This window comes from Rhineura floridana, chromosome 6 (assembly GCF_030035675.1).
Source record: "Rhineura floridana isolate rRhiFlo1 chromosome 6, rRhiFlo1.hap2, whole genome shotgun sequence".
In the NCBI taxonomy this organism is placed as follows: domain Eukaryota; kingdom Metazoa; phylum Chordata; class Lepidosauria; order Squamata; family Rhineuridae; genus Rhineura; species Rhineura floridana.
In genome coordinates this window covers 3868624-3984697 of record NC_084485.1, presented here as the reverse complement: position 1 = coordinate 3984697, position 116074 = coordinate 3868624, and the positions used below count along the sequence as shown (strand labels likewise).

General features: G+C 47.4%; 3 protein-coding genes across 7 annotated transcripts; 2 read left to right on the top strand and 1 right to left on the bottom strand.

Moving 5' to 3' along the window:
• Window positions 1–2696: 2696 nt before the first annotated feature.
• Window positions 2697–21872, bottom strand: LOC133386955 (COMM domain-containing protein 7-like). 2 transcript variants are annotated; one of them, XM_061630779.1, is made up of 9 exons: window positions 21619–21870; window positions 18614–18667; window positions 16917–17019; window positions 15643–15699; window positions 15517–15554; window positions 11952–12042; window positions 11785–11834; window positions 5677–5725; window positions 2697–3076 (listed from the first exon to the last, which is right to left on the bottom strand). In XM_061630779.1, the coding sequence occupies exons 1-9, from the start codon at window positions 21700–21702 to the stop codon at window positions 3000–3002; spliced, it is 603 nt and encodes a 200-aa protein (XP_061486763.1). In that variant the 5' UTR covers window positions 21703–21870; the 3' UTR covers window positions 2697–2999. The 2 variants fall into 2 exon arrangements, with proteins under 2 accessions (XP_061486763.1, XP_061486765.1); XM_061630781.1 differs by lacking the exon at window positions 5677–5725 and having other exon boundaries at window positions 2983–3076; window positions 21619–21872.
• Window positions 21873–34113: 12241 nt separating this feature from the next.
• On the top strand, window positions 34114–86784 carry DNMT3B (DNA methyltransferase 3 beta). The gene is made up of 21 exons (XM_061630778.1): window positions 34114–34413; window positions 52287–52425; window positions 53558–53637; window positions 57226–57378; window positions 58557–58697; window positions 59732–59890; window positions 63923–64030; window positions 64687–64828; window positions 66395–66526; window positions 68400–68444; window positions 70706–70785; window positions 71070–71182; window positions 71331–71514; window positions 73390–73474; window positions 76221–76366; window positions 77633–77723; window positions 77833–77981; window positions 78623–78708; window positions 79465–79534; window positions 80502–80620; window positions 83216–86784. Exons 2-21 carry the CDS (start codon window positions 52293–52295, stop codon window positions 83355–83357), a joined length of 2358 nt encoding a protein of 785 aa, XP_061486762.1. The 5' UTR covers window positions 34114–34413; window positions 52287–52292; the 3' UTR covers window positions 83358–86784.
• A 3497-nt stretch (window positions 86785–90281) lies between these two features.
• MAPRE1 (microtubule associated protein RP/EB family member 1) lies at window positions 90282–108671 on the top strand. 4 transcript variants are annotated; one of them, XM_061630773.1, is made up of 8 exons: window positions 90282–90567; window positions 94817–94942; window positions 100291–100436; window positions 103959–104166; window positions 104779–104859; window positions 105037–105155; window positions 106202–106354; window positions 107026–108671. In XM_061630773.1, the coding sequence occupies exons 2-8, from the start codon at window positions 94822–94824 to the stop codon at window positions 107080–107082; spliced, it is 885 nt and encodes a 294-aa protein (XP_061486757.1). In that variant the 5' UTR covers window positions 90282–90567; window positions 94817–94821; the 3' UTR covers window positions 107083–108671. The 4 variants fall into 4 exon arrangements, with proteins under 4 accessions (XP_061486757.1, XP_061486761.1, XP_061486758.1 ...); XM_061630774.1 differs by lacking the exon at window positions 90282–90567 and adding an exon at window positions 90574–90664; XM_061630776.1 differs by lacking the exon at window positions 90282–90567 and adding an exon at window positions 91008–91147.
• The last annotated feature ends 7403 nt before the right edge of the window (window positions 108672–116074 follow it).

Below are 116074 nucleotides of genomic sequence, written 5' to 3'. Positions count from 1 at the left end.
CCAGACTGGGATGGGTCAAGATAATGTTTCATCCAAGAGTACTCGCAATTGCTGCGCCACAACCCTCTCAATCACCTTCCTTAAAAAGGGGATATTTGCAACCGGTTGGTAGTTGTCATAAACCAATGGGTCCAGGGTGGGCTTTTTCAGGAGTGGTCGGATCACCTCTTCCTTCAAGGCACCCAGAACCACTCCCTCCTGCAATGATGCGTTGACCACACTCTGGATCCACTCTGTCAACCCCCCTCAGCAAGCTTTAATAAGCCAAGAAGGGAAAGGGTCGAGAGGACACGTTGCTGGCCGCATCATCGCAAGCACCTTGTCCATGTCATCAGGCTGCATCAACTGAAACCGTTCCCAAGAAGTTGCAGCAGACGTTGCACTGGACACCTCATTGGGGACTACAGTAGATGTGGATGGGGCATCGAGACTGCTACGGAGGCGAGCAACTTTACCCTCAGAGTGCCTAGCAAGCAATTCACAGTGGGCCTCTGAAGAGTCTAAGACTCCATTTCCTGGAGTTGATGTCAACAGACTCCTGACAATACAGAAAAGCTCCACCAGACGGCTACTTGAGGATGCGATGGAGGCAGAGAAGTGGGCCTTCTTCGCCACCCTCACGGCCACACAGTAGGCACGGTTATGTTGTTTTACTCGTGCCTGATCAGACTCACAGCAGGTCTTTCACCACTTGCTCTTTAGCCGTCGTCCAGCCTGTTTAATTGCCCTTAGCTTACTGGTGTACCAAGGTGCAGACCGGGCTCCACAATGCCGGAGAGGGCGCTCGGGGGCAACCGTGACAAGAGCCCGTGTCAAGTTTTATGGCTATCTCACTGTGGTTTTAGAACTGATTCTGCAAAAGTTTTTTTTTAAGGGTGTTGAATCGTTTTGAGCATGCTTATTATTAAAATGGTTGCTTATACTTTGAGCAACTTGCCGGCCTGCTACAGACCAAAGGGTAAGACAGAAATGAATTAGAACAAGATTAATTTATTCAGAGTTGACACTACATGGGTCAAGGGTCTGGCTTGGGGATGTTGCAGCGATCTGCTAAGCCAGCCTGGTGCCATCCTGCCATTTGGAGGACAACTCCTACCATCAGGCAGCATAGGCAAATCGGCTGAGGCTCAAGGGAGTTGCAGTCCAAATCAACTGGGGGGCACCAGCTTGGGGAATGATATGCTGGGCTCAGTTTTTCAACAGAGATCGAGTTGCTCCATTGGTTGGGAGAGTTTTCCCAAACCTTCCTTGCGTTTCAAATGTTTAAAACCAGCAAAATCATTTCAGATCAATGTTTTAAAGCAAGCCCGAATGTTCCCATCTGCAATAACATTCAGTTCTATTCAGTTGTACATTCCATTGGGGGTTGAGGAGAATAAGCAACAGCTGGTTATACAGACTCTGGCTCATGCAAGGAAGATTCTGTGTGTGTGTGTGTGTGCATGGGAGAACAGAGACTGAAGAAGTAGGGAAAATGTAAAGGATTGTCAAAAAGTGGGTTGCTCCAGGACATGACGGGTGACGGAAAAGCCTGAATCCTGCATGCATTGAAGTTATTTTGAACATGGGCAGCTAAAACACAAAATCCCAGGAACAAAAATGCAATTCAATATAAACAAGTGTAAAATTATGCATATTGGAGCAAAAAATCTGAATTTCACATATACGCTCATGGGGTCTGAACTGGCGGTGACCAACCCGGAGAGAGACCTCGGGGTTGTAGTGGACAGCACGATGAAAATGTCAACCCAGTGTGCGGCAGCTGTGAAAAAGGCAAATTCCATGCTAGGGATAATTAGGAAAGGTATTGAAAATAAAACAGCCGATATCATAATGCCGTTGTATAAATGTATGGTGCGGCTGCATTTGGAATACTGTGTACAGTTCTGGTCGCCTCATCTCAAAAAGGATATTATGGAGTTGGAAAAGGTTCAGAAGAGGGCAACCAGAATGATCAAGGGGATGGAGCGACTCCCTTACGAGGAAAGGTTGCAGCATTTAGGGCTTTTAATTTAGAGAAAAGGCAGGTCAAAGGAGACATGATAGAAGTGTATAAAATTATGCATGGCATTGAGAAAGTGGATAGAGAAAAGTTCTTCTCCCTCTCTCATAATACTAGAACTCGTGGACATTCAAAGAAGCTGAATGTTGGAAGATTCAGGACAGACAAAAGGAAGTACTTCTTTACTCAGCGCATAGTTAAACTATGGAATTTGCTCCCACAAGACGCAGTAATGGCCACCAGCTTGGATGGCTTTAAAAGAAGATTAGACAAATTCATGGAGGACAGGGCTATCAATGGCTACTAGCCGTGATGGCTGTGCTCTGCCACCCTAGTCAGAGGCGGCATGCTCTGAAAACCAGTTGCCGGAAGCCTCAGGAGGGGAGAGTGTTCTTGCACTCGGGTCCTGCTTGCGGGCTTCCCCCGGGCACCTGGTTGGCCACTGTGAGAACAGGATGCTGGACTAGATGGGCCACTGGCCTGATCCAGCAGGCTCTTCTTATGTTCTTAAAAAGGATCAGATTTCATATATCCCTGGTCAAATTTAGTATATTCGCATGTGAAGGAGGTGTTGTTAGGAAGTGCAAACAGCTGGGTAACATATAATGAATTGTCGAGTAACCCCCTCATTACTTCACTTCTGGTTTCTGCTTTTGGCTGTTTCAGGTTGCCGCCTATGCCTTTCAAAGGAGACTGACTTTTTAAATTTTATTTTTGTTTCCTTAATTCTTGCTCACAGATCATTATTTGTCAGCACTGCCCCAGAAAACCTTGTTATACACCCAGCAAGAGAAACATTGGACTTTTACAAGTTTTACAAAACATTCCCCCTCCCCGGCCCTTAACGGCTTGGAGAACCTGAGCCAGACCGTCAGAACTTTAACGGGTGCTCCCATCTTTGAATTCAAGCTTCTCAAATGAGACACGGAGGTTGGGGAGGATCTCGTCCACAGTCTCTGCTGGTCCTCACACACTTGCAGGCCCCTCAACAGGCAAGTCAGCTGAGGCACTCCAGGCTAGTTTTCATCCTTTCCATCTCGTGCAGAAAGCGATAAAACTGGGGCAGCGTCAGTTCTGATTGGGGTGGGAAATAAATAAACACAACACTTTAGGACTAACAAAACAACACAAGTTTGTTTTTACACAACAAGCTTGTTAGTGCATGGAATTCAGTGCCCGGAGACGGGCTGTATAGCTGTGGACTAGCAGATCCTGGGAAAGGCTCCACATCTTCCTTGTGACCTTCCAGAGCCACCTGGCCGCCTACCCTTGGAAGCAGGGATCTTGGGCTACAGCTTATGCTGTGAAGGCTGAATGGCACAGTAGGGCTTTTTCCTTCCACCCTATGGAGGAGTCCAGGTGGGGAGGTGAAGCCCCTTCCTTAAAGGTTTAAAGGAAGGTGGGGGCCCACACATGGTGCAGGCTGTGTCAAGTGAACAGCTCCCAATTAGGGGCAGAGAGTTGGACTAGATGGCCTCTGGAGTACCTTCCAGTTCAGTGGCTGTCCAGGGAAAGGGTAAACTAAGGGCTCGTTCACATGAGGACTTACTCCGAGATCAGTGCTACTCGCATGCAGGTTAAATTCGCTGAGTTTGCATGACGTTTCAGCCCAAACTCCATTCGCCCTTAAACAGAGTTCAGCCCCAGTATGAACCAGCCCTAAGCCAGCCCAAATGGCATAACAGCCCCGGCCATGTCCTTCTAACGGACACCAGAGTGGCACTGAGGTCAGAGCTCAGTGGTGGAGCACCCGCTCTGCATGTAGAAGGCCCCAGATTCAATCCCCAGCAACATCTCCACTTACAAGAATCAGGTAATGGGAAAGGCATTTCACAGAATCTTAGAATAGCAGAGTTGGAAGGGGCCCATAAGGCCATCAAGTCCACCCCCTGCTCAATGCAGGAATCCAAATCAAAGCATCCCCAACAGGTGACTGTCCAGCTGCCTCTTGAAGGCCTCCAGTGTCAGAGAGCCCACTACCTCTCTAGGTCATTGGTTCCATTGTCGTATGGCTCTAACAGTAAGGACATTTTTCCTGAGATTTCCCTGCCTCATAACCTGGGGAGCTGCTACCAGTCAGAGTAGACAATCCTGGGCTAACTGGGCAACCCGTCTGGCTTAGTATAAGGCAGGTTCCAAAGCTCACTGTGTTCACAAGAGCCACAGACTTCTCCAGATTTCGCACCTTGGTCAGAAATACCACTCTCCACCCTAGAGGTGAGGAGCCCTTTCCAGCCCAAGGGCCACACCCCCTTCCGGACAACCTTCCAAGGTGTGGTTTGTATAGTAGAGAATCATAGAATAGTAGAGTTGGAAGGGGCCTACAAGGCCATCAAGTCCAACCCCCTGCTCAATGCAGGAATCCAAATCAAAGCATTCCCGACAGATGGCTGTCCAGCTGCCTCTTGAATGCCTCCAGTGTCAGAGAGCCCACTACCTCTCTAGGTCATTGGTTCTATTGTTGTATGACTCTTAACAGTTAGGAAGTTTTTCCTGATGTCCAGTCCAAATCTGGCTTTCTGCAACTTAAGCCCATTATTCTGTGTCCTGCACTCTGGGACGATCGAGAAGAGATCCCAGCCCTCTGTGTGACAACCTTTCATGTACTTGGAGAGTGCTATCTCTCTTATATCTATCTTATATCTCCCCTCAGTCTTCTCTTCTCCAGGCTAAACATGCCCAGTTCTTTCAGTCTCTCCTCATAGGGCTTTGTTTCCAGTCCCCTGATCATCCTTGTTGCCCTCCTCTGAACCTGTTCCAGTTTGTCTGCATCCTTCTTGAAGTGCAGAGACCAGAACTGGACGCCGTACTCGATGAGGCTTAACCAGTGCTGAATAGAGGGGAAGTAATACTTCACGTGATTTAGAAACTATACTTCTGTTAATGCAGCCTAATACAGCATTTGCCTTTTTTGCAGCCACATTGCACTGTTGGCTCATATTCAGCTTCTGATCAATGACAATTCCAAGATCCTTCTCGCATGTCGTATTGCTGAGCCAAGTATCCCCCATCTTATAACTGTGCATTTGGTTTCTTTTTCCCAAGTGTAGTGGCTCTAACAGTTAGGAAGTTTTTCCTAGTAGTAAGCTAGTTTCCACACACCCCTCTGTCTTCCACCCAGGCAGGCGTTGTCAGAGTTCCAGCACACACTCCAGCCAGGCAAAAACACTTGGGGTGGAGGGAGTAAGGGGGTAGCCTTGGGAGAGCTGGATACAGAGACCGGGAGGGCTGCATTTAGCCCATAGGCCCAAGTTTCTCCACCCTGGTCCACACCCAATGAAGTGAAATCACCTCCCCGACACACACAAGGGCAAACCCTGAAACCAATTTTTTACCCAGAGATCCCCGCTAAGAAAATCCTGAGGCTTGAGTAGCTGGGCTGTCTTCTTCGACAGCTGCAGCTTGCAGAATTTAAATTGGGCAACACCGAATTCCCTCAAGTTGCGGGGATGAAATGTGGACCTCCGAGCTAGCTGAAGGAAGCAGAAAGGAGAACAACCAAAAACTGTTGATGCCTCTTTCAGGGGATGCAATTTCAGCCTTCCTGGGGTGTCAATTATTCATTATTTGTGTATTAGATTTATATCCCGCCCTTCCTCCCGGTAGAATTCCAAGGCGGCAACAGCCTCCCTCTCTTTGCAGAACTCCCCGAGACACAACTGCGGCTCACTCACCAAGGTACACGGGCTCCACTTTGTTTCCTTGTCTAACCACCAATTTGAGCTGGAAATAAAATCAGTTAAAAAAAGAAGTTACATCGAAGAATGGGGGAAGCTGACAAGTTAAAAAGGTTGCACTTTTCTGCAAAAAGAAAATCCAGACTCTTCCACCATGAGGTTTCCTCGAGGGTGGATATAATCGCTGATGCTGGTTTCAGGCTGCACTCTAATTGCAAAAAAGGGGTCAACTCTGGGAGAACAGTAAAGGGAACCCGGGGGGGGCTGGGGGATGGATGCTGAGGGACTGGAGTCAGAGGCGAGTCAGGCCGTGACCCACAGAAAAAGATGAAAGATTGTCACACGGAGGAGGGCCGGGATCTCTTCTTGATCGTCCCAGAGTGCAGGACACGGAATAATGAGCTCAAGTTGCAAGCCAAATTTTGAACGTAAGGAAGAATTTGCTAACTGTTAGAGCCATATGACAATGGAACCAATGACCTAGAGAGGTAGTGGGCTCTCTGACACTGGAGGCCTTCAAGAGGCAGCTGGACAGCCATCTGTCGGGAATGCTTTGATTTGGATTCCTGCATTGAGCAGGGGGTTGGACTTGATGGCCTTAGAGGCCCCTTCCAGCTCTTCTGTCCTATGATTCTATGGGAACTTGTGAAGAGGAAGACATTCTCCACCCTACCCAAAATTGGTACCAAATCATAAAGGAGCCTTCCCCAAACATGCTGGCTGGGGCTGATGGGAGTTGTAGTCCAAAACACCTGGAGGGCTCCGGATTGCAGGGAGGCTGCCCTAGAGGGAGGGCTCCTGGGATCCAAGGAGGATGAAACACTGGGGCATGGGCTTGGGCCTTCCAAATGTTCTGGCCCATGGCCTCAAGAGGCAAGGAGATCCTGCGCCCTGGAACACCCGCTTAAGACTATGGGAATAAGGTGTCACTTGGGGCTCTGAGCAGGCACATGGCCCTGATTCCCAAGGTACAGCCCCACAGATGCGGGTAGGGAGGTGGTTCTGTCTCATTGTTACCCGGGGTCTACCCCATCCTCACTCCCCCACCTGGGCCCAAGCCTGGCTCCCATCTGAAAAGGACACGGTGTAAAAGGAGTGTGTCAGGGTGTGCCATCATTGCAGACATGACTCCTCACTGTCCTGTGAGCAAGGCATCCCCCAACCCTCCGACAGAGACAAGGACTCAAACTCCAGCCCACGCACACTCGGCATGCACCAAGCCTGCCCCCATCAAAACCCTACACCAAGTAAAATGAAATTTGTTAGGTCCAAACCCAACACGCAAGTCGCCCTGTCAACCCCAACTCGCTTATTACACCCGGGAAGAGTGCGGAGTTGAGTGCAAATGAACCCACTATCAGAGATCAAGTAACACGAGACAAAAACCTTTGCAAAGGGGACCCAATACTTACAAGCCGAAGCAGGCCAGCATGGGAACCTCGTTTATTGGTGTTCAAGGGTTTATATAGGCTTACCCCGAAGTTTACAATATCGGGTCCACGTCATAAAATACAAAAGAAGCAATTGCCAACTGCTATAGCTTTGGGGCATATGTAAGGAGGTAAATGGGTACAGGGGGAAGGACAAAGTGGAAACATCAAGACTATCTCTTAGACTCTATGTCTGCATATTTCGCATGTCCTTGAGATAAGCACTATGCAGGAGCAGACAAAGGCAACTACTGAGGGGAGGCCCAGCTGCAACCGGGCGCCCCCTAAACTGGAGACAGACATGATATTACTTTGCTTACATATCAAAGGAGTTTTACAAGTCAAGGTTTGTGGGACGTTGGAACAGCGTTTGACATTCCTATGCAAGGCACATTAGTAACAATAAGCAAGGTTATAAGCATAAATGTGATACAGAAATGCATAGTAGGGACGTGTCCAGCTTAAACCGGCTTTTATTATGCGCGCCACTGGAATGTAGGTAAGGGTCAGGTCACCAGGAAATAAACCGACGTTTTATATCAAAAGTCAAATAAAGGCCACTTTGGTTCTATTTCCCATAAAGCCCAAGCTGGTTTAGATAGGACAAGTGAACTATAGTTTTACAAGCACTGGGGATTTCAATTTAACCCCAACAAATTCAACACCAGAAAAGGCAAATGCTGTAACCTGCACTGCAGGGATGGGGTGCCTGAGGCTCTTCAGATGTTGTAGGACTTCAGTGCCACCCAAGGAAGTTGAATGTTGGAAGATGCAGGACAGACAAAATGGAAGGACTTCTCTGCACAGCGCAGAGTTGAATTATGGCATTCGCTCTCAAGAGGCAGTGAGGGCCACCAACTTTAAGGGAGGATGAGACAAATTAATGGAGGAAAAGGCTATCAGTGACTACTAGCCATGAAGGCCACGGTTTTCCTCCCCTCCCAGAGGCAGCAAGCCTTTGAATGCCAGTTGCTGGAAGCCGCAGGAGAGGAGAGCACTCTTGTGCTCAGGTCCTGCTTACGGGCCTCCCATGGGCATCTGGTTGGCCACTGTGAGAACAGGGTGCTGGACTAGATGGGCCCCCATTGGCCTGATCCAGCAGGCTCTTCTTATACTCTTGTCCCTGACAACTGGCCATGCTGGCCAGGGCTGATGGGAGTTGTAGTCCAACATAATCTAGAAGACCACAGGCTCACCAGCCTGCTGTGTAAGTTACACAACCAAGACAAATTTGCCCATTGTAAATGCTTGCACAATATATTTGCCCATTATAAAGGCTCATAAGAACATAAGAAGAGCCTGCTGGATCAGGCCAGTGGCCCATCTAGTCCAGTGGCCCATCTAGTCCAGCATCCTGTTCTCACAGTGGCCAACCAGGTGCCTGGGGGAAGCCCACAAGCAGGACCCGAGTGCAAGAACACTCTCCCCTCCTGAGGCTTCTGGCAACTGGTTTTCAGAAGCATGCTGCCTCTGACTAGGGTGGCAGAGCACAGCCATCATGGCTAGTAGCCATTGATAGCCCTGTCCTCCATGAATTTGTCTAATCTTCTTTTAAAGCCATCCAAGCTGGTGGCCATTACTGCATCTTGTGGGAGCAAATTCCATAGTTTAACTATGCGCTGAGTAAAGAAGTGCTTCCTTTTGTCTGTCCTGAATCTTCCAACATTCAGCTTCTTTGAATGTCCACGAGTTCTAGTATTATGAGGGAGAAGAACTTTTCTCTATCCACTTTCTCAATGCCATGCATAATTTTATACACTTCTATCATGTCTCCTCTGACCCGCCTTTTCTCTAAACTAAAAAGCCCCAAATGCTGCAACCTTTCCTCGTAAGGGAGTCGCTCCATCCCCTTGATCATTCTGGTTGCCCTCTTCTGAACCTTTTCCAACTCTATAATATCCTTTTTGAGATGAGGCGACCAGAACTGTACACAGTATTCCAAATGCGGCCGCACCATAGATTTATACAACGGCATTATGATATCGGCTGTTTTATTTTCAATACCTTTCCTAATTATCGCTAGCATGGAATTTGCCTTTTTCACAGCTGCCGCACATTGGGTCGACATTTTCATCGTGCTGTCCACTACAACCCCGAGGTCTCTCTCCTGGTCGGTCACCGCCAGTTCAGACCCCATGAGCGTATATGTGAAATTAAGATTTTTTGCTCCAATATGCATAATTTTACACTTGTTTATATTGAATTGCTTTGCCATTTTTCTGCCCATTCACTCAGTTTGGAGAGATCTTTTTGGAGCTCTTCACAATCCCTTTTTGTTTTAACAACCCTGAACAATTTAGTGTCATCAGCAAACTTGGCCACTTCACTGCTCACTCCTAATTCTAGGTCATTAATGAACAAGTTGAAAAGTACAGGTCCCAATACCGATCCTTGAGGGACTCCACTTTCTACAGCCCTCCATTGGGAGAACTGTCCGTTTATTCCTACTCTCTGCTTTCTGCTTCTTAACCAATTCCTTATCCACAAGAGGACCTCTCCTCTTATTCCATGACTGCTAAGCTTCCTCAGAAGCCTTTGCTGAGGTACCTTGTCAAACGCTTTTTGAAAGTCTAAGTACACTATGTCCACTGGATCACCTCTATCTATATGCTTGTTGACACTCTCAAAGAATTCTAATAGGTTACTGAGACAGGACTTTCCCTTGCAGAAGCCATGCTGGCTCTGCTTCAGCAAGGCTTGTTCTTCTATGTGCTTAGTTAATCTAGCTTTAATAATACTTTCTACCAGTTTTCCAGGGACAGAAGTTAAGCTAACTGGCCTGTAATTTCCGGGATCCCCTCTGGATCCCTTTTTGAAGATTGGCGTTACATTTGCCACTTTCCAGTCCTCAGGCACGGAGGAGGACCCAAGGGACAAGTTACATATTTTAGTTAGCAGATCAGCAATTTCACCTTTGAGTTCTTTGAGAACTCTCGGGTGGATGCCATCCGGGCCCGGTGATTTGTCAGTTTTTATATTGTCCATTAAGCTTAGAACTTCCTCTCTCGTTACCACTATTTGTCTCAGTTCCTCAGAATCCCTTCCTGCAAATGTTAGTTCAGGTTCAGGGATCTGCCCTATATCTTCCACTGTGAAGACAGATGCAAAGAATTCATTTAGCTTCTCTGCAATCTCCTTATTGTTCTTTAGTACACCTTTGACTCCCTTATCATCCAAGGGTCCAATCGTCTCCCTAGATGGTCTCCTGCTTTGAATGTATTTATAGAATTTTTTGTTATTTTATGTTCTTAGCAATGTGCTCCTCAAATTCTTTTTTAGCATCCCTTATTGTCTTCTTGCATTTCTTTTGCCAGAGTTTGTGTTCTTTTTTATTTTCTTCATTCGGACAAGACTTCCATTTTCTGAAGGAAGACTTTTTGCCTCTAAGAGCTTCCTTGACTTTGCTCGTTAACCATGCTGGCATCTTCTTGGCCCTGGCGGTACCTTTTCTGATCTGCGGTATGCACTCCAGTTGAGCTTCTAATATAGTGTTTTTAAACAACTTCCAAGCATTTTCGAGTGATGTGACCCTCTGGACTTTGTTTTTCAGCTTTCTTTTTACCAATCCCCTCATTTTTGTGAAGTTTCCTCTTTTGAAGTCAAATGTGACCGTGTTGGATTTTCTTGGCAATTGGCCAGTTACATGTATGTTTAATTTAATAGCACTGTGGTCACTGCTCCCAATCGGTTCAACAACACTTACATCTCGCACCAGGTCCCGGTCCCCACTGAGGATTAAGTCCAGGGTTGCCGTCCCTCTGGTCGGTTCCATGACCAACTGGTCTAGGGAATAGTCATTTAGAATATCTAGAAACGTTGCTTCTTTGTCATGACTGGAACACATATGCAGCCAGTCTATGTCCGGGTAGTTGAAGTCACCCATTACTACCACATTGCCTAGTTTGGATGCTTCCTCAATTTCATATCTCATCTCAAGGTCTCCCTGAGCATTTTGATCAGGGGGACGATAGATCGTTCCCAGTATTAAGTCCCTCCTGGGGCATGGTATCACCACCCACAACAATTCTGTGGAGGAGTCTGCCTCTTTTGGGGTTTCGAGCTTGCTGGATTCAATGCCTTCTTTCACGTATAGAGCGACTCCGCCACCAATACGTCCTTCCCTGTCCTTCCGATATAGTTTATATCCAGGGATAACCGTATCCCACTGGTTTTCTCCATTCCACCAGGTCTCCGTTATGCTCACTATATCAATGCTCTCCTCTAAGACCAAGCACTCCAGTTCTCCCATCTTGGCTCACACAGTAGTGTCTTTCCTTTGCTGGTATACCAGAGTGACTGACTCTATATAGTTTATTGTACCTTGCGTATTCTATTGTAAACCACTTTGCGAACTTTTAGATAGTAAGCGGCCTATAAATAGAAATAATATCATTTTTCTGCTGCTGCTCGTCTCTTGACACTGGAATGTCCTCTCTGCCTGCCTCCCAAAATTGCACTGCCCTAAAACTTTCAAGCCTCTCTTTACCGCTGTTAGGAGCCAGAAACTTGCTTTTAGAAACCAAAATATAAGCTGAGTTCTGCAAGCACAGAAGTGAGCGAGTGCAGAATAGACAATGGCCCTTCTCACATCCTGATTCTTGCCACTGGCTGTAACTGCTGGGGCTTCAAAAAACCAAACAAATACCCCACACCTCTGGCATTAAAAGAGACCCACCTGCATGAAGATGCTTCCTGCCTTCCCCAGTTCGCTGCTTCCAGCAGTAACTGCCCGAGAGAACAAGAAAAGCAATGAGAGGTGCCCAGGGAATGTGGAAAGGCAAAGCTGCTCAGGGGGACACCTTGCCTTCACCTCACAGGTACCCACCCCAGAAAGCTACTCACCTCCAAACTTCCACTCCATGTCTATGAGCTGGTTAACCATCAGGGTTTGCCCCACAGCCAGGCGAGAAAGCGTGGGAGACTTCTCCTTCCACTGGACAGATTACAAAACACAAAACATACCCACGTTTTAGCTACGTGACCATTCTACCAAAATCCACCTACACAGAGGCAGACTTTGGGACAAGGTAGTCCGACTTCTGTAGTTTTATATAGATTATGATATCTTGCTCTTTCAACAAGCCCTTTCAGACCTTGTCCCAGTCTGCTTCTGTGTTGGAATTGCTTTTTAATGTTTTTTAATCTTTTTTTTTTAAAAAAGTCTCCAAAGCTTTTAAAAAAAATGTTTTTAAAGTCGTTTTGTTGTAATGTATTTTAAAGTCTGTTTTTATGATGTTTTAAAGTGTTTTTAGTGCTTTTGTTTGCTGCCCTGGGCTCCTGCTGGAAGGAAGGGTGGGATATAAATCAAATAATTAATAAATAAATAAATTATGGAATCCAAAGAACACCAGTTTATTCTAGGGAATAAACAATAGATAACCATCTCAGCATTGAGGACTAGAACTTTGCGCTGTTCATCTCCAACCCTGCCAATGGGAACTCATTCCCATCCCTCTCACATAAAGGGAACTCTCTGGGAGAGGATTGCATCCCTTCTGTGTTCTGTACAACACCTAGCACATCACTGTTGCTCAAGAAAGTTATCTCCAATTCAGTTCAACGGGGCTCACAAAGGAGAGATCATCTCCTATAAACAACAAGAATAATGCATTTTCTAAATCCCCCGTATCATCTTAAAAAACCTTCCTACATAACACCTGTTGGCTTACAGCTGACCAATGAGGTGGCGTGGCAGGCCTCTCTGGAGAGGGTGATCCATAAGTGTGGGGCTACAGTCAATAAGGCCCTACCCCAAGTGCTACATGGCCTTTATCTCCTGAAAAAGTCGAGACCCAGAGCAGAACCTCTCCATAGGCCACAGCGGCTGCCAGAGTTTGTAAAGTTAAATGACAAAATGACAGGAGCATTTATGGCCCCCACAGGTGTGCCTGATGGAGCGAGAGGACCCCCAGCTTGTGTGATTCTGATAAGAGTTCTGGCACAGAGGCCTAAAGCAGCCATGAAAGCTAAACATCTAATTGGGGTTTTTGCTATCACAGGTCACAACAGGCCCCTATATGGCAGGATAATTTCCATGCCCCGTGCAAGGACGCCTTCAGCTGCAGTTGCTGTTTCACTGGAAATGCACAGGGACACTCGCAGCCTCGCATGAGCAGAGAGCTGCATGGTGCACAAGCCGCTTCTGATCAGTGTGCAAAGCATTTCAGAATTCTCATCTCACCAAGACTAACAATTCCAAAAGGCAGGAAGAAACTGAGATGGGACTGAGGTTTTTAAAAGTGTGTGTGGCGTGGAGAAACAGGATATTAGATGAATTCGTAAGGGATGTTGGCTACTACTCGTAGTAGCCATGTGATGCCTCCAGGTTCAGAGGCATGCCACTGAATGCCAATTGCCGGGGAGCCGTAGCAGGAGAGGGTGACCGTCCTCACGACCTGCTTGTGCACTTCCCAGAGGCATCTGGCTGACACTACAGGAACCAGGGTGCTGAACTGCAGAGGCCTTTGGTCTGCTCCAGCAGCCAGGCTCTTCTGATATTCTTCGGGTTGCAAACATGCAGGACGAGTGTGCAGACACATCCAGTTTTGAAACAATGGCATTTCTGACTCTAGTGTAGTAGCCATCTGTGCTATCCTTGTGGCCCTCAGTCATGACCCCTCCCCATATATCCACTACCGCTCCCACATTAGTCATACCAGTCCACACCAAAGATCACGATTACTAGCAAAGCAAAACACAAAACCCTTCTTGGAAGGCAAAACCTACCAGAACCTTTTCTTGTCCAAATCATGCGGAGCAAACTAGTCTGGGCCAAGAATGTCAATGTAACTAATTGCAAAAAGGTGCATGCAGTGATTTGCATAGTTCAAGCTAAGTCATGACCCCTCCCCATATATCCTCTACTGCTCCCACATTTAGTCATACCAGTCCACACCAAAGATCATGATTACTAGCAAACACACACACACACACACACACACAAATACAGTGATGCTTTCCTAAATGCAATACCATACCTAATACAAAAAGATTCCTATGAGTAAGGCAGAAAACTTAGCATCCCACAACCAGGCAGGATTCATAACCAAAAACCAAAACCAAAAAAATCCTGGCATCTAGTCAGTTAATGCAGAATGCTGCGGCATGATTGCTGACTTGAGTGAGATCCTATCAGCACATTACACCTCTGCTCTGAAATCTGCATTGGTTGCTGATTTGCTACCAGGCCAAGTTCAAGCTGTGCTTTCCATGTTATGGGTGCCACATAGTACTTGTTCTGCTCTTGTAAGAATCAGTCCTGTAAAGTGGCAGCATTTTGGATACTCTCTTCCATCAGGTCTTCTCAGTAAGTGTCCAAAGTATGATATGTGTCCAAAGTCAGAGGAAGGCAATGGTAAACCACCTCTGAATACCTCTTACCACGAAAACCCTATGAAGAGAGGCCAGCTTAGCCTAGCGGTTCCTTCAGTGGAAGAGTGAGGGAATGAACTGTGTGGAAAGGCAAATTATGCACTCAGCATGAACTATGCAAATCACTGCATGCACCTTTTTGCAATTAGTTATGTTGACATTCTTGGGCCAGACTAGTTTGCTGCACACGATTCACTGAAGGAAACTATCCTTAAACATGCAATGCAAGAGGTGCAAGGATTTCGCAGCAAGGGAAAGTACCAGCAAATATATAAACAGAGCAGCAAAGTTGAAAAAGTTGCATATGAATATTGAAGGCCTTCCTCCTTCAACAAGCCTTTTAAGTTGAGACCTTATCCCAGTCTGCTTCTGTGTTGGAATTTAATATGCTTTTAAACCTTAAAAACAAACAAACAATTTGGTTTTAAAAAAATGTTTTTAAAGTTGTTTTGTTTTAATGTATTTTAATGTCTCTTCTTATGATGTTTTAAAGTGTTTTTAGTGCTTTTGCTTGCCACTCTGGGCTCCTGCTAGAAGGAAGGGCGGGATATCAATCAATCAATCTGAACACAGGAAGCTGCCTTATACCAAGTCAGGCCACTGCAGTTGCTGCAAACTGCAGGAGGGGAGAGTGCTGTTGCGCTGAAGCCCTGCTTGTGGGCTTTCCATAGGCATCCACTGTGAGAACAGGAGGCTAGACTTGATGTGCGACTGGCCTGATCCAGCAGGCTCTTCTTATGCTCTTATCAAATTAGATCAATATTGTCTACACTGACTGGCAGCAGAGAGTCTCCAATATTTCAGGCAGGGAATCTCTCCCAGTCCTACCTGGAGATGCCCAGGATCAAACCTGGAACCTTCTTCATGCAAAGCATATGCCTTATCATGGAGCTACAGCCTTTGCCCTATTATGATTCCATTTGCAATTTGCATTTAGTTACAAGGCAAAAGCCTAGTTCAGAGAATGGACACCCCAGAAAGAGACACCCCTGCCCAGAAATTAAGAATGCAGTAGAGGAAGGAATGCTCCTAGTACCTGTTCTTCAAAATAGCCAGCTTTTTCTTCACTCAGCCCTGCAGGAGAAATTTGACACGGTTAACAGGAGGACCGTAGCCACCGGCCACCTTCAGGAATTACTGGAGGCATATTAAAGAGACTTACCTAGAGTGATAAGATCTGCTCTGACCTGCTCTGCCGACAGAGTCCTCTTTAGGGCACCTAGAATAAATATTGCATAAATCAGAAGACGAGGCCTGGAAACAAACAGCAAAACAGCCTAGTTAAGACAGCATTGCTACTGTGTGGAATGAAACAGGACAAACACAAAAGGTAAGAAACAGAGGCACAGAAGCCAGATAGGAAATGACTAGTGGACAGAAAACTATCACCAGGCAAAGGGAAACAGCCAAAAGAAAAAAAAAGATAAAGCAATAATATGCAAGGAGTAAGGACCAAATCAGGTCTTTGCTGTTCACATCTTTGCCCTGCTAATGTACAAAAAAGGTGCATGTACACACACAAATGTGCACACACACTACAGGTGACAGGATAGACTTGTATACAATTCTGCATGGCATGGGGAAAGTGGATAGAGGAAAGTTTTTCTCCCTCTCTGATAACACCGGAACTTGTCGACATTCAATGAAGCTGAATGCTGGAAGATTCAGGACAGACAAAAGGATTTCTTCATGCAACGTGTAGCTAAACGGTGGGATTTGCTCCCACAGGAGGCAGTGGTGGCCACCAACTTGGGTGGATTTAAAAGAGGATGAGATTCGATACATGGAGGAGGTGGCTATTAGTCATGCAGGCTACGCTCAGGCTCTGCAGTGAGAGGCCACATGCTTCTGAAAACCAGTTGTGGGCTTCCCATCTGCTTGGCCACTGTGAGAACAGGCTGCTGGACGAGGTGGGCCACTGACCGGATCCAGGAAGCAAGCAGGCTCATCTCACGTTCTTAACTTCACTGAGTAACCCCTGCCCTTCTACTATCATGGTTAGGGTTGCCAGGTTCAGGGCCTGAGACTGATCCTGTATCTATAGGAGAAGAGAAAGTCAGCCAAGTGCAAGTGTTCTTGCAACCCTGTAATGGGGAAAACCACAAGGTGGAATTCTCCCTTCTCACTGCACAACAATGAAAGATACAGAAGACCTCTGGGAGGCCGGGCCTGGCAACCAAGTGGTCTTCTGTATCTTTAAGTTATGCAGGGGGAAGGGAGAATTCCACCTTGTGGTTTTCCCCATTACAGAGTTGCAAGAACACCTGCACTTGGCTGACTTCCTCTTCTCCTAAAGATACAGGGTCAGCCTCAGGCCCTGAACCTGGCAACCCTAATAATGAGGGAAGGAGAAGAGTCTTTTTGACCGCCAACGTTTCTCTCTCTGGTCTACAACAGACACCAACACCCCTGGAGACCCCACTGGCTCATGCTCACCGTTTGGCACCAAGAGGAGGCTTTTGACAATGTTCTTCAAACGGCCCGGGCTGAGTTTATTGACGGCAGCAAATTCAGAGAGCTGAGCTAGAAACCTTTCAACCTGCAAGAGGAGCAGAGTAGACAGCACGGCCTTTTTGTGCAAGAGTAGCAACTTGTACTCAAAGCTGCACAAGGATCCTGAAGAAATTTAGTATCTAGTGCAGAGTTTGGCATCCTGACAGTGCAATCCTATACACGTCCACTCAGACAGAAGTCACTCTCATGGAATTCAATGGGCCTTACTCTCAGGGATGTTTACATAGGATTGCATCTAAAGGCTGAAATCCTAACCCCACTTCCCTGGGACTAAGCCCCACTGAATTCAGTAGGACTTACTTTTCAGAAGACATGCTTAAGATTGCACTGTAAAGCTCACATTATTTTTTATTTTCAGAAAGAGTGAAACAAGTGGTTCCAGGTCTCAGTGTGCCACAGATGGGCTTGAGGGTGGACTGGGAAAATATCATTACTAGTGGCTGAGGAAGGAGGCAAGTCCTCCACAGCTGCCGTAACTGACCAACAAAAGCAAATCATGAAAGATCAAGAAAATCTGCATATATTTGTTTATCTTTGCAGAATTTCTTTAGGGTGCAGAACCTGGATTTTTCTTGAGACACACAACCATATTTAAATGAATTGTATGTCATTACATTTCCTAGTATTCATATAAAAATGATTTACAGCACAATCCTCTACATGTGTACTCAGAAGTATTTCCCATGGGGTTGAATAGGGGTGACTCCCTAGTAAGTGTACACAGAATTGCTCCCTTAGGAACAATCTAAATCCCTGATCCACCAAGGTGGGAGGGGGAGAAGAGGGAGGTTAAATGAGGCACAGAGGTCTCAGCCCACCCCGGAATTGCTCCACCAGCACATAGCTCCCCTGTTCTGCCCGCTGGACGTGTGGGCAAGCAGGAATGCCACCAGCAGCAGCCTGTGGAAAGCCCCAAAACAGGATGTTCCGGGGAAGAGAGGGGTTAATCCCTATGCCAACTCCAAGCTGGTGTAGACTGCAGCAGGTTTTTGCCCCCAGCCTTCAACGCCAGCTGGCATGAGCAATAAAGGTAGGGAGGTGGCAATGGGTCCACTGCTCTGCCATGCCCTGCCACTCCTTGGATAGCGCCCTGCAAGTCACATCACATCCTATCCTTGAGGCTCAAACGTAGTAATCACTTTTATGACATTACTATTTTTTTTAAAAAAAAGAGCCAGTGTGGTGGAGTGGTTAAAGTGTTGGACTACAACCTGGGAGACGAAGTTTCAAATCCCCACACAGCCATGAAGCTCACTGGGTGACCTTGGGCCAGTCACTGCCTCTCAGCCTCAGAGGGAGGCGATGGTAAACCCCCCTCTGAATACCGCTTACCATGAAAACCCTATTCATAGGGTCGCCATAAGTCGGAATCGACTTGAAGGCAGTCCATTTCCATTCCATTTTTTAAAAAATGATAAAACAATCTACACATTACAAAGAATGTACAAACATAACAGGGTGCCTCATCATTCATTTTTATCTAATGCAAAAATGCTAGAATTATTATTAAAAGTAGTTGTTGCCATTAAAACACACGCCTATTGTAAAAAAAGGAGCGAAACTAGCCTCACTCAACCCCCTTGAATGTTACCTTACCTACACCCCTGTGGATGGCTTACCTCTTTAGGTTCTTGCAGAAATTGGAAAACTACTTCAGTTAGAGTAGAGAATTGCTAAGAAGAGATAAAAGGATGTCAGCAAAACAAGCCTTGCCAGGGATTTGCCCACCTCTCCTGCTCCACACCCAGGGTATTTTTTTTCTTTGGGCAGGGAAGAGTAACTATCCTCAAAAGAAACACTGACAGTTCAGCTGGGTGTGTAAAGGCAATGGCTCGGGGCCATTAAGTTAAATGAAACTGGAGAAGGAAGCATGCCTGCCCCACAACCCACAAGGTTTCCGAATTCCTTTGCAAAGATCTCCCTTGAAGACTTGGAACCCAATTACACAGTAATCCAATTAAAGGTAGACTGCTCCAAAACCACCCTCCTTGTGAAAGCTAATGGAACACGGTTGTCACTTAATAAAAGAGATCACATTACTCCAGTCCTCAGGGAGCTGCACTGGCTGCCGGTGGTTGCTCGGGCCAAATTTAAGGTTCTGACTTTAACCTTCAAGACCTTATTTGAAGCCAGCCCTCTCTATTTAAAGGAACGCCTCCATTCTCACCAGGGGCACCGGTCGAACAAGATCGTCCATGAATGGTTCACTCTTTATTCCCCCTACAAAAGCAGCTAGACTGGAGAGGACTAGGTCAAGAGCCTTCTCTGTAGTGGCTCCTTCACTATGGAATGCCTTGCCAACTGACCTCCGCCAGGCCCCCTCCTTGCTGTGCTTTCAACGGGCCTTGAAGACTTGGCTCTTCAACCAGGCTGGGGAGGGGGTTTAGGTTGTTAGATTGCAGTTCTAGGGGTGGTTTTAATATTTCTGCTTATGTTTTTTATGGAATGTATTTGTATTTTATTGTACATCGCCCAGAGTGGCAGGATAACCCCTGCCAGATAGGCATCTAACAAATTTAATAAATAAATAAAAAATTACCCACCCTGAAAAACAGTGATGAGTTTTAATTGCTTGATGAAGTCTGCATATATTTGTAGGTCAATAAAATAGTTCTGAAAGGGGGTTAAAGGAACCTCTGATGTTTAGGACAGCTTTTCCCAACTTGAAACCTTCCAGTTGCTTTGAACTACAACTCCCATCAGTCCCGGGTAACTACACAGATGTGCTGGCTGGGGCTGATGGGAATTGTAATTCAAAACATCTGGAGAGCCCCAAGCTGGAAAAGGCCATTTTGGGCAACACATGCATACGCTCCAGCAGAAGAGGTGCTCCCTTCTGAATGGTAGGGCTTGTATTAAAAGTAATTAACCATTAAAAAAAACTGCTGCCCAGTTAGATTTTTAAGCTGCAAAGGGTTTAATCAATGCATTTAATTAATTGACTAAATGTTACAGCCTTACTTGAAAACCAACAGCATGTGGAAAATGTAACATCAAGAAGTCCCAATTTATTTTTAGTTTCCAACTTTGCAAAGAAGAGTTGGCCCAATCAAAGTCGTCCACCTTCACACAGGAGCTCGGGGATTCTCCACTTGCACACACTTGGGCACCCCCCAAATTCTCACAAGAAAAAAGAGGCAGCCCCATTGTCACAATGATGAATCTGCAGAACTCTGGAAGAGGTCTCTCACTGACGCCTGTTTTTAAACAGTGGCGGAATGCTTAGCAAATGGAAGAATTAAGCAATAATAAAAATTAAAGAGTATTTTGAAATTTCTCAAAATGGTGTGGCCATCAGAGGTAAGAGGGCAGGGCAGGGTGTTGGTGTTGAGGAAGGCAAGGCACTTGCATTCCTGGATAAGGTGATAACCCCCCAACAGAAGCATGACCTTGAGGGAGACTCCTGGAATGCTACAGAGGCATGACTAACAACTTTGTGTCTCATTGCTCGAGTGGGGAGGCCCGCTGCAGCCCTTGTGATTTGTTAAGGCTTTCCAGGTGCCTAGTTCAGCATTTTAGCACTCAGTGGTTTCTTCTGTAAATCACTTAGAGGTATTTTACGATCAAGCAGTATATAAATAGCCACCCTGGGCTCCTACTGGGAGGAAGGGCGGGATATAAACCAATAAATAAATAAATTCTAATAAAAAAATAACCTTAGATTACACTGGCCACCCCTCCTCCCTACCCTGGGCTCTCTGCATGGTAGCCAGATATGCCAAAACAACTAGCCCTGGCAATGCGGACCAAAAAGCACCAAATACAAGCTGGAAGAGTTAAAGAGCATCAGATACTGAGGCAACACCTATGAAATTTACTGGGTGCCCTTAGAAAAACTCCAGCCAGCTTTCCCTGCTGTGTGGTGTGGGAGTGATAGCACGAGCCTACCTTACAGGGCTGTTGTAGAGACTACCAACATATGTATGCAGATGAAACACTAAGCAAGATATGGAACTTAACATAATTATATTCTTCTGGAAGATCAGAAGGCAGCGAATAACTCAACAGGGCTCCAATTTTTTAAAAAGTTCTATTATAATTATGGTATTTTATGCTTGCCCCAGCCTAACGAGGCAGCTTTACTCCCGTTCCCTCCAGAAGGCATCACCGCAAAGGGCAGTTTATCGTGTTTTATTCTGCGTAACGAACAAGTTTCGGGGGGGCTACCCGTAGACGCCAACATCGCCGGGGTGCCTTGGGCAGAAGCCCCGTGGCTTACGCTTTGTGGGGAGGCGCACCGCAGCGGCGGCTGGGCGTTCTCCCCGGGGACAGAATCACGATCCTCTGGACGCGCAAAGGTCCAAACGGGCGGGGTGGCCGCTGGGGCTTTTGCGCCGCTCTTTAGCAACGGCGAAGGGGTGCGAGAGGGTCAGCCAGAAAGAGCCCCCCCTTCGCCCGGCTGCAAAACGCCCCCGCGAACTGTGTGGCCGCCGGCTCCGCTCCCAAAACGCCCCCCGCCGCCGGCCACATGGGGGTCGCAAGCAGCAGCCCCCCCCACTAACGCCCGAGGTAGAGGAGGAAGCAGAGCCTGGAGCCGGAAGAAGCGGCCGCCGGGCGGGGGAGCCCCGGGAGGAACGCAAAGCAGGCCCGCCCGCAGTCTCCGCTGCTGCGCTCGGGGTGGCACCTGGGCGCTCAGCTGGTTGAGCTGCTGCATGTCGGCACTGAGCGTCTCCGGCACCGGCTCCCGCGTAAAGCTGAGCAGCCCCATCGCCAGGCCGAGCCGATCTGCCCCGCCGGCCGCCGCTCAGCTCCTCCCCTTCCCGCGGTTGGCTCAGCCTGCGCATCCGTGCCGGCACTTTCGTTTTCGCTTTGCCGGGAGCAGCGGCGACGGCGCCGCGCAGCTGATCGACTTGGCTGGCGGTCCCAGAGAGAGCCAAATGGTGCTGCTCCACCCACCCCACCCCACCCCCGGTAGCCTGTGTGTGCTACTCGCGCGTAAGCCCAGGGCAAGTTACTTCCAAGAAAGCACCCATTCGCGCTCCTTCACCGCCGAATCAGGTCTACGCCCCATTGGTTTCCAAGCTACTTGCTTCTGTTGTGGGAAATACCAGTCCGACTCTCGCTCTGGTCATGAGTAAAAACACCATACAGCAGTTCAGGAGTAAAACTACAAAAGCATGTTTATTGTAGGAAAAGATAGAGCACTCACTCACACCTGTTGCCAGATGCAAGATGGGTGGGTCGACAACAATGGACAATCTACTTGAGTATCTTACACCCTCAGGCGCTGAGGTTTCAGGAAACACACCATATATAGCACACCTCATTATTCACACTGGCTGACTAGTCTCCAGTTGTTTATTTAATGGCAAATTACCAGTTGCAAAACGCCCTCTGTATTCCCCATAATAGTGCTTTAGCCTTGCATTTTGCTGAACAAGTGTCATCAGACTTTGCCTGGCAGTAGTGTTCTCTCTGCAAGAAGGCTGGAAGTCATAACAGAGGATAGCAAGTGGAAGTGGCTTCACTGGAATGTCAGTGTGTGCTAGCTGTAGAATTTTAGAGGAAATGTAACACAGAACAAGCTTCCCTGAGTGAGATTCATAAAGACAGGAGAAATGGTTTTAGGGGAATAGGTTTGTGAGCCCTAAAATCCCAACACTTCCGAACAAGCCTGCTCAGGGATGGGATGGCAGCTGCCGAAAGGCTACTTTTGCGCTCCAGATCCCTTTAAAGGATGGGGAAAAGAGCCCTCCTGGATCGGACCCAAAAAGTCCCCTCTAGTGCAAGGAAACGTGCTTAGCAGGAGGGAACCTAGCCGTGCCCCCAAATTTAAGGCGGTGCTATCATTTGAGTTGGAAATGCCCATGCCCGGAGCCAGTGTGGTGTGCTGGTTCTGGTGCTGGCCCAGGCCCTGGAACACCAGGGTCTCAATCCCTACTCAGCCATGAAGCCCACCGGGTGCCCTTGGGCCAGCCACTGTTTCTCAGCCTAACCTCACAGGGTTGTTGTCAGGATAAAATGGAACAGGGAGAACCATGTAGGGCACCTTCAGCTAAACTATGGAAGGCGCTCCCACAGAACGCAGTGATGGCCACCAACTTGGATGGCTTTAAAATAGGATTAAACAAATCCATGGAGGATAAAGGCTACCAATGGCTACTAGCCACAATGGCCATCCTTTCCCTTCCTTGGAGGAAGGCTGCCTCTGAATGCCAGTTGCTGGAAACTGCAGGAGGGGAGAGTGCTCTTGCGCTCAGGTCCTCCTTGCCGGCTTCCCAGAAGAGGCGTCTGGTTGGCCCCTGTGAGAACAGGATGCTGGCCTACATGGGCTCCCTTGGCTCTTATGTTCTTACAAGCTCCTTGGGGAAAAGGCAGGATATAAATGGAATATAAATAATAAAGTAATACACCTGGATCTACAAAGGGGTCCCTCTGTAAGCCCCTTAAATGCAGGGTCCAAAATGACCCAGCTGCGCTACCATTCGGCATCCTGGATTCCACACTGGCCAGACGGAAGGATTAATCCTGGTCCTGAACAAAGTGATCATCTCTGTTGTTCTGTGCCTGGTGAGAGTAGTCTGGGGTGGTGAATCACAGTGCGATTCAGTGCATGTTTGCTTGGAGACAAGCCCCCTTGTGTTCTGCAGGGATTACTTTCTTGTAAATACGTTTTGGATTGCAGCCTTAACAACAACAGCAACAATAATAATAAGGCGGCTTTTAAAATATTTGAACTTTTAAGGTTTGCCGTTTTCCATGATTTATTCATTTGTCATATTTACATGCTGCCCAATCACATGAGTTCTCTGGGCAGCTTAAAATATAAATTATAACAAGCACATTGAAAAGAAGAACTTAAACCCATAAAAACGGATACAGCATAAAATGTAATGCAGCAGAAAACCAGCAGCAGAAAATACAGTAAGCACGACAAAGGTCACTGAAGCATCAAAATGTTATCAAACTTAAAACTCCAAGGGGTATCCAAAGGATCTTGTTGTTGTTGTTGTGCGCCTTCAAGTGGATTATGACTTATGGTGACCCCATGAATCAGTGACCTCCAAGAGCATCTGTCATGAACCACCCTGTTCAGATCTTGTAAGTTCAGCTCTGTGGCTTCCTTGATGGAATCAATCCATCTCTTGTTTGGCCTTCCTCTTTTTCTACTCTCTTCTGTTTTTCCCAGCATTATGGTCTTTTCTAGTGAATCATGTCTTCTCATGATGTGTCCAAAGTACGATAACCTCAGTTTCATCATTTTCATCTAACACCCAGTTATTTGTCTTTTTCGCAGTCCATGGTATGCACAAAACTCTCCTCCAACACCACATTTCAAATGAGTTGATTTTTCTCCTATCCACTTTTTTCACTGTCCAACTTTCACATCTATACATAGAGAATGGGAATACCATGGTTTGAATGATTTTAGTGATACATCTTTGCATTTGAGGACCTTTTCTAGTTCAGGGAGAGTATTTTTATTATTGCTTTTAATGATTGTTTTTCTTGTCTTGTAAATTTTATTGTGTCTAATGTTCTAAAATGTAAATATACTGCCTTCAAGTCGATTCAGACTTATGGCGACCCTATGAATAGGGTTTTCATGAGACTGAGAGGCAGTGACTGGCCCAAGGTCACCCAGTTCGCTTCACAGCTGTGTGAGGATTCAAACCCTGGTATCCCAGATCGTAGTCCAACACCTTAACCACTACACCATACCGACTCTCTTCTAATGTTCTAAGCCGCCTTTATTTATTTATTTAATTTATTTATTGCATTTGTATACCGCCCCATAGCCGAAGCTCTCTGGGCGGTTTACAACAATTAAAAACATTAAAAACAAATATACAAATTTAAAAACACATTTTTAAAAAGCAATTAAAAAAGTTGTACTTCGGTGAAAAGTGTGACTTATACATACTTTAATGAATAAATAATAATAAATACTAACTTAAGAGCAACCAGAGTACCGCCTCTTGCCATGTCTCATTTGAAAGGGAGAACCAGAGAAAGGGCCTCAGAACGTGATCCCAAGGTCTGGGTAGGTAGTTATAGGTAGGAGGAGGCAATCTGGATGCTAGCCATTTAGGGCTTTAAAGGTTAGTACCAGCCCTTTGACCTGGGCCTGGAAATGGACTGGTAACCATTGTAGATGGTCAAGTGGAACGCTGGCGCAATACAAACATTCTATCCTAAGTCCCTGTTAATAACCTTACTGCCCTACTTTGGACCAGCTGAATTTATTGGACTGTTTCCTAGGGCAGCCCAATCTTTAACGCAAATGCAGGTATCCAAATGAGAGGTTACCAGAATATGGATCCCTGAAGAAAGGCTATCAGGATCCACGGAGGGCCACAGTCAGTGTTTCAATAAAAGGCACTGTGACGCCACTTGTGCCTTCCTGCGTGATGCTGCTGCATCCATGAGCACTCCCTAAACATATCCTTTAGGTTACAAGGTGGGGAACCCCTTTCAGCCCAAGGGCTCCATTCCCTTATAGGAAACATTCCAGAAGCTGAATTCCAGTGGTGGAAGTTGGGGGACAGAGTTAAACACGGGCAGAGCTAAAAATGAGTTGGGGCATGGCCCAAGCAGCCTCACACACTATCTTGCAGCCCCTCCCCCCATTCATTCACACACACAGATGTCTTCTACTCGCCTACCTCCACCTCTTCCACCAGCTTCATATTGATGTGCCTGAGCTTGCTTTTTCCCTCTTCCCTCCCCTTCTGCTTTTCCTCCTGTGTCATGTCATTTAGATTGTAAGCCTGAGGGCCTGCGACTCTCTTATGGCTGTAAGCCACTCTGGGAGCCTTTTTGGCTAAAGAGCAGAGTACAAATAAATAAGCAACAATCTTACCATGTGGGGGTGTTGGGGGTGGAGTGGGGTGGATTGCTCAGCAGTAAACCAGTGGCAAAGTGATCCTTCCAAATACGTCTTCTGCTTGAACACTGATGCTTCTTCCTGTAGCTGAGGAATCTGTGGTTGGACTCGAGTTCCCATCAGCCCCAGTAACCAGCATGGCCAGTGGTCACAGATGATGGGAGTCATAGTGCAGCAACATCTGGAGGGGCACAGATGTCCCCCATCCAAGTATGTGGTTCTCAAACCATGTTGCTCCCTTAAAATAATGCAAACAGTTCTGATACAGTTTTCAACAAGCCTTTTAAGTTGAGACCTATCCCAGTCTGCATCTGTGTTGGAGCTGCTTTTTAATATGTTCTTAAACTTTCTTTTTTAAAATGTTTTTAATCTTAGAAGATGTTTTGATAGCTTTTTTTAAGTAATGTTTTTGAAGATATTTTAATGTGTTTTAAAGTTTGTTTTTATGATGTTTTTAGTGCTTTTGTTTGCCGCCCTGGGCTCCTGATGGGAGGAGGGGCGGGATATAAATAAAATAATAATAATAACAACAACAACAACAACAACAACAACAACAACAATAATAATAATAATGTAAATGTACTGCCTTCAAGTCGATTCCAACTTATGAGTAGGGTTTTCATGAGGCTGAGAGGCAGTGACTGGCCCAAGGTCACCCAGTGAGCTTCATGGCTATGTGGGGATTCGAACCCTGGTCTCCCAGGTCCTAGCCCAACACCGTAACCTCTACACCACACTGGCTCTTCAATAACAACAACAACGATAATAATACCATAAAGCATTGGAGCACTTTATGTAAAAATAAAGCAGTCAAACCCCACTGAAAACCAGCTGTGAAAATTGGAAAGGGTGGGGAAAGCATGCTGAAGAATGAAAAGCACATATTCAAAAAGCTTCACGTGCTTACCACGGCGTGGAGAAAGTGCACAGAGATACGTTTTTCTCCCTCCGTCATGACATTAGAACCTGGAGCAAAGCTGAAATGTTGGAAGATTCAGGACAGACAACAGGAAGAACTCCTTCACATGGCACGCCGTTAAATTATGGATTTTGCTCCCGTAAGTTGGCCACCACCTTGGATGGCTTTAAAAGACTCAGTTCTGCCCCTACTCTTGGAGACAACATGCCTCTGAGTGCCCGCTGCTGGGAATCACAAGTGGAGAGAGTGCTGTCGCCCTTAGGTCCTGCTTGCAGGCTTCCCGTAGGAATCTGGTTGGCCAACGTGAGTACAGAGAGTTGGACTCGGTGGGCTCCATTGGCCTGGTCCAGCAGAGTTCTTCTTGCTAAAGGTGAGGAGGGCGCAATAACAATGTCGGTAAAAATGCCACCCTGGGCTCCTGCTGCGAGGAAGGGCGGGATATAAATCAAATAATTATTATCATAAAAATGAACTCCACATTGTATGACTCCTGTCTGAAAGCCCCTAATAACCCACTGATTTAAGGTGTGCGAGAGAGGCTCATTAGCAACCAGGAACAATTTATGTATAGGGTCCACATATACGCAGCATAACCTGGTGGGGCTTCAGTTTTTTAACAGCATAAATTCTACCGGGAAGCCTCCCCGTAGATCTATGCTGGGATGGGAGACGCTGCACCTGTTGGATTTCTGCCTGCCAGACATAGGAGCCTTTAGAAAGAAGCAACCCTAAGGTTGCGTTATGTGAGTGAGGCCTTGGAAAGGCTATTCTTTGAAAAAATGTATTTTATTAATTTTCAAATAACACTCCAACAATGACAAGTGTGGCGAGAAAGCCAGTGTGGCGTAGTGATTACAGTGTCGGATTGGGACCCAGGAGAACAGTTTAAATCCCCCCTCAAACATGAAGCTCACTGGGTGCCCTTGGGCCAGTCATGGTCTGTCAGCCTAACCTACCTCACAGGGCTGTTGTGAGGATAAAATCTGGAGGGCGAGAATGTTTGGATGCCACCCTGAGTTCCTTGCATGAAAGGAGGGAAATAAAGGCAGTAACAGATAAGTAATACAACAAACAAGCTTATTCTTCTGGAATGCTAACTCCCCACAGAGTCCATAAAAAAAGGCAAAAATAAAGTCAAGGGGAATGGTCAGAACACAGACACAACGTCCATGCACAGCTCTCATTTATTGCAAGGGGGATTGTGCAGGAGAACCTCTTGGTGGTTTCCAGTCTGCTACAGGTTCAAGGTTCTTGCTTTAATTCCTTACGCTCCACCTCAATTGCTGAGATCTTCTGAAAGGGCACTGTTGGTGGCCTGACAGGTCTCTGGGGTTCTGCTGGCCTTTACCAGAGGCCAAGACTTTCATGGAGATGCCCTGCCCTGTGGAACTCCTTGCCAATAGATGTTCAGCAGGAGTCTCATCCCTGCTTGTTTTTAGACGTCTTCTAAAAACGGTGTTATTCAGACAGCCCTTTCAAATCCGAGAATCTTTGCCAACTGTCTTTAATTGGTGCATTTGGTGTTTTTATTTCAACACTGATTTTAGTCTGTATACCATCTTGTGATATTTTATACATAAATATGATTGTGGCCTGGGAATAAGTTACAGAAGCTGTTACTTGATGCTCTGGCATTCAGAGCAGAGGGTTCATTTTGAGTCAAAAGCAGGGTGGGGGTGAGGAAGATGCAGTATAGATGGAAAGAATAGGTGAGAGCCAGGGCGGGGTCAACCAGAAGCTCTGGTACAGCAAGGCTTGGGGTGGGGGTGGATGGGACTTGACCAATGGCCTGGTTATTGCACATTGAAATGCAGAAGGACTAGTCAGGTAGTCTTTACATATTCTGATTTCCCTTTGCCATGGGTGATCTTGCAGGCAATCACTCTTTTAAAAGACTTTTGTCATGAAGACCAGCCATTAGGAAATCAGATGAGAGAGTGAGCTGCCCATTAAGTCCTTTGGAGAAGCGACCATATATGAGACAAAATGCTTTTTGTCCAAGCAAAGAAAAGAACAAAAGCAGGTATTTCCCTGCCATCCCCTCACTTCTCTGGAAACCAAATCTGGCTCTGAGTGCAAAGGTGAAGCAGGAGGTGGCTAGTTTCTGTGTGTGGACATAATCTGTGCTAAGTGACCTTGGGCGTGCATCCTAAGGCAAAATAAAACAATCAGAGAGCAATTAAATTGGGAAACAAAACAGTTATCAAAAAAGCAACCATAAAATCGATGGCAAGTAGAGCTTCCTTGAATATGTGAGGGGATGGGGGAATTTCACCCAATGGGAGAGAAGCCTTGTCTGGAAATCTTTGCAATTACCTTCCAAATTACCTGGTTCCTGCCCATGTGGCTCAAACACTTGCACAGGTTGCCAGCTGTAACAGTTATAACCTTTCCCCTTTTCACATCTGATGAAGTGGATTCCAGCCCATGCTGTTAGTGTTTAAGGCAGGCATAGTGAACCTTTAGCCCTCCAGGTGTTGCTGAACTAGAACTCCCATCAGCCCTTGCAAGCATGGGCAATGTACAGTGATAATGGAAGCAGTAATTTCAGTAACAACTGGAGGGCCACAGGTCCCTCATGACTGCTTTAAGGTCTTACAAGATATGCAAAACTGTTTTTGCTACAAAACAAACATGGCTACCTCTTTGGAGGTTCTGGGGCCAGCACACCATTCATCCCAACCTCCCCAGGGTTGTCTTCAGAGACCGAAGGATTCTTACACAGACCCTGTGGTCCTGTGCGTGTTTCCTCAAAACTGAAGGAAGTTCAATGGGGCCCCTGTAATTATGCATCATATGCACAAACACAGGAATAATAGAATAGTAGAGTTGGAAGGGGCCTATAAGGCCATCCAGTCCAGCCCAAAGAATCAAAGGTAAAGCTTATCTGACAGGTGGCCGTCCAGCTGCCTCTTGAATGCCTCCAGTGTTGCATAGATTTGCATAGTGAGCTGAAGGTCTTGTAAATACTCCATTCCATGATGAGTCCAGAATCACATTCTGACTCAACCTGGTTTTTGATATTGTACATGGGAAATTCTGGTACGGTTGTCAAGCAGCCTTCTCCACCTGTTTTGGACTACTACCTGCCTGGGGCTGATGAGAGTTGCGGTCTAAAATAGCCAGAGGGCACCAAGTTGGAAAAGGCTGCTTGTCAGGTACTTTGTGCTAAGGCCCAAGCAATTCCCGTAGTGAAGATTGAAGGCTTGCTAGCTCAGATGGCTTTAAAAGGGGATTAGACAAATTGGTGGTGATGTTGAAGGAGGAGGAGGCTAGATGTGCAATAGCGGGAGTAGGCTGTGACCTTCAAGCTCTCCTTGTGAACTTCTTGGAGGGACCTGGTGGCCCCTGCAGGAAAAAGGATATTGGACGGGATCTTGGAGAAGGGTGTAGCTCAGTGGTAGACCATCTGCCTTGCATGCAGAAGGTCCCAGGTTCATGCCCTGACATCTCCACATAGAGCTGGGAGTCAGTGTAGACAATCCTGAGCTAGGCAGACTATTGGCCTGACTCAGTATAAGACGGCTTCCTATGCTGCTATGACAAGAAGGGCCAGAGCTTGGAAAAGTTACTTTTTTGAACTACAACTCCCATCAGCCCCAGCCAGCATGGCCGCTGGATTGGGCTGATGGGAGTTGTAGTTCAAAAAAGTAACTTTTCCAAGCTCTGGAAGGACCTCTAGTCTGATCTAAGAGGGCTCTTCTGATGTTCTTAAGTCAAGTAGACTGTGGTGAGGAAGATCAAGTTTTGGTCCATACAAGTGACAAAAGTTGATTCATGTCTGGAAAGGATTCCCTACAACCCAGGAGATCAGAATGGGAGCAATCTGAGACTAGCAAGCCCTAGTGGCAGAACAGAGTGCAACTCCATGGCAGAGAAATCCCAGCTATCTACGGGAGTTTTAGCGTAAAATGGGATGGGAGATGGGAAGAATCCTCAACCTCACCCCAGGGAGCGACCATCCATCAGGACAGACAGCAACTGGCTAGGCCATCTGCCTAGTCTCCACGAGAGGCTTCAGATATCTCCATCTGTATCCAGCAGAGAAAATGGCAAACTGCATTCCAAGGCTGGTTGCAAAGGACATCTTCTGTTCCACTCTTGAGAGAACTTTCATGTACTGTCTTCTCCAACCTGGTGCCCTCCAAAGGTTTTGGACTACAGCTCCTATGGGCTCCAGCTAGCACAGCACCTCAGTGGAGTTCATCAGTACTACAGCCCAGACCGGATTCTGGAAGAAGGGTGGGGGGCAGCTCGATTAAAAGGAAATGGCTTGTATAAAAGGCACAACACTTATATGGATTAGATTTTTGCTTAGCACATATACAGAGTGCTTTTGACATATTTTACAGTGAAGCTCATCTGTTCCTTTCAGGCAAAGACATGCTTTGAATGGTTCACAGCTAAACCTCCAGCTACTGTACTATACCAGCCCATATAGTCAATTTTTGAAATGCTGGCAGAGACCTCTCAGGGATGAGATAGGGAAGCCAGGGATAGGCAATACGATGTAGTGGTTAGAGCGTTGGATTTGGACCTGGGAGACCAAGGTTAAATCCCCACTCGGCCATGAAGCTCACTGGGTGACCTTTGGACACTCACTGCCTCTCTCACAGAGCTTGGAAAAGTTACTTTTTTGAACTACAACTCCCATCAGCCCAAGCCAGTGGCCATGCTGGCTGGGGCTGATGGGAGTTGTAGTTCAAAAAAAGTAACTTTTCCATTGCATCTGTTCCCACGGCAACCCTGCAAATAGGCCTGCATTAGATCCGCACGTTGCAGAGAGGGGACCAAGGCTGAGGGGCAGTGACTTCTTGTCCCAGGAGAGGAGCCACAATAACAGAGAAGGGGACGTCACCCATTCCTAACTAGCAAACCACCACACTTGCTCAGGCATCGCGGTAGCAAAACAAGCCCAGCTAACAGGGAGGTTTCAGTAACTGGAACTGGGAACACCAACAACCTGCAGAGAATATAAAAAATTATTCTTGTGGAACCGCAAGAGGTTGTGATCACCTTTGACGGCTCTTAAAAGAACGAAAAGTCAGTGAAGGATAGGTCTACCAAAGACTTTTAGCCACAACACTAATGGGAATCTCCATGTGCAATGGCAGGCGCTGCCGCCTGCAAGCCAGGCTTGCCAGCTTCCCAGGGGCATCCGTCTGTCCCCTGTTGGAAGCAGAATTGGCCTGATCCTGCATGGTGGTTCTTCTGGAAACAGCAGGGATGGCTGGTGCCCGGTGCAGCCGGTGAGGCAAATGCAGAGGCAGAGCCAATGGCAGGCTAGTTTTGTCCCACTCCTCTTCCTTGCCGAGGTGTAAAATAGGCAACACTGAGAAAAAGGAAAAGGGGCAGCGTCACCCCGTGGACGGGGCATAAGGAAGAAGGCAGGCAGCTGTGGGGGCTGGCTGAGGGCAGAGTGAGGCTGGTGGACCATTTGCCCTAGCGGACTAGCCTCAGCTGTACACAGCACATGAAGAAGTAGTGTTAGTAATTCTAGAGCCTGGTGGAGCCATCCAAGGAAGCTGAATGTTGGACGGTTCAGGACAGAGAGAAGGAAGTGCTTCTTCACATGGTGCACAGTCAGATGATGGCATTCACCTCCCAAACTCAGCCACCAACTTGGGTGGCTTTAAAAGAGGACTAGACAAACTCGCAGAGGAGGAGAAGGCTATCGATGGCTACTAGTACATGAAAGGTTGTCACATAGAGGAGGGCCGGGATCTCTTCTCGGTCGTCCCAGAGTGCAGGACATGGAATAATGGGCTTAAGTTGCAGGAAGCCAGATTTCAGCTGAGCATCAGGAAAAACTTCCTAACTGTTAGCCATACAACAATGGAACCAATGACCTAGAGAGGTAGTGGGCTCTCTGACACTGGAGGCATTCAAGAGGCAGCTGGACAGCCATCTGTTGGGAATGCTTTGATTTGGATTCCTGCATGGAGCAGGGGGTTGGACTGGATGGCCTTATTCCATGGACTTGGGCCCATTATTCCATGTCCTGCACTCTGGGACAATCGGGAAGAGGTCTTGGCCCTCTTCTGTGTGGCAACCTTTCAAGCACTTGAAGAGTGTGATTATATCTCCCCTCAGTCTTCTCTTCTCCAGGCTAAACGTGCCCAGTTCTTTCAGTCTTTCCTCATAGGGCTTTGTTTCCAGTTCCCTGATCATCTTTGTTGCCCTCCTCTGAACCTGTTCCAGTTTGTCTGCATCCTTCTTGAAGTGCGGAGACCAAAACTGGACGCCGTACTCAAGATGAGGCCTAACCAGTGCTGAATAGAGGGGAAGTAATACTTCACGTGATTTGGAAACTATACTTCTGTTAATGCAGCCTAATATAGCATTTGCCTTTTTTGCAGCCACATCGCACTGTTGGCTCATATTCAGCTTCTGATCAATGACAATTCCAAGGTCCTTCTCACATGTCGTATTGCTGAGCCAAGTATCCCCCATCTTATAACTGTGCATTTGGTTTCTTTTTCCCAAGTGTAGTGGCTCTAACAGTTAGGAAGTTTTTCCTAGTAGTAGGCTAGTTTCCACACACCCCTTTGCCTTCCATCCACGCAGGCGTTGTCAGAGTTCCAGCACACACTCCAGCCAGGCAAAAACACTTGGGGTGGAGGGAGTAAGGGGGCAGCCTTGGGAGACTTCTGAGAGCCAGATACAGTGTAGAACTCTGTTGTTCCCGTCCCCTTGAATTTTTGACTGCCAGCTTCTCTGGGCAGGGACCTGGGCTCACTGCCCATGAATTGGGACACTGCCATATAAACAAATAAAAACAGTAGTGTCATGTGCATTGAGTTTTGAAATCTTTCTTATGCTCCTGCATTTGGGGAGATGTTCTTGGCTAATTAAAAGGCACTGCTAATAAAGGGGGTGTGTGTGCGTGGGGGAAAAATTAACATTCTGCTTTGCAGGGCAAAAGGTTACTGGAGAGCCAGCCTGGCCGAAGAGAATCGTCTCCCCAGGAAGGCGCCCCATGCCCAGTTCTGCGGCGTGTGGACCCTCTGTGACTTCCATCCTCGTCGGCCAAGGCCCCCTCGCGAGAAGGGCTGACTCAGGCCATGTCCCGCTCCCACCCAGCCCCCACCATTTCGCTTGGCCAGCCAGCCTCACCCTTACCTATTTTCTCCCCCCCCAACCCTGGAGGGTTTGCTCATCTCCATGAGGGCCCCGCCTGAGGCCAAGGGATCCGCAGAGGCATGCGGTGGGGGATGGGGGCCTGGGGGTGGGGTATGCCGGTGGTGCCTCCCTTCCTCCCTGGAAGTGCATTCACCTGGAGATCCGCCTCTTTCTGCATTGAACTGGCCGGGGGAGGATTAGGGAGATTTGGGCTGGGGGGTTGGGAGGGGGACGTGCTTGGCTCCGATCCCCTCCCCCTGCCAGCCCAGCCCAGCCCAGCCGAGGAGGAGGGGCCGCCCGCGCGCCCAGCTACTCAGCTTCGAGCAGCGCGGGGAGGGTTAACCGCCCAAGTAAACGTAGTTTTGGGGTTGTCAGTTTCCGATTCGAGACCCGGGAAAAAAAGAAAGTCACGCCTGGCCGCTGGCGAGCCCGCAATCGGGCGGGCAGAGCAGCCTCGGCGGCGGCGGCGGCAACACACGAGCCCCGGCGTGGCCCCCCAGGAAGAGGCGGCGCGGCGGCGGCAACCAGAGCAGCGGCGGCCGGCCGGCGAGGTAAGCGCGCTCGGTCGCATGCACCGGGTCGGCCGGCTACTTTCGCTGGTGGGGCGTCCGTGAGGAGGGCGGGGGGATGACCCCCAGGATAGGGGTCCGGGCGGAGCAGAGCCGGAGGGCTTTGTCTTGCGGGGCGGGGGGATTGCGATTTGGGGCTGGGGGCGCCGCTGGGGAAGGAAGGGCGTGCGCGCTGCAGAGGGACTACCCCGGGGGTCTGGGGGCGGTCCCGGGAGGGGGCTGCTGCGAGGAGTGTTTTAGAGGCGCTTGGCGAGCAACAGGGAGACGGAGCGGGGGGGGCTCCCCCTCGCCACTTTCTCTCTTCCCGCCCCCCCAACCTCACCGCGGCGGCTTTCTGAATGAGCCTTGGGACGAGCAGCCGGCTGCCTCCCGGAGGACAGAGCGCTCAGGGAGGAAGCGCGCGCTGGGAAGGTGGGTCGCGCAGCCCGATCCTATGCGCGTCTACTCAGAGGCAAAGCCCTGCTGCGTTCAATGGGGCTTGCTCTCACGGGACAGCGTGTCGGACTGCAGCCTTGGTCGGGGATACAGTCCCCGAACTGGGGCGATCAAGGTTGTGAGACGGTTTCCCCCTCAACTGCCGAAGCGCTTTCCCAGCAATACGGTCCGTACTCACAACAGCCCCGTGAGGCAGGCCTCTCTTTCACGGAGGGGGAGCTGAGTCTAGGGCAGAGCCCGGCTGTGACGTCAAGGCTGCACCCCTTTTCATACGCGCTTGGGAGTGAGTCTCGTGGAACAAAGTAGAGTTTACTTCTGCATCAAAAAGAGTGTTGGAGCAGACCAGCCTGCAGGGCCCCCTTTCTCTCTACTGGGGGCCAGCCACTGCATACATACATGATGCCCCCCTCAATGCAATGGGAACGTCATGGGACCAAACCACCAGGCGTTGGCCTACTCAGCCTCTCACTCCGCCCAGTCAGATCATCAGAGGTGTCCTGGGTGGGAATTAGCTGGTATCCAACCCAGCATCAAGGAAGGCTTTTCACACACTGTTCTACCCAAGTAGAAGTTCTTCAGAAACCATTGCCCATAGACAAGAGACACTGCAAAACCGACAGAATGTCCCCAGGCATCTTCAAGACCAGGTAGAAGCTTCTCTCATTCAATAACTTTGTACATCAGCCTTCAGCAACCTGGTGCCCTCTAGTTGTTCCAGACTATATCTCCCATCACTCCCAGCCGTTACTAGTCCACACACATTTTTAGTAGCCCACTAGCCCCTGTTAGTAATTTGGGGTGGCCACCACATGGGCCTTCTCCTGCAGCAGAAACACGGAGGTGAGATGTGTCCCTTTCGGAAGATCTGTTTCCTTAGATCACTCACTTATTGATAAATCCCACTGGGGCCAGTGGAACTTTTCCACGCAGAAAGTGGCGTGAAGATTGCAGGGTGATCGTGGGTGCACCTGTACGTGTATATTTGTGTAATTCAGAAGATCACACTTGTCTGTTTTACTGATTTTTTTGTAACAGATCCATTTGTAGAGTCATCACAGCATTCTTGGGTTAATATTCTCAATTAACACCTAAATGTGGATTCTTTAACTTTTGAAAACTTCAACCTCTTTCATTCACACAGCTGAGGTGTCTAATGGTGCAGCTCACGTACTGGGAACTCAGTACTGAACTCAGTGGGACTTAACATCTCATTGAAATGTATAGGATTGCAATGCAAGACACACAGTCGTATCCACTGCTAGTCCTACTCAGAGAAGACCCATTGAAATGAATGGACATGACTAATTTAGGTCCATTCATTTCAGTGAGTGGTATCCAGCTAAACAGTTCTGCTAGCAGAAGCACTTTTGGCTGCAAAGCTGAACTTCTCCCTCTTTTTCCCTGTGTGCACCCTAAAAATGTTGTGGGGATTCCCCTAAACCTCCAGAGCACATTTAGGTGGCGCACAGGGAGAGAAGAGGGAGAGTAAGTCCCAATGCACAACCAAGAGTGCTTGCACTGCTTAGCTGGATGCTGCCGAATGGGTCTACTCTGAGCATAGCTTAGTTGAATACACCCCTCGGACTTTGCATTTGTTTACAGGGTTGTTTACATAATCTCGCATTCACCTGTTTTGTTGCTGCTGCTGCTGTATGAATGGAGGGTGAATGTTTGTAAAATAACTAAGGGTTTGGCTTCAATGAGGCAAGACGGCATTGGAGGGTTTCCGAGTGGCTACCATTTTGATTCATATGTTGGGCCCTTGGTGCACCACGTTCACATGCCAGGTTTCTCTGGCAGCTGCACATGGGGAACGTTTGCGCTTGAGCTGATGTGAGGTTATATGAAATTCCTGTACATGTCGGTGCATTCACACATGTCACTTGCAGCCATCGAGCAGTTGCCCAGCCTTTTTGTGCAGTGGCTGTTCTGATTGTGGTGATTTAAACTTCATCATTGCAGAATCTTCAAAAAGAGGATTTGCGCCGGCAAGGTTCAAAGAGCTGAATCCACTTGGAGAGTTGCTTTGTACAAATAGATGTGCAATGTGCATCCTTGGTTCTGGTTCCAGCAGCACAATCTCACCTCAGGATGCATGTCTGAATTGGTTTTATGCAGAGCACGGGGGGGGGTGCTTTTTGAGAGACCTGGGCATTGATGTGTGTTTGAGACCTCCCCCTTCCTTATCTTCTCAGTCAGAGTGCACTGTTTGTCTATGTTGATGAGTCCTTCTCCATGTGGGAGGCCTAAGGCAATCACTTCACCTCCCCCACCCCCAAGGTCTGGATGATTGGTTTGGGGCCAGTTAGCCTCTCAAATGGGCAAGTAACCTTTCCAGTTGTTCACCTCAGTTTGAAGAAGAGCTCTGTTTGACCAGAACAGCTGCTTCTAGATTGTTGTAGCTGGGATTGTATGCCAGCCTAACTCAAAGCTGCTTGACTTAGATTGCATCTCTCGTTCTTTGGGACCACCAGCACATGTTTCCATCGAAAGGTGTGTGTCTTGAGCAGATATTAGCTGGTGGTTAGAGGCATCAAACCATTCCTGAGCCAGAGGAAGGAAGGGGAGAGGGTAGTTCTCCAAATGCTCAGCTCTAAAGCAGAAGTTTCCTGGAGCTTTGAGGCCTTCCGGTAATGATGTAATAAAAGAAAGAGGGTGAAGAAGGGAAGGTGGGTTGAGACAGAGCCACATCCTCTGCTAGGTGAGGCTCTGGGGGAGTATGTATGTATGCAAGGGTGGGGGAGGAAGAGGTCCAGGGGTGACTACATTAGTTAGCCTTGGAGGCTAAGGTGGGGAACTCAGAAGGATCACCGGAGAGATTGTAAGCAGAACTAATTTTCACTTTGCATTTTTGCAGGGAAGGAAGGACAGTGCTAAACGTAACATAGAGCTCAGCTCCAGAGTCTGTTTTGAATGCCAATATGAAGATTATTAAATACTGACCCACATTGCAGGGCTGTAGTGAGGATTATGGAGATATTTGTGTGAGTCTGTGACATCTTTTGAACACTCCAAATGAAACAGTAATTTTTAAAAAACTATGTATGTAGACTCTTCAAAGGCTGAAGGGTGCTAACAACAGAAGACCAATTAGATAACGTTTCTACAATAAAAAAAGAAGCAAACCCAGAATACAGTTAAAAGGGACTAACTGCAGGACAAATAATGTCCAAGTTAACAATAACAATAATGTCCAAAAATTGTTGCAATTGTTATGGATCTGGAGCAGATTTTTTGCCAACAGTTTCCTTTTTAAGAAAATGGCAGCTGCTTAACAGTTTATTTTCCGCCATCAGGTACATCTTTCAGGAAACCACATTATAAAATATTTTCATCCTTGTCTGTGCGTGGGGACCTGAGCAATGTGTGTGTGAAAAAATGAACATGAAACTTAAGAACATAAGAACCAGAGGCACATCTAATCTGAGCCATCATTTGGCCTAGGAGTGAGGCCCAAAACGTTTTTTATAAGTACCAGTGGGCATCATTTCAGCATCTCATTGACCCTCATGGAAATGGGATAAGAACATAAGAACAGCCCTGCTGGATCAGGGCAAAGATCCATGTAGTCCAGCATCCTGTTCTCAAGCAGCTGACCAGATGCCTCTGAGAATCCCTCTAACAGGACTTGCAATAGTGTTCTCCTCAGCTGCAGTACCCAGGGACTGGTATTCAGAGGCATACTACAAGTGATAGTAGGATATTGCCGTTATGGCTAGTAGCCGTTGATAGCTGTATCTTCCATGGATCTGTCTAATCCTCTTTTAAAGCCCAACCAGGTTGGTGGCCATCAGTAGACCAGGGTAAGATGCTTGAGTACAGGGTGAAGCCAACAAGAGTCTTTGCATCAAAACTCTCTTTCTCTGTGGGTGTATCCAGTGCAAGAGCTTCTTCATCAGACAATAGTTTGTTCATTGTAGTGTCTTTCCAAGTTTTCGACACCAGTTCCCCTGTAACCTTGATATCGCTGATTCCACCTTGTGTACATGATCACACATACTATTGGGTGGGGGAGCTGATCTCTTCCCATGTGTGCTCTGCTTGAAGCTTGGAATTCCTAACTGAAATAATCACATATGAGAAGTCACGAGGAAATGGTGAAACATCTCTGCATAGTTCCCACTGACAATTTGTGGATATCAACCAGTCAATCAATCAATCAATCAATCAATCAAGTCTAATCTAATTTAATCTAATCTAATCTAATTATAGAGTAACACCACACTATATATTTTGTTGCAATCACTATATATGTTTTGTTAAATAAAAATAAAGTAAAAAATAGTGAGTGTTGATGGTAACAATTAGATGATTGTCTGTATTTCACTAGTGCAGTGTTCCTCTTTATTGACAGGCCCAGCCTCCAAAAGGTCTCCTGTACCTTTTAAAGTTGTGCAGGGGGAAGGGAGAATTCCACCTTGTGGTTTTTCCCATTACAGTGTTGCAAGAACACCTGCACTTGGCTGAATTTTCTCTTCTCTTAAAGATACAGAATCATTCTCAGGCCCTGAGCCTGGCAACCCTAATTCCTGAGATTCTCAGCTTGCCTTTCTGTAAGCGCATTTTCACCCTCATGGCCTCCAGCGTGACCGCTTTCCTCTGGCTTCCTCCCACCCACCAACCCCTCCTTCTTGTCAAAAGAATTTAAGTTCTTTTGCAAAGCTTAGTTAATTTGGTTCCAGAACAAATCATGGAAATTAAGCAGATATGCATAATTGTTGCTGATTTGCACAATTTAATGAGACTGTAGTGGGCTGAGGTTTTTATGTTTTAGGAACTAGCCTTGCTTTCAGAGAAGCAACAGAGAAGAAGTTGGCACAGGTTCAGCTGGTGGTGGTGATGGATATTGTGTCTGTGATGTATGGACACCCCTTTCCCAACGGGACGAACTGAGAACCACCAAACTAATTCAGATTTCAGAATAAAGCTTTGGGGGTGGGGTGGGGCTGATTTCCACCCCCTCCCTCAACCCCATAGTCGTCTTATTCTGGTTTGTTTTCTGCCTCCAGCAGCAATTTGAAACCAAATTTGTGGGAAAGGAGGTAATAATAGGAGAGGGGAAATATCTAGGAAAAAGCAGGCACAAGCTTCTAAGGTCAGCACTGGGAGTAGAAGAGGACCAGGAATCGATGGGCCACTTTCTAAGCAGCAGGCTTCTCTCCAGATTGCCCTTTATGTGGATGAAAACAATTTATTTTCATCTTAATGGTACTGGATTTACAGAGCAATCCGACTCAGGGGTAGCCAGCGGGAGGCTCTACAGCCTCCACTTGCTGCTTGGGAACTGCCGGCCCAGCTGGATTCAGGCTCCGTTGGGAGCTGCACATGGGGACGGAAATCAGCGTTCCCTGTAGACCACCACTGGGATCATTTTGCTGTGCCAGCCTTGTTGCTGGTGGAACCTCAGGCTGGACTGGGACCCGCGGGAGTGCTGTGAGGGGGACTTGGATGCTGCGTAAGTCTTCCCTTGCCATGCCTTCCTCAGCAGTTGCCTACACTAGTGGTCTGCTTTTATATTTAGAACAGTCAATCATGAGATAAGACAAGCTGTGCTGGTCAGTCCAAAGGTCCACGTTGTCCAACTTCTTGCATCCCACAGTAGCCAGCCAGATGCCTGCAGGAAGTCCACGAGGAGGACAGGAGTGCAAAAGCCCTTTCCTGCTGCTGTTCTCCAGCAACTGATGTTTAGAGTCGTACTGGAGTTTACTATGAATGGCCATCGTGATTAGCATCCACAGACCACCTTGTCCAATCCCCTATTAAAGTTGTCTAGGTTGGTGACAACCATCACCACATTTGGCAGCAACTACCACATTTTAGCTGTGGGCTGTGTGAAAAAGTACTTCCTTTTCTCTGTCCTGAATCTCCTATCATTCAACTTCATTGAATGATCCCTCCTCCAAATTGGGTTCTAGTGTTATGAGTAAAATGTAAATGTACTGCCTTCAAGTCGATTCCGACTTATGGTGACCCTATGAAGATGGTTTTCATGAGGCTGCAGGGCAGTGACTGGCCCAAGGTCACCCAGTGAGCTTCATGGCTATGTGGGGATTCAAAAAAGGAGGTCCTAGAACAACACAATGGGGCAGTATGCTAGCAATGGGTGACCAACCGATCAAAGGCCTCTTGGATATATAAATCAATGGGGTTGAATCCAACTGCTACTCAGAGTAGATCCATTGGGCTACTAAACTGCACATGTGGAACTGCTTGTGCAATGGGACTTTTCTTTGTCCTCCCCATGTGTCCCCCACACCATCCCCAAATCTGCTGTGGAGAATTGGGGGAACTCCCAGAACAGATTTAAGGGGATGCACGAGGGGAGGGGGGAATCCTGTTGTGCAAGCGGAAGTTGTTCTGCTCTTGCCATTATTTAGTTGAAATTCTGCCCATTGAAATGAATGGGCCTAAGTCAGTCATGCCTGTTAAGAACATAAGAACATAAGAAGAGCCTGCTGGATCTGGCCAGTGGCCCATATAGTCCTGCATCCTGTTCTCACAGTGGCCAACCAGATGCCCCGATGGGAAGCCCACAAGCAGGACCTGAGTGCAAGGGCGCTCTCCCCTCCTGAGGTTTCCAGCAACTGGTACCTGCTACCTCGGACCAAACTATGTTCAGTGGGCCAACTCTTACTCTGATTAATGTTGGATACAACGCATATTTAGTGAGGAAACTACCAGAATGATTCAGTCAGCATTTCTAAATATCCTTTTAGGCCTTTTAGTATTGAGCTCCTTTTATAAGTCATCTCTGACCCATCTTTTCTGCTGGCCAGTGGCTCCAACTGTGCCATTCTCCGCTACATCTCGGGGGCAGGGCGTCTTCTCCACCACTCTGAACACAGGCAGCTATTCCAAAAGAAAACAGAGGTGCCCTTCGGATGGAGTGGGAGGCGCTGCCCCTCTTCCTCCCTTGAGCCTTTTCTTCTCTGCTCCCGCAGGAGAGTCAAGCAGGCAGACCTTGAGTCTGTCCTTTGAAGTCAAGGAAATGAATGCAGAATCGTTGGGCTTGCAGAAGTTTATCTGGGCGGATTCCTCCCCACCCCCTTTGAGCAATGGCTTATTCAGTCAACTAATGGTGGCAGTCTAGGAGGTCCACATTGTCTGATCGTTGCAATGGCCTCCACTGCTGCATGCCATGATATGCACAAGTTAGATTTTTGCAGCCTGTCCACAGCATGAGGGTTTGGTCACTGGATGTCCCCTCTGGTCTTAGTTACTTGTGCCTGCCATTCAGAGAAGGCAAGGTCAGTGCAGTCCCCCTTCAATGCCTGTCTCTTGGATCTGCACCTCCCGGTTTTCCTCCTGCAGGGCCTCCATGCAAGCCCCAATTAAATGATTTCAGCCAGAACTTGCTAAATTGCAATCCCCAGTAACAGAGCAGAGGGCAGCTCTGCAAGGACAAAAGCGGGGGATTAACTCTATAAAGGAAGGAGGCGGGGTAAGAAAGTGGCAGCAACCTGGCGCTCTGGTAAGGGGTGTCCAGCGCTGCTCTGTGCACCTCCACCCTCCCCAAAAAAGTGACTCGGCTGCAGCAGCTGACTTTCAGGAACCGACCAACCCTCTTTTGATTAAATCACTGAGTAGGAAGACAGACGTTGGGGCTGTAATGACTCAGTGTCTCTCCTCCCCCCCTTTATAAAAAAATCATGGTGGTTAAGAGAATCAGGATCTCATTTCTAGAGTTGGATGGTCTGTTCCCAAAGGCAGTTGGGTGCATTCTTTCCCCCTAGAGCGTAACGTGCCTGTTTATTCATCTTTCTTTCAGCGTGATTCATTCATTGAGCCAGCAAAGCTCCTCTCTTGCTTTCTGGGCTTCCACCTGTTCCTGGCTCCCTCCTGGAAGCCTCAGGGTTTGGAGGGATGGATAGGAGGCAACGCAATTGACAAAATGGAAAATAAGAACAATGTGAGACACTCCTCAGTCAAAGGGTTGGTGCACACAGGCACACCCGCCACTGAACGACTGCAATATATAGCAATGACTTCCACATGTGAAGGGCCCATTCTAGATGAAACATCCCAGAGAGAGTCTTCCCATCGCATCAAGCAGAGTGTTTTTCAGTGGGGTCGGTTCAGGCATTCCGTTGCCAGGTTTTGAGCAGACAACTCAAGGGATGTGCATGAATGTGTGATTGGGGCCAATGTCACGCAACTTGATTCGTGGGCAGGCTAGTCCCATCCCCGTGGCATCTGGCCATCCCTTTCCCGACTATGAAACTCTACGCTTTGCTGTATGACGTGGCTGCTCAGAGCAGCAAGAGTGAGGTCTGTGGCAATCTTAGGTTAGGAGTAGGAGGTGAAGCAGAGGCGTGGCAGAACTTTTACAGTGCAGTCCTGTGCATTTTTACGCTGTGTCCGTTAGGGCTTTCTCCTAGTAACTGTGTACAGGATCGACGGCGTATTATGAGGACTTCCAAGTGTGCAGCCTTCCGGAAATATGGAAATCATGTAAAACCTGATTCCTTTGGCTGGTGAGATTTGTCCTGGGTGCGGCATTAATGAAGGGAAATAAGAAAGTAAATGGAAATGGATAGCATTAGCTCTCCTGCTGCAATCTTTGGGAGATGACATAGTAGGACAACGGAGGAAAAATGAATGCACCCTTGTGGCTCAACCGTTAGGCCAGCCTTCCTCAATCTGGTTCCTTCTAGCCATGCTGGAGGTTTGGTTTGCAACATCTGGAGGGCACCAGGTAATGAAAAACTGCCCTAAGGCTACAATCTCAAGCCCACTTACCTGGGAGTAAGCCCCATTAAATTCAGTAGGACTTCTGAACAGCTGTAGTAAAGATTGCACTGTAAAGCACTGGTCTTCAGTATTGGGTCCCCGGATGCTCTTGGATGACAATTCCCATCATCCCCATGTAGCATGGTCGATGGTGAGGGATGATGGGAATTGTAGTCCGTCAGCATCTGGGGAGGCAAGGCAGAAGACCAGTGCTGTAAAGCATCAAGTTAAATATGCCAACATGCATCAATTAACACATTCCCTGGTTCATTAACTGTAACTTTTTACAAGCTGCAGTTTAGCTGGGTTACCCAGAGGCATCTGGCTGTCCACTGTGAGGACACGATAGTGGACTAGATGGGCTTTTGGCCTGATCCAGCAGCCAGGCTCTTCTGATGTTCCCATGTTATTTATCTGAAATGTTCATACCTTGCCTTTCCTCAAAAGAAGAAATGGTGCATTCTCTGGGTCTCTGAACAGCTGAGGCATAATGAACCTGTGTGAAGTGACTCTGAGTCTGTACTTTGATGCGCACTCAGAGACAATTGCTACTAGCATAGGCTGGAAGAGAGCTGGTGTTTCATAGTAGCTAAAACTGAATCTGTAAACCCAGGTTCAAAATCTCAGGGCTGGATGGGCTTCCCGTTTGGGTTCTGGATAAGCCCTGGAGCCCACTGGGCCTCATACACATGAGATGCTACTGGAAGGGAAGATTCGTAATGTCTTGCCAGTCCAAGCCGCTGCACGATCCCACTGCCTGTGTTGCTTGTGCTGACCTTGGCCCTGAATTCTTAACTAGCAGTGCTGAAACCATTAGGATTGCTGCCTTTTTTAAGGCAGGGCTTTTGTGCTTTCAACAGCTGGATGACAGGCAGGCAGCCTTCAGGAGTAGCTTTTCCTAGCACGGAGATGAAGTGAAGGAGAATTGTCCCCACACAACTGATAAAGAGACTGGACCTCAGCTGGAATAAAAAATGGGGAATGGTGGTATGTTCTCTAATGAAATGGGAACCTGTCCTCTCCTCGTGCATGAAGGAGGGCAGGGGTGTACACGGGCATGAACCTGGGGCTCTCCATCTTGCCTCATTCCTGATCACTTGAACTAAGGGGTTCAGGGGATTGTCTGAACTGAGCCACACAGTTGCAACATGCAGCCTCCTCTGAAGTGAGGCGATTCAGTTGTGCTGCTGGTATCAGGAGCAAAGTGAAGGATTCAGCCACACCTGAGACAGAGTTTGCAGCAGGATTACTTGCCCCTCAAAGGAGGCTGATTGGAAGGAATCAGTTCAGAGCAGTGAATCATACAGAGCTGCAGTGGGCAGCCCCATTGTGCTTATAGAAGTCTTTCATTTTTCCTGGGTGACGGTTTGGGCATTACTGTCCTAATCCAAGACATTGTTTCCTTAATCTTGAGGAAAGGCAGTCTAGTCTGCACATGGTCAGGGACAGTCTCTTTTCCTCACGAGTACTCCATATGTGTTGTGGCTGAGCTCTGACACTGAAAACATGTTTGGGTCCAGGGGCTCAGCCACATGAGGCATCTCCGGAGGAAAACCCCGCCTGAATGACAGGCGGGACCTTCAAGGTCTGTGAGCGGCAGGGCGGAGTCCAGCATGCCCAGGCAGCTTCCCCATCCCCCATTGTGTCCTGGGTCTGGGAGCAGATGTGCAGGATCAGTAAGATTTCAGAAAGCAGTTGGCGGGTTTACTCCATCCGGGACACCAAATACCTGCCTGCTTGCTTGCTTCCCTTTGTAGCAGAGATTGCCGTGCTACAGAGGTGAAGATTTGAACGGATAACAGGGATTTGTGGGGACATTTTGGCATTTGCAAGGATGCGCACAGACACCTGACCAAGGAATGCATCCAGTGAAAGGACAAAAATAAAAAGCATCCAGTGAAAAAGACCTTTAAGATGCTGAAGAAAAAGTATTGCACTTTAATTCCTTCCCGATGCAATTTGGCCAGAGCAGGCCTCCCTTGACCCATTTAAGCTTCCCTGTGGACAGCTCAGAAACATTTGTTTTGAAAACACTTTGGCAAAACTCCTCTAAGGACCCACCGAGAAATGCAATGATATAACTTTAAGAGTCTTGCCTACAGTATTTTCAAAACTAATGATTCTAAGTTCGCAAGGAAACACACATGCTCCCAAGAAAGGTATATTTTCGCCCGTGGTGGCTCCATGTCAGTGAGGCAGTGGAATCTGCTCTGGGTTTTAGCCCAAACTTTCAAGGAACTGTCCAAAGTGCTTTCACACCTTGGACAGTTCCTTGATTGGTCAGACTAAAACCCAGAGCAGATTCCACTGCCCCACTGACCTGGAGCTACCAATCATCACTATTTCTGGCCAAAATGTGTTGGGCACAGAGCTGAGAAAAGTTACTTTTTTGAACTACAACTCCTATCAGCCCAAGCCGGTGGCCATGCTAGCTGGGTCTGATGGGAGTTGTAGTTCAAAAAAGTAACTTTTCCAAGCTCTGGTTGGGCATTAATCAAATGGGCAATACTGTTTCTTCAGCATCTTGAAATTGGTTCTCCCTTTTTTGATGTTTGCAAGGACAGAATGTGGCCCCCACTGTGCTGGAGTCTGGAACATCTCATGGGCCCAAAGCTGGTGGGACAGGCTCTTTTTAAAAAAAAAGTTTTGTTTTGGTTTCTCAGATGAGGTGAGAGGAAAGGAGCTGAACCCAACAATCAGAGACCACCACAAGAAAAAGATCTCTCAGCTCAGCTCCCTGCCATCTGTGCCTCAGAAGCATTCATTGAACATAACCATGGAATCTTTGGCAGCCCATCCCAGACTCAGGGTGTAGCCAAACACCTGTTTCCTAACAGTGCGTTACAGGCTGGGAGTTTTGTTCCAACACAAGACCTTTGTCTGGAGATCAGTGACAGCAGCCAACTTTTGTTTTGGCAAGCATGCCACAAATCGCACTAGGTGCAGTCCCACAACACTCACACATGCATAGTGACTGGGCTGGTATAGGGTGGTGGCTCTTTCTTTATGATGACCCATCTGTTTTGCAGAGGTGGGGGGAACCTGCGGCCTTCCAGATTTGTTGAACCCGTTAACTCCCATCACAGTTAGCCAGCCGGCTGGCAGCCAGCATGGCCAGTGGGCTGTGATGGTTGGAGCTGGAGTCTGTTCTCCTCTGGAGAGCTGCAGGTTCACCATCCCTGTTGCAGAGAAACACATAGCATGTTGTTTTATACCAAGTCGAAGCACTGGTCCATTTAGCTGGGTATTGTCGATCCTACCTTGTAGCAGCTCTGCAAGTTTTTGGACAGGGGGTCTCTCCTACCCCTACCCCTACCTGGAGATGCTGCTGAGGAATTAAATTGGGGACCTTCTGCGTGCAAAGCATGTGTTTTACAAGTGAGCTACGGCCCTTCCCAAATAGACACCGTGCTGCATTTTTACCTGTTCTAATGAGCACTTAATTCGTAGCCACACTTCCATACAGAATTCACATTACATAGAGAGTTACCCAGTTCTTTGCCAGCCAGAAGGGCTAAGGCCGCCCAGCTGGGTCGCTGTCCAAACATCGTATGCTGCTTTGATCTCTTCCCTTTTGCCGACCACCGCCTTTTGGCTTTATTTCTTTATTTCTTTATTTAAAATATTTCTATCCCACCCTTCTACCCTGTAATAGGGCACTCAGGGCAGCTTACAAAAATAAAAATCAAACACGTACATAATCAAATTGTAAACAATAAAATCACAAAAACATTAAAATAAATTAAAATACATAAAATACTATATACATATATATAGGGAGTGGTACTAAAGGGGACTACAAGGGTAAAATTTAATGTAGAAGGCATAAAATCATAAAATCAGTGTCAGATTGGATCTGGGTCTTTCTCTTAGATGTTTTCCCCATTTTACACATGAGCTTTCACCATGGATATATTTGGAAGCTGTGCTGGAAGTGCTAAACTTCAGCCATCAGAAGCTTTGGGTTACTAGTGATTTTCATCCGCGCTCCATGACAGCATGTTCTTCCTTGGTGAACAGTCACAAATACACAGTGATACATCACTTTGAGATGTATGTGGAAGGCAATAAATAAATAAACACAGGTTCTTGCAAGACCCAATATGGCTGTGCTTAAGCTAAGTGTATAAAATCAGATATGTAAAGCTAAAATTGCCACGTTGGTGTTGCCTCTAGTCAGATGACAAGGCAGAGCTGGAGTGGCAGGGCTAACCTGATGTAGTGCCAGTGCTCACTGTTGATGGTTGGCTCTTGCAGTGGGTGTTCCACTAGATCAGGTGTGGGGAATATTTGGCTCTCCAGGTGTTGCTGAACTGAGGGCCTCCTGCAGTTCAGAGCCATCTTATCAGAAGGTCTGTCCCACACAACATAGGAAGTGGACCTTTAGTGTTGCGGCACCTACGCTTTGGAATTCCCTCCCCTTAAATATTAGACAGGCGGCATCTCTGTTATCTTTTTGGTGCCTACTGAAGACCTTCCTCTTTCAACGAGCCTTTTAAGTTGAGACCTTATCCTAGTGTGCTTCTGTTTTGGAACTGTGTTTAAAGATCTAAAAAAATGTTTTTACATGTTTTAAGATTTTTTTAAAAGGTGTTTCTAGTGTTTTGTCCCTTGTTTGCCATCCTGGGCTCTTTCTATAAGGAACGGTGGGATAGAAATTTGGTAAACAATAATAACAACTTCCATCAGCCCTAGCAAGCATGGTCAATGGCCAAGGATAATGGCAACTGTAGTTCAGCAACATCTGGACGACCAAAGATTCCCTAGGGCTTTCATCAGTGGTAGGTCCTGGAGGCCCTTGGCCCCTTAGTAGACATTCTTCAGTGTATAATAATAATAATAATAATAATAATAATAATAATAATACAACTACAAGAGTGGCTGTATATTATAGCCAGCATGGATTTTTCGCATTCCACAATGTTAATTGAAAATACCCCCCATGCCATTTTGCTGCTTCATAAGCTCGTTTCAAAACAAAACCTTACAAAACTTACAGTCCTGAACTCAGAAACACTTGCTATACGCAGAACGCATCGTATGGAAAGCAGGCTTGGACCAAGAAGAAGGAGGTGTGAAAATTGGAGGGAGAAATATCAATAATTTCAGATATGCAGACGATACCATCCTACTAGCAGAAACCAGGAATGATTTGAAACGAATGCTGATGAAAGTTAAAGAGGAAAGCACAAAAGCAGGACTACAGCTCAACGTCAAAAAGACTAAAGTAATGACAACAGAAGATTTATGCAACTTTAAAGTTGACAACGAGGACATTGAACTTGTCAAGGATTATCAATACCTCGGCACAGTCATCAACCAAAATGGAGACAATAGTCAATAATAATATAATAATAATAATATAAATTTTATTTGTTGGTCGCCTATCTGTCCAGGTTAGTGGGCGCTCTAGGCGACTTACAATAATAGAGAGCAGTGCATAATACAAAATAAAATACAAGCAAACGCAATCATAATCCATTTAAAAGCAATTTCTATTTAAAACCTTATAAAATTAATCCTCCCCAATCCCATAGGCCCGCCTGAATAGCCAGGTTTTTAAGGCTTGGCGAAAACCCATCAGGGAGGGAGCATGTCGGAGATAAAACGGAAGGGAATTCCAGAGGGTGGGGGCCACAATCGAAAATGCCCTCTCTCTGGTCCGCACCAGCCTAGCTGTTTTAACCGGTGGGACCGAGAGAAGGTCTTGTGAGGCTGATCTTGTCAGGCGGCATGATTGGTGATTCTGTAGGCGCTCCTTCAGATAGACTGGAAATCAAGAAATCAAGAAATCAGAAGATGGCTAGGACTGGGGAGGGCAGCTGTGAGAGAACTAGAAAAGGTCCTCAAATCCAAAGATGTATCACTGAACACTAAAGTCAGGATCATTCAGACCATGGTATTCCCGATCTCGATGGATGGATGTGAAAGTTGGACAGTGAAAAAAGTGAATAAGAGAAAAATCAGCTCATTTGGAATGTGGTGTTGGAGGAGAGCTTTGCGCATACCATGGACTGCGAAAAAGACCAATAATTGGGTGTTAGATCAAATTAAACCAGAACTATCACTTGAAGCTAAAATGTTGAAACTAAGATTATCATACTTTGGACACATCATGAGAAGACATGATTCACTAGAAAAGACCATAATGCTGGGAAAAACAGAAGGGAATAGAAAAAGAGGAAGGCCAAACAAGAGATGGACTGATTCCATAAAGGAAGCCATAGACCTGAACTTACAAGATCTGAACAGGGTGGTCCATGACAGATGCTGTTGGAGGTCACTGATTCATAGGGTCGCCATAAGTCGTAATCGACTTGAAGGCACATAACAACAACAAAGTTTTCATGGCAATACAGAAAACAGAGAGAATCGAGAGTTCAAAGTTTAAAAAAACACAGACCCCTTTTGGTTTTTTTTTCTGTCAGAGTTCTCATAATCTGTTGAAATTCATTAAAAATCAGCCATGTGCACAGAGTCCCTGTAATCCTGTTACTGACCTTGCCCCATACTCTGATCTTCATCTTCTGCAGTTTAAAAGTTAAAAAAAATGCCTGGCTGATTTTTAATTAATTTAAGATATTTTACATGGCACTCAATGATAATGTCAAACATGCTTAGTAAGAACCAACTGTCAGTGTTCTAAAAGCCAGACTCCCAGCTGCTGGGCTTGGCTAATCAGGGGGCCACACCCACGCCAGACTTTGATATCACCTGAGACAATCATGGTTTCCCCCAAAGAATCCTGGGAAGTGTAGTTTGTGAAGGGTGCGGAGAGGAGACTCATTCCCTTTACAGAGCTCCAGTGGCCAGAGGGGTTCAACAGTCAGTCCCTCTTCAAAAGATTGAAGGTCTGTGAGGAGAATAGGGCGTAGAATGCTGTAGAATAAAAAGGTGGGGGAAATCTTGAAACAGATTGATACTGTTCACAATGTTTTCCTTTTGTAAAGGAAAGGGGCTTCCCCTCTGCCCAATGCCCACCTACCCAATCTCCTCCCCTCCCCCTCATTCTCCCCCCCTTCCATACCCCAGGTCATTTTTACCTATCTTAAGCATTTGCACAGGAGTAAATCCCACTGAACGTAATATGCATGCAAATGATCAAATCTGTCCTTCCCTTCCTCCTCCTGTCCCATCCCTCCTGCCCTTTCACCCCTCCCCTTCCAATCTCCTTACCCCTTCCCCTCCTTCCCTCTCCTCTCCCCTCCCCCTTTCTCCTCTCCCCCTCATGGTCAGTTTCACCAGTCCTATGTGTGATTGCAGAGGAGTAAATCTCATTGAACTCAGTAAGTATGCAAATGATTAGACCTACCTTTCCTCTCCCCTTCTCTTCCCTCCTCCTTCCTCTCCCTCCTCTCTCCCCTCCTCATCCCCTAATGATCAGTTTCACCTATGCTAAGCATGATTGCAGGGGAGTAAATCCTGTTGAACTCAATAAGCATGCAAATGATCAATCTATTCTCAGCAAACTTGCACAGGATCCCATTTCTTACCCCCAGATTGAAAAGCAGAGAAATTCACTAACAGGCAAGAAAACCTTGCGGTTTAGGAACATATCTATAGCCAACAGATATTTCTATCAAACTTTAAAAAGCAGGGAACGTGTTGCCAAATTCTTCCAAGCTGCACAGGAAGTGGATTGGATTGTGGAAGACCAACCCAAATTGTGTTTCCATTTTGACAAATTTGTAGAGCAGTACAATGTCTTGGAGAGGAGGTCAGGTCTCCTGCTCCCCTGGTGCATTCGCTATAGCTGCCCAGTTTCCCTGCTTTTTAAAGTTTGATAGAAATATCTGTTGGCTATAGGTATGTTCTTAAACGTTTTTTGCCTATTAGGGAATATCTCCATCTCTCTCTCTTAACATAAAGTTACCTGATATCAGCTGACTGGGGCTGATGAGAGTTGTAGTCCACCTTGGGGAAAAAACAGAGATGGATTGCCTTCAAGTCGATCCCGACTTATAGCAACCCTATGAATAGGGTTTTCATGGTAAGCGGTATTCAGAGGAGGTTTAGCATTGCCTCCCTCTGAGGCTGAGAAGCAGTGACTGGCCCAAGGTCACCCAGTGAGCTTCACAGCTATGTGGGGATTCTAACCCTGGTCTCCCAGATCGTAGTCTAACACTAACCACTATGCCAGTTTGGGGAACGTTGCTGTATACCAAGTCAGGCCACTGGTGAGCAGTCTAGCTCATTGTGGTCTCTCTGCTTGGCAGCAGCCCTCCAACACTTTTGCCAGCCCTCCCAAAGTTTCCTCCTGAAGACAACGACGCACCTCACTGGGGAGGGCACTCCACAAACACAAGCAAAAGACCTTTTTCAATTGGAAATTCACTTGGAGCTCAGGCAGGTACTTTACACTGTAGTCAGACCATTGGCCTATCTAGCTTAGTACTGTCTACACTGACTGGCAGTGGCTCTCCGATGGTTCAGTTAAGAGTCTTTGTCCTACCTGGAGATACTGGCAGGGATTGAACAAAGCAGACGCTCTGCCCCTGAGTGACAGCTGTTCCCTAAATGTGTGCCTGTCCACAGGGTGACTGCACTCCTGTGTTTCACCACCTGGGTGACTTACATTCTGAAGAATAAGTAAACATGGAGCAGTGGTGAGTTTTTTTAAATTGGGCAATAACAGAGTAAAGCCGGGCCTGCCGTCTCTTTTCTGCCCTGCCCCCATCCCTGTCCTGCAGGTTAACATGAGAAAGGAAAAGCGAGTCCGCTGGGAGGACAGTGATGAAAAGCTGGTCTTGGTCAACGGAAGCTGCGGGAACCCAGCCGAGGACAAAGTGGACCCCACCTTGAAAGTCACAGGGAAGCAGAAGGCTGCAGGTAGCTAGGGTAGAGAGGCAGGCCCCCATCACTTGCAAAGGGAGCCGCGTGCTGTGCCTTCACGCCTTCCAGCCCAGACTGGGAGGATGATGCAGGATGGTGCTGTGGGGGCGGCGGTTGGAGGGGAAGGAGGAGAACTGGATTGCTTGGCCATGCAAAGAGGCCGGCTTGTGCCTCTTTTGCTGAGGACCTCTGATCATCCCAGTTTGCACCCCCATTGTAGAGCCAAATGGACAGTGGAATCAGGCCTGGTGCCAGTGGCCGGCCAGGTCAGGCACTAGGCACTGGGCTCCTACTGGGAGGAAGGGCAGGATATAAATCTAATAAATAATAATAGCTGAGGGCCTCCGGGGCTCAGAAAGACCCCACTTACCCTGCCTTGCCACACTGCCACACCCCGCTCTCCCTTTCCAGGCAGCCCCTGCAGATGGAAGCGGAGACTGGCTCCCATTTAAAAGCAGCAGTGCAGTCCGCCCAGTGCCGAAATGGTGTGGTGGTGAGCTGGACAGAGCAGGGGGTTGCCCTGGTTGGGTGGAGCCAATCAGCTGCACTGCATCAAGGGCCTGCTGAAGTCTGGCACAGGATCCAAGTGGAATCACCAGTGACTTGGGGAAGGCCCCACAGTCAGCCGTGGGCTGCTTGCCAAGGGGAAGGCGGCAGTGCTCTATGTCCACTTCCTGGAGCGCGTGGTTGGAGTAGCAAAAGCCTGTGGTGACTGCAAGGTCCTTGCCAGCATGTTGGGATCAAAGGTGCACGTTGGCAGCCTCATAGCTCTTTGGTCTGCCCTGCTTTGTTAAGGGCAGCTAAAGGAGTGGGCTGCGCATGGATAGGCTGCAGGGCCAAGTGGGTGGGCATGTTGGGGGCCAGACAAACTGGCCACGAGGAGCGTGGGAGACGGGCCATCCGTTCTCCATCGCAGCTTTGGTCATCTGCTGGCCAACGGGGGGGGGAGGCCTGGAGGGCTATTTGCTTGTGAAACCCCCTTGAAGCCACCTGGGGATAAAGTGCATTGGATGAACAAGTTCTGACCTGCGTGGTTCTCACCCCTTGTGGTTTGGCCCAAATTGCTTTCTGGGGAAGAGAATGGGAGAAAGCTGCAAGGTGACTCAAGGCAACATTTTCCATTGTGCAGATGATGGTGACCTGGATCAAGTGTCTTGCAAGACACAAGGGAAGGAAAAGGGTGATGAGATTGCCAAGGAGGGCCAGGAGGTGAGTTCTTCCACAGACCGAATGCCTCATTACATTGATTAGTCGCCTTATGACATAAATTCTCTGGGCAGCTGTTGCCAGCCTGGTGCCTTCCAGAGGTTTTGGATGACAACCACTGGAAGGCATCAGGTTGGTGAAGGTTGCCCCAGGCAATGTACAGCAAGTTACACTAAAAGCCAAATCAGCATGTGAAACTTTGCCAAATGCAACTCGGGTTGTGAAATAAGCATCAACCGCTTTGAAGAAGCAGCCAGCCTCCATCAACAGCAGAGACCATTGCTAACATGATTATAAAAGACATCAAAAGGTTATGTAAAAGTTATTCAAAAGCCTGGGAGATTTTTTTTTTTAAGTCTTTGCCTGAAAGTATATATTAAAGTAGGTGGCAGGACTGTTCGACAGTTTTGTGATGGGGATCACTGCTGAAAAAGACTGTCTTGAAGTCACCCTCCATGCTTCCAGAGGAGGCGGCACTTGGAGAAGGTCCACTGATCTTAAGGGCACAGCTAACTATATACGGGAAAAGACGTTCTTTTCGGTATGGAGGGGTCCCGAGCCACCTGGGGCTTCATAGGGCAAAACCAGCACCTTGAATTGAGCCCGGAAATGAATCAGAAGCCAGTGAAGGTGAGTCAGGACTGCTTGTACGTGTTCATAGTACCTGATTCTAGGTAGGACTTCCATTGCCTTATTCTGCACTAGATGAAGCTTCCGAACTGTCTTCAAAGGCAGCCCCCCAGATAACTCACTACAGTAATCCAAAAGTTGACCTGATCATGGGTGACTGAAGCCAGGCTATTCACATCCAGATAGGGTTGTAGCTGGGATCCCAGCCTAAACTGGCAACGAGGCAGTCTGTGCAACAAAGGCCACGTGCCTCCACTGACAGTGCCGGATCTCAGAGCACCCACAAGCTACGAACTCGCTCCTTTAGCAGGAATGCAGTGCCCTCCAGAACAGGGTGAACATCTCTCATCTGGACAGAGGGACCACCTCCTGACAATTTTATTTATTTATAAAAATATTTGTATACCGCTATTTCGTTAAAAACATCAAAGCGGTTTACAACACAGTAAAAACCAACCACCACCATAGAATGAAAAACATAAAAACAAAAACAAAGGTCAACTGGAAGAAGGGACAATGCCTTTGGTTTGGCTGGATGTGTATTCATCTTATATATACGCAGCGCTGTGCCATGTGTGTAGCTTGGTATTTGGTATCCAGAAAGTTTCATCTCCCCACAAAAGCAAGGTTTGAGAGGATTTTTAAACTCTCTCTCTCTCTCTCTCTCTCTCTCTCTCTCTCTCTCTCTCTCTCTCTCTCTCTCACACACACACACACACACACACACACACACACGAGAGCGAGAGAGCAGAATCAGCTTGCAAGCTAATGGGGGCTTTGGTCAGGTTTTCTTGGAACCTTCATGCTCAGGGCAGTATATCTCTAAATACTAGTTGCTGTCTCTGCCTTCCCCAGAAAATGCTAAAGAGTAAAGGTTGTGTCTAGAGAAGGCATAACCTCATGAGATTCTCAAATCCAGCCCCTCTGCCAGCAGCAATGGAAGAAGGAAGAATTCTGCCTTCACCTTCTTTGTCAGGAAAAAGCCTTACCCCATGATGATGATGATGATTTATCAGTTGCTTTATAGAAAGAAAGTGTCTCAAAGTGACATGTCAGAAAATACATAAAAGCAATTTAAAACTAGAAGCATTTAAAACAACGGACAATACAAAAGACATAAAATGCTCATTCAGCAACGTATTAATAAGTACAAGTCTCACTTAAAGGTAAAGGTGTCCCCGCACTTGTAGTGTGAATCGTTTCTGACTCTTAGGGTGACGTCTTGCGACGTTTACTAGGCAGACCATATATATGAGGTGGGATTGCCAGTTCCTTCCTCGGCCTTTCTTTACCCCCCAGCATATGCCGGGTACTCATTTTACCGACCACGGATGGATGGAAGGCTGAGTGGACCTCGACCCCTTTTACCGGAGATTCGACTGCCTCCTTCCGTTGGAATCAAACTCCGTCCGTGAGCAGAGCTTTGGCTGCATTACTGCCGCTTACCACTCTGCGCCACGGAGGATCTTAAGTCTTACCTACTCCCCTATAAAATGAGCACTACCATAGGAGTCGATTACTAAATGCCTGAGAAAACAAAAAAGTCTGAGCTTGGTGCCTAAAGACTGACAAGGATGGTGCCGGGGCATCTCCCTGGGCAGAGCATTCCTCACATTGGAGGCCACCACTCAAAAGGCCCTCTCGTGTCATCACTCCCTGCACCTCCCTCAGAGGGGCGGCATACAGAAAAGAATCTCTGATGACAATTGCAGGGTCTGGGCTGGTTGATATGAGGGGGAGGCGGTCCTTGAGGAACTGCAGTCCTGAGCCACATAAGGTTTTAAAGGTCAAAAACACTTTCAATTGAGCCCAGAAATTAATTGGCAAGCAGCGCAGTTGGGCCAGAACTGGTGTAATATGTCCAGGCCTTCTGGTCCCAGTCAGTAACCTGACCACTGAATTTTGTACTGCCTGTGGTTTCCAAACTGTCTGTGAAGGCGCCCTCATGTATAACTCATTGCAGTAACCTAACCTAGCAGTTACCTGATATAACTATGGAAGTGAACTAAGAAGCCACCTGGCTACTCCTCTTGAAAAAGCCTTGCCAGGCCACAGGCCTGTCTAGCCTCCTCACACCCAAAAGCCCATGGGACACCTGCAAATGGGGCATGAGCAGAACAACAATCTCCCCACTTGTGATTCCTGGCAGCTGGTGTATTCAAAGACATAGCCATTGTGGCTAGTAGCCACGGATAGCCTTATCCTCCGTGAATGTCTCCAGTCCCCTTTTAAAGCCATCCAAGCTGGTGGCCTTCACTGCCTCTCTTGTGGGAGCGAATGCCGTTGTTTAATTATGCATTGAGCAGGGGGTTGGACTTGATGGCCTTAAAGGCCCCTTCCAACTCTACTATTCTATGAGCCACATGAAGAAGTCCTTTCTTTTGTCTGTCCTGAATCTTCCAACATTCAGCTTCATTGGATGTCCACGGGTTCTAGTGTTATGAGAGTGGGAGAAAAACTTTTTCCACGCCGTGCATCATTTTATGCACCTCTGTCGTGCCCCTCCCACATGTTAAAAACATAAGGAGTGCCTGGCTGCTGCATCAGGCCAGTGGCCCATCTAGTTCAGCAATCTATTCTCACCGGGACCCACCAGATGACCCACCAGAGCCACCAGATGCAAGCAGGACGCGAGTGCAAGAGAAGAGACTCTCCACACCTGCGATATCCAGCAACTGGTATTCAGTCATACTGCTTCCAACAATGGAGGTACAACGCGGCCATTGTGGCTATTAGCCATCAATAGCCGTATCCTCCATGAATTTGTCTAATCTTCTTTTAAAGCCATCCGAGTTGGTGACCGCTCCTGTCTCCACTCTTCTGCTGCTGTCTTGAGTGAAACCGCTGTGGCACCTCCTGCCCTTTTCCCGATGAAGCAAGGGTAGCCGTAAACTCCGTCTCAGCTTTGCTTGCACCAGGCAGACATAGACAGTAAGCAAAGCCTGTCCTTTTTGTTCTCAGGTTCGGAGACGCGGATCTGCTGGCTGGGAGAACAGTTTGCGGCAGAAACCCTCTCCTCGCATAGTCTTCCAGGCCGGACCAGCCTCACAGGAGAAGAAGCCAAAGGACGACGTGGAGAGTGTGGAAAGCTTCAAGGAGCGGCACAAAATCAGGGTAAGGCTTCAGTTGAGGGTGTGCTAAGGGTACCACAGCCTGTCAGCTGGGGCCACATCCGCACCTTACATTTTAGGCTCTGTTAAACCATGTTTTCATGGCTCCACCCCCCACCAAGAATCCTGGGAAGTGTAGTTTGCTAAGGGTGCTCAGAGTTGTTAGGAGACCCACATTCCCCTCACACTGCTACAGTTCCCAGAATAGTTTGTTAAATGTTAATCAGTCCCTCTTCCCAGGGAACAGTTGGACTAAGTGATGGACTAAGACCTGGAGGACCAGGGTGCAATTCCCCGCTCAGCTATGAATGAAGGGCTGTAGCTCAGTGGCAGAGCGTCTGCTTTGCATGCAGAAAGGCCCAGGTTCAATCCCCAGCATCTCCGGGTAGGGCTGGGAATGTTCTTGGTCTGGAACCCTGGAGAGCTGCTGCCAGCCAGTGTAGACACCACTGAACTAGATGGACCAATGGTCTGACTTCAGATAAGGCAGCTTCTTATGTTCCTGTGAAGCTCAGTGGGTGATCTTGGGCCAGTCATTCTGTCTCAGCTTAACCTACCTCACAGGGTGGTTGTGAGGATAAAATGGGCTCCTGGGAGGAAAGATAAATGTAGTAATAATAATTGAAATAAAAAAGGGGTCTCTTAATAACTGTCAGCACCCTTAAGAAATTATAGGTCCCAGGATTCTTTGGGGAACATGTGACTGTTTAAAGTGGTACAATAGTGCTTGAAATGTGCGGTGCATGATAGGACTTGGGCCTCTTCAGGAAGGTAACAGAGCAATTCAGTTTGTGATTTGGAAAATGACCCGCTGCCAGCTCTCCTCCTAGATTTCATTCCCTCCTTGGCAAATGGGAGACCATGAGCAGCTGATGGTCTTTGGCACTGTCAGATCAGGGGAAGTCATAGCAGCCCCACTGTCCTCTATCCTAGCTAGTATTTGCATGTCATAAACAATCACGCTAGTCCTCATGAGTGGGAAGGGGGTTTGGGGGAAGTGGGATGGGCACCCTACCTTGGACAGCTCCTTGAAACTTCAGACTAAAACCCGGAGCGGATTCCACTGCCCCACTGACATGGAACCACCAACTGCTGGCTCACGTCCTCCAGATCTTCCGTCTCCTTTTGAGTCTCTTTTGTGAACACCTGGCGGAGGCTCAGTTCTTTCTTGCTCTCCCCCAGTATTCCAGGAGGCTGTCTGCAAATGTCCAGATTGACTACTCAGAAGACAACTATGCACAGGCCAGCCAGAGCAGCAGCAATTCTGGGCCCCCGAATGGTTGCCACTTGACAGGGAAGCTGAGATGTATGGAAGAATACCAGGTAGGAGAACAACTTAGGGGGTCTCCTGGCCATGTCTGGGGGCTGCTGCAGCTACCTTGCTGAAGCTAAGCAGGGGTGGGCTTCAGGCCTCAGCAAGGGTCAGGCTCCAGGCTATGGGGTGCTGGAATTCAGGGAATCAAGCTGGGGGCAGGGGGGCATGCACAACTCCTAATTTCTTCAATATAACCTGGAAAAACATGCCTTTGAATTCCAGAAACGGCTGTCACAGTCTGGCAGTGGTGATTCCAGTGTCAACATTGTCAGTAAAGGAACTAAAGCGTTGTGGTCTCTTGAGGTTCTTAAGGATAGCTCAGTGGCAGAGCATCTCTCTTGCATGCAGAAGGCCCCAGGTTCAGTCCCCAAAGGGGTCTCTAAATACTGCTGGAAGAGACTCCCTTACTGTTTATTTTATTTATTAGATTTATTAGTCGCCCATCTGAAACCCTAGAGAGCTGCTGCCAAGTCAGGAGACAATACTGAGCTATATAGACCAATGGTCTGACTCAGGATAAGGTGGTTTCCATGTTCCTGCAATTGCCATAATGGAAAAACTAATGTGCTGAGTTGCACAGCTTTTCATACCAGTGTTGACTAGTTCGTTCACCTGCATCTTTCCAGTGCCAGGCAATGACAAGACATGTTGTCACTATCATGCTGTGCATTTGGCCCTTGGAAAGGGGAATTCCCATTTGCCCCTGGCAAGACTGAGAGTCGACAAAGCTTTGCATCTTTTTATCACAGGGCTCTGGTTCTTGAGGTCAGCCCTTGCCTGTTCCTCAGTGCCAACTTAAAAAGAGCCAAGGGGCTGCCTTGTCCCACAGTGATAGGGCCAATTGCTTCTGAGAAGCCCAGAGGCAGCACAAAAGGGCAGCAGCTGATTAACCCCCAGCAACTGATCTGCACTGGAGCCTTCGAAGAGCCACTGTGATTCATGAGTCATTGACAGAGCGATGACTCATTGCGTGTCTCCCTGGAACCTCCATTGAACCTAAGGACTTGCCTGCTCGCTCACCTTTATTCCGTTTGGCTTACAGGATGGGAAGGATTTTAGGATTGGGGAGCTCGTATGGGGCAAGATCAAAGGCTTCTCTTGGTGGCCTGCCATTGTTGTGTCATGGAGGGCCACATCCAACCGCCAAGCAGCCCCTGGGATGCGTTGGGTCAAGTGGTTTGGCGACGGGAAGTTTTCGGAGGTAAGGGGAATGGAAAGAAGGAGAGGGGGTTGCTGGTGGCTTTGGGGACCCCTGTTCCTTGCTCAACACTGAGGTTACTAAGTGTGCACTTCAGGCAGCTCTCCATCGTCCCCAAAGAAAAATGATTTATTAATTAAAATATTTCTATACTGCTATTTTGTTAAAAAACAACTTCAAAGCAGTTTACAACACGTTAAAAACCACCACCACCACCATAAAATAATAAACATTAAAAACAAAGTTCACTGGTTGCGATAAAAGCATCTTCTTAATTGCCTGCCGAAGCCTGGCAGAGCAGAAAGGTTTTCAGCAGATGCTTAAAAGTTGAAACAGAAGGTGCCTTCTGAATCTCTCTTGGCAGAGAACTGGGCCGATGACACTGAAGGCTTGATTTCATGTGGATGTTAAGCAAGCCTTGCCGACCGAGGGGACAACCAGAGCTGCTCCTGCAGATGATCTCAGTGATCGAGCTGGGATATAAGGGTTCAGGTGGTCCCTAAGATATCCTGCACCTAAGTTGCTCAGGGCTTTGTAAATTAATACAAGGGCCTTGAACCCAGCTCGGTAGCAGATGGGCAGCCAGTGTAGATGTTTAAAAGTGGTGTCACATGTTGTCGGCCATGTGCTCCCATCAGCAATCTGGCCGTCACATTTTGCACCTGCTGGAGCTTCTGAAACAAGGCCAAGGGCAGCCCCACATAGAGAGCATTGCAGTAATCCAATGCATAAACTACAGAGGCCAGGATATCCCTGTCCAGGAACAGCTGTAGCTGACAAAGTTGTAAACTGCTCAGAGAGCTTCGGCTATGGGGCGGTATACAAATTTAATTAATTAATTAATTAAATGGCACTCCTAGCCACAGAGGATACTTGGACCTCTGGTAACAAAGTTAAATCCAGGAGTACCCTTAGGTTATGGACCTGGTCCTTCAGAAGAAGCGCGACGCCATCCAGAACAGGTAACCTGCCTATCTCCCAGACATGGGAACCACCTACCCAAAGAGCTTCCGTCTTCCCAGGATTCAAGCACAGTTTATTGGCCCTCATCCAGTCCACTACAGCATTCAGATACTGATCTAGAGTGTTCACAGCCTCTCCTGATTCAGATATTATGGAGAAATAGAGCTGTGTGTCATCAGCATATTGCTGCCACCTAGCACCAAAACTCCTAATGACCGCTCCCAACGGCTTGATATAGATGCACTGGGGAGAGAATAGTACCCTGCAGAAACCCATAGCACAAATGCCAGGGGGCCGAGGAACATTCATGCAGTGTTACCCTCTGGACCCGACCCTGCAGTGCCTCCAGTGCCGATCCCACTGAGTCGGTCCAGGAGGATACCATGGTCAGTGGTCAAATGCCACTGAGAGATTGAGCAGAAATAACACGGTCGCACTCTCCCTGTCTCTCTTACGGTAAAGGTCATCCATCAGGCGACCAAGGCCGATTCTGTTCCAAAGCCAGGTCTGAATCCAGATTGTGAGGGATTTAGATAATGATAATACACAAAGGAAAAGCTTACTTCAGGCACGATCCACCAGGTACCTCACCTGCAGACGTCCCGTTGATTTAAATGGGTGATACGCAAGAACCACATTTCTTGGCCTTTTTCGGAATGTGAATCACAGAGCTGCGCTGTTCAGATGTTGGGAGAAGAAACAAGGAATGTCTGTACACTGCCATCCCCTTTTGCAGTTCTCAAAAGTTCCATCTTCCAAACTTTGGGAGGAACGACGATCGATCTGTGGTTACCTGATGATGATGGTGATAATAATGGTTTGTGTTCAATATTAGTTCTTCTCAGAGTAGACCCATTAAAATTAGGAAAGGGGCTGTAGCTCAGTGGTAGAGCTACAGAAGCAAGCGGAAGATCCTGGGTTCAATCCCCAGCATCTCCAGGTAGGGCAGGGAGAAACTGGAACCCTGGAGAGATGCTGCCGGTCAGTGTAGACAATACTGAGCTAGATGGACCACAGGTCTGGCTCAATATACAGCTGCTTCCTACGTTCCTAATAGACACAATTAACATAGGTCCATTGATTTCAATGGGTTTACTCTTGAGCAGAACTTAGTTGAATACAACCCAGTGACAATGTACTTAGCAGTAGTGCCTTGCTTTAGGATGGTCACATTCTCAGTGACCCTGTGAGGTAGGCTGCCATTATTATCCCCATATTGCAAGTGGGGGGTGCAGCTGAACCTGAGAGAGCAGGTGGCCTAAGACCCACCCAGATTTATTTATTTATTTATTTATTTATTTATTGCATTTATATACTGCTCCATAGCTGAAGCTCTCTGGGCGGTTTACAACGATTAAAAACATTAAAAACAAATATACAAATTTAAAAACACATTTTAAAAAAAACCATTTAAAAACACATTCATCAACTTGGTGCCTTTCAGGTGTTTTGGATTACAGCTCCCATGAGCCCCAGCCAGCAAGTCTGTAGGATGCTGGGCTGATGGGAAGTTAAGTCCACTACACCTGGAGAGCACCAGCTTGGCAAAGGCTGTGCTAGTACAACTCCCAGATCCTGTTAATTGACACTGGGAGTTTTGGGTGATGAAAGCTGTTTGAGAACAGGGAAGATGATAACCTTTTGTTCTGGCCTGAGGGCTGCATTCACCCACTAGGGGCCACATCATGCCAGGAGTGGGCACGGCCAGTGCCAAGAACCCACTCGCATGCACACACATAGGCACACAACTCCCCCCCCTCAGCTGATTTGTGCAGATCAGCTGGACGCATGGGGGGTATTGCCCCTTCACGCTCATCAAGTGATCGATCTGTTGCCTGGGAAGAGGGTGATTCGCACCCCCCATCAGGGTCCTGGGCTGGACAGAGAGGCTCATGGGTTTATTGGAGTGGGGTAGGGGTCCACTTTGCTCAGGGGAGGAGTGAATCAGGCCCCTGGACTGGGGGGTTCTGGCGCAGGCAGACACAGAGGGCAAGGCTATTCAGCACTTTCTCTTACTGGGGAGTTGCTGAAACAAAGGACCTGATTCTTAGGCTTTAGAGGTCCCGGTGAGGTTCCTGATCCCAGCAGGGCCTGAAGCTGAGGTGGAGGCCCTTGCCTGGAACCCTTGGCCAGGTTTTAAAGCACCTTGCCTTTGCCCTTCAAGGAGCTGAAGGCCAAATATATGCTGCTGTTGGTTTTTTAAAACCAAAAATATCTTCACAAGAACCTTGCAAGGCAAGCTAAACCAAGACAAAGCGACCAGTCCAAGGTTGCCCAGTGAATTTGTGGCTGAGCAAAGATTTGAACCTGGGTCTCCCAAGTCTTAGTCCAACACTGGCCACTCTTACTCTACACTGGGACCCTTTCAGGGTTGCCACAGATTACTGAGACAGTATCTGCAACACACATGAAATGCATTATATGAACTCTGGAAAATATGGAAATGGCCTGCCTTCAAGTCGATCCCGACTTATGGCGACCCTATGAATAGGGTGTTCATGGTAAGCAGTATTCAGAGGGGGTTCCCCATTGCCTCCCTCTGAGGCTAGTCCTCCCCAGCTGGCTAGGGCCTGCTCAGCTTGCCACAGCTGCTCAAGCGAGCCCCTTCCTTGTCCACAACTGCTAGCTGGGGGGCAACTGGGCTCCTTGGGACTATGCAGCTTGCCCACGGCTGCACAGGTGGCAGGGCACGTAACCCTTGAGCCACTCACTGTGGGGTGATCTTTAGCTGGCCCTTGACACCCAGGGGACACGAGCTGGGATTTGAACTCACAGACTCTGGACTCCCAGCCAGGCTCTCCTCCCCACTGTGCTATATCTGCAACATGAATGAAATGTATTATATGAACCCTAAGGGTTGATATTACGGGTAGCAAAGGTGATTGGCTGTTTTGTCTTGGAACGTCACAGCTTTATTCTTTCCTGTCCTTTTAAAAGTTTTGGGCAGTTTTGCAGGAGGGGAGCGGGTAACAGCTGGCTTGTGGACCCTTCCTGATGGGGCTGCACTTGCTAGTGGGGGAATCCCCGTGTTAGCTTAGCTGAGCAACGGTGTTCCTGGTGTTCCTATTGCAGGTCTCGGCAGACAAGCTGGTGGGACTGATAGAATTCCAAGAGCATTTCAACACCGCCACCTTCCACAAGATGGTGTCCTACCGGCAAGCCATTCTTCACGTTTTGGAGGTTAGTGGGAAGGAGCTGTCAGAGAGTGTGTAGCCCTTGACAACCAGGATCCGGTGTGTTCCCACCTGGGGGTGGGCGGGCAGGTTGCTGCAAGAGCAGCAGCAAAATATTCCTTCACAAGAAGAAGGAGGGGGTCTCTGGACTCCACCTTTGTTGAATGGACCTTCCGCTCATCTTCCAAGGAAGAGAAGAAAAGCCTCCTGAGATTCAATCTCTGCACTTGACATTTATCCCACTGTTATCCCACTTTAAACAGTCATGGCTTCCCCATAAAAATCCTGGGAAGTCTAGTTTGCGAAAGGTGCCAAGAGTTGCTAGGAGACCCCCTTATTCCCTTTACGGAGCTACAATTCCCAGAGTAGTTTAACAATCAGTCTTTTGTTTCTCAGGGAAATTGTAGCTCTGAGGGGAACAGGGGTCTTCCAGCAACTCTCGGCACCCTTCACAAACTACACCTCCCAGGATTCTTGGCGGGAAGCCATGACTATTTAAAGTGGCATGATAGTGCTTTAAATGTGCACTGCAGAGTTTTGCACACTGCGCTGCAGTGCGGCAGCTGCGTGTGAGAATTTAGCAAACTCCCCTCTCCGTCGCACACACTCTTGGTTGCCCACCTGCTATGTGACCCCTTTTTAAGGCCCTCCTCCCCTTGGCAGGTTGCAAGCAGCCGATCTGGCAAGTCTTTCTCCAGTGCTCCGGGGGATTCTCTGGAAGACAAGCTGAAGCCCATGGTGGACTGGGCCATCAACGGCTTCAAGCCCACTGGAGGCAAGGGACTGAAGCCACCCAAGACCTCAGGTATGGAGCTTGCCATGGTGGGCTCGTGCGAGAAGACCCATGGGGCAGGGGGCCTCCAGTGGCTGGAAATGTCACCATAGTAGGCTAACCCATTTAGCCAATTGTGGACACTCCCCTTTGAACGTGTGATGTTGCCTTGCATACCAAGTCCATCTTGCTTAATACTGCCTCCTCTGACTGGCAGCAACTCTCCTGGCTCTTAGATCAGGGGTGGGGAACTGGATCTGGCTGGCAGGCTGCATCCTTATCTCCTTCACCCCTCCAAGGGTCAAGTTTGGCAGGTGGGTGGAGCTGCCCACATGTCAGTCACCGGATAGCACAGTGATGCCGAGTCACTCCTTTTTGCCTAGTGCTCTGCATGGAAACCCCTAGGATCAGCTGATTGTTGGGGCTTCCACACGCAGCACTATGCAAGCCCTGAGGATCACCTGACAGCTGATCTGCAGGTGCCATGGATCAGCTGATCTGCAGTGCCTGCAAACCTCCTTTCGGCCCAGCCACATCTTTATCTGCCACACACCTGTAGGGCAGGTGGGCATGGCTTGGCCAAAATGGCCAAATGGAGAGGCCTGTGGGCTGGAGGCTCCCTGCCCCATCTTAGATAAAGGCCTTACCCAGCTCTGGTGCCTGAGACAGTGTTTTGAAATGGGGCGATGCAGACTGAGCCTGGGACCTTCTGCCCCGCAAGCCCTCTGCCACTGAGCTACAGACCCTTAAAAGAATAAAAGCAAGAGCCGCCTTGTTATATTTTCAGTTGTTTCACTTCATTTGCTGCCCTGGGCTGCTTCGGGAGGAAGGGTGGGATATAAATCCAATCAATAATAATAATAATAATAATTCAGTGTCTACCTTTCTTCCATAGAGCCTGCAGGGGGTTCCTAGATGGTGCCCTGTCCAGGCATTTGCCAGACTCAAATCTACGTAGCGTTGGCACGGTTGCTTCATGAGTCCCCTGGCTATGTGTGGTCCAGAGAGTCTCCCCCCACCCCACCCCCAACAGCCCAGCTGATTGGCACTGAAAACAGCTGAGGAGGAGCGAACTAACTGGAAACAAGTGGGGAGTGTGCTGATCTGGTTGCCCACCCCGCTTGAAAGCCCTGCCCTGGAACCGACTGCCCTGGGCAGGGCATGTGTCATTGCACTGTTTCCTGAATCAGCTCTGATCTGATACTGAGACCATGCTGTCCTAACAAGAGAACCACAGGGGCTGTTATTATGGTCTGCTTCAGACAAAAATGGCAGATTTGTTTTAGTTCTCCGAAGGACTCGGGATGGAGGACATGAGTCTCCTCGTTTTATCCTAACAGCAACCCTGCAAGGTAGCTGTGCAACCCCAAGATAGCATACGCATATTTTCCTAATTTGTTCAGATTGCAGAATTTAATTCCTCACCACCACCTGGAATATATGACTGGGACCATGTTGTTCTGTCTTCAGGACAGGCTGATGGGGAGCCCCCTATCATCACCAAACCCCCTCCACCCACAAACCGTTCCCATTTGCCTTTGAAACATCTGCCTGTGAAAGCAGTGGGTGCCACTGAAGTTGTCTGCCCTTTCCTTGCAGAGAGCAGAGTCCTTAACAAGGGCGGTGCTGAAGAACCTGCCTGCCCTGAACTGCCCCCCCCTGCCAAGCGGCTCAAGACAAATGCCTGCAACGGCAACAACAAGGAACAGGCAGAAGAGAGTCAAAGCAGAGGTAGTGTGTCTCTGTGTGTGCGTGCGAGGGAGGGAGGGGCACCTCCAGAGGTAAAGTGTTATCCTTTCAGCAGAATCAGGTGATAAAGCCTTCCCTGGACATGTACCCCTTACAGATTGCCAGTGGGACAGCATCTAAACATTTTTTTTAAAAAAAAACCCAACAACCTCACTGCACATAGTAAGAACCTAAGAAGAGCCTGGCTGCTGGAGGAGGCCCACCTCACAAGGGCCAACAGGATGCAGCAGGGGGAAGCCCACAAGCAGGCCCAGAGCACAAGAGCAATCTGTCCCCTCCTGTGATTTCCAGCAACTGGTATTTAGAAGCATATTGCCTCCAGCAATGGAAGCAGAGCATAGCCCTTTGTGGCTAGTAGCCATTGATAGTCTTACCCTCCTCCATGAATTTGCCTAATCTTCTTTTAAAGCCGTCCTAGTTGGCGGTTGTGACGCCCTTCCCTGGCTCTCCCTGTCAGGTTCCCACCTGCTTGTGGCTACTGCCTTTCACTAGGCACCACCAGGGATACCACCAGTCCGGACCATCCTTTATATGGTTTCTCACTCCGCTCTAGCACAGATCTCACTAGATCCCCCTGCTAGGCAGTACCACCAGTCACGTCCTATAACCGATACTCCCAGAGACTTTGCCTGAGTCTCTCTCTAGCTGGTTACTTTTGTGACTGCGTGCTTATGCTGTTCCCAACCCCCTTGTATCTTTATATATAAAAAGCATACAACTCTGGGTTGCTCTGGATACTTGACTTGTTATTATTCCTCCCTTCACCGCTGCCACCATTAGATACTGTTTCTGTTCAGCCTTGGTAATTACCTTGCCCTCCCTTCTGGTCTGTATATCCCCCAGCCAAGGATCAGGCCTTTGGTAAACCAAAGTAGTATTTATTTACTAATAACAGGAAATAACAAGATTACTTAAGGAATGTTTCACAAGCGTATGGTTTCATATATATATCCTCTTTAAATATCAGCCAAATCCAATCCAAACGTCCCTCAGAACTCTGCCAACCCACTCAACAACCTCTCTCTCTCAACTCTCTAACTCTTTGACTCTCCCCCCCTCTTCACTCACAAACCTCCATTTATACCTTTGGCCAGCCAGCCACTCAGCCAATCATCATCCAGCACACTTCAGCTTCTCACCCATGTACTCCCCCTTTCTCTCTCAGTCATTTACCATACATCACCCAATAGACCCGCACTTACCATATTTACAGATGCTAACTTATAGGAACATCACAGCGGTCATCACTGCCTCCTGTGGGAGAGAGTTCCATAGTTTAACTGTGTGCTGCGTGAAAAAGTCCTTCCTTTCGTCTGTCCTGAATCTCCCAACATTCAGCTTCACTGGATGTCCACAAGTTCTAGTCCTATGAGAGAGGCACAAAAGTGTTTCTCTACCCATTCTGTCCATGCCATGCATAATTTTATGCACTTCTATCATGTCGCCTCTGACGTCTTTTCTCTAAACTGAAAAGCCCCAAATGCTGCAACCTTTCCTTGTACGGGGGTTGCTCCATCCCCTTGATCAACCTTGGTTGCCCTTTTCTGCATCTTTTCCAGCTCTAGTAAATTAGCACATAAAGGTGTTCTAGGCTAAAATCCCTAACATCCTAGTTTTCTATGTGCAGGGAGATTTTTTTAAAAAAAGCGGTGGAGTATTCAAACGTGAGACTCCTACTTGCAACTTGAAGCAGTGCAGTCCAGAAAAAGTTTACCCCTTTATCTTGTTCAGCATCCAAGCTGGCCCTTGATGTCTGTTGGAGAGGAGATTGAGTTGGTGCCTGTTGGTTTGGGTACTGAACTCTCCACAGGAAGGGACTTCATTCACTCATCTTTTGGTGCTCCTTTCTTTCCAGAGTGGATGGCTTCTGAAGTCAGGAGCAGCAAGAAGAGCCTGGAAGGTAATGAGCTCCCTCGGTATTCAAAACATGTCTGTGGCAGACCCAGAATCCTTCCCTGCACATTGCAGATATCATAGCTTCAAGACTCACCCACACAGCTGTGGATGTGCCAATAGCTGATTAAAAGAAGCAGTATTCAAATCCCTGATGCTGGTCTTGCCTGTGGCCAGATCCACATGTGCTGGGGTTCCTTTCAGGATATAGACATGACCAGGGGTGAGGTCAGAGCTGATAGTTCAGTTGCTCCATTTTTATCTGGTTTTCAGAGATGTGAGTTTTATTCATAAAATCATAGGACAGTAGAGTTGAGCCTATAAGGCCATCAAGCCCAACTCCCTGCTCAACGCAGGAATCCAAATCAAAGTATTCCTGACAGATGGCTGTCCAGCTGCCTCTTGAATGCCTCCAGTGTCGGAGAGCCCACTACCTCTCTAGGTAATTGGTTCCATTGTCGTATATGGCTCTAACAGGAAGTTTTTCCTGATGTTCATTCAAAATCTGGCTTCCTGCAACTTGAGCCCATTATTCTGTGTCCTGCACTCTGGGATGATCGAGAAGAGATCCCGGCCCTCTTCTGTGCGACAACCTTTCATGTACTTGAAGAGTGCTATCATATCTCCCCTCAGTCTTCTCTTCTCTAGGCTTAACATGCCCAGTTCAGCTTAATTTAAAATATTTGTAACCCTCCTTTCATCACAAGCAATGCCAGGGTGGGGTACAACCAAGAAAATTGAAACCACAAGGCTCAACAACGGTATCATAAAACAGGGTTAGATAAAACATCAGCAGAACCAACAACAGTGATACGTAATAACAGACGGGTTTATTTATAAATTTGTAACATCTTTAAAACATCTTAAAAAACAATTCCAATACCGATGCAGACTGGGATAAGGTCTCTACTTAAAAGGCTTGTTGAAATAGGAAGGTCTTTAGTACATGCTGAAAAGACAGATGGCGCCTCTCTAATATTTGTATGTGAACATATGAAAATGCCTTAGACAAAGTCAAATTACTCTGTATTTACTCTAACACTGACTGGAAGTGGCTCTACAGGGTTCCAGGCAGGAGTCTCAGCTCTACCTAGAGATGGCTGTCAAAGATTGCCCTCCTGGGGTCCCTTGACCTCAGCACCCCAAGGGGGGTTCTTTGCTTCTGAGAACAGTCCCAACTACTTGGGGTCTCTGGTTCCCAGGCAAACTTTCCCTCCTTCAGGATTAAATTTACGGTAGTAACTGCCACCACCCCTTTTCCAGCTTTCTACTCTGAGGAAGGGGACCTCAGAGCGCCAACAGAGTTCCCAGAGCAGACTACTTGTTACAGCCTCTAGTCCGGAGCATTAAACCACACTAATCAACTTTAATCAGTAGCGTTCAGCGATCAAAGACAGGATTTAGAATAATCAGTTTCAAGCAATACCCACCATTTATAAAAGGGTAGTTTATTTAAAAGACAGGTATATACAAAAAGAGATCAGCATTTGTTTCCTCCAAGCTAGGCACCCTCAGCCGGGCTAAGAGAGATACGTTGGCATAACAAAGGTGAGAGATTCAATACAGATGAAAGAATATAACAACGAGCTTTCTAACTTAAGTTCTCTTACCCACAGTAGAATAGCCTGGTTCCCAACGGCTTTCTTTGGAATCCTCAGGCAAGTCAAGGTCGATGGAAATAAGGGACAACAACTGAAGGAACATCCTTCATTTTTATAGAGTCTATCGGTCAACAGGGAGGGGGGCAATTAGCCATCCTAGGCGCCCCTTCCATGCCCACAGCCTTTGAAGATAAGGAGGGCTAGACAATCCCACCCAGGGGTCCTGATGTGCAATACCCCCTTTTCCTGATTGTTGATCTCAGGAAGCACATAAGAGATCACAGATAAGGTTCAGTTGCACCTTCTTGACTTTTGCAAATTGCCTGTCTGACACTGGGCCGTGGATCTCCCTCAGCAGGGTATCTCAGGGATCCATAACGCTCCCAGAATTCCATCTGGTTGAATCATTTTAGCATGACCAAAGATAGCAAAGGTAGCTATTCTTGACAATGGCAAGGATTGAACCTGGGACCTTCTGTGTGCAGAGAGCAGATGCTCTTCCCCTGAGCTGCAGCTGTTTTGGCCTCATCCAGCAGAGCCTGTCCCTGCGTTCTTCCAAATGCTGTGCATTTTGTATGGCTTTGAGCATCTCATTTGCCTTGCATTAGATACTCTAAGAAGTGCTAACTTACAAACCTTACTGACCTGTCCTTCACTCACTGGACAGACAATTGCTTATCGTGTGGGAAAAAGGACCCGGTGACCTTCCATCCACTGTTTGAAGGGGGCCTCTGCCTGACTTGCCAGGTGAGTCTTCAGGTGCTGTGGTGCCCTTCAGACCATCTCAAGTGGGGCCATTGGTTTGTTCCAGCCAACCTCAACCTGGTCCCTTCTAGATATTTTTTAGTGCAACTCCCATCCGCCCCAGCCAGCACACCGCAGCTGATGGGAGATGTAGTCCAGAACATCTGGAGGGCACCAGGTTGGGGAAGGCTGGTCTGGTCTGTGCTCTTTGATGTCTGCTTTGGGGCTGCTGGGGCTTCCTGGGCGATCCCAAACAGTTAATTCTGCCTTGGGCTCTTCCTCTGTAGGATCGCTTCCTGGAGCTTTTCTACATGTATGACGAAGACGGGTACCAGGCCTATTGTTCCGTTTGCTGCGAGGGGAGCGAGCTTCTCCTCTGCGACAACACCAACTGCTTTAGGTAGGCAACGCCTCCTGTCTTGCCCTGGCCCAGATGCCCTTCCCATCAGCGCATCCTTCTGTTGGCTTTAGCAAACCCCCACGGGAGAGGGAGAGGCGCTCCTGTGGCCGCTTTACCGTACCTCTGCCGTTTCCCCCGTCTCGTGCAGGTGCTTCTGCGTGGATTGCTTGAACGCCCTGGTGGGGCGCGGCACAGCCGACATAGCCATAAAAGAGGAGCCATGGAGCTGCTACATGTGCCAGCCACCACGGCGCTATGGTCTCCTGCAGCGGCGGCACGACTGGAGCACGCGGCTAAAGGACTTTTTCACCAACGAGAAAGGGCAGGAATATGTACGGAAACGGGATGCGGAGAAATGGCGGGTGGTGGGAGAGGGGAAGGTCGGCCCAGCTGCCCCTCCAGCCCGAGGAACAGCAGATGGCCCTACTGGGGAGAGGAAGGAGCGTCTGTCCCTCTGGGGGCTTCTGTCCCTCTGTCTTGCTCCTCTCAGGTGGCTGCCTGTCCCGTTAAACTAGGGGTGGATGACCCAGAGGGAAGGAACGTCCTCTCTATCCTTAGCTTGGAAAAAGACCTCTTTGCCCTCTGATAATTATGAGAAGGTCTTAGAACTTCAAAAGGAGTGCCCCTTCCTGTTCCTGGCGGGGGAGGTGAGGGACTCCAGGTCCAGAAGCCAAATGCAACTCCCCAGGCCTCTCTATGTAACCCTTGAGATGCTCACTGGCTCTTCTTTGCACCTCAAATATTTTGGCCTGACTGGGATGTGCTGTTGAACTCTGACAATGCCTCTTGCTTGCTCAACAATGGAGGATGGGAAGGGGTGTGTGAGGGTGTGTGTAGAAACTAGCCCGCTGTATGAAGCTATAATTTACATCAGTTGCTCCGCCCACTGCTGCATCTGGTCCTGCCCACCTCAGGCCCTCAGAGAGCTGCCCAATAATGAATGCGGCCCTCGGGCAGAATGGAACATTTTCCCCTTCTCTACGACCTCCTAGCTATAGTGCCACGCGAGAGGGAGAAGAGGCACTTTTCCAAGGTAAATGATGCCCGATTTTTGCAGTGGTCACTAGAAATGGCTCTGCAGCCTGAATTTGGCCTGCAAGCCACAGCTTCACCACTTCTGCTTTAAACAGAGCTCTGCCCCCCCCCCCATGGATTCACAGCAAATGTCCGGCCTGCAGTCTTCTTCCATGGACTGGCTACGTGGCAGATCCACCTTCCTGCTCGGCTGCAGCTCCACAGACGCTTGGGTCTCAAGCAGCAGATACCAGCTCCCTGGGACTCACTTCATAAATACCAACTCAAACCAGCATGACAGACAGCTAACAGCAGCGGGACAAATTGTAGAATGAAAAGTAGCCACCTCTGTCATGATGGAGCACAGAGGCCTGCCTGAAGAGGAGGCTTTTTGTCAGTTTTCTAAAAGCTGGGGGAGAGATCAGCCAGGTCAGCTTCCCCAGGGAGTAGGGTTGCCAGGTTCCTGGCCTGAGACTGACCCTGTATCTTTAGGAGAAGAGAAAGTCAGCCAAGTGCAGGTGTTCTTGCAACCCTGTAATGGGGAAAACCACAAGGTGGAATTCTCCCTTCCCCCTGCACACCTTTTAAGGATACAGAAGACCTCTTGCTTGCCAGGCCCGGCCTCCCAGAGATCTTCCTTTCGGGTATGGCTTATATGACCCATGTGGCCAGGCCCAGGCAATAATACGCTGCTGTGTTTTGGACCAGTCGTACTCCCCAGGCAGGCTTCAAAGGCAAACCTGTGCAGGTGTATCGCTTGTCCACGTCCACGCAAGCCCTGCCCACCAGGCACCACCGTGGGCTTTTCCTGCAGCTCCCACCCAGTGGCTTCAAATATAGAGTGCAGGGGGTGGGGGGATCATTAGCTGCCTTGAGATCCTTTTCCTGATTCTTCAGAGCAGATTTTGGGGGCAGGTGGTGGTGGTGGTGGGGGGAAGAGAAGCAAATTTCCATTGTGCAAGCGGGCAGACATCCCTGGATGTCGCCCGACAATTATGTGAACCTCATGAGCACCACTGGTCTGCCTAGTGCACAGAGAGTTGTCCAAGAGCCTCCCTTCTTGGAGATGGCTACTTCACAGGAGGCTTCCTAGGGTTGCAGTCACTTGGGCACTTTGCAGTGGGAGTGATGAGCCCCGATGGCTGGTAGTGCCTGTTTCATGTTTACATGTTCCCCCCCGCCTCTCATCACAGGAGGCACCAAAAATCTACCCTGCCATCCCAGCAGCAAAGAGGAGACCAGTCAGGGTCCTGTCCCTTTTTGACGGCATAGCAACAGGTAAGAGACCTCACGTGCTTAAGGAAGTCTGATTTCATGCTTGGTATGAACACTCCCGTGGGTTCGAGGGCCACACGCCTATATGCTAAGAGCTGGGTTCCAATTCCAGTTTTGCAGTGGCAGTGGGCAAAGGAAAAAGGGTCACCTGATCCCGTTGTGACATCAGGTGGTTGACTGGTGGGTGGCCCATGGGGAGGAAAGGTCTGTCCCACTGGCTCGATCCAGTTCCTCACCTATTCCCTACTTCCTTGAGTTGGAGGCTTTTCCCCTCTCAGCTGCCATGATCCTTTGCCGGTCCTCTCCATTCACACACTTTTTGCTTGAAAGTCTGACCCTCTCTGCCATTGGAGAGGGTCCTGTGCAGGAGGTCTCAGGATGAAGTGGAGGAGACAACTCTAGGCCAGGTGGGACGACTAGGCTGCATACACACCACACACTTAAAGCAGATTCCTCCCCTTCCCACCCCGAATCCTGGATACTTATTTGTTAAGGGTGCTGAGAACGGTAGTGCTGTGAGAACTATAATTCTCACAATTCGTGTGTGTGTTAGGTGTGTGTGTGTGCGTGCACGCTTTAAATGTATGGTGCGTACGCAGCTACAGTCTGACCTAGCCTAAAGCACCTCACATTCACTCCCTGCTTTCTCTGGTGGTCCATGGGAAGCTTGCAGGCAAGACCTGAGCACCACAGTGTGCTCCCCAACTGCAGTCTCCAGCAACTGGTATTAACTAGCCTCCGCTCTGGAATGCCCTTACCTCTCGTGGGTGGAAGACTCCCCCACAGAACTCTCCCCAGGCCAAGTGTGATATGCTTCCAGCTTCTTTTGAAGGCACATCTTTTTTGCTTGGGCTGCCCCAGACATTTAATATCCAGGCCCAGCCCCAGCCAGCCGGGCCAGTGGTCAGGGATGAAGGGAGTTGCAGTCCATCAATATCTGGAGGGCCACCGGCTCCCCAGCCCTGCTGTGTAGCCCTGATTTCTGGATGTTGTCACAGATACAAGGTTTTTCCAACGATGGTTTTATTGTGCAGTTTATTGTACTGATTTGAGATTTATTTTAATAATAAGCCATTTATCAACGTTCCTAAATAAATAAATGAACCCAGAAATAACACAGTCTGACCTGATATAAGGCCCCATCTGAGGCCTCTGGCTCTCTCTGTCCTGCAACAAACTCTCCCTCTTTGTCCACCAAGCCACCTCCTTTTCTTTCTTCAAATCCCTCTTCAGAACAGTCTTCTGCCAGTTGCTCTCTTGACCACCCTGAACTGCTCATTCTGTTCCTGATAGGCCCTCCCCATCTCCACCGATGCACTTTCTTCTGCTCCTGCTAGTCGTGGCTGGTGGCTCCATGTCAGTGGGGCAGTGGAATCCAGTCCGGGTTTTAGTCCGGACCTTCAAGGAGCTGTCCAGGATGCTTCTGCACCTTGGACTGCCCCACTCCCTTGGAGCCACCGGCCACCACTGGCTCCTCCTTACTTGTCTGAGCAGGGATAGGCAACCTACGCCCAACAGCTCAACGTGGCACCCCAGGCCTCTTTATCTGGGCCATGGGACTCTCCCTAGGGCCTAAGCCAAACACCCTCTTAAGCCACACCCATCACCATCTCTGGTTTGCGCTCTTCCCATGAAGTGTTGTTGCCGGGCTGGAGTGTGCCTTTCAACTCTGATGATGCTTCTTGTTTGGCTGGATGGAGGGGAGGCGAGGGTGAAGCAGCCGCCCTACTGCGTGCAAAGATTGAAAAGAAAGACCAATGTAATAAAGCCTCGTATACATTGCCATTTTTTGTTTTGGAAAAGTTACTTTTTTGAACTACAACTCCCATTAGCCCCAGCCAGTATGACCACTGGATTGGGCTGATGGGAGTTGTAGTTCAAAAAAAGTAACTTTTCCAAGCTCTGCCTCAGACACAAAAATGGTCCCCCATAACACCCCTGGGTCATGTGGACTGGCCCCTTTGCATGAACTATTGATCAGTGCATCAGGGGTGTGTGTGGCTCGTGTGATAAAGCTGCATGCAAATGAACTGATTCCCTTGGCAAGTATATTTAAACATCATGGGGGATGCTTGTCCAGGTAATGCCTTTTGCCTGTGGGCTGTGGCATGTCTGTCTTGGCCCCTGCGTGGAGTCAGTGACCCTGTGCTGAGTGCAAAGTAGCATAGTCGTTTGATAACTATTAAAGAATAACTCTTGGGAAAAATGCTGCTCTGCCTTGCTAGGTCATTGTGAGGATGGACAAGAACAGTCAGCATCACTGCTAAGGACAGCTCATCCCTACAGTGGCTGTCGGGCCTGTACTCTCCTTCTTTTAAGGCCAGTCTGGTTAACTTGATACCATGTCTCCTTCTGTTCACCCTCTTTTTTTGTGTCCATTCTGCATTTTCCAATCTACCGTACAGCGTTCATGATTTGTTTTTATTCCTTTGCAAATGCTTTGTTTGCAAGTGTTGTTTCTCATCAAATAATGTTGAGCCTGCATGATTGCGTGTGCGTGTGCGCACAGCGTGCACTGAGAAAATCATCATTCTATATGCTGAAGCAATGATCAGAGCATGCATATAAATATCAGAGCACCTGCGGCTTTCTGTTTCTGTTAGGGGATGTGAAGATTGCCCATCATTGCACATCATGTCTCCCACAGCGTGGGGTGGAGATTTAGTGGCCATGCCTGTTGGTGGGAGATCACAAGGGATGCAAATTGGCCACGTGGCCATTTTCTCACCTGGGCGCTTCTGCTTTTTAGGTTACCTAGTTCTGCGGGATCTTGGCATCCAAGTGGAGAAATATGTTGCCTCTGAGATCTGCGAGGACTCCATATCTGTGGGAACTGTGCGGCATGAAGGGAATATCAAATATGTGCATGACGTCAGGAACATAACTAAGAAAAATGTAAGGAGACGTGTTGAGCATGTTCCCAATGGACTGGATGAGCCGCCATGGTGTAGACAGTTGGCTGGTTGTGAGTCAGGGCTACGGGAGTTTTGGGGCCCTGAGGCGTGGCACCCTCAGCAGTCCCTTTTCACCTGAAAGAAGGGGGGGGCATCTTTCATGCCACCTTTGGCCTCATTTGGTGCTGCTGCTTCCTGCAAAGTGAGAGTGAATCAGGGCTGTTGAGGAATAGGAAAGCCTTTTGATTTTGAGGCTCCGGCAAATGCCTGGCCTTCTGCACCCTCTGGGGCTGGCCTGGACCTGGTAGCAACGGTGGAACCCATTGCCGAGTCCACTTGGGGATTAGAAGAGTCTTGTGGGTCAGTCAAAAGGGAGGAGAAGTTGAGATCTAAAGCAGCACAATCTGGAGTCGGTTGAGGAATGGGCCTGGGCAGGTGGGAGGGCTCAAAGGTCGAGGACGAGGAAGCCAGTTCATACAAGAGCAACACTCAAGCCTTGGCTTCTTGCACGTGGTCAGCCGGAGTATTGCCTGGGGCTGGGGTTTCACCTGGCCTGCAAGGCTCCCAGCAGAATGGAAGGCTGGGCTGAGAACAAGTCAAGGCCTGGGATGACAAATTCTTGTTGGAACGAGAGGCCACAGATATTGCTGCCTTGGTCTTGCTGTTCAACTGGCTTACATTGCTTTTTCTGAGCTGGGAGGACCCTGAATTTAGTGCAGCCTTCCCTAACCTGGTGCCCTTCAGGTGTTTTGGATTTCAGCTCCTATCAGCCCCAGCCCGCACAGCCGGACTCTCCCTAGCCATCCTGGCTGGGACTGATGGGAGTTGTAGTCTAAAATCAGAGCTTGGAAAAGTTACTTTTTTGAACTACAGCTCCCATAAGCCCTATCCAGTGGCCATGCTGGTTGGGGCTGATGGGAGTTGTAGTTCAAAAAAAGTAACTTTTCCAAGCTCTGTCTAAAATACCTTGAGAGCAGCCATGCAGGCTGTAGTGTGCCACCCAGTCAACCTCCTCACTTGGGAGGGGGTTTGTGAGATGGCTTGCAGGGTTCCCAGAAGAGGCATCTGTTGGGCCGCTGTCAGAACAGGATGCCGGACTGGGCAGGCCTCCTTTGGCCAGATCCAGCAGCCAGTCTCTTCATATGTTCTTATCTGTCCTTTTGTCAAGCACCTGGTGGGTCAAACCTGGCATGAAAAACAAGACAGGTAATGTCGTTTTGTGCTTTGATCTGCCAAGCCCATCCATCTGCCTGCCTGTCTGTTGCAGATTGATGAATGGGGCCCTTTTGATTTGGTGATTGGTGGAAGCCCCTGTAACGACCTCTCTATTGTGAATCCCGCCAGGAAAGGCCTGTATGGTAAGTTGTCCTTTAACGGACAGAGACTGCTGGTTTGGTTCCCCCTTGCCTAGTTGTTTTTAAATGCCGTAAGTTCTTTGGCTCACTTGTCCTCCTTCCTCTCTTGCAGAGGGGACTGGACGCCTCTTCTTTGAATTCTACCATCTTCTTAATTACACACGGCCCAAAGCTGGGGAGGAGCGTCCCTTCTTTTGGCTATTTGAAAATGTGGTTGCCATGCGCGTCAATGACAAGAGGGACATCTCTCGTTTTCTGGAGGTAAATGTCTGGCAAAAGGAGCGAAAGCATTTTGACCGGGCTCTATCTATTACTTTCTCTTGGCCCTTTCTGCTGCCTTCCCCAGGTTAGTAAACTGTCCGTGCAGGTCAGTCTTTGAGCATAACTCTACACCACAGACTTGAATTGGCTTAATAGTCAGTTCTTCTTCTCAGGAAACGGCGGAAACCCTATTTCTGTTATGGAGCATTGAGCTACCTTTGTCATACTAACCTGTGAACTGACTCCATGTTGCTTCTTCCATAATTCATGCACTGGAACTTGCGCACATTCCTCAGCTGCAATGGGTTGCATCACACTCTGAGTAGACCCATTGAAATGAATAGACTTAAATTATTTGTGTCCGTTCATTTTAATAGGTCTACTCAGACTATGGCTGACATTGGACACTATCTTTGCTCTGATTATTGTGCAATGAATTGTTCACAGCTGCTGCTCAATCGATGCTAGAAGTCCATGTACTATTTCTGTTGTTATTGTTCCTATTACAAACATGGCGGATAGTGACGTAGTTTGTAACTCTTCTTTATATTGGCTTTTGCAGTTAAATATTTCTCTATCCATCTGCATTTAAGTCAGCCCTTCTGCCATTTGCCTCTAACTGGCCTCCCTTTTCTCTTCAGTGTAACCCAGTTATGATGGATGCTGTCAAGGTCTCGCCTGCTCACCGGGCACGGTATTTCTGGGGCAACCTGCCTGGGATGAACAGGTAATTAGGAGAGCTTCTTGTCTCCCTTCTCATATCGCTGAGCACGCTATGTTGTGCGATCCCTTGCCAGTACACTGGAGAGATGACAAAGTCAAACTGCAGTTCTCTGCAGAGTTAGGCACGCATAAACATGCACATAGAGATGGACCGAGGTGCCCCATAAACTCAGGATGGGTGGCTGGTGGGCGGGGGAGGGGGGCTGGTGGTCACCTGAACACATAGCCAAGACATCCAGCAGGAACTGCTTCATTGCACAACAAATGCCCCTTTTTGAGAGGGGTAGGCAGCAACTGAGCACTTGACACAGTTCCTCTTAAGAGCCTTCCTGATGCCAGTGCCGACTGTATGTCTGTCTAGCCCAGCACTGTTGACTAGCAGCACCTCTCCACATTCACAGAGAGAGTTTCCCCATCATTTGCTGCCTTTAAATTGGGAATGTTGGGGATAGAATTAGGGGCCTTCTGCATGCAAAGCAGGTTTCCTGCCTCTGAGCTATAAGCCCCTCTCCAAATTATGTGTCTAAGGCCACCTTACATTTAAAGGACTATTATACCCTCTTTAACAGTCATGGCTTCCCCCAAAGAATCCTGGGAATGGCGAGGTTGCTAGTTTTATCAAGACACTTTGCCCACCAAAGCCGCTCTGGTGTCTTTTAAGGGTATATTTCCCCTGTAGTGCATTCAGTGTATGCTCAGAAATAATACATTTTGATGGAGGGCAGTGGCTTTTAGAGTAATGGATTTTGCTTGTTCTTAGGCCTCTGATAGCTTCGAAGGCAGATAAAGTTGAACTTCAGGATTGCTTGGAGTACGGTAGGACAGCAAAGGTAAGGCTTGCTGCTTAACACCCTTTTCCAGTCCCAAGCATTTCCTGAGGAATGATCCAGGAGTGGAAAGGCTATGGGATGTCTCCTAGGTCTATCCCAGGCAGCAAGGCCTGATAATCATGTACTTAATCTGCAGACATGCTCTCTGGTGGACGCTGGGACAACCCCACCCCTCCTCCTCGACCCCCCAGCCCCTTGCTTTTGATCCCTGACCTTCTTTTTCCTTCCTGAGACCCACCACTTCCTGTCAGTGTGGGTTGCCTTCTGCCAAACAAGATGGCGAGAGACCTTTCTGTCTCCCTCTCCTTCCACTTGTGAGCAAAATCTCAAGCATTCCACAGATGTGACAAAAGGAAGCCCAAAGTGGGTCTTTTGGCTGGGGGTGTGGGGATGTTGCACTGAGGGACATTGTTCCATGTGGTGAAGACATGTAGAGACCCCCCATCACAGTGCGGAGGGTTCAGCAATGATCGCAGCCTTTCCCAACCAGTGTGCCTCCAGATGTTGTTGGACCACAACTCCCATCAGCCTCAGCCAGCATTGCTAATGGTCAGGAAAGATGGGAGTTGTGGTCCAACAACATCTGGAGGCACACTGGCTGGGAAAGGCTAGCGGCTGATCTTCCTCTGGGCGCTGGCTGGATATTATTAGCTTCTGGGCTGCCTTCTGTACCAGCTCTGAAGCGGCTCTTTCAAAAACACCTTCCTCCCTTTCCTTCTTGCAGAAAAGCAGGCAAGCCCGTGGCAAATGAGTGCATTTCTGGCAGATGGGTGGGAAGCTTAAAATGACTGGACAGTAACCCCCCCCCGCTCTCTTATCCACTGGCTGATATTAATGCTACCTGCTCTTCCCCACCCCCAAATCATTTTGCCTGTTTGTTTCCTTCTGGACATCTTTGCACCCGTGGCACTGATTTTTTTAAAAAAATATATATCTTTTTTTTAAATTTTCTTTTCTTCTATTCCAGTTGAAAAAGGTGCAGACCATCACCACCAAGTCCAATTCAATCAAGCAGGGGAAAGCCCAGGCACTCCCAGTCCGCATGAATGGCAAAGACGACAATTTGTGGAGCAGTGAGTTGGAAAGGTGAGATGCAGGGCTGGGAGGCAGAAGCGGGGGGGCGGGGGAGAGATAAAAGGGAACAGGCAGGGCTGGGAGAGGCTGTACAGGAAAGGCTTTGTTGAGAGCCGTGGGATGGGCCTCTGAGGAAGGCTCTAGCTTATATCTCTGAAATGGGCACTAATATTTATTTTCCCACAACAGAGTGCATATGAAAGCTCACTTGGCATGGAGTAGCTACTCCTAACACCCTTTAACCATTCTGTCATGCTCACAGTCATAGCATAGGTTTCAAAATTGCTTGGCGGGGAGAGGGGGAAGGGAGTGTGGGTTCATGACCTCACAGATACCCACCAATCAGCGCTGTATGCAGGCAGCTCTTCCGGCAAAACAGGTGGAATCCACTTTCCCCGGACCTGATTCTGCTGCACAAAAATGCAATGACCACCCTTCCACCGCAGCCCGGCCACTCAGGGTGGGTCTCTTTCCTACTCAGCCAAAGTTTGCCAACAGTTGCTTCCAGTCTCCCCTCTCAGGCAGAATATGCAAAGCAGTTACTTATCTCTGGGCTTGAATGGGGCAGAGAGCCAGTGAGGTGTACTGGTCAGAGTGTCAGATCAGGACCTGAGAAGACCAAAGTTCAAATCCTGCCCCAGCCGTTGTTTAAAATAACAACAACTTTGACTTTGAGCCTGGAGGCGCAGGTCTCTGCTGTGGCCGGGAGTGCCTTCGCTCAATTAAGATTAGTGCGCCAGCTGCGCCCGTTCCTTGACCTGTCAGACTTGACTACGGTAGCACATGCCTTAGTTACATCCCGATTAGACTACTGTAACGCGCTCTACGTAGGGCTGCCTTTGAAGACTGCTCGGAAACTTAAATTGGTACAAAGAGCGGCAGCCAGAATGTTAACTGGAGCTGGGTTCAAAGAACATACTACTCCTTTGCTTTACCAGCTCCACTGGCTGCCAATCTGTTTCCGGGCACAATTCAAAGCGCTGGTTTTGACCTATAAAGCCTTATACGGCTTAGGTCCAGGCTATCTGTTAGACCGTGTCTCCCTCTATGAACCTGCCCGGATTTTAAGATCATCCGGTGAGGCCCTCCTTACTATTCCATCTTTCTCGCAAGTTTTTCTTGCCGAGACACAGAATAGGGCCTTTTCGATGGCTGCCCCTAGATTGTGGAATTCCCTCCCTAGCGAGGTTTGGTTGGCTTCCTCACTATCGTCCTTTCGCGCCCAGGTGAAGACTGTTTTATTTAGGCGGGCTTTTAACTGAAAATGTTACAGTTTTAATCTATTTGATTTAATTTATTTTTAATTGTTTTTTACATACATATTAGTTGTTCTGATTGTTTATTGTTTTAATTGTGAGCCGCCCTGAGTTCCTTGGAAGAAGGGCGGGGTATAAGTATTTTAAATAAATAATAATAAATAAATAACAATAACAATAATAATTTATTAAATGTATATCCCGCCTTTCCCCCCAGAAGGAGCCATGAAGCTCACTAAATGACTTTGGGCCACTCACTGTCTCTCAGCCTAAACTGCCTCGCAGGGTTGTTGTGAAGATCAAATGGGGAGGGGGAGATCCATGTATGCTATTTTCAGCCACTTAGAGGAAAGGTGGGATATAAATGCAATTAAATAAATAAATCCAAGCTATTAATCAATCGAAAAATGACCAGGGGCAGGAGTGGCAGGAGCACTGCTCATGTGCAGGGTGGGAGGGAGCATCCTCTCAGCCACGGGAGTCCTCATGTGCCACCCCCTCCTCCTCCCTCAAAAAGGAAGCTGCTTGACCTACTCTGGAAAACCTAGTGGTTCTGGCCTGACTGTACTGGCTGCCAATTTCTTTCTGGGCCCATTGCAAAGTGCTGGTTTGGACCTATAAAGCTTGATATGGCTTGAGACTACTACACCTAAAGAATGGCCTTTTCCCCTTATGAACCTGCCCAGGCCCTGAGATCATTGCCTGAGGCTCTTCTCTATGTACCACTTCTGAGGTGTGTCTGAAGGGAGGTGATAAGAGAATGGGCCTTCTCTGTAGTGGCCCCCCATTCATGGAATACTCTTAAGAGCATAAGAATAGCCCTGCTGGATCAGGCCAGTGATCCATCTAGTCCAGAATCCTGTTCTCACAGTAGCCAACCAGGTGCCCATTATGGGAAGCCCGCAAGCAGGACCTGAGTGGAAGAGCACTCTCCCCTCCTGTGGCTTCTGGCGACTGGTTTTCGGAAGCATCCTGCCTCTGACTATGGTGGCAAAGCACATCCATCATGGCTGGTAGCCATTGATAGCCTTATCCTCCATGAATTTGGCTGATCCTCTTTGGAAGCCATCCAAGTTGGTGGCCATCACTTCCCAGGGAGACCTGGTGCCAACTTTGTCATTGTTTTGGTGCAGGCGAAGACGTTTTTGTTTTCCCAGACATTTGGGCAGCACTAACAGTATGATATTGTATTTGCTTTTAATAATGCCAGCTTTGCTTTTAATACTTATTATTTTTACCTGGTTGTATATTGCTTCAGGACTTTTTTTTCTTTTACTGGAAAGCGTTTTACAGATGTAATAAACTGAACTAAAGAAACCATTTTGATTCATTTGCTGTTTTCCCCCACCAGAATCTTTGGCTTCCCCCTCCACTACACGGATCTGTCCAACATGGGTCGTGGAGCACGCCAGAAGCTGCTTGGCCGGTCATGGAGTGTCCCGGTCATCCGCCACCTGTTTGCTCCGCTCAAGGATTATTTTGCCTGCGATTAGAGAGCAGGTGGGGTGCCCAGGTCTCCTTTCATCAAGCAGCCTTGGGAGGGACGGACAAGAATGAGCCAGAGAGGAGACCTCCTCCACATGCTGCCCACAGCATGGCATTCTCCCCTGCCCCCACCCACCGCAATGGACACTGGAAGGAAAAGACAGCCTTATAAGGAAATGTCTAGGGAAGGTCCCTTTTAATCAAGGGTGACTTTCCTCAAAGGTCAGAAGACCTCTGCTTTCTCACCGTGCAAAATACTGTCTGTCTGGAGGGGCGTGACAGAGCATTAACCAAATCATTCCATATGATTAATGCAAAGCAGCGACTTGGTTGCTGCCTGACTGCAAGGTGGTTTTCTGGGGGTGGAAAATAAACCCAAACTTGAAAAAGGGAAGAGCAAAAGAACCTCTCCAGGGACAATCATAAAGAAACCAAAACAGCAGCAGCGAGCTGGCTTTGTCTTGGTTTCCTACACTGGAACAATCTGGATAAGAGGGGACTCATCTCCTTTCCCCCCCTCCTTTCTTTTACATTTTTAAAAAACTTTTTTTATAAAACAAAAGCAAAACTTTTTTTTTTAAGTTAAATGTTGGGCTGCTGCTTTTTCAGCATTATGAAAAGTGGAAATTCCAAGAAAGGAATTTAGCTGAAACACAACTGTGAGATAATCATACTAGCTAAAGCAAAAGAAAAAACAAGCCCTGCCAAATGCCTCTGGGTGTCCTTTTTAATTACACTAATCTATCTATCTGTATATAAATGTTGCTTTTAACACTGAGAATCTTGCAAAAGGAAAAGTTAGATACAGGCCAGGATTTTTCCTGCATCCACCCTGTTGAAGTGAGCAAGAGCCGTTGTAGGGCTTCACTGAGCTTTTCCATGGGTTCTCACTGTTTTACCTGAGGAGCATTGGGCAGAGAAGTTCTAGGTGGGTTGCGCTTTTGGCCTTTAGGGTCAAGCAAAGGGACAATTGCCAAAAAGAAATTTCATCATGTGCTGCCAAGGAGTCGCAACCTGCAAAACACATCGCCCTTTGTTTGCCTTTCCCCAAACAGACTTCATATGTAGGGACATCAGGTCTGATCCTCATTGATGCTGCTATTTTCATCATGAATGTTAGCTTGACATCCCACCCACCCCTCAGCTGGCATTATCTTCTACCACTGGCTTTGTTACAGAAAGCACAAGGCTTGCGGAAGTAAAATCCATTTGCCAAGGCAACTCTTTGTTTTCGTAGGTTCTGTTGGGCAGAGTCGTCTCTCGCCACCCTTTTCAGCTCTACTGATCAGTAGCACTGAAGCAACATTTGCAACAGCCTTTTGCACGCTCCACCTCTGCAGGTAACTGCACAACAGACCAGGGATTTACTCCCATCTTTGTTCTCTGGACCAACCAGTTCAAAGGGTTCTTTCTCAGGCAGGATACAATTGGAAGAATCCTTCCATGTGTGTCTCCTAGTTCTGTGCACCTTGCCGAAGAAAGCAGACTTCTCTGAATCAAGCTGATCCACCGTCTCGGATGTCACTTGGGGCTTTGTTCTTCTAACCCACAACTGTGCATACTTATCAAACAGCCTTTCCCAAACTGGTGCCCTGCAGATGTTTTGGACTATAACTCCCATGAGCATGGCTGTGCTCCCATCAGTCCCAGCATCATAGTTTGTGCTGGCTGGGGCTGATGTGAACTGTAGACCAAAGCATCTGCAGGGCATCAGGATCGGGGAGGCTGTTACAGAGATTGCTGCTTCAGTTTGATATATAGCCGAATGTGTAGCAGGCTGAAAGAAATGCCAAACCAACCAACCCACCCAAGAAGCATTCCAGAAGGACACCATCTGTTGGGAAGGTCTCCTGAGCAAGCTGTACCGATATGAATGAGAGCAAGCGGAAGGGCACGGCTGTGGACACGTGTTGGTCCCATTCATTCCATAGGGCTGTGAACAGGAGCCCTTCCCCGCAGGCAGTACTCAGATTGTCCAAGAGCCCAGTTTCCCATCGTCCATCAGTATTGTGAGATGCAGACTGAGCAGTGTGTCGAGCTCACCAAACAAAAGCCAAAATACGTGGCAGAGGCACACACGCTCTGCTCTGATAGAGCTTTAGTGACTTCCACTTTGCTCAGATTTCTCTCCAGCCAGCATTGCTGCCCTCTGCTGAAGTTCTCCTTTACCACCTGGGTTCTTCAGGAGCAACAGCAGCTGCAGCTCAGAAAAGTATCTGCTTGGGAACCTATGGGAATTCAAAGCAGAGAAGGAATGCCTGCTATTTCCATCCACTTCCCTCCTCCTCTTTGCCTTTTACTTGACCCAGGCATCATCTCTCTCACTGGTGCCACCACTGCAGCTCTAACCCCCCCAACAAACACCCATCCCCCCCAAAAAAACTGCCATTGGAGTAGTTCATGGATCCTGCTCCACCAGAAGGCATTTTGAGATCTGTCTTAATGAAGAGTCTCAGGGACAAGCCGGAGTCTGTTCTCTCTGGCTGTGAATCAATGGCAGTAATCTTGAGTGGAGACACAGAAGACACGTTACAGCTGGGGGGCACCATGTTTGTGAGGCTGTTGAAGTCCCTGCCTGTGTTTTGAGTGACGTGTGCACGAGTGCTTTGGTCACCCAGTTTAAATGGACAAGTACCTCCACATCTGAGGACAGTGTTGTGGTGATTGTACAGGCATACCCCGCTTTAACGTTCGCAGTGGGACCGGAGAGTACTTTAAGCGAAAATAAACTTTAAGTGAAGCAATTGTCTTCACTTGTACTGCATGCAATCACCACTAGATGGCAGTGGTGTGGGAACCACATGGAATCTGGGCCCAAGCTTTGTCCAGGGAGATCAAACGGCTGGGGTAGAAATGTAAATACATATGGTTCAAGAAAGGGAGTCAACCATACGTGCCGTCTTCATGTCCTTTATATTTTGTTTTATTTGCTTTCCAGATCACAATAGCAGATCTGCCATTTCTAATTCTGTAAAAAAAAATCGGATTCTGTTTTTATCTTTCTCATTAAAAATAATAATAATTCAAGACCCTCAGTCAAAGGAACATGACTTTTGGGAAGTAGAACAAAGAAACTTGCACAAAAAGTGGCAATAGCCAAAATGTATTTGCTTGGGCAAAACCCACTTTTTAAACTGCATTTTATTTCTGTTTAAAGGTGCATTTCAGACAAGTTGGGACAATGTTTTAAAGGTTTTCTACATCTCTTGTTGGTGCTATATTTTTAGACTTTTTAATGTCACAATTGTGTGTTTTTATACAATCTTTTTTTAAAAAAATGTCAAAACTGTTTTTCTCTTTTCTTTTTGTTTAGTTTTGAGCTTCATGGATCAGAAGCTCAGTACCAAAGTCAGCATCTGAGCCTTTGGGGTGGGGGGAGGAAATTGGGTGCTTTTTTTTGTTTTTTACTGGAAATGAAAAGAATTGTTTTCGAAAAAGTTTACCTTGAACATTTATCATTGTTTAATAAAAATCAGTGTTGTATAATGGAGCAGCCTCTGTTTCTGTTTGTTTGTTTGTTTATCTATTTATGTCCGTGAATGGGTGTGGTTCATTTCTCAAACTGGAGGGGTGGGTGGGGATATTGGGAATGCACCCAAGTTTACACCCTTGTGGGCAATAGGACTGAAGTCAGTCCTGGCACAAGGTTTTGGAGTTCCGTTCACAAGATTGCTGCAAAGAAGGGAAATGGACTACAAGTCCAGGTATTGTGGGCTCAGTTACGTCATGCTGAGGAGAAGGTGGTATGGAGACAGAGGACTTATATAGGAATCAGAAGGGCTGTGCACTACCTTCAGTATCGGAGGTGGTATACCTCTGAATACCCGCTTCTGGGAATCGCGAGTGGGGAGACCACAGTTGTGCTCATGCCCTGCTTGTGGGCTTCCCATAGGGGCATCTGGTTGCCCACTGGGAAAGAAGATGCTGGGTTAGATAGCTCTTTTGTCTGAAACATCCGGGCTCTTGTGTTCTTGTTTCTTTTAGTTATTGAGTGCATAGCCAAAGACCCCAGGCAGACGTTGTTAATTATATTTATTTGTCACTCACTACAGGGTCCCAGGGTATGGTCTGAAGGCACATGAGGCCACCACCTTGCTGAAGCTAAGCAGGTCTGGGTAGTGCCTGGATGAGAGACCACCTGGGAACCACATGTATGCTGTCTTGGGTTCCTTGATGAACGACAGGCAGGGTATAAATTAATTAAACAAATGCAAAAATTTGTCTCAGCACAACTTACAATTAACAAACACATACCATACCAAATTTATAGATAACATTATTGACTCAAAGTGCTCATCCTGCAATAACGAAAAGGTCTCATTCTTATTCCATAAAGGAAGCCACAGAGCTGAACTTACAAGATCTGAACATGGTGGTTCATGACACATACTCTTGGAGGTCACTGATTCATAGGGTCGCCATAAGTCGTAATCGACATGAAGGCACATAACAACAACAAAATTAAGAGCAAAATGCCGGAGTGAATAGGAATTTCTGCCTGGTGCCTAAAGATTGATAGTGCTTAGCACATCTCTGGGGAGAGCATTCTACAGTCAGGGAGCCAACACTGTAAAGGCCTGATTTTGTGTTGCCACCCTCAAAATCAGCGCTTTGAATTGAGCCTGGAAATAACTGAGAGGCAATGCAGTCAAGCCAGGATTGGTGTAACATCAAACCTATTTTCAGTCAACAATCCAGCTGCTGAATTCTGCGCGAGTTGCAGTTCCTGAACTGCCTTCAAAGACGGCTCCACGTTTAGTTAGTTACCCAAATTGTGCCTAAATCCAACCTTGACTGTGTCTCAGATGCAGTTGCCCCGTGTGTAAAATGGAACCAACAGCAAGGTTGTAAAGCACCCTAAATCATTTAGTCCTACTTTTTAAAATGAGCAATGACAACAAAAGTGGTTGCCTTATAATAATAATAATGCTTAGCACTGATGAGGACATTGAACTTGTCAAGGACTATCAATACCTCGGCACAGTCATTAACCAAAATGGAGACAATAATCAAGAAATCAGAAGAAGGCTAGGACTGGGGAGGGCCGCTATGAGATAACTAGAAAAGGTCCTCAAATGCAAAGATGTATCACTGAACACTAAAGTCAGGATCATTCAGACCATGCTATTCCCAATCTCTATGTATGGATGTGAAAGTTGGACAGCAAAAAAAGTGGGCAAGAGAAAAATCAACTCATTTGAAATGTGGTGTTGGAGGAGAGCTTTGCACATATCATGGACTCCATAATAGACATAATTGGGTGTTAGAACAAATGAAACCAGAACTGTCACTAGAAGCTAAAATGATGAAACTGAGGTTATCATACTTTGCACACATCATGAGAAGACATGATTCACTAGAAAAGACCATAATGCTGGGGAAAACAGCAGGGAGTAGAAAAAGAGGAAGGCCAAACAAGAGATGGCTTGATTCCATAAAGGAAGCCACAGACCTGAACTTACAAGATCTGAACAGGGTGGTTCACAACAGATGCTCTTGGAGGCCACTGATTCATGGGGTCACCATAAGTCGTGATTGACTTGAAGGCACATAACAACAAGCATCGATGTTACATTTCCTGCTTCACATCCCTTTCAGTTGTAAGCCTTACAACACTCCTATGAGGCAATTTCCAGCGGGGTAGTACTGTTAATCTCGGTCTGGTGTGGCACCTTAAAAGATGAACACATTTATCCTGGCATAAACTTTTGTAAACTGAAGATTTACTTCAGATGAATGAAGTGAAATCTTAGTTTGCAGGTGAGGAGAAATTTTATTTATTTATTACATTTGTATACCGCCCCATAGCTGAAGCTCTCTGGGAGGGTTACAACTTTGTCAGCTACTTCCTGGACAGGGATATCCTGACCTTTTCTCCTTTATATTCCTGCCAAATGGGCTTCAGTCCATCAAAGGTTATGCCAACCTGGTGCCTGCCAGGCACTGCTGAGCCACAAACTCCCTTTATTATCTGGGGCCAATGGGAGTTGTGACCCAACATCTGGCGGGCGCTGGGTTGGAGAAGGCTGGCTTATCCCATAATTTAAAGTGCCACAAGACTATTTCTCCCCTAAGGCTGGAGCAGGGAGCCTTTGGCCATGCGGATGTCGCTGAACCACAACTCCCAGCAGCCCCGGCAAATACGGGCAATGGCCAGGGATGATGGGAATCGTAGTGCAAGCAACAGATGGCGGGCCAAAGGCTCTCCACACCTGCTATAAGCAAGCCGGTGTTGCTATTCCCCGTACTGCAGATTTGTTTGTTTTTAAAACCTCGCTGTCGTGGCTTTTGGGGGACTTTGGCAGCAGGCGCTACGAGGCCTAAGCAGGGTGGAGAGAGGGTGGGTCAAAATTCCCGCAACCAGTTTCCATGGAGCTCAGTGGCACAGACGGACTACACTACCCAGCGTCCCTGGGGAGCTTCTTCCGGCGGCCTGCCATTGGTGCGTCTGTAGGCCGACCCGTCGCTGGGCGTCCTTTCTGAGCGTGCACTACGTTACCCAGCATGCCTAGCCGGAAGCGGGGCGGTCTTTTCCCATTAAACATCAGCAGCAAGAGGAGGCGGGGCCCGCATAACCGCCAATCTACACGTGCACGGGCATGCTGGGAAATGTAGTCCCTGTCGTGTGAGGGAAATTGCTCATAGCTGTCGTGTCCCGCGGGTTGGTTTTCTCTTCTGAAGGTAGGCGGAGAACCTTTACAGGCTTACTGGTTCCCTGCCTTTATTAGGAAAACTGCCTCTAACACAACCTGTAATAAAACATTGGTAATAAAGGAGTGAAGGAGGGGAATAAATCAGGGGGCGCGGCGTTTATGAGGAGAGGGCGGGGCCTCCGGAAGGAAGCTCAGCGGCTTCCGAAAGGAGGCGGGAGAGGCTTTTTATAGGGGCGGAGTCACCTGCAGATTTCCCCCCCCCTTGCCCCCCTTACGCCCTCCTCCCGCTATTCGTTGTGCCAAGAGGTCGGCCAATCGTTCAATCAATTGGGGAGGCGGGGCAGAAGAGCTGGTCCTTAGCAACGAAGGGCGGGGTGGGCACGGAGAGGAAAACGTCACTGTTGCCGGCGGGCTGGCAAACACTTCTCCCCACAGGAGGCCCCCCCCTCTCCGTGACGCTTCTTCCTCTTCCCCTTTGCCAGAGTGACGCCAGCTCGCCAGCGTGCGCGTGACGTCAGATTCAGGGCGGAGCGGGCGGGGCCGGTTTGAACGGCGAGCGACTGAGGTAACGGGCTGAGGAGACCGGGGCGGCGAAGGTGGCGAGGAGAAGAAAGCGAGGGCGGCGGGGTTTAGGCCGGGCCCGCTTCTTTCCCCGACGCCGGGTACGAGGCACGGCACGGCGCAGCAGGGCCCCGCCCTTCTCCCTTCGTCCGGCTCCAGCAGCCAGCCAGGCCGCCTCTCTCGCGCGCGCGGGCGGGCGGGCGGGCGGGGGAGGGCTCCCTGCCTCCTCCCCTTTGCCATATGCGAATGAATACGGTTTTTATGCAAATAGGGGTGCTTCTCGCGCCCAGTGCGGAGGGCCTTTCGGGGGGGGGGGTTGGGCAGCGCAGCCGGGCCCTCCCTGTGCGTGCGAGGGGGTGGGGAAAGAGGCGCCCACGTGGGAAGCGGCGTCCTCCGCGGATAGGGGAAGGCTTAATCGGGGCTTTGCTAAGGAAGGGTGCGTGGGTAGGCCTGGGGGGCACTCCACCCGCAGAACAGCACCGGCTGGGGTGACGCCGTGGCCCTGTTACGAGGTCCAGTCCCCTCCACCCGACGTGTGGCTCTTGAGACCCCCCCTCCTTCGCTTATAGGCAGCAGTCCCTGGGGTGAGGCCGCTGGGCTGACCTCTGGGGAGATGGGTCTAGGGTTGCACGGGTTAGGCTAGGCCCACCTTGGCCAACGTGGTGACACCCGCCCACAGATGGCTTGGCTTCGCCAACTTCTGCCATCCCCAGCCGGCACGATCAGTGGTCAGGGATGATGGTAGCTACAGCAATATATGTTCAGAGGACTCCTTTCTCCCACCTCCCTTCTACTAAAGAGATTGAGATGCTGACCTGTTGCAAAATTAACAGCCCAAAAACTTTAATCCCCCAAATCTGGAGCGTGTCAGGATAGAGAAGGCTGGGCTAGGCAAGGATCCTGTCAGTGTGACCCAGGCCTTTGCACAGCAGAGCCTTCCTAGGGCTCCTTGCAGTCACACCCTGTTCCCCTGGCCCTTCCTTCAGCCTTGGCCTAGTTTTTGCTGTAGGGATGCTGCTGGTAGCTTATTGCTCTGCTACTCAGGACTCCTCAGTTCACTGCTGATCTTTGGCAACAGTTCAAGGCTTATTCTCCCACTCTGAGGAACTTGAGTTTCACAAACATTTCCCATGCCTGAACTCCTGTTCCTGGGTGAGACAAAGTGGGTGGGACTGCTGTCCCTGTAAAAAGATAGCACAGACTCCCGAATGGCTTTCTGGAAGCGACTTGATTTTATCTCCTCCAGAGTGCCTGTGTGCAACATGATCCTCATGTTGGGAGTATATACTTTTTGAACAGGAGGATACATCAGCAGTATAGCAGTAAGAGGAATGCTTCCACATAACTTCTGTAATTGTAGTATATACAATCTTACAGTGCAGCTTGTTAAACCAAAGTAAATGGATTTTGTTGTCAATGTTAAGAGGATGTGGAGTTTTCTTTAAATATATATTTCTGAACCGGACTGCATAATTTCTTCCATTGTGTGGGTTTGCCTTCCTTTGACCACACAATTGAATTTAAATAGTGCAAAAATGTTGCCATTTAATTTTGGGTGAAAGGTGAACAAGTGGTTAATTCTCCAGCTTTACATGAGTACCAAGACTGCTGCAGACTTTGTACTGAGCACAATAAAAATATCCCAGTGGAAAAAGCAGAAGGGCTGCATTTATCTGACTCCTCTCTCCATCCCCAACCAATGTGTTCAGAATTCACCATCTAAACTTTCATCTCTGTCAGTTCAAGTGTGCTTTGCATCTCTGTCGGTTGAAGCTTCTGGTGCTGTAATAGCTCTCTATCAGTCTTGCTTTAAGAACATAAGAACATAAGAAGAGCCTGCTGGATCAGGCCAGTGGCCCATCTAGTCCAGCATCCTGTTCTCACAGTGGCCAAGCAGGTGCCTGGGGGAAGCCCGCAAGCAGGACCCGAGTGCAAGAACACTCTCCCCTCCTGAGGCTTCCGGCAACTGGTTTTCAGAAGCATGCTGCCTCTGACTAGGGTGGCAGAGCACAGCCATCATGGCTAGTAGCCATTGATAGCCCTGTCCTCCATGAATTTGTCTAATCTTCTTTTAAAGCCATCCAAGCTGGTGGCCATTACTGCATCTTGTGGGAGCAAATTCCATAGTTTAACTATGCGCTGAGTAAAGAAGTACTTCCTTTTGTCTGTCCTGAATCTTCCAACATTCAGCTTCTTTGAATGTCCACGAGTTCTAGTATTATGAGAGAGGAAGAACTTTTCTCTATCCACTTTCTCAATGCCATGCATAATTTTATACACTTCTATCATGTCTCCTCTGACCCGCCTTTTCTCTAAACTAAAAAGCCCCAAATGCTGCAACCTTTCCTCGTAAGGGAGTCGCTCCATCCCCTTGATCATTCTGGTTGCCCTCTTCTGAACCTTTTCCACTCTATAATATCCTTTTTGAGATGAGGCGACCAGAACTGTACACAGTATTCCAAATGCGGCCGCACCATAGATGTATACAACGGCATTATGATATCGGCTGTTTTATTTTCAATCCCTTTCCTAATTATTGCTAGCATGGAATTTGCCTTTTTCACAGCTGCCGCACACTGGGTCGACATTTTCATCGTGCTGTCCACTACAACCCCGAGGTCTCTCTCCTGGTCGGTCACCGCCAGTTCAGACCCCATGAGCGTATATGTGAAATTCAGATTGTTTGCTCCAATATGCATAATTTTACACTTGTTTATATTGAATTGCATTTGCCATTTTTCTGCCCATTCACTCAGTTTGGAGAGGTCTTTTTGGAGCTCTTCGCAATCCCTTTTTGTTTTAACAACCCTGAACAATTTAGTGTCGTCAGCAAACTTGGCCACTTCACTGCTCACTCCTAATTCTAGGTCATTAATGAACAAGTTGAAAAGTACAGGTCCCAATACCGATCTTTGAGGGACTCCACTTTCTACCGCCCTCCATTGGGAGAACTGTCCGTTTATTCCTACTCTCTGCTTTCTGCTTCTTAACCAATTCCTTATCCACAAGAGGATCTCTCCTCTTATTCCATGACTGCTAAGCTTCCTCAGAAGCCTTTGGTGAGGTACCTTGTCAAACGCTTTTTGAAAGTCTAAGTACACTATGTCCACTGGATCACCTCTATCTATATGCTTGTTGACACTCTCAAAGAATTCCAATAGGTTACTGAGACAGGACTTTCCCTTGCAGAAACCATGCTGGCTCTGCTTCAGCAAGGCTTGTTCTTCTATGTGCTTAGTTAATCTAGCTTTAATAATACTTTCTACCAGTTTTCCAGGGACAGAAGTTAAGCTAACTGGCCTGTAATTTCCGGGATCCCCTTTGGATCCCTTTTTGAAGATTGGCGTTACATTTGCCACTTTCCAGTCCTCAGGCACGGAGGAGGACCCGAGGGACAAGTTACATATTTTAGTTAGCAGATCAGCAATTTCACCTTTGAGTTCTTTGAGAACTCTCGGGTGGATGCCATCCGGGCCCGGTGATTTGTCAGTTTTTATATTTCCTTGTTTCTTACAAACTTAGTGGCCGTTGATCATTGACCATCCTTTTTTCCGTTACCCATTCCCATTGTCCCATATTCTGCTGTGCTGCTATGCCTAATATGGCTCACCCTATCTCTCCTGAAGACCCAGTACATCCATCCAACTTTTCCTCAACCCCTCACTATGCTTTACCTGCTTCTTTCCTGTTAGCTGACTCTTCGAATCCCTTTTCCCCTCTTCATTTTACTTATCTATTCACCTGGTGAGTTCTTGAATCTCTCTTCTCTATTCCTATGTGCTGCTGCCTTCCATTCAGCTATTTTGTGGAAAGAAAATGAGCAACGTCTGCTCATTTACATCCTTGGTGACAGAGAACTACTTTGAGCCAGTTGTTAAATTGATTTGGTTTCGTTATCCTCCCTGTAGTGGATCATTACACCCATTGCGGTATGTTTCCTGGTACAACAGGATAGGTTTACTTGCTGTACCTGAGTATGAGTGCAGTATTTCAATCCAGCTATTTATAAATACAGTCTCATCACGTTACTGAGACGGTGGATTTTTCATAAATGGCTAGACTGTCTCCATTAACATTTTTTTTAATGTAGGAAGATGGCCTATATCCAACAGATGTGACTGTGCTCTTGATGGCTGGGAAGGGCTTCCTGTCTACCTTGGAGTGTGTGTTCAGGGAATGTGAGATGTGGAGGTGGTGGTTCACTTCATTAGCCTCCGTATAAACAAAATCCCTTCTTGGTTGACTTTCTTTAGAGACAATGGCTGTTAACGTGTATTCCACTTCGGTGACAAGTGATAACTTGAGTCGACATGACATGCTTGCCTGGATCAATGAGTCCTTACAATTGAACCTGACAAAGATAGAGCAGCTTTGCTCAGGTAAGGAAAAAGCCAAGAGCAGAGGAAATTGCTGCTTGAGGTTTTTGAAGCATTATTATTATTTTTCCTTTGAAAAATCAGTGGGAGGTGCTAGATAACTCTTTGGAAGGTAGTGGTTTGATTGGGGTTGGGGGGCTGCTTCCCTTGTCGTAACTGCTTTCCATATTTGTCAGAATAAATTTTCCAAAGCCATGTGAGGATAAATGTTCTTGTGCCTTTCTGTGTTGTGTGTAGCACAATTGCTAGCTTATTTGCTTTTAGCAAGTACCTTGTTCTATAGGTATCTTCAGTCTTTTGTCCTTTCATTGTGGCCTAGGAGGATTTTGGGACGGATGCTATAAAGCAATAGTGCTTCGATTTTCCTGGTGATTCTGCAGTGCTAGGTGGCCTTCACAGCATATTCTTTGGGAGGATGGGGGGAGATGTATCAAATGGGACAATCTGAATCTTGTTCAGCTCTGCACCAGAATCCCAGCATGTGCCGCCTGGGATTTTTTAAGGGAACTCCTGAGCTTTGCAGAAGACAAAACTTGGAGCTGTTTTTGCAAACCCTATATTGGTCCCTACGGGAGGTCACACACTGCTAGCAATGCTTATGTGCGGCTTCTGCATTGTGGCTAAACCTCAAGGGGAGTGAATCCATAGTGATGGTAGCAGAGCTTGCGTGTTTTAAAGCTGTGATGCCGCTCATCTTTTAAAAAAAGATTGATGTTGAACTTCAAGTATGCGTACTTGTAATGTATGAAACAAATAAGAAAAGCAAAGGGAGAATGAAATAAATCTTAGTGCAAGTAATTGATGAAGAAAATCTGAGAGGGCTTTCAAGTAAGATTTGAATCAGAAAAAGCATGCTGCGGGCAGTGATGTCCAGCATAAAAAAATACTTATGGAAAAGGGTGATGTAAAGCATGGGAGAAGTGAATAGATGGCTGGGCAAGTGTAGTGATAGGGTAAAGACATATGTTTAATACACACATGGGGAGTAGCATTGCCCCCATCCATGGCTACGTGGATTCTCTTGGGGGAGAGTGCTGATGATGAGTTTACAGGGAGGAAGTACATAAGAACATAAGAAGAACCTGCTGGATCAGGCCAGTGGCCCATCTAGTCCAGCATCCTGTTCTCACAGTGGCCAAGCAGGTGCCTGGGGGAAGCCCGCAAGCAGGACCCGAGTGCAAGAACACTCTCCCCTCCTGAGGCTTCCGGCAACTGGTTTTCAGAAGCATGCTGCCTCTGACTAGGGTGGCACAGCACAGCCATCACGGCTAGTAGCCATTGATAGCCCTGTCCTCCATGAATTTGTCTAATCTTCTTTTAAAGCCGTCCAAGCTGGTGGCCATTACTGCATCTTGTGGGAGCAAATTCCATAGTTTAACTATGCGCTGAGTAAAGAAGTACTTCCTTTTGTCTGTCCTGAATCTTCCAACATTCAGCTTCTTTGAATCTCCACGAGTTCTGGTATTATGAGAGAGGGAGAAGAACTTTTCTCTATCCACTTTCTCAATGCCATGCATAATTTTATACACTTCTATCATGTCTCCTCTGACCCGCCTTTTCTTTAAACTAAAAAGCCCCAAATGCTGCAACCTTTCCTCGTAAGGGAGTCGCTCCATCCCCTTGATCATTCTGGTTGCCCTCTTCTGAACCTTTTCCAACTCTATAATATCCTTTTTGAGATGAGGCGACCAGAACTGTACACAGTATTCCAAATGCGGCCGCACCATAGATTATACAACGGCATTATGATGTCGGCTGTTTTATTTTCAATCCCTTTCCTAATTATCACTAGCATGGAATTTGCCTTTTTCACAGCTGCCGCACACTGGGTCGACATTTTCATCATGCTGTCCACCGCAACCCCGAGGTCTCTCTCCTGGTCAGTCACTGCCAGTTCAGACCCCATGAGCGTATATGTGAAATTAAGATTTTTTGCTCCAATATGCATAATTTTACACTTGTTTATATTGAATTGCATTTGCCATTTTTCCGCCCATTCACTCAGTTTGGAGAGGTCTTTTTGGAGCTCTTCGCAAACCCTTTTTGTTTTAACAACCCTGAACAATTTAGTGTCATCAGCAAACTTGGCCACTTCACTGCTCACTCCTAATTCTAGGTCATTAATGAACAAGTTGAAAAGTACAGGTGTGGAGAGAGAAATTCTGGTTTGGAAGAAGTGAAAAAAATATAATGGGGGTGTTCTGTTGTAATGGTTTCTCTAGAATAGGCAAATGTTTATGCAGATGGTAGAAGCTTGATGGCCACCACAGAACAGAAGTGATTGTCTCAAGAAATAGTTGGGTAAGGTGTCAGGAAACAGGAACTGAGGGAGTCTCGGTCCTGAAGGCTAACTGTCATTAAGCAATAGCACATTGAGCAGGAGGTTGGACTCAGTGGCTTATAGGCCCCTTCCAACTCTATGATTCTGTAAATCCAACCTTTTAGATTCTGCAGGGTGGTTAGAAATGCCTTTTCTCCTAGCCCTTTGTGATACCTGAGGAGAGCTAGCTTTTGAGATACGGTGTCCTTGATGGTTAAGTGCAGTCTGGTTCCCCTTCTGCTAACCATTTCCTCTGCTGTCTGAAGCAAAGTTGGTTAGTCATAGTAACTTCCTCATTGTACCACTTGCGGAGTTTTGAACACACAACAAAAAACATGCAGCATGTGAAACAATTCCTTTATTTATTATGTCTTTCAAATGCCACAGACAGACTTGTGAGCCATGCGGAATAGTTTCCTCATGTTGTTAATTTGAGTAATTCCATTTGGTAATTCCTGAAGTCTTTTGCTATTGGGTGGGGGGGTGGGGAGATGGGGAAAGACTGGAATTTCAGGGGCCTATCCTGATGAGGATACAGAGCCGGCTACTGAAAGACACACTGGTTTACTCTGGACTACAGTAGCGCAAATGTCACCATGTTGTAGCTGTAATTTTATTTGTACAGCCCTTAGGTGAATTGTGCTGACTGTGCTGGGAATATTATAGTCTGGGATGTTAAAGCACCTTCCTGTAGAGGACACCAGCTTTTTGTTTTGTCGTATTGCCTTTTCCTTGTTTTTTGCGACTCACTGTGGTAATGTTAAAGGTGCAAGGTTAAGAAAGTGTGGGGAGAGGTGGAAAAATGGCACCTGCATTTTCCTTAGTAACTGTTTCTCAGTGATAAGGTAGCTTCTCAGTATTGATATTGAAGGTTTACAGCCTCAGCTTTACTTAGCAGGTGTTGAATAAAGACTGTTGATGGTACATGTCCCAGGTTGGGGTGGAGGGTAGCAACCTGCTAAACATAAGTGACACTTATGGACTTCCCTATCCTCAAACAGAGGATGCCTGTATTATTGTGGCAGTAGCATGGCTTTGAGGAAATTGGCCTCTTCCTAAACCAAGCAACATACAAGGTTATTGTCATAGCTTGGCAGAGCTTGTCCATGGTGAGACCCAGTGATTGTCAATGATCCTGCTTTGCTAACCCTGATTTGTAAAGGCTGTAGGATTCATGATCTGCCCTGTCTTATTCAATAAATCAGTTGGGGGGTGGGTGGGAAGATGGATTTTGTATCTAAACTTACAATTTTACTTATAGAAATGACTCCTTTGGCCAACTACAAGGGTTTGCAATCCCTGAGACATCTGTAGTGGATGTCTTATTATATTGCAGTTTCACAGGCTCATTGAAATGTGGTTGTAGGACAACCGCTTTCTATGTTGCGCAAAACAGACCTCCTGATAAGATGGTATCTGCAGGAGGCCCTTACCTGCAGAGTGCAGTGATGGACTGGGTATATAAAGGATAAGATGGTCTTTCAGGTATCCTGGTCCCAAGCTGTATAGGGCTTTGTACAACAAAGCTAGAACCTTGAATTTGGCCTAGTAGCTAATGGGCAGCCAGTGCAATTGTTCCAGCAGTGGGGTAACATGTTGGCAGTACATTTTGCACCAGCTGCAGCTTCTGGACCAACCTGAAGGGTACCCCCACATAGAGCACATTACAGTAATCCAGCCTAGAGGTTACCAGTGCATGGAAAACAGTGGTCAGGCAACCCCAGTCCAGAAATGGCTGCAGCTGTCTTACCAGCCGAAGCTGGTAAAAGGCACTCCTAGCCACTGAGATCACCTGGGCCTCTAGCAACAAGGATGGGTCCAGGAGCACCCCCAGGCTATGAACCTGCTCTTTTAGAGGGAGTACGACCCCATCCAAAGCAGGCAACTGACCAATTATCTGAACTTGGGAACCACCATCCCACAGCGCCTCCATCTTGCTAGGATTCAGACTCAGTTTTTTGGCCCTCATCCAGCCCAACATTGAGTCCAGGCACGGGTCCAGAGCTTGCATGGTCTCTCCTGATTCAGATGTTATAGATAGGTATCATCAGCATACTGCTGACACCTTACCCCAAATCTGCTGATGACTGCTCCTAAGGGCTTCATATTGATGTTTAACAGCATTGGGGACAAGATGGTATCCTGCGGCACCCCACAGCACAACTGCCAGGGGGCTGAAAGGCAATAGCCCAGTGCTATTCTCTGAAAATGACCCTGGAATTGGATCAGAACCAATGCCTCTGAGAGATCAAGTAAGAATAACAGGATCACACTCCCCCTGTCTTTCTACTGAGAAAGGTCATCCATCTGGGCAACCAAGGCCAATTCAGTCCCATAACCAGGCCTGAAGTTGAACCCAGACTGAAATGGGTCAAGATAATCTGTTTCATCTAAGAGTATTTGCTCTTACTGTGCCACAACCCTCTCGATCTCTTTCCCTAAAAAGGGGATATTTGCTACTGGGTGGTAGTTGTCATAAATTAGTGGGCCCAGGATGGTCTTTTTCAGGAGCAGACAGATCACTACTTCTTTCAGGGCAGCTGGGACCACTCCTACTCGCAAAGATGCATTGACCAAACCCTGGATCCACTTGATCAAACTCCCTTTGTAAGCTTTAGTAAGCCAAGAAGGGCAAGAGTCGAGAGGATACGTTGCTGGCCACATTTTCTCAAGCACCTTGTCCATGTCATCAGGCTGCATCAGTTGACACTGCTCTCAAGAAGTTGCAGCAGATGTTGCACTGGACACCTCACTAGGGACTACAGCAGATGTGGATGGGGCATCAAGATTACTATGGAGGCGAGCAGCTTTATCCGTGACGTACCTTGCAAACAATTTACAGTGGGCCTCCAAAGGGTCTAAAACTTCATTTAAATCCGTTTAGAGATGTGAAGACCCGGAACCTTTTTCTGGTTCTCTCCTTCCCCCCCCCCTTTTCTGTTTTTCCCCGTTGCCTTCACATCTCTAGTCAGATTCTATTTGTCAGGGTTTGATTTTCGCAAGGATGTCTGTCTTCTCTCTTTCTTGGCAGGTGCCGCTTATTGTCAGTTTATGGATATGCTATTCCCTGGTTCTGTAACACTCAAGAAAGTAAAATTCCAGGCGAAGTTGGAACATGAATACATTCAAAACTACAAGGTCCTACAAGCAGGTTTTAAACGAATGGGCGTTGACAAAGTAAGCATATTTACATTTGAGTGTGCATGTTTGGAATCATCCTTATGGAACACTGCAGTTTTTAGGCTGGTGGTTAAAAGTATTCTTTTCTTTTTTAACAGTGTTTGGTCTGGATGCTGCTGTGTCTTAAATGTCTAATCTTTTTTGCTTATGTTTGGCACTTGCCACTCACCAGCCAGTATTTACTCTTCCAGTTTGTCACAGTCATAGAATCATAGAGTTGGAAGGGGCCTACAGGGCCATTGAGTCCAACCCCCTGCTCAATGCAGGAATCCAAATTGTCATTTAAAAGCGGTTAAATCTGGAGTTTTGTCTGTCACCTAACAGTCTTACTTAGTATAAACCAGGTGCATTTCTTTAGATGACTGAAGGCCATCTTTATTTATCTAGTTATTGTAAACCGCCCAGAGAGCTTTGGCTATGGGGTGGTATACAAGTTTAATAATAAATAAATAAAATAAAATAACTGTATATACAGTTGCAGTTCATGCCTTTTCTGGCTACTGTTTTTCATAATTTGTCCAGAAAAAATGTATAAATACAGTAGTCACTGTTGAATTGAACTAAAAGAGCACTGAATTAATGAAAAATTCACAGAAATGTTAGGATTACATTTCTTAAATTAATGAGCTACTACTCAGTGTGCTATAGAAGATGCTATTCACACCCCTATGATACTATTACAGCATCTAGTGGGGAAAGTACCTCCCTTCAACCATTTTTCTGCTCAAAATTGCCCTCTCCCTTTGGGTGCATGTTAGGGATTGTGTGATGTGCCAAGATTGGAAAGGCCAAACATCCAAATTCTCGCTGTTTGTACTTGTGTGATAAGCTGCAAAAACCTATTAGCCTACAGCAACAAAAGTGCTTGTTTCCCTGCCATCACATATCCATGTCACAGCATAGATTTAAACGAAGGATCCTCACATAACATGCCTGGAAGCAATTGCTTTCCCTCAGTGGGTAGCTAGCTGCAAAACCTTTATTTGGGTGAAACAAACATGCATGTATGAAGAAAAACAACTTTGGAGGGGCAAATTTTGAGTGGAGGAGTGATGGAGGGAAAGGAGGTGCTTTGCCTTTTCCAGCTGCCTGCTTTTTTGATCCAAAAATGTGCTTCTCTCTGCCCCCAGATTCCAGAACTGTGCATGTGAGGGCAGATGCATTTGGTGACTAAGAGGAGGAAAATGGTTGGAGGAAAGAGCAGTTTGTAGTAGAGAAGCATTTAGTGGGGAAAGTACCTCCCTCCACTCTTTTCCTGCTCAAAATTGCCCTCTCCTGTTGGGTTTGTGTTAGGGGATGTGTGATGGGCCAAGTAGGCCCTTAGTGCGTTGATGAAAATGCAATACTCTTCACTCTTATCAAACGGGAAGACTGTTGGCTGCCCCATGAGGGCTGTGTACAGTTTGTGCCATCTCAACCCACACTAACTGGTGGCCGAAAGGCAAAATGATTCCCTTTTGTAGAGGTTTCTAGAAGTTTCATCTTGTATCAGGTGTGCAAAACATACAGCCTGTGGGCCAACTGACTCTGAAATGATTTGTGGCCTCAGGAGAAAATTCCAAATGCTCTTCCTACCTCACTCTGGGGAAATCTATTCTAAAATCATATTGGGTTTTTCAAGTATGTAATTGGAAAAGTAGAGGTGCGAAACCTCTGGCCCACAGGTCTAATTAGACCTGCCAGGCTGTTTTGGGCAAGTCATGGCTAACTGTCTATTATGTGAGGTCATATGATGTCAGGTGCAGGAAAGGTAAACCAAAGCTGCAAAGGAAAGAGGGTGCAGAGAGATTGTGGGTGACGGTGAAGAGCAAGGAAGATTGATATAAACCATAGTTTAAAATTGCCTCGATTGTCATGTGGAATTACATTAGTGACTCTTTGTATCTGACTTTAAAGCTAAACAGTGACAGAATAGCATACTCTTTCAAATCTGTACTATGTCTTAGATATCCACTAAAGACCACAGGTAGGGGGTTGACTTGGCCAGATTACTATCAAACATAGCTTGGTGCACACCTCTATTTACTTACAAGGGAGTTGCATCTTTTGTCTAGGTCTTGTATTATCTTTTTGAAGAAACAAATCATATGTGACATAGGAAAGTTTACAGGACACAACAGCTCTGAAGGGATGGAAAATTTGGATTGGGAATCAGTCCAACTTCTCCTGGTGCCACAACCATGATCAGAACTATCTCTCCCTCTCGAATTGAATCTCCCCAGTCCCACTATTAATATTTTAAAATTGCAGGTCATCACCATGTATCTTGCATGTCTCACTTAGTTTGCTGTAACACTTAACACATCTTTTGTGACCTTCCTTGCATTTTTGAACACTTGCCAAAGTTCCTATGAATCTATGCTGTGTAAATTGAATTTATTAGGGATGTTCCCTGGCTGCAAGATTTGACTTGTATCTATATCCATAGCTTAGGAAAGCAGCACAGTCTGTTTCGGGGCTGCTCTTTGTCTTTCTAGTTTCATGTTAATTTGGACTGAATTGATCTATTAAGAAACAAAGCTCTGTTTTCTCCCCATTCATTTTAATGGGGGCTCTGAAAATGGCTATCTGTTTCTGTTTTCATAGAAATGAATGAAATTTGCAGGCATAGCATCCCCTCCAAACTGGATTAAACCTGTAGGCAGATAACATCCAAGGGTTTCATGCAGAGCTCCTTTTAAAAAACTGATTTTTTTTTTAAAAAAGGAAAAGGTGTAACTTCTTCATTTTCTGCCAGTTATGGATGCTCTTTGCAGGCATGGTCACCTGAGGGCATGAAGCCTGCCAAATTTCGGAATGACAGTTGCAGTAATTCTCCTGCAGGGGCAGACTTTACCATTACTGGGCATGGGTGCAATAGGAATTGTAGGGATGGGGATGGGAAAAAATAATACAAATTCCCAGGAAAGACTGGGGCAAGGGAAATGTTATTCTCAGGCAAGGGCCCTGTTACACCAAGGATCATTGTTGGTGGTGGAAAGTGGGGTTCTGTCCCCCACATGGGTTTTGGGAGATATAATGGGTATCTCTCCATTGAAGGCATAGGTCCAGGGCTGTGGAGTCGGTACGCTAGAACTCCTCTATTTTTCTACTGTCCGACTCCGACTCCTTCATAAATGGCAAATGTATATTAACTAGTAATAACAAATTTACTGTAGTAAAATGGTAGTACAAGGCATTTCATCACCACCATGTGAATCCAGAGCTTGAAAAAGTTACTTTTTAAAACTACAACTCCCATCAGCCCCAGGGGTTGGGTTTCCTAGTTGTAACGTTATTGTGATGTCCTTGCTGTGCTTGTTTCCTCCTTGGTTGTTTGCGTGCACTCCAGAGTTTGTTGCAATACAATCTGTCTCCCTCTGGGCTACCTGCTCATCTCTGGCTCAGGTTTCTGAAGGAATCTCTTTCTGAACTTAAGCTGACAAATTCTGTTTGCTCAGAATCCACTCATCTGTGCTCTGAGTCTTGAGTGTGTTCTTTCCCCCCTTTGGACTAAATAAACTCAATCTCTCTCCTCAGATAATTCCTGTGGACAAATTAGTGAAAGGAAAATTTCAGGATAATTTTGAATTTGTTCAGTGGTTCAAAAAATTCTTTGATGCAAACTACGATGGGAAAGACTATGACCCTGTGGCGGCTCGGCAAGGCCAGGAGACAGCACCAGCCCCTGCTCTAGTTGTACCACTACTGAACAAACCTAAGAAGAATCTTGGTTCTGGTGGCACAGGTAATGCAAGCCTTTGACAGAGATGCCTGGCCAGGCTGCTTTGTGTTCGAGGTCACTCATGATCCAGTGCCTTAGCCATCCATCGTGAGTGAAGGACTTGCAGGGTGCCAGATCCCCAGGCTGCTTTTGCCACAAAGGTGATATCAAGGAGCCCGAGGAGTGGAAAGCAGCCTGGAGATGGAGTTTATGTTGCTGGCAGAGCCCCACCATCACGCCTCCTCAGGCCTCTTGTGCTAGGGTGAATGTGTAACGTGAGCCTCCATGTGCCATCCGTATTCACATCTGGAGTTGGGCTTCGCATAGTGAGTTAGTGCTTGTGTAAAGATGTATTCACATGCTTGCCCCTGTGCAGCCCTTTTCATTTATGCCTGTGAATCATTGTTGAAATCCAAGCTGCTGTTGAAGCTTGTCGTTACCTGTATTTTACAATGGTGTGCCAGCCTCCACACACTATATGTTTGAGACTGCCCTTTAATCTTGCTTCTTCCCAGTTATGTAGGGGGAGGAAGGGGATTGCCTCATGTGTTACCTGTGACCAGGTGCTCCTATTCTGGTGGCTTACAGTGTACTTCAGATCAGTGTCTAACAGCTAGAAATGCTCTCCTTTTGTAGATAACAGTTTTGTGGAAACTTCAGAACTAAAGGCCGCAAGAGTAGACTGTCCTGCTTCCTTAAAGAAAACTGCTATGATCGGTACCAGCTGCTTTCACAAGGAGATGGCATTCTTTGGGACTGTAGGGTTAGGGTGCTTTTCTGTACACGGGGTTCTAAGCTTTGGGTGCTGTTCACTTCAGTTGGCTGATATGCAGAGGCACAAGTCTGTGAAAATGGTATTTTTTAGACTACAGCTAATTCTCTTCTCTGTTGCAGCTCCGACAAGGCCCATGGTTGCCCAGAGAACAACAGTGTCTAATAAAACTGGACCTGGGATGGTTAAAAAGGCTCCTGGAGGAATTGGAGAAGATGAGTCGGCTGAATTGATCCAACAGGTGGGCTTCCAATAAGCAGGCTGCACTGATCAGCAGAGGCTAATGGCATGTGCTGTCAAATGCTATGTGCAATGTACCACAAATCAATGTGATAATGGGAGGTACATCTCGGAGGGTTCTACACTCACCATGCTTCAGTAACAGAAATGTAGGCAGTTTTTTGAGACACAATGATAGACAAAGTATTGGCAATAGTAGGACTAGAATCATAGAGTTGGAAGGGGCCTTGTAGGCCATCGAGTCCAACCCCCTGCTCACAGCAGGAAATCCACAGCTAGAGCATCTCCCGCAGACAGCCGTCCAGCCTCTGCTTGAAGACTTTGATCCTGCACATCAGAGTAGGGTTGGTGGCTGACGTTGCTGTGGCGGTGTATGTAGAGAGGAAAGGTCACTGTCTCTGCTCTTAAGGCTGTGTTGCCTCCTTTCACGGATTTGCACTCATCTGGAAGAATTCTCAAGATCCTTCTGACGACCCCATTACTCTTGATAGCTAGGAGAAGTGGGCAACAGTTCACGTGTATGTACTTCACCTGGTTACTTTTAGCATGGATTTGTGCTGCTGGTGATGGGGCAAAACTACTGAGATGGGAAGTAGAAAAATGAGCATTGCTTTTTCTTTATCTTAGGTGGTTTATTGTCTGTGGTTTGAAAATTGTACTTAAGAATTTGCATATTAATATTTCTGGCATCTGTTGTGGAAGGAAGTGGTTAGAACTCTGTTTAATAAACAAACTATACTTAGATTAGAAGGAAAAGCTATTTTAATTATTTTTCTTCTTTACTAGAGTAATAAACCAAAACCTCAAAACAAATTTGTCCCTTACAGTCATTTCCCCACAAATTAATCAATTAAAACTCTTGATCGGTTGCATTTTATTGGTAGATTAACAGGGTAGTCCCATCCTATGCATGTCTGCTCAGAAGTAAACCCCCCAGAGTAAGTGGGTAAGATTGCAGCCTTAAATTTGCAGGCCTTTTTATTTCTTCTTTTGGGGCACAAGGGTGTTCTTTATAAAATGCACTGTGAATGGGCTCTTCTTTGGCAGATTAACGTATTAAAGATGACTGTTGAAGATTTGGAGAAGGAAAGAGACTTCTACTTTGGAAAACTGAGGAATATTGAGCTGATTTGTCAGGAGAACGAAGGGGAGAGCGACCCTGTTCTGCAAAGGATTGTGGAGATTCTTTATGCTACAGATGTAAGTCTGAGTGATTTCTTTTATGTGGCTTGGGAATAAATGAGTTTTCAGCAGGTGCCGAAATGTGAATGTGGGTGCCTGCTGTAATAACTCGGAGGGGAGATGGTTCCATAGAGAGGGTGCCACAACAGAAAAGACCTCTCTCTGGTTGCTGTGGTGTTAAACCTCTGTTCAAGAGTGGCACAACCAGGAGAGCTTCAGTAGCTGGCCTCAGAAACAGGGCAGGATGATAGTGGAGAAGGCACTTCCTAAAACAGCTTGGTCCCTTTGTAAGTCAGTACAAGAGTCTTAAACTTGGCCTGGTAGCATATTGACAGCCAATGCCACTCTTACAGGAAGCGGGGGTTAACATATGCCTAATAAGGTACTCCAGTTAGCAGCCTAGTTGCAGCTTCTGAATCAGCCTTAAGGGTAGCCCCACATAGAGTGCATTACAATAATCTGGGTCATAATGGTGAGGAAATCTTTTATCCTGGCACGACGCCTGGCTTATTAGTCTGTGGCCACTGGGGTTGGTAAGCTGCACTTACCAAAATTCAGTAAGGTATTCGCACTTGGCTGTTGCCAGAGTAGGATGTCAGGCAAGTTGTGGGAATATGGCATCCTGCATTTGCTCTCTGCTGCTTGCTCATTAATGCCGTGGTCACTGTCTCTCCTCATTTCTCTTTCAGGAAGGTTTTGTGATACCAGATGAAGGAGCACCAGCAGAGGAGCAAGAAGAGTATTAATGGTCCACCAACTGTACCAGCAGAGCAGCAGCATCAGAATTCGGAAATCAGAATTCTTTGCCCCAATCATGTGCTTATCTGTACAATACTCCATTTTATTCTTAGAGGACTCACTGGTTTCTTTTCATAAGTAAAAAGTACCTCTTCAAGTGCACTTTGCGTAAGTTTACTACTTCCCCCTCCAATGGGTTTAATTTGAGAGCTCTTTTCTTACTTTTGTAGCAGAGCAGTATTAACATCTAGTTGTCGGAAGCAAGAGGTTGAATATTTGGAGTTTGCAGAGTTGCTTGGTTGCCGGTAAGGCACTGATTTGTGGAGAGTTTGCTGTACTGTGGTGTTTTTGTGTGTGTGTGGGCTGTGGGGAGTTATATAGTGGAGCAATTTCAGGATTGACTTTTTTGCAGGAAGGTTGAGCAAATATGAAATGTGTTCTGCAATTAAAGAGATGCCTTAAGGGGGCTTAAACTGCTTCCAGATGCCAAATTAAAGTAATGCAATGGGGGATTTTGTGTGTTCTCTAATGGGGTTTGAGCATCTGGCTTTCTTGTTCTGGAAGGAATTGCTTGACGCCTCAAGTCAGTGAGGGCTCTGAAAGAGGTAATTAAAATGGCCCAATAGCTATATAAAGCTGCCCCCTGATCACTGATTGTCATAGGGGGAAAGGCCTTACTGTATGTAGCCTGTTGCAAGACTAGAGTACGTAGGACTCAGATGTGCTTGAAGGCCTCTTGGTTTTGCAGTACTGGCCAATGGCATGTGGTATCTTCCAAAGCAATAAGGCTATCCCTTTTGAAACTCTTCACCTAATTCACTGCCTGCATCTAGACCCCTCCCTCACCCACCACCTGCTTTTGTGTCTCTGGTCCATTGCATTTTGTGGGTTCTTCTATTCCTCTCTGCTCCCCTACTTCTTCCTCCTCTTCCAAGCCTGCTGACTAAACTGTAATGAGTCAAATTGTTTGTTTTGCAGTGCTGCACTGAGGCCAGTCTTGCTCTCCAGGCTGTCTCTGTGTTATATCCTCCTTGAGTTAGCCTCCCAGCATTTAGCCTTTGCCAATGCTCCTTCCTATTGGTGAAGAAAATGAATTGATGTGCATTAAATAGGAAATCTAATATTGCAGAAAATATAGTGTTCGGATTAATTTTGATGACAGTTTTTCATGCTTGACCCTGCCCTTCTTCTGTGGAGCAAATCCCTAACACTCCCCCTCCCAGGTTGCTGCTCTTTGGGAGGGGGCCTTTTTGAGACGGGACCCACAGCCACAGCCAAGACTGAGCCTCTGAGCTTGGCATGCGCTTGGTCATTTGCTTTCGGTGGTTATGTGTTCTAAATGTGTGTAGAAAGCAAAGCATTTTATGGTAACTGTTATGTAGTGCATGAATCCCTAAGAAAATTCAGAGGAAGACCCAAATTCAACAAATGCCAAAAATGAAAAGAAGCAAGCCATTATTTAAAACATCAGAGGTGCTATTTCTCTTGTGGCCTTCTAGATACTTGTTGCTGTAAACCATATTCCAACCAGACTCCTCTTGACAGGGTTTTTTCTACTTTTAAACAGTTTCTAAATAAAGTTCTGTTATTTCAAGAATGTTATGTCTGCTGGAGTGTCATGTTCTTGTGGGACTGGTTCTGTGCTTGACCCCAAAAGATCCCATTTTCTTTGCTTGGAAGTCGCACAACTTCAGATCGCTACTAAGTCCGCCACATCATGTTCTTCTGGACACATGCTGTATCAATTTTGTGGAAGCACATATTGGGGAGGAGCTTCAGCGTGGCCGTCCTGGTCTCCCCTGCCAGTTACAGGACTGGACGACAGCAAAGTCTGCTGTGACTCTTGTGTACTTACTTTGTGGTGGCTTGCGTCCCACAAAACACTGGGTTTACCTTATTACAAGTAGTTAGTTCTGTCTGTGTGTTGCCTGTGTCTTGGACAAGAAGCCTTATGTAAAGGCTGTTGACTGCTGTTATGTCTTTTCGCATGTTATACTTCTGAGTGCCTGCAGAGCTGAGCAGACATGGGAAAGGGAGGATGCTTATTCTGCAAGACAACAACTCTGAATTATAACTGCCCCAAATATCTTCTCAAGTTCTGAAGAATATTATAAGAATAACAGCTCTTTGCAAATGTTACATAGCAATTCATTGTGCTTAGCTGGGGTTTTAAAATGACACATGAAATCTTTTTGCTGTTGGGTGTGAAATGGAAACTTGCCACTTCTCAACATGGTGGAATAACATGGTGGAAAATGTATTGGCAGCAAGCTGTTGATACTGTGGGAGAGGAAGCTTCACCTAGTTCAAATCTCATGAGGACAATTTTTTTTGTCAGCTGTGCTTGTGTCACAGAGTTGCCTTTGCTGAAGGTGTGGAGGGGGAAAGGTGTGGATTAATTACCTGGTGTGCATGGCCAATAGTAGATGCCGTTCTAGAGGTGATGCTTATATGGTAACGTACACATGTGAGCCTAGTCTTCACCAGTGCAGAATAGATCACTTGTAGAACTCCCACTTTCTGGCCAGAGTAGCCCTGAGATTTCAATATGTAGTGTATGAGAAGTATGTAAGTCTTCACTTTGTCTCCTGGACCAAGAACTGCCACAACAACCTCTACTCCCAAAACAATAGGAAATCTGCTGCCCTGGTACAGGACCTGATGAGAAGTCCTCTACCGCTGAAAGGATCTTTCATTTGGGGAAAAATAAAAATGCAAGTGGCCTGCCTTGGCTTTTTTCCAGATTCCTGGAAGGCAGACAAAATGGAACAACCAAAAACAAAGAGCCATGGACCTGCCTGTACCCAACAGCAGCCTACATTTGTCTTGCACGTGGGCTTGCAGGAGATCTTAACTCTTGCTGTTCAGTTTTGTCAACCTTCTGACTTGCAATGACAATTCTTACTGTAACCTTTTCAAGACTAAAAACAAATAAAAATACAAGAATTTCAATTAAAACCTTGTCTTCACAGCATTGTGATTTCTCTGGCTGGGGAAAAATTGTATGACACTTGTAATGTTCAAAGCTGTTTACAGATCATAACCCATACAACTCTGATATAGGTTGTAACTGTTTCCATACCCTTTCTGTTCCCAAGTTCATATCTGAGCTTCAGGTCTAGTGGCAGGAGCAGACAGCTGGGTCATGTGCTTCACAACACCGGTGCATCATCCCAAAGTAACTTGCTGAGACTCCCTGCCATGATATCTGGTGTTTAAATTGGGGCTCCATAAACTGTTAATGCCTTGTTAGTGTTCCCTTTCTCAACTTTTAAATGGATACCTTTGAACTGAAAAAGAGCTATGTGTGGCATATAGAATCTCTCAGTCTCTCTCCCCATAATAATAATAATAATAATGATAATAATGAAATATATCCTGCCGGTCCTCCCAGAAGGAGCCCAGGTTGGCGAACAAAAAGGACTAAAAACCTTCTAAAACATTTCAGAAACAGACTTTAAAATGTTAAAGGGTCTTTAAAAACATTTTTATTTAATTAATTAAATTTATTATTTGATTTATGTCCCACCCTTCCTCCCAGCAGGAGCCCAGGGTGGCAAACAAAAGCACTAAAAACACTTTAAAACATCATAAAAGCAGACATTAAAATACATTAAAACAAAACAACTTTAAAAACATTTTTTAAAAAAGCTTTGAAGACATATTTTAAAAAAAGGTTGAACATACTGTTTTAAAAGTTTTACAAACATATTAAAAAGCAATTCCAACACAGACACAGACTGGGATAAGGTCTCAACTCAAAAGGCTTGTTGAAAGAGGAAAGTCTTCAGTAGGCGCCGAAAATATAACAGAGATGGCGCCTGTCCAATATTTAAGGGGAGGGAGTTCCACAGGGTAGGTGCCGCCGCACTAAAGGTCCGTTTCCTGTGTTGTGCAGAATGAACCTCCTGATAAGATGGTATCTGCAGGAGGCCCTCACCTGCAGAATGCAGTGATAGGCTGGGTATACAAGGGATAAGGCGGTATCCTGGTCCCAAGCTGTATAGGGCTTTGTACACCAAAACTAGAACCTTGAACTTGGCTCCTCCCAAGAACCTCTGAGATAGGTTAGGCTGGGAGTTTGTGTGTGTGAGACTGGTTTAAGGTCCCCCAATGAACTGTGGTTGAATGTGGATTTGAATCCAGGGTTAGGAACGTAGGACGTTGCCTTATACTGAATCAGACCATTGTCCATCTAACTCAGTACTGTCTACACTGACTGGCAGCGGCTCTCCAGGGTTTCAGGCAGGAGTCCCTCTTAGCTCTACCTGGAGATGCCATTGGGGATTGAACCTGGGACCTTCTTTATGCAAAGCAGATGCTCTGCCCCTGAGCTACAGCCCTTCCCCAAACTTAGACCAAAATCCTATTTCACTGGGCTCTCTGCCACGGATTTGAATCTCAGACACTGGACGCTCTATCACTAACCCATGGCACCTCCCCAAAATGGGATAAAATGGGATAGCCTCACGTAGGCCCTCCAGAGCTCCTTGGAGGAAAGCAGGGAGCCCACCTGCTTAAAACATTCTCCTCTCTCCTCTGACCATAGAGCCGCCTCTGCTTACCCTCCTGTGACCCTTTCGTAATCTGCAGTAACGTCTGCATTTCTCTTCCATCTGGTTTCTTTTCTCTCGTTTTCTTGAGTGCTTCAAAAGAGGATGTCCAGTTTAGCTGCTGCCTCTGTGCCCTCCTCCCTGTGGTGGTCCATATATCCAAAATACATCTCCCATGTATGAAGACCTTCCTCTCTCCTTTGAAGGAGAGACCCCGCCCCGAAATCCTCCATTATAAGCAACATTTCTTTTGAACCATCCTACCCTGCCTTTGCCCATTACCTCCACAATCCTCAGTCTAACTTCTGCTTATTTGCTGGTCCTCAGTCTCTCCCACTGCACCCTCCCCCTCTCGTCCCAACCAATACATACACCTCTTAAGTGTGCACTTCAGGGGTAACTCTACCAGAGGGAGTTCTAGGGCCCGGCCCTTCTCTTCCTGAAGTTCAGTGAAATGAGGTAATCATTCCAAAGCTTGACATCACAGTTGAGTTTACTGACCCTCCAGAGGCTGGATGCGTACATTGCTGAGTCCTCCAGAGGCTGGACGCCACTAGCAAGTGGATTGCCGAGTCCTTGGCTGAAGATGCAGGGCGACATGCATGTAGATAGCAACTTGTCTGCCTCCGAGAGGCCCCAAAGCTCCTTGCTGAGCATCCCTCGGAAACTGAGCATCCACCCCTCAGTGACCTGGTAAGCGAGGGGGGATGGGGCAATGTTATATCTCCTGAACGGGTTGCCCTGCTGCCAGATGTCTGTCCATAGGCTAAGCAGCTTCACATTAGAGCAGAGCACCTTATGCAGCGTTGAATCGCCCAGCTGTGTTTGCAGTCCTTTTTACCACGTGGCTATGTACTGCCTTCAAGTCGATTCTGACTTATGACTAGGGTTTTCATGAGGCTGACAGGCAGTGACTGGCCCAAGGTCACCCAGTGAGCTTCATGGCTGTGTGGGGATTCAAACGCTGGTCTCCAGGACGTCATCCAACACGTTAACCACTACACCACACTGGCTCTCTTGAGAGTGAGATTCTATCAGCACATAATACCTCTGCTCTGAAATCTGCATTGGTTGCTGATTTCCTACCAGGCCAAGTTCAAGCTGTGCTTTCCATGTTACGGGTGCCACATAGTACTTGTTCTGCTCTTGTAAGAATCAGTCCTGTAAAGTGGCAGCATTTTGGATACTCTATTCATAGGGTGTTCATGGTAAGCGGTATTCAGACGGGGTTTACCATTGCCTTCCTCTGAGGCTGAGAGGCAGTGACTGGCCCAAGGTCACCCAGTGAGCTTCATGGCTGTGTGGGGATTCGAACCCTGGTTTCCCAGGTCGTAGTCCTAGGATAGGACAGCAACAACCCTTACGCCCTGGATGGGCTGCCTTCAAGTCAGACCCGACTTATGGCGACCCTACGAATAGGGTTTTCATGGTAAGCGGTATTCAGAGGGGGTTTACTATTGCCTTCCTCTGAGGCTGAGAGGCAGTGACCGGCCAAAGGTCACCCAGTGAGCTTCATGGCTGTGTGTGGAATCAAACCCTGTTCTTCCAGATTGTACTCCAGCACCTTAACCACTACACCACACTGGCTCTCACACCATGTGGCTAACGAGAGGCAAAAGGACCTCTCCCTGCCCCTTCACCTGCCGCTTGCAGTGCCTGTGTGTGAATTGGGGAGTCTTTTAATCTGCATTTGTGACTCTTAAGCATAGATCCAGCAGGTCAGTGGCAGTTCCAAATACCGAAATGTAGATTGTAGGCTCTTTGGAGACAGTGCCCTGACATTTGCTTGTTACTTTATAAAGCATGTAGACAGATAATGATAAGTAATAGTTGTAATTGTCAGCTGACGAAGCGTCAAGGCGAGTTAAGCAGCAGAGCGAGTTCGGCAGCAGGGCGAGGAGGCCAGGGCCCCCCACTCTGCCCGTCTGTTCCCTGACCTCAACTAAACCGCAGTCTCCAAACCATTGACGTCATAAACCTTAAACAAAACTATGCAGGTAAGAAGCCAGCAGGGGTGTGGGGGCTTTCCAGTGTTTTGCACCGCCTGCAGCATGTACGACTATCTGCCTGTTGGACAGAAGTCGTGGGTGTGCTCTCGGTGCAATGAGCTCCTGGCTCTCTGGGAACGACTTCATTTCCTTGAGGCCAAGGTGGCGGACCTGGAAAAGCTGAGAGAGGCAGAGAGGTGTGTGGAGGAGGCCTTCAGGGACGTTATAGCTGTGTCCCACTCCAACGATGATAGCTCTCCTGCTATCATGGAGAACGATGGTCTCGGGGAAGGAGAGCATCCAGCTGAGGAAGAGGGAAACGATCCCTTAGAAGGGACCCATTCCTTGGGGGATGAGCAGCTATCCTCTCGTGCCGAGGATATATCTCCAGGGGGTGGAGGGATCCTTGTAGTGGGTGATTCGATCATTAGGAACATAGACAGTGGGGTGTGTGATGGGCGTGTAGACCGCAAGGTGTTTTGCCTGCGTGGTGCGAAGGTTGCGGATATCGCCCATCGTTTAGATAGTTTGGTAGACAGTGCTGGGAAGGAGTCAGTGGTCGTGGTGCACGTTGGCACCAACGACATGGGGAAATGCAGCCGTGAGGTCCTGGAAGCAAAATTTAGGTTGCTAGATAGGATGCTGAAAGCCAGGACCTCCAAGGTGGCTTTCTCTGAAATGCTACCAGTTCCACGCGCAGGACCAGCCAGACAGGCCCAACTTCGCAGCCTCAATGCGTGGATGAGACAATGGTGTCGGGTGGAAGGGTTCGGATTTGTTAGGCACTGGGGAACATTTTGGGACAAGCCGGGCCTGTACAAAAGGGACGGGCTCCACTTGAAGCAGAATGGAACCAGACTGCTGGCACTTAAAATTAAAAAGGTAGCAGAGCAGCTTTTAAACTGACTGAGGGGGGAAACCCGACAGGAGCTGAGAAAGGTCCGGTTCGGAATAAACCTCCCCCCTGGGATAAAAACCAAAGAAATGATGAAATTTTAAAAGGGGTAGGCCTAGAAGTAGGCATTGTGAGAGCAGGGGCACAGGATATAAATTCAGAAGAGCAAAATTACCACAGGCCAAACCACAAGTGCCAAAGATACTTGAAGAGAGACACTGCTTACAAGTGTCTGTACGCTAATGCTAGGAGCCTCCGAACCAAGATGGGAGAACTGGAGTGCTTGGTCTTAGAGAAGAGCATTGATATAGTGAGCATAACCGAGACCTGGTGGAATGGAGAAAACCAGTGGGATACGGTTATCCCTGGATATAAACTGTATCGGAAGGACAGGGAAGGACGTATTGGTGGCGGAGTCGCTCTATACGTGAAAGAAGGCATTGAATCCAGCAAGCTTGAAACCCGAAAAGAGGCAGACTCCTCCACAGAATCGTTGTGGGTGGTGATACCGTGCCCCAGGAGGGACTTAATACTGGGAACGATCTATCGTCCCCCTGATCAAAATGCTCAGGGAGACCTTGAGATGAGATATGAAATTGAGGAAGCATCCAAACTAGGAAATGTGGTAGTAATGGGTGACTTCAACTACCCGGATATAGACTGGCTGCATATGTGTTCCAGTCATGACAAAGAAGCAAAGTTTCTAGATATTCTAAATGACTATTCCCTAGATCAGTTGGTCATGGAACCGACCAGAGGGACGGCAACCCTGGACTTAATCCTCAGTGGGGACTGGGACCTGGTGCGAGATGTAAGTGTTGTTGAACCGATTGGGAGCAGTGACCACAGTGCTATTAAATTAAACATACATGTAACTGGCCAATTGCCAAGAAAATCCAACACGGTCACATTTGACTTCAAAAGAGGAAACTTCACAAAAATGAGGGGATTGGTAAAAAGAAAGCTGGAAAACAAAGTCCAGAGGGTCACATCACTCAAAAATGCTTGGAAGTTGTTTAAAAACACTATATTAGAAGCTCAACTGGAGTGCATACCGCAGATCAGAAAAGGTACCGCCAGGGCCAAGAAGATGCCAGCATGGTTAACGAGCAAAGTCAAGGAAGCTCTTAGAGGCAAAAAGTCTTCCTTCAGAAAATGGAAGTCTTGTCCGAATGAAGAAAATAAAAAAGAACACAAACTCTGGCAAAAGAAATGCAAGAAGACAATAAGGGATGCTAAAAAAGAATTTGAGGAGCACATTGCTAAGAACATAAAAACCAACAACAAAAAATTCTATAAATACATTCAAAGCAGGAGACCATCTAGGGAGACAATTGGACCCTTGGATGATAAGGGAGTCAAAGGTGTACTAAAGAACAATAAGGAGATTGCAGAGAAGCTAAACAAATTCTTTGCATCTGTCTTCACAGTGGAAGATATAGGGCAGATCCCTGAACCTGAATTAACATTTGCAGGAAGGGATTCTGAGGAACTGAGACAAATAGTGGTAACGAGAGAGGAAGTTCTAAGCTTAATGGACAATATAAAAACTGACAAATCACCG

What these genes read in the sequence shown, in the direction of transcription:
- DNMT3B (XM_061630778.1), top strand. Translation starts at nt 52,293, where the DNA reads ATGAGAAAGGAAAAGCGAGTCCGCTGGGAGGACAGTGATGAAAAGCTG. An exon ending in AGGGAAGCAGAAGGCTGCAG is followed by an intron (nt 52,426 to 53,557) that starts GTAGCTAGGGTA and finishes TCCATTGTGCAG; the next exon opens with ATGATGGTGACCTGGATCAA. An exon ending in AGGAGCGGCACAAAATCAGG is followed by an intron (nt 57,379 to 58,556) that starts GTAAGGCTTCAG and finishes GCTCTCCCCCAG; the next exon opens with TATTCCAGGAGGCTGTCTGC.
- LOC133386955 (XM_061630779.1), bottom strand. Translation starts at nt 21,702, where the DNA reads ATGGGGCTGCTCAGCTTTACGCGGGAGCCGGTGCCGGAGACGCTCAGT. An exon ending in TCAACCAGCTGAGCGCCCAG is followed by an intron (nt 18,668 to 21,618) that starts GTGCCACCCCGA and finishes ATCTCTTCTTAG; the next exon opens with CAATTCTCTACTCTAACTGA. An exon ending in TTCTGCAAGAACCTAAAGAG is followed by an intron (nt 17,020 to 18,613) that starts GTAAGCCATCCA and finishes CTCCTCTTGCAG; the next exon opens with GTTGAAAGGTTTCTAGCTCA.
- MAPRE1 (XM_061630773.1), top strand. Translation starts at nt 94,822, where the DNA reads ATGGCTGTTAACGTGTATTCCACTTCGGTGACAAGTGATAACTTGAGT. An exon ending in AACGAATGGGCGTTGACAAA is followed by an intron (nt 100,437 to 103,958) that starts GTAAGCATATTT and finishes CTCTCTCCTCAG; the next exon opens with ATAATTCCTGTGGACAAATT. An exon ending in TCTTGGTTCTGGTGGCACAG is followed by an intron (nt 104,167 to 104,778) that starts GTAATGCAAGCC and finishes CTCCTTTTGTAG; the next exon opens with ATAACAGTTTTGTGGAAACT.